General features: G+C 42.7%; 5 protein-coding genes across 10 annotated transcripts; all 5 read right to left on the bottom strand.

Moving 5' to 3' along the window:
- Positions 1–78,023: 78,023 nt before the first annotated feature.
- Positions 78,024–116,659, bottom strand: LOC146679195 (uncharacterized). Of its 3 annotated transcripts, XM_085408846.1 has the most exons (30): positions 116,508–116,659; positions 114,392–114,450; positions 113,543–113,698; positions 110,390–110,524; positions 110,085–110,198; positions 108,727–108,882; positions 108,366–108,542; positions 108,159–108,281; positions 107,962–108,075; positions 107,316–107,619; positions 107,031–107,146; positions 105,564–105,681; positions 105,386–105,477; positions 105,138–105,288; positions 100,614–100,720; positions 99,607–99,730; positions 97,523–97,656; positions 96,880–96,989; positions 94,473–94,641; positions 94,288–94,392; positions 82,804–94,185; positions 82,465–82,547; positions 82,200–82,233; positions 81,422–81,550; positions 81,011–81,127; positions 80,793–80,890; positions 80,573–80,665; positions 80,371–80,485; positions 79,238–79,435; positions 78,024–79,017 (listed from the first exon to the last, which is right to left on the bottom strand). In XM_085408846.1, exons 2-29 carry the CDS (start codon positions 114,434–114,436, stop codon positions 79,277–79,279), a joined length of 14,760 nt encoding a protein of 4,919 aa, XP_085264972.1. In that variant the 5' UTR covers positions 114,437–114,450; positions 116,508–116,659; the 3' UTR covers positions 78,024–79,017; positions 79,238–79,276. The 3 variants fall into 3 exon arrangements, with proteins under 3 accessions (XP_085264972.1, XP_085264967.1, XP_085264978.1); XM_085408841.1 differs by having other exon boundaries at positions 78,024–79,435; XM_085408852.1 differs by lacking the exon at positions 116,508–116,659 and having other exon boundaries at positions 78,024–79,435; positions 89,824–94,185; positions 114,392–114,445.
- Positions 116,660–119,350: 2,691 nt separating this feature from the next.
- On the bottom strand, positions 119,351–122,008 carry guca1g (guanylate cyclase activator 1g). The gene is made up of 4 exons (XM_085406892.1): positions 121,814–122,008; positions 121,582–121,731; positions 120,731–120,827; positions 119,351–119,481 (listed from the first exon to the last, which is right to left on the bottom strand). The coding sequence occupies exons 1-4, from the start codon at positions 122,006–122,008 to the stop codon at positions 119,351–119,353; spliced, it is 573 nt and encodes a 190-aa protein (XP_085263018.1).
- Positions 122,009–124,927: 2,919 nt separating this feature from the next.
- Positions 124,928–126,217, bottom strand: LOC146679193 (retinal cone rhodopsin-sensitive cGMP 3',5'-cyclic phosphodiesterase subunit gamma-like). Its single transcript, XM_085412835.1, has 3 exons — positions 125,839–126,217; positions 125,722–125,759; positions 124,928–125,640 (listed from the first exon to the last, which is right to left on the bottom strand). Exons 1-3 carry the CDS (start codon positions 125,949–125,951, stop codon positions 125,564–125,566), a joined length of 228 nt encoding a protein of 75 aa, XP_085268961.1. The 5' UTR covers positions 125,952–126,217; the 3' UTR covers positions 124,928–125,563.
- Positions 126,218–131,733: 5,516 nt separating this feature from the next.
- Positions 131,734–133,720, bottom strand: rdh14a (retinol dehydrogenase 14a). Its single transcript, XM_085408834.1, has 2 exons — positions 133,366–133,720; positions 131,734–132,457 (listed from the first exon to the last, which is right to left on the bottom strand). The coding sequence occupies exons 1-2, from the start codon at positions 133,606–133,608 to the stop codon at positions 131,840–131,842; spliced, it is 861 nt and encodes a 286-aa protein (XP_085264960.1). The 5' UTR covers positions 133,609–133,720; the 3' UTR covers positions 131,734–131,839.
- A 1,687-nt stretch (positions 133,721–135,407) lies between these two features.
- LOC146679191 (ras association domain-containing protein 8-like) lies at positions 135,408–143,591 on the bottom strand. 4 transcript variants are annotated; one of them, XM_085408816.1, is made up of 5 exons: positions 143,075–143,591; positions 138,668–138,796; positions 137,776–138,417; positions 137,427–137,683; positions 135,408–136,312 (listed from the first exon to the last, which is right to left on the bottom strand). In XM_085408816.1, the coding sequence occupies exons 2-5, from the start codon at positions 138,768–138,770 to the stop codon at positions 136,160–136,162; spliced, it is 1,155 nt and encodes a 384-aa protein (XP_085264942.1). In that variant the 5' UTR covers positions 138,771–138,796; positions 143,075–143,591; the 3' UTR covers positions 135,408–136,159. The 4 variants fall into 4 exon arrangements, with proteins under 4 accessions (XP_085264942.1, XP_085264945.1, XP_085264950.1 ...); XM_085408819.1 differs by having other exon boundaries at positions 135,408–136,307; positions 137,421–137,683; positions 143,075–143,590; XM_085408824.1 differs by having other exon boundaries at positions 135,408–136,307; positions 143,075–143,590.
- Between the last annotated feature and the right edge of the window lie 588 nt (positions 143,592–144,179).

The raw sequence follows: 144,179 nt of genomic DNA, 5'->3' as shown, positions 1-144,179 counted from the left end.
AGTCCATGTGCTGTGTACAGCTCAGTCAGAAGCTACTGCAGGGTTCTGTTTACTGTAAAAAGTGATAAATAAATAAATGTTTAAAAGCCACATTTTTTACCTTGGACGTCTTCGGTGGTGACTCTTCTCAATGATTTATTCCTTTCGCCTTGTTGGCCCCTTCCTCTCTTCTTTCTTCTCTTAGTGAAGCTTCATTTCTCCGACTCTCCGGGCGCACCGAGGACGGTGGAGCGGCTCTGCTCTGGGGAAACTTCCAGCCCAAGTGCGGGTCTGTGGACGGGAGGAGAGAGGGGGCAAGTAGCGATGGGAAGGAGGAGAGAGCGTCGAGAGAGAGAGGAGAGCGAGAGGCGGCGAACGATCTTTAAACCCGATCTTCTGGAGAGAAAGCCGACTGCTGTCGCGCTGAAATTCAATATGAGGCGACAGACACTCGGCGCGGCTCCGTGCGGCACGTCTCCCTGCCTGACAGGGAAACAGGGGAGTGAGAGAGGAGGTGGTGGGAAGGGCGACGGGGGGCCGTGTATTATAGGGACACCAAGAAAGTGCCTTCCTTCAAGACAAGTGGATGTGTGTCTGTGGACGGCAGTCATTTCTGCATCCAGAGCAGGAATCATCCCCACACTGCGTGTACCGTCATTTTAAAAAGGATTCAGATATTTCATTATCAGCAGAGGAGGTTACACTGAAGCCTCTCGCCGTTTAATAAAACATCTTCATTAAAGCCTGGCAAAAGCTGGAGGTTTTCTATGGAGCTCATGAAAAGAAATCAGGTATTAAAGGATCTGAATTTCTTTATAAAAGATGAAGCAACCCCCCTGACACTACATATCACCAGGGTATTATTAAAATATCATACATAGCACAATGTAAGAGCCCATTGAGGAGTTTACACTCTTTTTTTCAAGCATGATAGTGGCCCAAAAGTAACCATCGTAATAGTTAGAATAGTTATAATAATAACTATTTTTTAATGTTGGATTTTGTAACGAGTTGACTGGAACCAGAAGAGGTTATAACAAAAACAAGTTTCCTGATGTCAGGGTGCATTCACACAACACGAAGTTGCTGTGTGCTTCAACAGCGTGGCTTATCATTAACAAATAAGGGTGTCCTTGTGGTAGAAAGAAGACGAAGAGATAATTCCATGGAAAACATTAGCAAATGAAAAGTCTGATAACACAGGGTCATTGCCGTGGTTGAGTTTGACTTCATTGCTTGTTAAAAGTACAAGTTAAAAGGATGTTACAGTGTCCAGCAGCAGCCCTTATACCATTAGAATATTGTGATAAAGTGATTAAAGAGAAACAGTCAGTGTTTTGTTGGGTTGTAAATTCAGTTTCACTGTAACGTTTATTAGAGATGGCACCATACCACTTTTTTATGTCCGATACCGATACCGATATCATAAATTTGGATATCTGCCGATACCGATATGAATCCGATATAGTGTTTTTTAATCAACAAAACTGTTTTTTAAATATCTTGCTGCATTTTGTATAAGTTCATACTCAAGTTTAAAACAACAACTACACTAAAGCTATTCTGTTATACCTGTATGCAAAAAAAAATATTTCATAGTTCAGCAATACTGATCAATCTAATAAACTTAGACCTACACCATCCTCCCTATTCTGGTATTTTAAAGAGTACTTGGCATAAATATTAAGCAACCTAACTAATAGGGTTCCAACTCCCAGCAACAACAAAAATAAATAAATAAAAAATGGGGAACCACCCCTCACGCTCCACCTCATGATGCTTAATCGACGTAATCAACCTTAATTTGATGCCGTGTGAAAAAAAAATGCACAGAAATCAATTATTTTTCAAGAAATATTAAATAGATTCAACATCTTTCTTCAACAAAATTGCAGACTGCACAGATGGTACCTTCCCAAAGGAAAAAGTACTATAGCTTACTAGGGTGTATATATTAGACTTAATAGTTACTATATACAATAATTGACTTCTATTCATTTTACATCAAATTAAAACTTTGGGTGTCAGATAATTATTTATTAAAAGCTCGACATTTTAAATGAGAATAAGAAAGAAAAGTATGTCTTTGTGCCCCCTTTTCCCTGTTAATGCCCTATCGGCCCCCCTGGCTAAACTTTGCTAGATCCGCCCCTGCACAGTTACCAGCGTCAGCTGTAGAAAAAGATCCTGGTGTAGAAAGTTATATTAAATAAATTCTAACAACAGCTGATCAAGCTTAAACGTGCTGCTGTTGTTCAGCCGCTGGTTTCCTCTTTCTGGTGCAAAGTGGGCCAAAAGCAAACTAGAGACAGAAAAGCCAATCAGCTGATCGTTAAGCAGTTTCATGATTGAAGTAGCAGCAAGAAGAGGCAGTCGCTTGTTAAGCTTAACGCAGGAATGCTTTACAAACATTCAGAGATGGACTTACACACTTGCTTTACTTCTCTCGGGATAACTTTGTCGGAGATGAAATGCCGGGTTGCTAGCGAAGCTCCAAATGCTATCCAGACCACCGACAGGTCCTGCATGCCACAGCCGCTCTATCACGTGATGCATACTGCTCCGACGTGCTAACGTTCTGAGGTGAGTTACGGCGTGTTGCAAGTTTTGTGAGGTGGTTTCGTGATATTTAATGGATCGGATTACATTTTTTATTTTTCTCCGATATCCGATCCAGTAATTTAGGTCAGTATCGGACCGATACCGATACGTAATATCGGATCGGTCCATCTCTAACGTTTATCTTTAGAGACAGCAGAGAGAGCGGGGAAAGGAGCGACACAGCTAAAGGAGAAAGAGCAAAAAGAGAAACAGGTGAGAAAATAGAAAATATTCACTTTGTAAAAGAACTTATTCATACCAATGGAAGAATTGAACAGAATCTATGTCACACAGCTCGAACAGGATGGCTGCTGATGGCTGAAGTGCAGTGTGATGCAGTGTTTATGTCTGTACTAAATAAAGCTACTTAAACTGCATAAAGTAAAATGGACTGACTTTATGTGGTTGTGAGACTGAAACAACGCTGAGCACGTTTCTCCACTGATCTGATTTACAACATATTTTTTATTTGACCTTCTTTGAAAACTTCTGGTCAGCTCAGCTAAACCTTTGCCTCAGGTTTAAAAAATGAAGTTAGCACAACTCTAAAGCCAGTGTATGATACTGAAAACTGGGCTCTTTCAGTCGTTCTTAGACTCTACAATGTCTTAGGCTGCGTTTAAAGGTAACACCTTAATTTGTATACTGTTAAACTGAGGTTTGCAAAGATGAAAAGGATTGAATATGATATGGGATAATACGTTGATTATTTAGGGAGCTAAGGCCCCCTAAAAGTTAACTTACCCAGTCGTGTTCATAAGACTTTTGAGCAGAGTTGCTCCAAATGACTGACATCGAGATCAGTCTTAGTCTAATATAGACGTGTAGCCTTATGCACAGCTGCATGTTAACAAACTTCATTTTAAATTTCGACTTATTATTATCAGAGAATCTTTGCAGTATAGGAAATAGACATAAATCTATCAAACTGAGTGGCAGTGCCACTCAAACAATTGTAAGGATGTGACATTCAGTCTTTTTCAGTTTCAGTTCCTGCATATACTGTAAACAAAAGATGGCAAATTACCTATTAGTTTGTGAGGTCCAGTTTTTAAAACCTTGATCTGAGGGTTTTCACAGTGAAACCAGGGGACACTGTACAACTATAAAGAAGTGACTTGTCAATCATAAGGAGCTCCCACTTTAAACCATACCGTGCCATAATTTACAACATTCATCTTAGTTACAACCCCAAACTTGCAACTGAGCACTCACCAGTAAAGTGTTTACTGAGGTCATACGTTTAGCGAGCTGAAGACAATGTTCCCTCAGACTGCTGAGAAACCAGACTTGTTTTTGCAGCCATGGTATTTAAAAAACAGCTAACTGTCATTAACTGTCCATCCTAACTGGACACATGCTGATGCTTGGCCAGGACCAACAGGCTTTACATTTTAACATCAATGATGCTCTTCAGCATGTTTGTTCAATTCACACATTTATGCGGTAAATTTGGTACTGACCCATCAAGTTTGGTTTGTCTTATTAAATATATTAAAAAAAGATTCAGTGGTACTGATGATGAGTAAATTTTCTAGGCCTGTTTGTTAGTGTTGCTGTTGGCCCACAGATGAATATGAGCGATATGACACTGATTTATCTACCTGCCCTTTGAACAGATTGTCTGTCTGGCTACTCCCATTCTCTCTTTGTCTCACCTTCACTTTCTCTGTCTTTGTGTTTCCCGGAAATATTGGAGACTAGAGTGCCCCCTGCAAATAAATGGTCATTACCATGACAACAGCGGTACAAACTGCAGCCGATGTTGATCATGGCAACAGTGGCAGGCAGCCAGATCAACAGCCCGGCTCTACCCCAGGGGCGAGCCAATGTGTGAACTCCGGGGTGTGTGCATACGCTGACTTTAACTTCTATCGCAAATATAGTGACAGCAGCTCAATGTAAATGACATCCAGACCCCAAATCACTGGAATCAAAGTGTGATGCTATTTTTTTTCTCCACCGCAAACACTTAAAGAACAAAAGGCTTTGTTGGCTTTAGACTGGCGTATTTATGTTGTTTCACACCACCTCTCCAATAGTCAGCCCTCCATCTTTCCCTTAACATAATGTTTACCCGCAAGCACGGCTGACTGTTCCCGAAAAAGTCGTTTGACATCTCGACAAAGACACTTACTTGGTTTATTGCCAACATTTTGATAAGAAGAGTGATTATGTTCAATCTTCTCAACAACAGAGGCAGAGGGCAGTCAGCTTAACTTTGCAAAATCCACGTCATGTGACATAGAAGGTAATAACAACGTGAGAGATTTTCACGTCTATGACTGAGCGACAATAGATGTCAGCCACCAGGTTTTTTTGTGCTCCTTAATCATAGCAGGAAATGCAGTTTACAACATTTTTATTTCTTAAGTGTTTGAAAAGATAAGGACAAGCAAAGACAATTAAAATCATAACATATTGCATATCTATCACTCTGTGGGAGAGAGCGCTGTGTCCGTTTGCAGGGCAGTGGGGTGAAGACAGCTGATGCCAAGGTTCAAGGTTCTTTATTATTTGTCAAATGCATAGTTATACAAGTATAACACACAGTGAAATGTAGCCTGACACGCTCCTCGACATGTGCAAAACTTGGGGGGGGGGGGGGGGGGGGGGGGGGGGTGTAGAGGAAGAACATTTTATATAAATGGTAAATGGCCTGTATTTATATAGCGCTTTTCTAGTCCCTAAGGACCCCAAAGCGCTTTACATATCCAGTCACCCACCCATTCACACACACATTCGCACACTGGTGATGGCAGCTACATTGTAGCCACAGCCACCCTGGGGCGCACTGACAGAGGCGAGGCTGCCGGACACTGGCGCCACCGGGCCCTCTGACCACCACCAGTAGGCAACAGGTGAAGTGTCTTGCCCAAGGACACAACGACCGAGACTGTCCAAGCCAGGGCTCGAACCGGCAACCTTCCGATTACAAGGCGAACTCCTAACTCTTATATATATATATATATATACATATATATATATATATATATATATATATATATATATACACACACACTGGGTGAATGTGCAGTAGTAGCAGCAAGCAGGTGAATTCTGTACATTAATATGAATAGACATCTGACTATTTTACAGGATAGACAATATAAACATATTTAAAATTAAAGGAATTGAAATGTACATTGTGCCTGGGTTTAGAGTGTCTGGAAGAGTCCTGTCTCAGTCAATTATAGATGATGTGAGAGGGCGGGTGTGTGTGTTTAGGGCACGGATGGCTTGGGGATAGAAGCTCCTCTTGAGTCTCTCTGTCCTTGCCCGGAAGATGCGGAACCTTCTACCAGATTGCAGAAGTTGGAACAGTTTGTTGCCAGGATGGGACGGGTCCTTCAGTATCTGCGCTGCTCTAGTCCGGCATCTCCTGGTGTAGGTGTCCTGAAGCGGGGGGAGAGCAATCCTGCAGCAGCGTTCTGCTGTACGGATCACTCTCTGGAGAGCTTTTTGGTCCTTCACACAGCTGTTCCCAAACCACGATGTCATGTTCTGTGTGAGGATGCTCTCCACAGCGCCTGTATAGAAAATCCTGAGGATCTTTGGAGAGACCCTGAACTTCCTCAGTTGTCGTAGGTGATACAGGCGCTGCCTAGCCTTTTTGGTCTGGACCTGAATGTGGGCAGCCCATGTCAGGTCTGAGGAGATGTGGACACCAAGATACTTGAAGGACTGCACCCTCTCCACTGGAGCTCCATTGATGATAATGGGCTTGTAGTCTCTGTGCTGACCCCTTCTGAAGTCCACCACCAGCTCCTTGGTCTTGCTGACGTTCAGCTGGAGGTGGTTGTCCTGGCACCACGATGCCAGATTCTTCACTTCATCCATGTAGGCCGCCTCATCGTTGTTGGAGATGGCACCCAACACCACTGTGTCGTCAGCAAACTTCACAATGGTGTTGGAGCCATGGGTGGCCACACAGTCTGAAGTGTAGAGGGAGTAGAGCAGTGGCGAGAGGACACATCCCTGAGGTGCTCCTGTGTTGATGGTGATGCTGTTGGAGAAGCACCTGCCCACCCTCACCACCTGAGTTCTGCCAGTGAGGAAGTCCAACACCCATGCACACAGACGGCTGTTAAGTCCCAGATCCCTCAGCTTTGTGAACAGTCTGCAGGGCACTATTGTGTTAAACGCTGAACTGTAATCAACAAACAGCATTCGCACATAGTTACCCTGTTTCTTGTCCACGTGGCTGAGAGTGGTGTGTAGGACGTGGGCGATGGCATCCTCTGTGGATCTGTTGGATCTGTAGGCGAACTGCAGCAGATCTGTGGTGTCTGGGATGGAGGAGGAGATGATGTTCTTCAGCAGCCTCTCAAACACCTTCATTACTACCGAGGTCAGTGCAACTGGCCGGTAATCGTTCAGGGATGAGGGTTTGCTGTTCTTGGGCACAGGGATGATGGTAGATCTTTTGAAGCATGTGGGGACCACAGACTTCGCCAGGGACTCGTTGAAGATGTAAGTGAACACACCTGCTAGCTGGTCAGCACAGCAGCGCAGCAGACGGCCGGTGATGCCGTCTGGCCCCGCCGCTTTCCTTGTGTTCACTCTCCTCAGTGCCGCTCGGACGTCATGCTCCGCGATGCTGGTCACCGGTCTCTCGCTGATGACGTCACTGTCCTCGGTAGTCAGGCGGTAGATAGCATTAGCCGCCTGGCTAACCTCGAAACGGGCGTAGAACCGATTCAGCTCGTTGGTGAATGCAGAGTCGGCGTTGATCGGCGCAGTGTCCCTGGCTTTGTAGTCCGTAATGGTGCGTAGTCCGTGCCACATACTCCGTGTGTCGCCCTGGTGGAAGCGGGACTCCACACGTTCCCGGTACCTGCGTTTGGCATCTCTCACCGCGCGCCGCACGCCGTATGAGGCCGCTTTGTAGGCGCTCATATCGCCAGTGGCGAGACCCGCGTTGTAGGAGGCGGTCCTGGTGTTTACTGCAGTGCGGATCGATCTGTCCATCCACGGTTTCTGGTTTGGGAATGTGGTGACTCTCGCAGTGGGGATAATCTCCTCCGCTAGCATATTGACGAAGCATACTGCTACTTCTGTAAACTCGTTGATGTCGACTGCGCATGCTCTGAACATGTCCCAGTCTACGTCGTTGAGTGCGTCCTGTAGCGTAGCTTCTGATTGGGCAGTCCACCGTTTTACTTCCTTCGTGGTCACGTCTTCCCTCCATATGCTTTGTTTATACTGGGGAACAGTATAACAGGCTGAACAAGCTGATTAAAAAGGCTGGTTCTGTCCCGTGTGTCAGACTGGAGAACCTGGTGGAGGTGTCTGAGAGGAGAACACTAAAAAGCTTCTCTGTTTCATGCACGCCTCCATGATGGACCATCAGAGCACACGCAGCAAAAGACTCATCGCCCCGAAATGCAGAACTGACTGCCACAGGAAGTCCTTCCTGATGACGGCTATGAGACTGTAGGACTCCTCCTCGCTCTGTCGTGATTTTTTTATAGGATTAATATTAATGTTATTATGTTCTCATTCAGATCGTGCAATATTACTTAACAGTATGTTATTGAATGTTTGTTTCATCCCCGTCATATGCTGCTACTCTCTTTTATTCATCACACAATACTATGTCACTTGTTTTTAAAAATCACCTGCACTGATAGTTACGTTATTAATTTTACCTGATATAGTTATATCGTTACTTTGTTACAGTTATTCTTACTGTATCCTGCAGTTCTTATTGTATATTATTGTATATATGTTTTTGCCTCTGTTTCTCTTGCTGTATTGAGCATGTTTATGATGAAAGAATTTCCCTCGGGATAAATAAAGTTCTTCTTATCTTACCTTATACAGTGGGGCAAAAAAGTATTTAGTCAGCCACTGATTGTGCAAGTTCCCCCACCTAAAATGATGACAGAGGTCAGTAATTTGCACCAGAGGTACACTTCAACTGTGAGAGACAGAATGTGAAAAAAAAATCCATGAATCCACATGGTAGGATTTGTAAAGAATTTATTCGTAAATTAGGGTGGAAAATAAGTATTTGGTCAATAACAAAAATACAACTCAATACTTTGTAACATAACTTTTGTTGGCAATAACAGAGGTCAAACGTTTACTATAGGTCTTTACCAGGTTTGCACACACAGTAGCTGGTATTTTGGCCCATTCCTCCATGCAGATCTTCTCGAGAGCAGTGATGTTTTGGGGCTGTCGCCGAGCAACACGGACTTTCAACTCCCGCCACAGATTTTCTATGGGGTTGAGGTCTGGAGACTGGCTAGGCCACTCCAGGACTTTCAAATGCTTCTTACGGAGCCACTCCTTTGTTGCCCGGGCGGTGTGTTTTGGATCATTGTCATGTTGGAAGACCCAGCCTCGTTTCATCTTCAAAGTTCTCACTGATGGAAGGAGGTTTTGGCTCAAAATCTCACGATACATGGCCCCATTCATTCTGTCCTTAACACGGATCAGTCGTCCTGTCCCCTTGGCAGAAAAACAGCCCCATAGCATGATGTTTCCACCCCCATGCTTCACAGTAGGTATGGTGTTCTTGGGATGCAACTCAGTATTCTTCTTCCTCCAAACACGACGAGTTGAGTTTATACCAAAAAGTTCTACTTTGGTTTCATCTGACCACATGACATTCTCCCAATCCTCTGCTGTATCATCCATGTGCTCTCTGGCAAACTTCAGACGGGCCTGGACATGCACTGGCTTCAGCAGCGGAACACGTCTGGCACTGCGGGATTTGATTCCCTGCCGTTGTAGTGTGTTACTGATGGTGACCTTTGTTACTTTGGTCCCAGCTCTCTGCAGGTCATTCACCAGGTCCCCCCGTGTGGTTCTGGGATCTTTGCTCACCGTTCTCATGATCATTTTGACCCCACGGGATGAGATCTTGCGTGGAGCCCCAGATCGAGGGAGATTATCAGTGGTCTTGTATGTCTTCCATTTTCTGATGATTGCGCCCACAGTTGATTTTTTCACACCAAGCTGCTTGCCTATTGTAGATTCACTCTTCCCAGTCTGGTGCAGGTCTACAATACTTTTCCTGGTGTCCTTCCAAAGCTCTTTGGTCTTGGCCATGGCGGAGTTTGGAGTCTGACTGTTTGAGGCTGTGGACAGGTGTCTTTTATACAGATGATGAGTTCAAACAGGTGCCATTCATACAGGTAACGAGTGGGGGACAGAAAAGCTTCTTACAGAAGACGTTACAGGTCTGTGAGAGCCAGAGATTTTCCTTGTTTGAGGTGACCAAATACTTATTTTCCACCCTGATTTACGAATAAATTCTTTACAAATCCTACCATGTGGATTCATGGATTTTTTTTTCACATTCTGTCTCTCACAGTTGAAGTGTACCTCTGGTGCAAATTACTGACCTCTGTCATCATTTTAAGTGGAGGAACTTGCACAATCGGTGGCTGACTAAATACTTTTTTGCCCCACTGTATAACATGTTCATTGTGTTGACATTTTCTGTATTTAATTACCTTCACCAGTCAACTTTGGGTGTTGTTGTTAGCCAAAAAAAAATCAGCACTTCTAATAGAAAAACCAGAAAAAAAATGACAATTTTTCAATCAAGATTTGGATATTTATGTCTCACAAGTAAGAAAGCAGTTATTACAATAACAGATTTAATACAAACTCTAAATTTAAAATCTTTTATTTTCAATTGGTGCACAGCCATGTTTGTAATCATTATTATACAAAGAGTCAAATGTATGTCGTGACACAGGCGCTGCCTCAGTGGGGCCGTGAACACAATCACTGTGTAAAGTGTACATATGCAGCCTTCTGGATAAACATCTTTAATGTTGCAAAAACGAAATGTACTTTCAAAAGAAGAGTCATTTGAAACAGATCTTAGTGTTGTAGAGAGTCACAGTCAATAAAGGCTGCGTAGGCTGATTTAATAAGGGGGACTTTTATATCTAAGGCAGGGGTCGGCAACCTGCGGCTCCGGAGCCGCATGCGGCTCTTTTGTCCTTATACTGCGGCTCCGGGTGGTTTGGGAAACTAAATTATAAGTATTTAGCTGAAGTGTATTTTATTTGTGTTTAGTTCTTTTTTAACTTGTAGTTCTAAATTGGAAGATTATTCTGATTTTGAAATATAAACATAAAATTATATCTTATTATTTTTTCATCGCTCAAAATAAGCGTCACACTCGTGGAAGCCGGTGTACCCGCCGAAACGCCAGTATTTGTCGAGACTTTCAAACCCAGGTAGGCCAGTTATGGATCTTCGGATCCACATTATGTCGGCAGCTGTTCTCCACCGTGAACTATGTTAAAAACAAACACCGCTCACGCCTCACAGATGACAGCTTACAGTCCTGCGTAAAGATGAATGGTAAATGGCCTGCATTTGTATAGTAGCGCTTTTCTAGTCCCTAAGGACCCCAAAGCGCTTTACACTACATTCAGTCATTCACCCATTCACACACACATTCACACACTGGCGATGGCAAGCTACATTGTAGCCACAGCTGCCCTGGGGCGCACTGACAGAGGCGAGGCTGCCGGACACTGGCGCCACCGGGCCCTCTGACCACCACCAGTAGGCAAACATGGGGTTAGTATCTTGCCCAAGGATATTTGGCATGCAGCCAGGAGGCAGCCTGGGATCGAACCACCGACCTTCTGATTAGTGGCTGACCTGCTCTGCCACCTGAGCTACAGCCACCCCGATTTGCAGACGCTGTGCACAGAGGTTCGGGACCATAAGTCCCATTGTAAACATATCACAGCAGACCCAACGATGTTTGCATGAACACGCTTTTCAGCATCTCTTTATTGACCGCTTTTCACACACGGTTGCTGTACGCATACAGCCGGCTGTAGCTTTGCAGCTCACAGCCCGACACACACCAACACAACAGCATAGAGAGCACAGACGTAAAAGCGGCGAGGCGTGATTGCGGGTGCTGCTCAGGTGCGTCCGCCTCCCCTGCAGCGGCGCTGCAGACCACGCCCCGCCACACACATTAACCAGATAAAATACATATTTAGGCAGAATTTTGCAAATATCTATTTTTTTTAGCAGCATAGAGCTTTTTTTCCAATTATTTTTTAAAAGTCAGGTCAAGGCTCCAAAAGCCCAGAGGAGATATAAGGGTTGTTTGCTACACGGATCATTTCAGTTCTGTCTTTCCTTTTCTTTAAGAGTTCAAAATGTGTTAATTACATAAATAAATGTAATTTTCTCTGTAGCACTTCATGGATTTCATAAGCAGCACACCTTAGTTGCTCTGTGGATTCTTTTAAAAAGCAGTTAAAAACGTTTCTGTTCAAACGAGCCTTTTGTTGATCTACATATTTTATATTCTTTACATTATGTACATTTGATCTTTTACATTGTGTATAATGTCTATTGATTGTATTGTTTATTTTAATATTTGTGTAGAGCGCTTTGTGACTGCCTGTCTGTGAAAAGCGCTTAATAAATAAACTTTACTTACTTACTTTAGTTGTTCACACAAAGCATAAAGGTAAAAAAATAAACAATATATGCAGTGTTATCTTCATTTTAGATGTCAAAAAGTATTTGCGGCTCTTAGTGTTTTCTTTTGCGTGGAAACCGAGTCCAAATGGCTCTTTGGGTGTTAAAGGTTGCAGACCCCTGATCTAAGGGATGAACAGTGTGTGTTCAGTCATGTCAGCAAAGGAAGGAACTGAAAGCTTTATAAATTTAAAGCAGTAATAGTAGTATTAAAATGTAGTTATCATTATCATGTTCTTGTTTTACTGAAAATAACAGGAGCAATGTGTTCAAACCCCTCGGTATTTTGTATGTTCGGCACCATTCTGAATAAGATGAAGTGCATTTAGCATCTACCAGTCCAACACTGCAGTGCATCACAGCAACCCGGTAACATAAAATAAGAACATGAGGCACAAACAGACTTCAGAGAGACTCTACTGGAGAAACAAAACCAAATAATGTAAGTTAGAAAACCTGTGATTACTAAAACAAAATGAACTGTGGCTTCAGCCTAACTCTGTTACCAGTGACCACCTGTGGCTGGTTTCACAAGGGCAGAATTTGGCTTATATGAACCAAATAGTTTGACTTTGTTGGTCTAACGCTGGAGACCAGTCTGAAGCATCTTTGTGAAACCACTCTCAGAACGTCCACAGTTACCTTTGGGCTTCATCACATCTTCATCATGGCTCCACACAGGAAACAACTGATAGAAGAAGTAAAAACTTAATTTAACTGTGAGATTTGTGTGACTAAAGTGAACAGTGTGAAACTTCATAAAGATGCTTTTAAAAATGAACGCCAGAACATCTGTGGCCAACTACAAATCAGTGGAAGCACAGTGGCTGCAGCAATCAGGAGGCACAGAACGAGCATTAGCTCCACTAATCAGCGCCACCACGGCTGTCCTCCTAAAACGCTGCCACCGACAGTGTACTTGTTCAATCTAGATGTTAAAATGGGCAAGTGCTCAGACTTGGCACGGACATCATCAGTTTAAATTAGAATTTCTGTGACAGCTCAGACAGAACAAAGACAGCGCATTACATCAGTCCAGACAAAGAAAACTGCATTTGGGCATGATGAAACTTTTCATAGGAATATATAAAGAGCTGTATACTATAAGAGGGGAATTACTATCTGTAATGCAGATTCTGTAAGCTGATATTACATAACAGTGTCCTCACATTAGAAGATGCATGAACTACCTTACCAACCATGTCATCTAACACTTCAGTTTCTTTTTAATCTTTTGCTCTGACATTGTTTGATATACTATAAAGTCAAATATTTGGTGCTGTCACACTAGAATGTGTTCTACCCAGTACAGTACAAAGTCTTGAGCCACCCCACAGGTCTCTATTACTCTAATGGAAAATACTATATGTTTAGCAGTTTATTGCAATGTCAGATGCATCTCTGAGGTCCTTTGTCCAGTTGCTCACTTAGGTTTTATGTTTAGTATAATTTTCTCAGTGTTTACTTGTGTTTGGTCAGCGTTAACCAAAAACATTTGGTTAGGTTTAGTGAAAACAAAAAACATTAACCCTGAAATTATATTAAAGGGGGATCAAGCGGACTAAAAAGATGTGTTGAGGTATATAAGATATATAAGATTCTGGGAGAGAGTCCAGCAGCACTCAAGCAATGGTGCGTGAATGTGGACAGCTTGGAAAAACAAGGACGTGAAAACAGAAAAGCTGTCACTGAAAATGAACCGGCCATTTCTGTAAAAGCAATATTTCTCCACTGGAACAACTAAAAAGCACTCCCAAGGAGCACAGCTCCATCGTGCCTGCCCAACGCTAAGTCATAACGTTTAACCTCTGAGTGGATCCAGCTTTGCATAGTGAAGCATGGGATACATGTGCCAGATAGTTTTTATTCAAGTAGTAATGTTTCAAAATGCCTCTCAAACAGGGAGCCAAACGCAAACTGCTCCTCTGGCAACGGAGAAATACTCCAAATGTAATTTATATTGGTAAACAAGTTTTGGAAATATGCTGCTAGCTACGAAACAAACTTGACCAAACACATAACCTTCACTGGCAGAAAAAAATGTCCAATAAAATATGGGATCAGTTGTAGATTTTGATGTCATCACATTATCATAATGAGAAAATAATGATTCCTGCTTGTATGTTCATGTCTTAATAACTGCTATGGCTGATCTGTAGGCCCTCAAGAAAGACAAAACATTGTTGTGGTTGGTGTCACTGACTGTGAAGTTTAGAAAAAGGGTCAGAAACAGCAGCTCTAACCAAAGCAGCAGCAGGGGCACCACACTGTCTCAGCACATTTCAGCCTTTGTCAGAGGTTCTGCAGAAGCAAGTCCCTCTGGGTTCAGTTCTCGCAGTACTTGTGGAGTAATGTGTGAATGTGTGTGTGAATGGGTGAATGACTGAATGTAGTGTAAAGCGCTTTGGGGTCCTTAGGGACTGAGTAAAGCGCTATACAAAATGCAGGCCATTTACCATTTAAAAGCCGCCTTCCTAAAATGGTCAAATACTCAGTATATCTTGGTCCAGTTAGTGTTATTGCTGGCACTAAGACTCATATTGTTGAACTGGAAATAAAGGAAACCACCCACCCATCTAACGCCATAGAAACATGTAACGAATTGGCTGAAAAAACAAATCAGTCCTCAAAGACTCGGATTTGGGTTTTTTTTATCAGATCATATTGCACCATAAAGAGCCAACTAAGAGAGTTGTTCTTATAAATCATTGGCTCTATTGATATGCCTTAAGTTGGTTTCCTATGGTTTCTTGTTCATTTCATCATTAACAAGAAGAAATATTCTTGCATCCTTAGTTGCCTTCCCTTTGGTTAAGTGGGTTTCCATCACATCGCTGCCTACAGCCCAGCACAGCTATGTAGAGCTCAGCCAATGAAACCCTGCTGACAGCTCTCCTGGCTCATCTTCTGACAGCTGTGAGGTGGCCACCAGCTCATCTGTGTTTGGGGACTTTTCTTTAGACACCTCCAATTCTGTCTTTTATAATTCATTAACTGTCTCTTGGATTTTGGAAAAAGCTTCCAAGTCATTTTTATGAGCACAGAAAATAAATTAAATGTCAAGTCACAAGTCTTATTACAAAAACAATTACAATTTTAAGTAATTGGGGTTTTTTTGTTTTGTTTTTTAATCTTTAAAAATGAATTTATTGCAGTAAAATCTGTTCCAAGAGTCTGGAAGAGATAAAGGGATTGATAACCTTTTCTGAGTCAGCAGAAAGAAATGGCCCGATCTTGGTTAGATATCTCAAAGGACTGTAGAACCCTTTGCAAGAGCATACAGGGACAGTTCAGTCAGAACCACAATCCCAGTACTTTATTATAGGCTGTAAAGGTTTGAGAACTCCTCACCCCTTCATGTCATACATGGAAAATTATGGAAAGAAAGGTATGGAGAGCAGCAGCAAAGTGCCATCACAGAGCCACTGAGACCAACTGATCTGTGGGGACTTGTGACCTCCCTGTAATGACCCTGTGCCTGATTTCTGAGCTAAAAATGACAAATTCCAGGCCCAGATACCCAGATGTGGAGACTAATATTGTCGCTTGTTCTAGGGCCACAATGACTCCTTCTTCAACGAGGCAGGAAACTATTAGACATCTGTGTTTTCAGTTGGACATAATTTAGAATGCACTGGTGAAACCAGGTTTAATAGATGCATGAAATTGCATGCATCTGAATAGTGTGCATACAATTTTCCCAGGTAGAAATCAAACCCCCACCTGTAACATGAGTACAGACCACTGAGACACCCGCATAGAAAAAGGTGAAGACATGTTTAGGCATCACAGAGAACTGCCCATGTGAAATATAATAAATCCCGAATTATAGACTTCTTCAGATGATTGACCAAGTAAATGCATTCAACAGTTGCTGAGCTCAGCTTCCACCATTGTTTATATTGTGACACAGGAGTGAATACTCCACATCCAAACTTTTAATTTTTCATTGTTGTTCACAATATAGAGAGCGTTTCTTCAACAGACAGTAAACAGTGGCATGTTTAAACCCGGAGGGGAAAATTCCAGTGAACAGTTAAATGCGGCTACAATATCTGGATCGACCATCTAGAACGCAGCTTTGAGAATGAAGTCTGAAGGGCAGATAAAAGTGCGTTTCAAGGTTGGCAGAGAGATTTCGCTAATGTGGGCTAATGCCGAGGGTACGAGTCAACATGTAACTCTGAATTTAGTGGTACAGTTCTGCTGAATCTCTACAACTTAAATTTTTTTAAAAAGTAGCTATTTTCAGCTGCTCCCTTATTCACAAGGGGTTGTTATCCACACGTTTGAGTTGGCAGATTATGGCAGTAGTATATAACTGGCTCCTTTTTGCGTTTTTCTGTGTGCAGATTGGGAGAGATGCTATATTTTTTAAACTTGTCCAAGCCAACAGCACCAGTGCATTGTGAGACCCCCCTGAGTCTCCCCCCAGCACTGTGAATTCAGACATCTCGTCCATCTCCACCTCTGTGTGACTTGCAGGGCACATCTGGACCCCTGGAGCTACTTGAAGAAACTGTGAACAACATCAAAGTCACCACTTTTCACCTGCTTTGGAGAAGTATCACAAAAAAGTCATGTTTCGTTTGTGAACGCCGGTTCCCGAGGTTTTCTACACAGGCTACTGTTGAAATTATTAAAAGACTATGGATGGCAGATGAACATCCCTGCCATCAATGAACATTGCAAATGCCTCCTATGAGACTTACAATTCCTTGGTAGATGATGATGACTGGGACGTATGACTGGGAATCAGTTGGGAATTACTAGAGAGAAAGCAGAAGATTTAATGGTTAGGGCCTTCCAGTCTTATTGTACAAAGCTCAGTATTTTCATGTGTAATTTGAATTCAATAAAAGGTATGTTAACAGTACAGTCCAGTCATCTTGTGTCTCACAGTGATCATGAAAATAACAGTTTCGGGCTGATATAAATCCACCACTGTAGAAAGTTTTAACAGAAGCTTTTAAAGCCTCTTGTGAAAACATGAAAACTCATGATCTAAGCTCCTGGACAAGCCTGTAACAAGTCTTATGACAGATCAAAGTGACTCCCACTATGGTGAACAAACAATGAGAAAAGATGAAACATGAAACCCAGGAAGATGATGACTTTTAAATGTAATGTGGGTGATACGGTACGAATATCAAAACTGTGAGGTTTGTTTAGAAAGAGTTACAAACGGATGAATTATTTCCCTTCAAAGAAGCATTTAGGAAGAGCTGATATGTCACATTACCATCTAATGCTTCAGAAAATCTTAATCCACATAATGAGACATGGAATTAGCTAAGCTTATTGTTCTGAATGAATTGTATGAAGTATGTGAAGTACTGAATTTAGATGCCCTGAGATCTGGACAGTTTTTCCAAAATCATTTGCAATGGTGATTGTTTATGTCCGAAGTGGAAAAAAGATGACGTGTAGATTTCCTGTGAGTTATTACATTTCTGATGACATTGAAATTGAATGATAACCAGTGGATCACTGAGCTTTGTCTGCCTTCTGTCATTGTGTGGTAAGCGTAGCATTTTGGAAACCCAGAGACAGACTCTGTGATGTAATCCTCCCCTCCCTCTCCATGGCAACTGTCCATTCATCTCATCAACCCGCTCGCTGAGGTAGGGACCCAAGGCAGGGACCCACTCACCGGGTTGAGAGGTGAAAATAACATTGTTTGGATCCCAATACAAAACACACTTGTGTGGTTTGTCTATCAAATCACACAACCCGAGCCTTGCATAAGGCGTAGTCATGGCACCCACAAAGACATCCTTCACGCAGGACCCTCTGCCGTCAGCATGACGACACTGCACCATAGCAACATCATCAGAGATGCAACAAAACTTTTGCACTTCGTATTGATCCCTAAACATCAGCTGTGTGAATCTGTGATGATATGATGGTATATGACTCCTCATGGAGCACCAGCCCCACGGTGACGACAGGAGCACTTTATTACAATTCCCCCCTGATTGGTTCCTGTGCATCTTGGCAGGGTCTAATCTTGTCCCCTCTTTCTCATTATAGTCATCAATGAGTTCTTCATCAGAAATAAATGTGTCGAACGAATGAATGCCGGGCTCATGCTCATCCACCCAATCATCAACCCTCCATTTTAGAAAATGCTATCAGATGTACACCTGTTTTCTCTTTGCAGCAAATAGCTGATCCTGAAAATGTGTGGACTCTTACTCCTTGTTCAAGGGCTGTACATCTTGGGTAGAATCATTTTCTATATATTCAGGCTTCATCAAAGTTCATGACTCGACTGGTTCTTGTATAGTTCTTTTCTGGAGCACTCACAGCACGCCTTATTCACTCATTCATACAGCACTTTCTTCTATTCTTAAGTGCTTTCTATTTGCAATCAGACACATTCATACTGGGATGGATGCACCAGAACGCAACTTGGGGATAATATCTTGCATAAGGATTTTGGCATGCAGATTGGGGCAGCTCGGAATTGAACCACCAACTTTCTGCTCAGCAGATGAGCTCTTACCTCCTGAGCTACAGCTCAGAGGACATGACTCTCAGAAGAAGCATATATAACAGTATGCTCAGGGGTCGGCAACCCGCAGCTCCAGAGTGTATTTGATTTGTGTTATTTTTTTTATTGTAGTTTTAAATTGGAAGATTATTGTGATCTTGAAATATTTTTAAAAAAAAAAAATTTATTATCTTTCGTCGCTCAAACTAAGCGTCACACTTCACATCAGAAGGCCACTGTGGTTCAGAATCACGTGGAGGGATACTGAGAACCTTCCAAGACCGGACAAACTCGTGTTTGAAACATGGAATGCCATCCCAACACATAAACATGAAGAAATATGTATTTGGAGACACGCCGATCTTCAGATCCACATATAAGCAGCTATTCTTTACCATAAACTATGTAAAAAAACAAACAGGTACCGGCCTGCTTCAAATCCACCTCCATCGTCCCGATACCCAAAAACTCCAACCCATTTTGCCTCAATGATTACCGCCCAGTAGCACTCACCCCCATCATCACTAAGTGCTTAGAGCGACTGGTCCTAGCACACTTCAAATCCTGTCTCCCCCCCCACCCTGGACCCCCACCAATTCGCATACCGCCGGAACAGGAGCACAGAGGATGCAGTCTCCATCGCACTGCACTCTGTCCTCTCACACCTGGACAACAACAACACCTACGCCAGAATGCTGTTTATAGACTTCAGTTCAGCATTCAATACAATCCACCCCTCACAACTCATCAGGAAACTGACAGACCTGGGTATCAGTTCCCTCATCTGCAAATGGTTACTGGACTTCCTGACCAACCGCCCCCAACATGTCCGGCTGGATAACCACTGCTCATCTACAATCATGATGAACACCGGTGTACCACAAGGCTGTGTGATGAGCCCTTTCCTCTACTCCCTCTTCACCCACGACTGCAGACCTGCTGATGGTTCCAACACCATCATTAAGTTTGCAGATGACACCACGGTGATTGGCCTCATCAGTGACAACGATGAGGCCGCCTACAGGGAGGAGGTGGATCGTCTGGCTGAGTGGTGCGACAGAAACAACCTGCTGCTTAACACCGAGAAGACCAAGGAGCTCATCGTGGACTACAGGAGGAATGCTGACCCACATCCACCCATCCACATTAAGGGGACGGCTGTGGAGCGTGTGAGCAGCTTCAAGTTCCTGGGAGTCCACATCTCCGAGGATCTCACCTGGACGACCAACTGCTCCAAGCTGGTCAAGAAGGCTCACCAGCGCCTCTTCTTCTTGAGGACTCTGAGGAAGAACCACCTGTCCTCAGACATCCTGGTGAACTTCTATCGCTGCACCATCGAGAGCATCCTGACCAACTGTATAACAGTCTGGTACGGGAACTGCTCTGCCTCGGACCGGAAGGCGTTGCAGAGGGTCGTGAAAACTGCCCAGCGCATCGCCGGAGCACCACTTCCTGCCATAAAAGACATCTACAGGAAGCGGTGTCTGAAAAGGGCTGGGAAAATCATCAAAGACCCCAGTCACCCATCACATGGACACTTCACCCTCCTGCCCTCTGGGAGGCGCCACAGGAGCCTCCGGACTAAGACCACCAGGTACCGGAACAGCTTCTTCCCCACAGCTGTCAGACTCCTGAACTCTGCCTCCTGACATCTGACCCACGTTAAACTCATGGACTGAACATACACACACCCACAATGGACAACTGTACCCTCAAACACACAATAATAACATGGACTGAACCACCACTCACAACCACTAGCACTTTATATAGCCTCTGTAGAAACTATCTACACCCTCACTTATCTTAACTGCACTACTGTATAGCTCTGTGTAAATAATCATTCTGTACATTCGATAATCTTTAATCCTACAACTGTTTACAACTTGCATAGTTCCCATTTCTGTATAGCTCTATATCTCAGATTCTGTAAAGTTATTTATTTCATATTCTGTATAGTTTTTCATATTTATATCCTGTTCATATCCTGTACATAGCTTGTACTCACTACAGCCTGTACATACTTATAGTTATAGAATATTCACAACATACTTCATACCGTGTACATTATAACATACCATAATAGACCCATTTCTGTAATATACTCACATATCTATATTATTGCTAATATATATTGTAATATATCTATATCACTAAAGCACTTCTGGATGGATGCAAACTGCATTTCGTTGCCCTGTACCTGTGCATGTGCAATGACAATAAAGTTGAATTCTATTCTATTCTATTCTATTCTAAAAACCGCTCGCGCCTCACAGACAAAAGCTGACAGTCCTGCATAGATGAAAATTCAGGCCAAGGCTCTGCTACACGCTCCGAAAGCCCAAAGGTGATATAAGGATGATGGCTCACGACATTTTTGGTTTGCTACATGGATCATTTAAGTTCAGCTTTTTAATTGTGCTTCTTTTTTGTTATTATTCTTTTCAGAGTACAAAATGTTGAAAATGTGTTCATTACATAAATAAAATGTAATTTTCTCTCTAGCACTTCATGGATTTCATAAGCAACACACTATAGTTGTTTATAGTGTATGTACAGTATATACAGTGTTATCTTCATTTTAGATGTCAGAAAGTGTTTGCGGCTCCCAGTGCGGGGGTTTTGTGGAAACCGGGTCCAAATGGCTCTTTGGGTGTTAAAGGTTGCCGACCCCTGGTATAATCGGATCAATAATCACAGTAGCACTCACCATTTAAACATGGTTCAGTTATGGCAAAACTATTTTGCGCTGGCCTTTTACCATTAGGGCTCAAAGAAGAAAAACAATGAACACAACACAATAGTTTCAGAGACAAAATCTTTGTAAGTGCTAAAACATTCACAAATAGTGTTTGATCCTACAATAAGACAATACAAGTATGTATTATTGTAGGGTCGACCTTACGACATAAAATACCTTGAGGAGACTATTGATGTGATTTGTGTATAAATAAAATTAAAAATCTGTAAAAATTGTCTGAATTTGGTAGAAGACTGTTCTCTGGACATAGAACTACATCTATAAAAACAGCTATTTTAATAACCTATAACCAAAATTAAAACAGCAATATAATAGAAATAGATAAACCTTTATTCTTCTAGACAAAACAAAATGAACAAGACTGAAGTGAGTGCTGACAAATAGCACAATGGTGGTATAACTGAGAGGGTTAGAGTCCAAAAGCCCTTTTGACCCACCCTGCTTCTGGTTGTCGTGGTCCCCAGGGCCTCTGCCTGCTCCCTCTTTTCTTTCTCTCATTCACTCTTTTCTGATGTGAATGTGTGTGAGGTGGTGTCCCTTATAATGTATAATGTATCCTTAACCACTCATACTCACACATAACAGGATGTGCTTTTCACTCACTTGCTGCCAGCTAAATAGTACTTAGCTCAGGCTTAGCTGTACTTCTTTTTTTTTTCTTTCTTTTTTTTTCTTTTTTTGTGTCCCGTTTGGATCTTTAGCATCAGAATTGTTGTCTTAAGGCCAAGAAAGATGCCAAGCAGATTTATTTTACCAAGTGGATCATCATGGCCTTGCCATATTGGTCCATTTGATTGACCTTTATTATAATTATGAATTTATTTTATTTTCAGTTGCTACAAACGGGACAGACATGACTGGGGGATAGGACAGGGGGAAAGAATGAAAGAAAGAGAGGGAGAGAAAGAAAACCAAAGGGGGGAAGAGACGGTGAGAAGGGGGGGAAGAAAGAAAAAAAACCAAACAAACAAAACACCTGGGTCACCTGTATGGAGGAAAAAAACAGAAGAGAAAGCAAACAACAAAGAGCAACATAATAAAAAAACAGCACCATCACAATAAACTAGCTAGCAGTAGATATCAGTAGATACTAAGTAATAAACGATATTGTGCAGCACGCAAGATAGACAGCGCACAATGTGCTTTGAGGCAGCAGCCAAGAAAGCTGTAGTCCGCGTCTGTGAATACCCGTGTGTACACCTGTGTGCATACCTGTGTGGATCAGCGTGCTTGCATTCCAAAGGTTTCTCCATGTAACGATCTGCTAGGGAGTGTGGGGGGGCCACAGCCCCGTCCTCCAGGGTATGAAGCAGGTATGGAGGAGATCAAAACTCCAGACATCCAGAGGCCCCCAGAACACAAGAGACCAAGGAAGACCAACAGAGGGGCAGCCGCGCCACTGTCCCAGAAAGAGCTGAGGAGAGTCCCAGATGAGGGCTCACTCAGCAGCCGCGGAGCAGAAGCCAGGGGGGGTTGCAGTGACGCGCCCGTGAGCTCCACCGGCAGCCAGCTGTGCCTGAGTGACCGAGCCCCAGGCCGAGAGGCCGGGGGCACCCCACCTCCGAAGTGGCCCGAGTGAGCCCCAGGCTCCAGGCCCCGATAAGCGGCCGCCAAGGAGTGAGCCGGTGCGTACCCGGACGCCCACCCCCAGACACAAAGAACCACCAACGCACCGACACCTGAGGGAGTCCGCCACTGGCAGGGGAAGTGGTGGTAGGGGGAGATAGGCCTCCAAACCTTGGAGGGCCTGAGATGTCCCCAGAGAGGTGGCGTCTGATACCCAACCTGACATATAGACACAGACATACAGGCACACACAGACACAAACATCCATTCCCACCCTCATGCTCTCATATGCACTTACTCCACACTCAACCAACGTGGAGACAGACATAAAGAGACGCTGTACACACGATCACACTCCCCAAGCGTACTCTACGAACCGGGTCTAGGTACCCTTGCCCCTGGAGGGGGGAACTGCACCCAGACCCAGGTGGTGTTACCCTTTTCCCTGCGGTGGGGAGAGGCAGACCGCCCCGACTCCGCAGCAGCAGGGAGGCCCCACACCCCAGACCACAGTCGGACGGCCAACTCCTCCTAGCCCCCCCGCTCCAGCAGGCCACAGAGAACGGGGGTGAGAGAAGACTCCAAACCTCCCTCCACCCGCTCATTGTAGTGTTGATGCATGTGTGTTCTAAGGTGCATTTAAAACCCAGGAGGGCATGGAGCTACCTGCCAGAGAGCAGCAGGTAAGCGCATAGTCCCTCCTGCTAGCCCTCAATGTCTACGTGTATTTAACATTGAGAGGTGGGCAACGATGCCAGGCTTAGCTGTACTTCTGCAAAGTGTTTTCCAGTTACTTACCTTAGCTTCTGCCTCTGTGGAATCCATCTGCGGAGTCATACTCACCTTCTGCCCACTCTCCGTCTTGTCCCTGCTTGACCCGTAGATGCATGACTGACTGGACACTACACACTTCCATAAGGGTCCAAAATGACCCGTCTTAGAATCAGTGTGTTTTTATGACACTTTTGTCATTTTGGTCAAGAATAATATTAATATATTATTAATAATTTTTTTGTTTTTTAACAAATTGGAAATTTAAAAAAAATGACACAAAATCAGTAGAACAATGTCAACATCAGTTTTGTGTGTGCGTGCACATGTGCAGGATAGAGAGTACATGCATGTTTGGGTAACTGTCAGGACAGTTTCTTGCTTTGTCTCCTCACTGTTTGGGGTTTGGACAAACCACCTGTTACTGGCTGTGATACCTGCACACAGGTACGCTGCATTTCCTGCACCAACTGCTGACTTTACATTACTTGGATGGGAAATCTTTTCCTTTCGTTGGCCTCGTCTGCTTTCTTTCTGTGGCAGGGTTGTGGCTTTTGTTCCCTCTCACCTTCTCATTGCTTCGGTGATCAGGGTTCACAGTTTGTGGTCATCTTCCATTTAATTCTCATATGTGTTGTGGCTCCTTTGTGTCACGGGCCTGAGTCTGTGCACTCAGTGTTTTTCTGTTTGTATTAGTTATCTTTGATTTCATGATGTGTTTTTATTCTCTTGGGTTTGATTTCTGTCGCTAGTATTCCTAACTCCCTAGGTCCTGGGCATTTCTTGTGTTCTCCTTCTTAGGTCGTGGTTCTGTGTTACTTCTGTTAGTATACAGTCGTCTCTGTCAGTGTGTCTCTTGTTCTGTCACTGTATCCCCTAGTTTAGTCCACGTCTGTTCAGTTTCCTGTTTTACTTTGAAAGTCTGTGTACTATGTCAATGTGTTGAGTTTTGCCTCCCCTTGTCTTGTCATGTCTGATGAGTCCCAGCTGTGCTCTCCTCCTGTTTCACATTCCCTAATCACCTCAGTATGTATTTAAGCCCTGTGTTTTTCCCTGCCAGTTGTTGCGTCCTCCACGTTTGTTGTGTGTGTATCCATTGTTGTCTACCTTCAGCATCTCCTGTCTAGTTAGTTTAAGTTGTTGTTTATGTATCGCCAAGGGTGACTCTCCACCAAATAAAGCTGTCGTTTAAGTTAATGTTTTGTAGTGATGGCCAAATGAAGTTTTCCGAAGCACTGAAGCTTGTATTGAAAAACGGTTCATTACTCGAAGCTGGACAGGTTCATACAAAATATTAGATTAGGCCAATTGTCCTATACATATTTTTGACCTAGGGGTAGGATTGATTGTGAACTGGAAAGGGAAAATGCTTAGGGAGCTGAGTACGGCTGCATCGTCACTGATTTGTAGAATCATTTTGATTCGATACAGGATCCGATTCAATTTGATTGGAATCTGGAAAGTTTTGCCTCAGTCAGAAATATTACAATTCTGATCATTTAACAGTATATATCCATAATTTCGTATCTATTAAAAGAAAGCTGACACATGTGAGACTTAATTAGAGATGTAAACAGAGAGTTATGAAACCTGCAGCTGCAGAAGCCAGCGGGAAAAAAAAGAGGCAAACACAGCGCGGACCCGACGACGCACCAAAATCTGACTCTGACGCGTCGGGTCCGCGCTCTGTGTTCACGTTTGTATGCAGAATCCGTAAACCTGCTCCCAGTTACTGTTTTAGCTGCATGGTGTTTGACGACATGTTGTGAGGTTTAACCTGAGATGCTGGCATTTCAGGCATAATAACGTTAATTTACAAATCGACACAGGATTGTAATGAATCAATATCACTTTATTCAATTTAGCATGGATTGTAATCAGAAAAGCGATAATCAAAACCCACCCCTAATCAAGAACTTGCAAAGTAAAAACATGCTCTATGTCAGGTAGCCCTTTTGTTATTTACATTTAAAAAGAGGATTAGTGTTACTGTGCGCTGGCCGAGTCTGTTTCTTTTCTTAGAAGTAGTTTCTCCTGCCCTGGAGAAAATCCACTTGCATGGAACAGAAGAGGCTGTGGAGTGCAGGAACTACACTGCAAGTTGGTAGATATGCAGGTATTCCTGGGTCCTGCAGACTATCACCTAAAAACAATAAACAAAATGATTTTCTAAACTGTGTAGCAATGTAATGTACGTATAGTGTCAAATACATTGTTGTAGTCTTCATTAGCTTTAATTCACATGGAAGTGTTCCTGAAGTCATATGCTGTAATGATATTTACATTATGAAAACATGATTTTGGACATTTCAAGTTTTTCACTTCGGCAGATAAAATGAATTGAGCAAAATCAACTCAAAATATTCCCACACGCCAGAACGTCCTCTCTTCCTCGCTGGCTCCATATCTGTCAGTGGAATGATCACCTCTTCGCTATCTGTCACCATCAACACACTCCACGAATCCCGTGGATGATTCACTTCCTTATATCCGTTTGAATCAGGTACCGAAGCAGTTACGTGCGTAATGAAGCTTCGGACGTCACTGGTCACGTGACTTTTGCCAAACGAAGCAAGCCTTGACACAGTGCTTCTGAACAAGTGTGTTGTTTTTTTCGACACACGCTCCGGAGCGTCAGCTTCAAGCGGGCCATCACTAATGTTTTGTCTCCGAGTCCTGCACGTGGGTCCAGCCACTGACAGCCACACAACTCATCGTGACACTTTGAGAGCTCTGTGAGGAAGAGCAGTCATGTATTGGTGATACCATTCTTGTACTCAGGGTGCTGAGCCTTGAAAATGGTGTCGTCATTCAGGGTGGCAAGGCGTGAAGTTGTACCACAGCACCATGGGCCATCACTATGTTTTACACTTGCAGGTGTACAGTAAGTGCCATCCATCTGGTCCATAGTTTCCCCCCTGCCTTGGTCTTGTTGTAGAATGTCAACAGTTGGGCTTTTTTCCTTTTTTGGATATTTTCATCCATCATTTTGTCATGTCCATACATTGCATAGCAGAAGTGTGTATCACAAACCCTGAAGATCTTTAGGTCATATTTGACGGGCTTGTTTGGCCTCTGTGTAGAAATCTGAACCTCCCAGCTGTTCGTCCACAGTGACACAATTATTGGGGAAAAATCGCTGTCCGGTTGCTGAATGAAGGTTGTCTCTTATTTCTCGCTGTGTAAAATGGTCTTCTTAAACAGTGGCACTCTTTGTGGTCCACAAAATATATATTTCTGACAGTCAGAGTTAATAAGGATCAAATGCTCCCATGAAATTCAATAGGACATGAATGTGGCTCATTTTTGACACACTTATGAAAGTTTGGGTTATTATCACAAAAATACAAGCTGTGGAAGAGAGACGGAGATTAATAACAACTTGGAACTAAGTGCTGAGACTGAGGAGTCTACTAAAACATCCTGTGCTGGGGCTTAGTGTCGAGAGCAGTTTACTAATAAAAACAGAACCCCCACACTCTTTTAAGAGGTTGAAAAAGTCAAAAATCCCTTGTTGTGAGCTCAAACTGCTGATGGCCTGTATCATTTGAGCCTACATTGACTAGCACTCGAGAAGTAATGAATGGAAAGCATTTCAGCAGTGCAGGGACTTCATCCAGGATAAGAGGGACTGGGAGTGGCATCTTGGAAACACTGTGTGACTGCATTAGAGAAAGCAAATATTTCTAACAATAGGGTCACCCACGATAGAAGTGGCTGGGAAAAAAGGGGGATAAGCAGGTGAAGGTGTGTGTGTTCATATAATACCAAAGAGCTTGATGTCGTAAACCACCGCCTCTAAGCAACCATCTTTGAACAGAGGCGGTGGTTTACGACACCAACTGTCCGCCATCTATAATCCTATTTTGAGATCCCTTCCCAGACGCCTTAACGCCCACTCACATCCTGGGCCATCTGACCTCAGGAAATCACATGATAGGGTGGGGCCAGGTTTCACAATGAGCTCACCCGAAACCCTGGCTGATTGTGACCCACACCCAGTTTCACACCTTGGCTCATGTGATTAGGTAGAGGATCATCAGGGGGTCCTTTTGTCTCTCTTTGGGGGGAAACTCCCACTGGGTTTAAATCTGGGACTCCCCACCATTTGATCCTTAGGACTGAAGAAGCTTCTCGGATGAGAGGTGAAACATCTTCAAGCAACTCAAAGAAGTCCAGACCAGGGGCGATTCTAGGATCAGAGCTTTGGGGGTGCTGAGCACCCAGAGAGCTGCCCAGCCAGGCAAGATAAACCCGTCTCTGTCAGTTCCTGCATCCTTAAATGTTGTCCCGAGTTCTCTCTGACTGTCACTTTGGTGCATTTAAACCCCTGTACCTCCCCGTCCTTGTCGTCTGTTGTCTTCGTCTCCGTTATCAGTCATCATAATTTTACCATCTCTGCGTAAGTCTGCAAATTTCTTTATTAAATCATAAGATTCTTAAATTCATCAAGTCTCTCTGTGCCTGGGTCCTCGTCACAAATCATGACATCACTGTTTTGTGCATTTTAACACAATTTAATCCCACATTTGTGAAAGAAAAGCAAAACACTTTTTTGAAAAGTCTGTAACAAAACCATCAAATCTGATAAAGGTTATTTAAATGCTGCAAAAGAAGAATGGATTGGAATAGAAAAAATGCATATAGTTCCTTAATTACTAGGGGGAAATTATGAATGATGCTCATAGTGAGTGAAAAGTAAACTGAGTGCATTTTTTGGACAGAGATTCACTTTTAATGTGTGTGTATAATACAATACAGATACATAAAAATACTCCCAAAACAGAATAAATTACTACAAATAAATTATTACAAAATATTAATAAAAACTATAAAAAATGGAGGCAACTTTGCCTGTGGTAGAATGTATACAATGTATGAAAAAATCTTTACTGCAGATGCTAATTTTACTAATTTAATAAGACTAATTTTGTGTTGTAAGATTTATGAGTTTCATGCTTTCATAGTGGTACTTAGGAGAGCTTGACATTTTTATCAGGTGGTCCACACTGTAAAAAGTGTGAGAAACACTGATAATGTGTGCTATTGGAAAACATTTACAGCTGCTGTACAGAATCTTTGAAACAAGCTTAAAACATTTTTAGAATATAAACAGAGCATCTGCTTCTCTTTACAGCTCCTCACTCCACCAGGGCTGTTTGGCGCTGATAGTGTGCAAATGTGATGTACGTACTGCAGCAGTCATACAGATAACTGGACGGTCCAAAACTTGGCCTACCTATTACTGGCTGAGGTTTTAGTAGAGTTGTGGCTGATTTTATGTTGGAATGTTGTTAAAGAGGGTCAAAAATGTTTCAACCCAGTTTGTTTTGCAGATTCTGTACAGCAGCTTTAATATAGGGAGGACACAACTTCCAGATTGTGAGTAAAATCAGGTTTTTTTTTCTTTGTCAGTTTAACAGTTTCTGTTGTGCCTGTCACTGTTCCCTGTCTGTTTGCTTACCTGGTTCTTCCTGACCTTGTACTTTCTCCTCACGTTCCCTCTTTCCTCTCTCCCTCTTTGGACTGACAATCATACACAAATAGATTCAATTAGATGAAAAATTACATTAATATGAAAAAAATTCTATTAAGATCACTAACAAAAAGTCCTCTCTCAGTGTACTTTCAACCAAAAGGCAAATAACCAAACCACATGAACATCTAATAAAAGATATAAATATTGAAACACTGATCCAACATTAGTCTTGATTGATGGATCATTTGATTTTACACTTTTACCTGAATGTGGCTCCTTTTTTTGAAAAAAACTTCCTTATATCCATTATGAACCTGGCTGTCTCTCTGTACACACACACACACACACGCACACACGCACACAACAGGAGTTATAAGGTTTAATGGGCATTCAGTCAGTTAGCTAGTTAGTATCCATTTCAAACAGGACAGTGGCAACAACAGCAGGCTGCGGACAATTTAAAGTTTTAGATTTTAAATAGGCTGTATACATTTCAATGGGAGCAACAGGACGGTCAAATGTTGCTGATTTTACTACAGAGCAGGACGGATTGTAGGGTAGCAAACATCGTCGGAAAACACGTTTTCAACACTGCAGGTTACCTGGTGTAATGTTTTTCAGCTAAAAAGAAACATAGCCTGACTCCTACCTAACTATATAAAGAGTAACTGAAGGTTAAATGCAGCTAATATGTTCTGTTTTAAGCCAGGCACTTCCACCTCCGCTCTGCTGCGTCTCAGCCACCATCGCTCTGGCAGCAAGAGCGCTCTTTCTTTCTCCCCTTCTTTCCCCCAGTCAAGTCTGTCCCGTATTCAGTAAGTGAAAATAAAATAAACAATAAAAGGTGAATCAAATGGACCATTATGGCAAGGCTGGGATGGTCAATTTGGTAAAATAAATCCGATGGGCATCTTTCTTTGCCTTTAAACAACAATTCTGATGGCAAAAGAGCCAAACGGGACAGGCAAAAAAAAAAAAAAAAGCAAGAGCGCTAGAGCCAGAGCAGGGGAGAGGCGAGCTGGAACAAGCCATTTTGGGAGGGGGGGGGGGGGGGTATCTATACTTTTGTTGTTAAAATGTTACGTCTCAAACAAGTACAGTACTGTATGCTTTTTATATTTTTAGTAGTGTGTCACACAAACAGCAAATATTGTCAAAAAAAAAAAGTAAGAAATCTTTGGGGGGTGCTGAAGCACCCCCAAAAATGGGCTAAAATCGCCCCTGGTCCAGACGCTTTTCTTTCCAAGCTCCAATAACATATAAGCATTTTATATAAAAAGGTGAACATTACCAAATCCATATCCTACCCGTAACCCTAACCCTGACACCACATGGACTGAGAGGTTAGATAATCAGTAGGGTTTCTTGTTTTGCCTAATAAACTGATGAAATGTGTTTTTTAGCAGCTCTGTGTAATCTACTGCCAAACAGACAAATAGAATTGAAGATGCTTGCATTCTTTTTACACATCAGCATGTGATGTTTGACAGACTATTTGGCTTCCATCAGTATCACAACACATCAGTATAACTGGTAACAATTTATCTTTCAACGTATCCATTTTGAACATTCTCTGTATCTAAGACATTTTTCCTTCTCTTTCAAGTTCCTGACTACAAAGCTGTAATCTGTTCCTCTTTAACTTCCCTTTTGCGTCTAAAGAAGCTGATAAAAAAGCTTTCATGTTCCAGACTCTTTGTCTTCATTTCTTTTAAAAAGTTTTGTTTTGTTTTTCTTCACTAATAGATTAGTACATTATTGTAATTTTGTTTGTAACCTTTTGTTGTTTCTTTTCTTAATTTGTGTCTTTTCCAGAGTTTTTACTTAATTTTTGCTCCTGTAACTTTGCACTGTCCACTTTCTGCTGTAACAAAACACATTTCCCACGTGTGGGACTAATAAAGGTTATCTTATCTTATATCTTATCTTTGGGGAATTATTCCATATTGTTTTGTATGAATGTTTGCGGGGACCACCACAAAAACAAACTGGTACATCTCAAGGGGTTTATCCTGCACTCTTTGGAATAACTACACTCACTTTCTGTCAGGAAACATTCTGGTGATAGTTGGCTTGTGCTTTGTTTGGGGGGCCCTTATCTCTTCACTGTGAAAGAACACATAAACACATGTACAGGAAGATATGTGACGGTAATGCAGACAGGCAGCTGTGCTCTTATAAAAAGGTCACGGCCTTTGAAGAGCAGAAAGGAAAATAAACGAAACCTGTCCCATAAATGAAGATTTACTGTGCTTAATAAATTAGTAGTAATATGGATGCGGCAGTCCAATATGGCGGCCAGTCAAACCGGTTTGACAGCCTGTTTGACATGTTTCGTGCGTGTACGCATGCGCGTTCAGGTGTGCTCAGGGTTATGTTTGTTCATGTGTGGAAACACTCCAGTGCGACTGTTGGTTATATGAGTTCATGTGTTTTTAACTGGGTTTTAATTTAGTCAAACCATAGGGTTTTTAATTAAACTATTTTTATCGCTTTGGCATGTCTCAACATGCAGACATATGTGTTCTTAAAAGCAATTCTTTGTTTTGTGTGGAGGGGTGGAAGCCGTTTTGTTTCACTGTGCACCTTCACAAACCTGGAATCGGTACTTGCTTTTTATTTACATCTAGTCAAAAGTGTTACTAATTGTGTTTCAATGACACTAATTTTGTGATTCTAATGTCTCAGGATGCTGTGATGCAAGAATTTTATTTAAAAATGTTTCAAAAGGGAATTTCCTCTGTACAGGGTTTCATAGTTTCAGAGCCTGTTAGTTTTAACACAGCAGATGGTCGCAAATAACATTCCGCCCCTTTAGAAAATTTACGCTATTGTGGTACTTCTAAAACACGTTGCACAGGATCTCGTCTTTTGCCGCAAGCAGTCAGTATCATTCTTTCAAAGAAATTGCGTTTTAATCAGACTAATTTTGTGATTCTGATGTCTCAGCATGTATGATGCATGCATTTTTATTTTAAAAACGGCACAAATGGGAATTTCTTCTGTACGGGTAATTTCAGCCTTCAGGACTGTTCACAAGCATTTCATTTAATCAAACCACTAGTTTTAATTTAACTAGTTCTTACGCATCTACTGGGGTTTCTTTCACGGGGTGATGCGATCCTTTTATTTAAAAATAGAGATTTTGGAATGTTGAACTAAGAGGGAGACGAAGCCAGCTAGTTTTTTAACACAGTGGATGGTCGCAAATAACATTTGTAATTTATTTGAACAAATCTAGGGAGACATATCTCCTTTTTAGCTTCAGGGACACATATACTTCACACACCTTAAACTAGATGTTAATGTTCTTAAAGTTAACACGCTCATGTTACCATCGCGTATTTCTAAAACACAGGTATGGCATATGCCCTGCAGACTCTCAGATGGAAACACCAACAATCTAGATATTTACAAATATTCATCAGGCCATCTTTAACGTCTTAAGTTTTGTTGTTTTTATATTTTACATATATCACTTGATTAAATTAAAGTTTTTTAAACTACACAGGGATTTATTTTCTCATCTGATATAGTTGTCATATTGAACAGGCAAGTGATGAAAGCTAGAATATAAAGAAAAATAGTAAACAGCTGGCTAATTAAACTGTTCCTGTGACCCTTAAGCCCCAATCAGCCTTAAATCATCTTTTAATATGTTCGATGTTACAAATTTGAAGAATCACAGAAAAGATCATCAGAAATTAATCTAATCAGTTTCAGGCTTCATTCATATTGAAATGTTGAAATCTTCACTTGATACCACTGAGCATAACATTTTATTACAGCTATTACAGTATTAAATGGAGAGTTGTCTTCACACACACTGATGTTAATTATGAAGCTCCACGGGCTTCTGTGCCAAGACAGTTCTGTTTACATTATACATGCTTTAGAAGGCATAGCATACATTTTCACTGCTATGCAGATGATAACCCCTTTTATTGGTTAAACTGTTTGGATGTCTTAGATACATAATGAGCTTTAAAGCATGAAGTATATGTGTCCCTGAAGCTAAAAAGGAGATACGTCTCCCTAGATTTGTTCAAATAAATTACAATTGCTTTGCATAACTTTGATGCATAATACAAAAAAAAATGTACATGAAATAGTTCACATCAACTATGCAAGAGTTGTTCGGAATCTCAAATGTTAACGTACACTTACTGCATACATGCGCTAGTGTAGGTGCTCTAAAGACACCCCGACTGAAAAAGAAGCGTTTGGAGAAGCTGTGCTGTCACTTCACATATTGTGAAGTTTTCTGTCTTTTCTTTGAGAAAACACAGAAGCCATATACTCCTTGCCATGCCGATATTATGTCTGTAATGCACACAGACAACATATGATATTGAAAAAAAAAAAGAAAAAGGAAAAGGTGAGCTTAACAGTTAAGGTACGGCCCCCCATACAGTCCATACATACATTGTCATAGATGTAAGAGCACAGAAAAAGGGGTAATAATAATAAATACAGCCGTAAATATTAATTGAGTCTTTTTATTTTTCTAAATTCAAAATTACTTTCTGTCCACCATGTGTGTGACTAACAGTCTCACTAGCAGGTGACTGTTGTTGTAATTTGGTATGTAGAAATAAAAGTGAATTGAAACTTCTGCTGTACATTTTAAAAGGAGGGCCTGTGATGGGACGCTGTGCAATCACACAAGAAAACAACTTAAAATTCTGTATAACCCTCCCTGGAACAAATCTAGCAAAAGCTACTTCTAACACGCTTTTTATTTCAGATCAGTGTCTAAAAGCACCATTAAATAAATTTTCTCCTGAATCTATAAAAGTAATTCATGTTGTATAAATTCACACCCAAAAACCAAAATACATACCAGGGTGATAAACAGAATGAACACGTTATTGTCTGCAGGTTACCGAGAAGTTGTTCTGAACCTGTCTCCCAGAATACGGTATGATAGTGCTGTTTTATCTCGGATGAAAATTTGTCAGGTGAGTTGTCTAACAAGATCCCTACTCTGGTAGGCATTGCCTTGAGCCGCTGTTGTAGTGATTTGGCGCATTATCATTAAATTGCTGTGTGTAAACCTTAGATTGAGGGGTGGTCCAACGATCAGTTGTTAAGAACTATAATTTTACACCAATAACCTTTCATCATTCTTAAAGTCAATCATGGATATCATCCTCTTCTTTCTCATTTTATTCATTTATTTATTTATAGTTTGAATATCATTGTTTTGTATAGAGGGCAGTAAATAGTGACTTACTTAATCTGATGGTGAAATGCAGCAATTAACAGTGAGTCTCTGCCCTGCATTCTCTCTTTGAACCAGCTGATCATGTTTTTGTGGATGGCTTCACAGCGATGTAAATAAACCATTGAGCTCTGGAATGTGAAACGAGGGAACCTCGCATGAACTGATGCGTCCTCTTGGTAGAGTTACTGGTTTTTCATTCATCAGCATTTCTCTGGCTTGACATTTCACTGCACCCAGAAACACTGTAATCAAGTTCATCAGTGGACAGTAGCACGTGTAGTGTATGTACACATGTTTATGTTTTTAAAAACATCCATCTGTTTTCTGAATGAAGCTCAATGTGACATAAGCTAATTATAAAAGGGTTACCAGGAACTACCAGGAATAGTTTGTTTTTTGGAGATTTTTTAACCTTTTTTTTTTGCCTGTCCCATTCCCACTGTAGCAATCAGAGTTACCATCTGAAGGCCAAGAAAAATGCCCAACGGATTTATTTTTCCAAGTGGATCATTATTGGTCCACTTGATTGGTCTTTTTAGACATGACTGGGGGACAGGAAAGGGGAAAGACAAATAGACAAGAGAAGCTCAAGAAAAACAGAGGGGAAGAGGGACAGTGAGAAAAGACATTAAAAAGTCCTGCTGGGAAAAAAGAGAACATCACAGTAGGGAGACCACAGCAACAACCTAGATAACTATAAGTAACAGTAAATAATAATTATTGATGTTACTGAGCAGCACGCAAGACCAACAATGCACGGTATGCTTTGAGGCAGCAGCTAAGGAAGATATAGTTTGTGTCTGTGCACACCTGTGTGAACGCCTGTGTACATGAACACGCTTGTATTCAAAAGGCTTCTCCGTATAACTATCTGATAGAGGGTGTGGGGAGCCATAGCCCTGCCCCCCGGGACATGAAGCAGGCATGGAGGAGATGCCGGCCCCAAACATCTAGAAGCCCCTCAAGCCCCCCAATGCAAAATGATATTTTGCATTTTGCATTTTGCTCCCTTCACCCCAACAGTAAGGAATATTCTTTCTTCTCACATGTTCATCACTCCTACTCTCGTCTGGATTATTTTCTGGTCAGCAGCTCACTGCTGAGTAACATTTCAGACACTGAGATTCATCCTATAGCTGTCAGCGATCATGCTCCTGTATCTTTAACACTAATACAGAAAAATAATACTACACCAAGTAAAAACTGGAGATTTAATACATCACTGCTCAAAGACGAAGAGTTTAACAAATACTAAAGAATGGACTCTATATTTAGGCTTTAATGACATTCCTGGAACATCAGCATCTGTCCTCTGGGAAGCAGGGAAAGCCGTGATGAGAGGTAAAATAATCTCTTTCTCATCACATAAGAAGAAAGAAGAAAACAAAAATATTCAGGAACTAGAAAAAAACATCAAATTCTTAGAAAAAGCCTATGTGTCACACCAATATCAAGAAATATTAATCAAAATACGCAAGACAAAACTAGAATTAAATGAAATTATTAATAAAAAGACTAAATTCTTTTTTTCTTTTTTTCTTTTTTTTGTGTCCCGTTTGGATCTTTAGCCATCAGAATTGTTGTCTTAAGGCCAAGAAAGATGTCAAGCAGATTTATTTTACCAAGTGGATCATCATGGCCTTGCCATATTAGTCCATTTGATTGACCTTTATTATAAGTATGAATTTTTTTTTTTTTCAGTTGACTAAAGACTAAATTCTTAGTACAAAGACTTCGCCTGCAAAATTATGAACACGGTAACAAATCCGGACAATTTCTTGCTAACCAGTTAAAAATCAATAAAGAAAAAACAACTATATGTGTCACGGTCCTGGGTCGGGTCGACCCAGCATTTTGAGTTTCTTATGTTTTGGTTTATTTTTGCATTATGGATTGGTTATTCTCTGGTGATACTGTTTTGATTACAATTATATTCTGATTCTTTAGTTATCTGATGATGATGTTGATGACGATGATGATTATGTCTGGTTTAGGTTTTGTTATCTTGCCCTTATGTTTGGTTTAGGTTGCCTGTGCTTGGTCTTCTCTGCCCGTATGTCCCTCTGTTTGTCCATGACGTCATTATGCCTGTTTACGAGTCTGTCTCTGTCTGGCGTGTGCTTCCTGTCTTATTTTGTAGGTCTGTGTCCTTTGTCAGTGCGTTCAGCTTTGTGCTCTCCCTGTCTCGTCAGTGTAATCAATGTCAGCCGTGTCTCCCAGCTGTTTCCTCTTTGCTCCGTTCACCTCTTGTATTTAGTGTCTGTGTCTTCCCCTACTCGGTGTCGCATTGTTAACGTCTGTTCACCCTCACTTGCTGCGTGTTTAGGATTTCCAGTCCTCCTGCATCTCTGTTTAGAGTTTTGTTTGCTTTTGTGAGTTTTATTTTATCTTGATGTTCTGCTCCAGCAATAAAGCTGCATTTTCTGTCTAAACCTCGTGTCCTGAGAATCCTGCATTTTGGGTCCACCACTCCTGCCTGCCTGCCACACAGCCGACCATGACAGAACGATGCGACCATTTCCTGGACCCAGCGGATTCATCCCGGGAACATGACCTCTCCCGCATCCACCGCCTGATCGAGCGGGTCTCCCACACTAAGGACGCTAAGACTATGGCAGTTGGGATTAACGCTATAGAAGCGATCCTGGAGGGGAATCCTCATTTGCGCACGCTAAAGGGATTTATGGGCTTCATAGACCAGCTGCATGAAGCCCAGGAGGTGCTACAGGCTCGGGAGCTTGCAGCCTTTGTCCGCGCCCAGTATTCTTCGCCGAAGCCGTCGCATCGGCAGCAGCCGCAACACAAGGAGCTCTCCGCGGAGTCGGCCGCCGTACAGCAGCAATTGCAACAGGGGAAAGGCGTTTCCGCACCGCGGCCACAGAGCTCCACTTCTTGCCGCTCAGGGCTTAATTCACCTGCCTCCTGCTTGGCGGCGATGTGGTCGGAGGACGAGGACGTCTTTTCTCCATCATCACCAGTTTCTCCTGTCGCCTCAGCCCCTGCCGCCAGGAGGAAGCGGCGCCACCGCCGTCATTCCTCACTACAACCGGAGCCCAATCACTCGTCAGAACAGCAGGCAATGGTAAGTGATGTTGACTGTACCCCTATTGCTTCACCTGCAAATAGTAATGGGAACTGTTTTCTTCTCACGGCTAAGAGTAGTGAGGTGAAGGCGGTTTGTTCCATGGACGTTCACCCCGGCCCAGTGGAAGGAAAAGACTCCCTGACTCATTATGTTGATGCTTTTTCCGCTGAAGAACCAGAATGTATGGGCAAAACTCTGATTGTGCACCCTCTGTTGGAGCCTGCTAAGAACTTTTCTGTCGATACAGAGTTAACCCCGGACAGTTTGAATTCAGTTTTGACATGTACTGCTGAATCTATGAATGGCGCTGTGGGTTCGCAACCCAAGAATGGGGAGGGGGACTTAATGGGCTGTTTCTGCCCTGTTCTCTTAGAGCAGAGAAGCCTAAGCAGAACTGTTTCTTCTGAACTCGTTCAGCTAGTTAAACCGAGCCCTAGAAGCTGTAGAATAAGGAGGGGATGTTTTTCTCATTATCATTTAATATTTTAATATGCCATTATTAGTTCATTAGAAGTATATAACCAGCTTTGCATTAAGCATAAATTGAAGTTTTTGATCTTACATTATTCTTTGCATTACAGTGATGGTGATAACTTTAGTTTGATCTTTTCTTACAGGTACCAGAATAATAACATGATTTTCATTGCAGATGTAACCATGATCATTCCATACACATTGCAGTTTGTTGCTCATTCTAGAGTTGTGCTCAAGGTAATTAAAGGTTAAAAGCTACAGCCAGCGCGAGTCTGGCTGATCTATGGAGGGCAAAGGCTTTGAGCTTGGAAGGCCGCACGCGCTTACACAGCACTTATAAGATGTTATTCTTGATGATTTTGTGCTTAGTCATGTTTTAATATGTTTTAAGTAGAAGTAGCTGATCCAGCAATATTCATTTAATATTATATACTTGATTTAGAGCAATACACACTGATGGTCTTAATAAATGAAAGAGTCCTTGTAGCTGCCATGTTGTGTCTTAGCAGGGTACAGACGGTTCCAGGAGACGGGGGCAGTCAGCGTCTGCCCTCGGGAAGGAGACAATGTTATTCTTTGTGTTAAATAAAATTGTCAACATTGATTGTATTACACCTGTCACTACGCATGAGGGGGCGTTCTAATACCCTGATTTCATAAAACTATGGTGATGTGTTTTTTGAGATGAGATCTGAGACTGTCTGCATACAGTGTCCATCTCCCACGTGTGTGATCATTAAATCATCGTTTGACTCAACCCGACCGGACCAGTGTTGTTATTGTGGGTTTTTCCTCTGGTGTCCATCTCCAATATTTTTGAACCATAACATTTTGGGGGCTCGTCCTGTGGTATTGGGGTGGACGTGCGAGGTGTGGACGGTCTGAGGTGGTCGAGCAGACAGGCACGGACCAGGGATCTGATGTGAGTGAGCTCCGCAGGTGCTTCTAAAGGTAAGGCACTGCCTGTTGAGTTGATTCCCAAATTGTGCCAAATTGGGCTGCATTAAATTAAAAGTTTACTCACTGACGTTGCTGGTGGGTGTCTGTTTTGATTTTGATGAGAATCACCGTGTGTTATGCAGTTAAAGTTGCTTAAGAGTATTTAATGAAGTTGAAGAAATATGAAACTGTTCCCAGAAGTAACAGAGAATGTTGGGTTTGAGTCCCTGGATATTGAGCTGAAGGCTCAGGTAGTTTGGTAGGGAAATTAGGACAGAAACTGTTCCCAGAAGTAACAGAGACTGGTTAATAGTTTTACAAATTAGGACAGAAACTGTTCCCAGAAGTAACAGAGACTGTTTAATTGGTCGTAAAAAAGTTATCTTTCTTCGGTGAGACCCGTTATGGTAAAATTTGTCAAAAATTGTTTAGGTGAAAATTGTTATAGGACGGCAGCCCAGAAGTCTGCTAAGAAGCACATAGCCCGGAGGTTACGCTCCCTCCTGGCCGTGGACGCGCGGTCTTGACCTGTCGGCGAACAGGGTTAGTTCAGTTTGGTTTAACTGTGGGGTACAGGGCATCCTGAAATAAGCTAGGAGTTAGAATCTCCTCACCGTTTAAATGGTGTGATGTGCTTTTTTGGACACAGTTAAATTGAGTTAGGGATTTAGAAGTTAGGTCAGAAACTGTTCCCAGAAGTAACAGATACTGTTTGATTGATTACAAAAAAGTGAGACTTTCTTCGGTGAGACCCGTTATTTTAAATTTGTCGAAATTTGTTAGGTGCTGAATCTGTCAGGCCTGTCAGTGGTTGTAAATATAAGACGTCTTTGTGATATAAAATAGAGTTTTGTCTGAGTTTTGTGTGACCCTGTGGGTGATGAGAGCGCAGCTGCAGCGCTGAGAGCTATTTTTAGACGGTGTGAACATGCAAATGAGCGTGTGGCTGGGAGGAGAACGGAGCTTTTCACTTCCTGCCCAGAGTGTGTGTGAGCCTTAGAAGCAGAAGGCCTTTTATTGCTGAAAGCCTGTAAAGAAGCTGCTGGTTTTGATGTTATAACAATATAAATGGCTTTTGATTTATTGTTGTGAATATGTGCTTTATGAACTCACTTGTTTGTTGATTTATGTAATGTAAAAAGCATTTAAGACTGAGTAACTTCAGTTTTTGAGGAGCATAAAAGAGTGTTCCTAGATCAGAGTAAGCTGCTGTAAGTCAATTGAAAACAATTTAATTAAATCTTAAATATTTTATACTGATAACACAACTGATCTTAAGCCATACCTTTAAATAAGTAAAGTTCATGAAGTTTTCTGAGCTGCCATGACACAGAGAAAGTGGAGTGTTTCACCCTGAAAGGATGAAATGATGCTCTGCCTTTGTTGTCAAGTTCAAACATAGGCCGTAAATAAATATGAGCCACTAATAAGCGTGACATAATTAATAATTTCAAACAATAAAGCACATTGGGTGAGTGACCCAGATAACAATAATTTATGAGCACGCAATAAAGTGGACCTGTTAGAACCCCTTTGACATTTGTCCCTTCAACAATAAATGATTATATTGTGTCCCCTGCACTAAACAGTCCCATTTATTACTGTTAAATCGTTGTTTAAATAGAATAAGCAAACATGCCTGTGCTTTATTTTGCAACCTGTAACATACAAATTGCAGAGGAAGAGGGTCGACTGGAGGTGACCTGTAAATGTCACATAGTGACTGAGGAAGGTGTTTCACCTTATGAGATGACAGCTGGTGCCGTAATTGGGACCAGGTAAGGGGTTACACTGGGCAAAATTGGGAACCGTTAGAATCAGGACCAGAAAACGGGCTTAAACTACAGAGGGATTTTAGCCCCTCTGGAAACGCGTTAACTTTATCATTGGGGAATTGGCATCGTAAACAATCTATGTATTTAATTTTGGGGGTGGAAATAACGGGGGTTGATCCAAAAGGGTTAATTAAAGTTAATTTCCTAGAAAAAACTAATCGCGTACCGTCAGGTAGAGAAGACATGACAACTCGTGTGATTTCTACTCCCACCAGCTCTGTTGCATCTTTTACAGGGCGAGAGGGGAGCGGGTCGTCGGAAGCTACACCAGAGGAGCACGAACCAAGGGAGAGGCGAGTAGTGTCGGTGGACTACACCACCCTGAAACCTCAGGATTTGATTGAACGCGCTACCGGGTTCAGTGACAGTAACATCTGGCTGGACTGGATAGCCCAAAATGCTAGAGAACAAAAAGTGGCTAATTGTGTAGCCTGCGCTTCGGCAAGGCCGCGTTTATTTATAGAGCCTGCACCTCTGCATCCAGAGGATCAGTGGGGCTATAATTGTATGTTGCAAATAACTAGAGGAGCTGTGAATACGGGGAACTGCACTGTGTTGTCCAGTCTATTTCCCCCTATTGGCAAGCTCACGCAAGTAGGGCCGTTTATGCCCCGGAAAGATAATTATACGTGCTTTAAGTTTACCACAGATAAAGTTAAATATCGGTTGGGGGAAATTGACCCCAGTTGGTGTTCGGTCACCCAGACTGGAAGGACCACCAACAATGTGAGTGATGCAGCCACCCTAATTGGGACTTGGGCTAGGAGCGGGCTGTATTACTATTGCGGGCACAGGACTCTACTGGTACGTGTTCCTCTTGGGAGCGTGGGGACGTGCGCGATGGTGAGACTAGGAGCGCCACTTATGCTAATCGGAAATAAGGTAAAATCAATTCCCTCACACAATACGCGCACTTTGGCAGCCAGGCGCAAAAGACACATTTTGAGGAAGAGAGGAATACAAGACACAAATGTTTATGACCCTAGAATGAATTCCCCCACCTGGATCGACTCCATTGGAGTGCCCAGGGGGGTTCCAAATGAATTTAAACTTGTTGACCAAATAGCAGCCGGGTTTGAAAATATTCCAATAATTTCTGCTTTCTTTCCAGTGACTCCAAACAAGAATGTAGATAGGATTAATTATGTTCATTACAATGTACTGAGGCTCTCTAACCTGACCAGAGACGGCTTGGAGGGGTTAGCGGAGCAGGTGGGTCTGACCTCGTTAATGGGAGTGCAGAATAGAATGGCCCTTGACATGTTGTTAGCGGAAAAGGGGGGCGTATGTGCTATGTTTGCCGACCAGTGTTGCACCTTTATTCCAAACAATACTGCTCCAGATGGGTCGGTAACCAAGGCTCTGGAGGGCCTAAAGAGCCTTTCTGAAACTATGCATGATCACTCCGGTGTTGGTAATCCGTTAGAAGGCTGGCTGACCTCAGTGTTCGGACGGTGGAAGGGGGTCATCGCTTCGGTCATGTTTTCTTTGTCTGTTGTGGTGGGTATTATGGTTATTTGTTGTTGTCTCATTCCTTGTGCTAGAAGAATGTTCAAAAGTATGTCTGTGAGGGCAGTGGACCCTGGAGTCATTACTCCAATGTCCATGATGCCAATGATGCATGTGGAACTGAATGTGTAAGCCAAGGAGGGACACAACTGTTTGTGACCTCTGGATTCTCCAGAGGTCAACAGAGGGAATTGTAGAATAAGGAGGGGATGTTTTTCTCATTATCATTTAATATTTTAATATGCCATTATTAGTTCATTAGAAGTATATAACCAGCTTTGCATTAAGCATAAATTGAAGTTTTTGATCTTACATTATTCTTTGCATTACAGTGATGGTGATAACTTTAGTTTGATCTTTTCTTACAGGTACCAGAATAATAACATGATTTTCATTGCAGATGTAACCATGATCATTCCATACACATTGCAGTTTGTTGCTCATTCTAGAGTTGTGCTCAAGGTAATTAAAGGTTAAAAGCTACAGCCAGCGCGAGTCTGGCTGATCTATGGAGGGCAAAGGCTTTGAGCTTGGAAGGCCGCACGCGCTTACACAGCACTTATAAGATGTTATTCTTGATGATTTTGTGCTTAGTCATGTTTTAATATGTTTTAAGTAGAAGTAGCTGATCCAGCAATATTCATTTAATATTATATACTTGATTTAGAGCAATACACACTGATGGTCTTAATAAATGAAAGAGTCCTTGTAGCTGCCATGTTGTGTCTTAGCAGGGTACAGACGGTTCCAGGAGACGGGGGCAGTCAGCGTCTGCCCTCGGGAAGGAGACAATGTTATTCTTTGTGTTAAATAAAATTGTCAACATTGATTGTATTACACCTGTCACTACGCATGAGGGGGCGTTCTAATACCCTGATTTCATAAAACTATGGTGATGTGTTTTTTGAGATGAGATCTGAGACTGTCTGCATACAGTGTCCATCTCCCACGTGTGTGATCATTAAATCATCGTTTGACTCAACCCGACCGGACCAGTGTTGTTATTGTGGGTTTTTCCTCTGGTGTCCATCTCCAATATTTTTGAACCATAACAAGGCTCAGGGGAGCCTATACCACCCCCTGCATCACGCTCACTACAAACACCTCCTCAACCGTTAGCCCGTTCAGCAGCCCAGCTCGCTGTTCAGCTGCCCTCAGCTCAGTCAGCTGCCCAGTTAGCCACTCCGTTACCCGCAGCTCAATCATCTGCTCCTTCACTAGTTTCATTCTCCCCACAACGGTCACTTCAGTCTTTCTCAACCCAGTCTCCTGCTGAGCAGCCATCTTTTCTCACTCGTATTAAGCAGGAAAACATGCTCAACAGGACTGTTTTCGTTCCTCGAAAGCTGGCCCGATTAGAGACATTTACTACCTCCAGGGCCTCCCCAGAGTCCGAGTTTCAACCCGCAGTTGACTCTGGACCCCTGGGGGCTAAGGAGTCAGCCGATGACTGCACCCAACTGTTGCCTCCTGAGCCTAACCTATGTGTTGCTCAGCCCCAGTCAGCATCAACGCTGCCAGAGGCCCGTGTGCCTGCTGGTCCTGTTCTGTCCCTGCCAGAGGCCCGTGTGCCTGCTGGTTCTGTTGCGTTCCTGCCAGAGGCCCGTGTGCCTGCTGGTTCTGTTCTGTGTGTGCCAGGGGCTCCAGTGCCCACTGGGTCTGAGACTGTTTTTGCTGGGGGGCCCGAGGAGCCCGTCCAGCCTTCTGCCTCGTCAGCTGGGGGGCCCGAGGAGCCCGTCCAGCCTTCTGCCTCGTCAGCTGGGGGGCCCGAGGAGCCCGTCCAGCCATCAGCTGCAGTCTCATCACCAGCTGCAGTCTCATCACCAGCTGCAGTCTCATCACCCTCGCCTGCTGCGGCCTCAGAGTCTTCGGCCTCGCCTGGTCCGGTTTCAGCATCTGCTTTGGCTTCATCCTCGTCGCCTGGTCCAGCGTCTGCTTTGGCTTCATCCGGTCCAGCCTCTGCATCCTCGTCTGGTCCAGCCTCTGCATCCTCGTCTGGTCCAGCCTCTGCATCCTCGTCTGGGGCTGCAGGGGCCACGCAGCCTTCAGGTCCCCTACTACCGCCTCCACATCGTCGGTCATCTGCCAGGCCGCTTGTTGGGCATCTCCGCCACCGTGGACGCCCTCCTGAACACCCTCCTGAACGCCGCCACTGCCTTCCGCGTGGCCGGCACCCGGAACTGTTTGCCCGTCGCCGCAGTTGCCGTCCACACGGTCGGCCCCCGGAACTGAACTGTTTTGGCCTCCTGCGCTGTCGGCCTCCGGGTCGGCCCCCTGAACTTGACCTTCTGGGTCTTTCTGGGCTCCTGGAATCCTGCATTTTGGGTCCACCACTCCTGCCTGCCTGCCACACAGCCGACCATGACAATATGTGCTGTTTGTCATGGTCTCCGCTCCTCGTCAGCTGACAGCCGTCAGGTGCTTTGTTTTTGTTTACCTTTCTCTCTCACCTGTGCTCTCCCTTTCTCTCTCGCCCTCTTCCATTCTCTCTTTCTCCTGCCGGGGCGGAGCTCAGTATGGGCTCCTGCCCCTGGCCTACACACCTGGAGGTGATCAGCACATCTGTCGCTGATCATGAAAGATTGGAACCCTTCTTAAGAGGGCGAGTCTGCTCTACTCGTCGCTGGATCGTTGAGCCATCAGCGTCAGTCGTCCTGTATTTTGTAAAGTCAGTTTGTGAGCATGTCTAAACCAGGAGACTAATGTTTTTTTTCTGCCTGTGCATAGATTGCCTCTGGACTTATTCTTCCCCTGTGCCTGGCGACTGAACGGGAGCAAGAGAGATAGAGGAAAGGAGAGGAGATGTGCTAGGACTGAATGGAAACCTTCCCTTCCTGGACTCCTGCCTCTTTCACTCCTGGACCCTGGAACCCCGGCCCCTTTTTTCCGTTGACACCATTATGTGTATATATGAATTCCACTGTAGGAAACACTGTAAATAAATGCACCTTTTGAAGACACTAGAGGTCTGCGCGTGAGTCCGATCTACGAAACTTGACAGAACGATCCAGCCACAACATGGACTCAGCAGATCAGAATACCATCGGTCAGGCACTGGCTGCCCAAGAAGCGGCGCTGACTCGCCACGAACAAATGTTACATCAGCTGCGAGGTGAGATCGCTGCACTAACTCAAGCTGTTTCCGGTTTGACTACGCCAGGGGGAGTACAGCCAGGGACCTCCCAGCCGGCTCGCCCTGCCCCGCAGGAGACACTTGCGGCGGCTACGGCCGGTCCCTCATCGGCAGCCACCCCATCCTCTGACGGTCCTCTACCTTCGCCTGAGCCCTTTTCGGGGGAGACAGAAAAGTGCCCTGGCTTTCTGGCCCAGTGTTCATTGATTTTCCGCGAACAGCGGCGTTTTCATAACAATGACGGGGCAAAGATTGCGTTTTTGGTACAGATGCTTCGTGACCGGGCTTTGAAATGGGCCCAGGTCGTGTTAAACTCCAACCCGGAGATCTCTTTTGAGAGGTTTGTGATTAACTTTAAGACTGTGTTTAATCAGGGCTCTGGAGTCGAGGCTGCGGCGCTCCGCCTCCTTAACTTTAAGCAAGGTAAGCGGAGTATGGCAGATTATTCAATCGACTTTTGGATTTTGGCAGAAGAAACCGGCTGGGGACCGGATGCGCTCAGGAGCACATTGTTAAATAACATCCGGGAAGATCTGAAAGATGAATTGATTATGCGGGACCTACCCACTGCTTTTGACGAATTGATGTCGTTATGTATTAAGGTGGATGAGCGGCTACGAGCTCGTCGGCAAGCACGGAACTCCAGTTCCCAGGAGGCCGCAGGGCCGCGAGGGGCGGAGGCTTCGGCCAATTACCGGTCCTCCTGGACATCAGGGGGCGCCGACGGAGAGGTACAGCCCATGCAAATCGGCAGCTCTCACCTAACTGCTGCAGAACGTCAGCGACGCATCACGGCCGGTGAGTGCCTGTATTGTGGTAATAAGGGACACATGATTGCCTCCTGTCCGTCGCGAGCAAAAGGCCGCGCCCGCCAGTGATGGTAGGAGTACTGGTGGGCGGTTTGAATCAGGATAAATCTCCTCCACGTTTAGCCCTGCCGGCTAAGCTTCTGGTCCACTCCGAGTGTCATTCACTTTCTGTGCTTATTGATTCTGGAGCAGAACAAAATTTCATTGACTCTGAACTAGCTAAACGACTCTGTGTGACTGTGGAGTCACTACCCCACGCCTTACGCTTCACGGCTTTATCAGGGCAGCGCCTCCCCGACATCACACACATCACTGAACCGCTCACCCTCACACTGTCTGGCAATCATTCGGAGGAGATTAGCTTTTTTGTTTTTCACTCCACTCAGACGCCGTTAGTTCTCGGTCATCCCTGGCTCCAGCAACACAACCCCACGATTAATTGGCAGAAAGGAGGCATTACGGGCTGGGGAGAGGAGTGTCATATGACTTGCCTTAAGGCTGCCGTACCTCTTAACAAATCTGTCACCGGCCCAGAGCCACCGCGGTCTTCCGACTTAGCAGATGTGCCGTCTGCTTACCACGATCTCGCTGAGGTGTTTCGGCTTTGTTAACTTCTACAGGAGATTCATACGGGACTTCAGCAGGATTGCCTTACCATTAACCCAGTTAACCTCTCCCAAGCTTGCTTTTCAGTGGAGTGACGCTGTCCAATCAGCCTTTCAGGAGCTCAAGAAACGGTTTGCTTCAGCGCCCATCCTGGTCCGACCTGATACCACTCTTCAGTTCGTGGTAGAGGTCGACGCATCCGACTCAGGGGTGGGGGCCGTCCTTTCCCAACAGAGGGAAGGTAAGATGCACCCTTGTGCCTATTTTTCCCGTCGTCTCACCCCTGCAGAACGTAACTACGACGTGGGCGATCGGGAGCTCTTGGCGATTAAGCTCGCCCTGGAAGAATGGCGGCATTGGCTGGAGGGCACCACTCAACCCTTCGTGGTCTGGACCAATCACAAAAACCTGGCCTACCTTCAAACGGCGAAACGGCGAAACGTCTCAACGCTCGACAGGCCAGATGGGCCCTGTTTTTCACCCGTTTTCACTTCTCAATCACCTACAGACCCGGTTCCCGAAATGTCAAGCCGGACGCTCTCTCCCGTCAGTTTTCCGCTGCTGACGAAAAGGCGGATCCGGATTCCATCCTGCAGGCAACCTGTACTATTGGGGTCATCACCTGGGAGATCGAGGCGGCCATCCAGGCGGCCGGGAGGCCCCCCGTTGTTAAAGATTTATCTGGGAATACAATATATGATCTTAAAAAAATAAACAAATTTTTTAGGGATTTCTATGAAACTTTATATACACCACAAATAAACCCATCTAAAAATGAAATTGATCAATTTCTCGACAACGTAACTCTTCCAAAATTATTAGACACCCAAGCAATGGCACTGGATATGCCACTGACGCCAGGTGAACTCCAGGAAGCTCTGATAAGTATGCCCAATAATAAGGCTCCAGGTCCAGACGGTTTTCCAACAGATTTTTACAAAGAATTCTGGACGATTCTGGCACCAGTTTTTCACAGGATGTTGCAGGAAATCAAAGAAAATGGTAGACTACCACCAAATATGAACTCTGCAAATATCAGTCTCTTACAAAAACCAGGCAAAGACCCTGTATTTCCTTCAAGCTATCGTCCAATATCCCTCATTAATGTAGACCTTAAAATAATCTGCAAAGCTCTCTCAAAGAGATTAGAGAAAATAACCCCCCTCTTAATTCATCCTGACCAAACTGGTTTCATAAAAGGTAGGCACTCATCAACAAATACACGTAGATTACTTAATTTAATAGACTACTCATACAATAAAAACATTGAAACCATAATATTTTCTTTAGATGCGGAAAAAGCATTTGACAGAGTTAACTGGAAATTTCTATTTGCAACTTTACACAAATTTGGTTTTGGAAACTCTTTCATAAACTGGTTAAAAAAATTATATAATTCCCCAACAGCTTGTGTCAGAACAAATGACCAAACATCCTCCAGCTTCTCTCTTCTGAGGGGCACCAGACAGGGATGCCCACTCTCCCCTTCACTGTTTGCAATTTTTATTGAGCCACTAGCAGCAGCAATTAGACAGGCTACAACAATTAAGGGCATAAAATGTAAGAATGTAGAACATAAAATCAGCCTTTATGCGGATGATGTGTTACTTTTTCTCCAAAATTCACAAAACAATCTCTCTGGGGTAATCGCATTGATAAATTCTTTCTCAAGTGTCTCAAATTATTCAATTAACTGGTCAAAATCAACAGTTCTTCCAATTAATTGCTCTTTCCATAATTCTTCTCCTTCCCCACTGCAATCTGGAAATATAAAATATTTAGGTATTAATGTCTCTCCTAAACTTTCAGAATTAACTAAATTAAACCACATCCCACTTTTAAAGACAGTAGAAGGCGACCTGGCTAGATGGAAATCTTTACCCATATCACTCATGGGAAGGGTCGCCGCTATAAAAATGATAGTCTTGCCAAAAATAAACTATTTATTTTCAATGATCCCAAATGAGCCATCACAAGATTGGTTCAGATCTCTAGATTCGTACATGTCCAAATTCCTTTGGAAAGATAACCCCCCACGTATCAGCTTAAAAACACTACAAAGGACCAAGGATAAAGGAGGATTAGATCTGCCTAACTTTAATCACTATTTTCATCTCTAGATGGTTAAAACATACCCTCTTAGATGAACCTTGGATAGATGTAGAACAGGCACTGTGTAATAACCTAGAAATTTCAGACCTACCATTTATCAGCTCAAACATCAAACGACATGAATGCTTTAAAAGCATCAATATCAGCTCTTCTCTGACAGCATGGTGGGAGTTTCTAAAAATGACAGAGTCTTAATTAATCCCATGCAAACGTACACCTATCTGGAACAATCTGGACATATTACAAAACAATAATATGATAAACTTTCCAGATTGGAGTTGCAAAGGAATTAAAGGAATTGGAACATATATTGGAAGGAACAGACTTTATTTCATTTGACAGACTAGTTACACAATATGGGATCAACAAGAAACGATTTTTGGAATATCAACAAATTAAATCCATAGTAAAAAAGAAATTTAATCCCAGTGAAGCTGAATTACAAATACCACCAACTGTGGTACAATTTTCTAGTCTAAAACCCCCCAAATTATTGTCTAAAATATACAGAACACTTTCTAAAATAGATGAATCAATATCCCTTCTATTGCAAAATGGGAAGCAGATTTATCAATCAGCTTAGACCCAATCCTTTGGTCTCAGATATCCTTAAAAACCTTTCAATGTATCAGAAATCCCAGTTTGCAATTAATACAATAGAAAATATTACACAGAGTGCACTATACTGGTCATAGGATGTTCAAGATGGGCTATACGCCTTCCAACAACTGCTCACACTGCACAGCAAATACACCGGACAATTACATCCACGCTCTTTGGTTCTGTCCACCAGTTCAGAAATTTTGGCGTGAGATATGTGAAGACTTATCAAAGTGTCTGAAATGTAACATTCCAGCCTCCCCTTTAGTATGCTTGCTGGGCAACTTGGATGAGGTCACTGCAGAAATAAACACAGCCCACGTTGTTTTTACGGCCCTATGCATTGCCAAGAAAATGGTCCTCATTAACTGGAAAAATAAAAATAATCTTAATTCTAACCAATATAAAAACCATCTAATAGATCACATTAGTCTTGATACAACCTCTGCCATCACATTTGATCAATCCCTTTGGGCTCCTTTGATCGGCTTCATCACCTAGTGGGGGTGGGGAGTCATGGTTTGGTCCTGCCTTCGTTATTGTGGTTGATATGGTGGTAGGGCCGGCCTTAGGGCGTCTGGGGAGTCCCTAGGGACGTTTTCCCTGGAGGGCCTAACCTGGGGGATGTGGCCATGACCTGGTTAGGGGCTCTGGTGGCTCTTAGATGGTGTTTTCCTTGTGGCTGCGTACAGCAGAGATGGGGGAGGGTCTGTGCTGGTGGACGTTGGTTACTGGCCTGGTAGCCTGGCTGCCCCTGGGTGGGTCTGGGACGGGCGTGGAGGCTTGGGGGTCTGGGGGTGCTCCGCCCCCGGTCTGGGGTTCTGGCTGGGCCTTGGGGGCTTGGGTCCTGGCTGTTGTGTCGCCGGAGCTGTGGGCGGGTGGGTGCAGGGGGGCTCAGCCCCAGTGCAGGGGACCTCTGGTGCATCGGCCCAACTAGGGGGCTCTCTAACTGGTGGGGAGGTTGTTATATCTTTGCAGGTGGTCTCCTCACTACAGGAGCTCATTCTGCGGGTGGGGGAGAGATATAGGAGAGGTGGAGAATGAGCTCAACCTGGGTGTCTATTGTCTTGTGTAGTTTGGGAGATGATTGGATGATGGGGTGGGTGCAGTTTTCTCTGGGGTGGAGTCGGGTGGGCTGCCCCGGACTCTGTGGGGCTGGGTGGTGCTGCTGCTGCGGGCCCCGGTCCGGATGGGCCTGGGCCCCCTTGCCCTGGTGGGTTCCAGAGTGTGGGGGTGCCTACTGGGGTCAGCGGGGGAGCTGGCCCCAGGGAGGGGCCGCTTGCCCCTCCCTTTCTTCCCTCCCCATCCTCAGCTGCCTCCCTATTCCCGCTCTACCACACCCACCCACACATGCAGGGCTTGGGGTGCAGGTATGTCACCAGGGTGCAGGGGAGGCACTCCACCTCTGTCCCCTTCTGGCCGCCTGTGCCTCAATTTTATTCTGCAACCTAGACATCCACATTACTCACACTCTCACATAACACATACATTTAGGGCCTTGGGGGTGGGCACGTTTTACAGCATCCAGAGGATGGTCGGTGTATTCCAACCCACCTCTGGCGCTGGTGCCCTACCCTCAATTTTAAATGCATATAGACACTGAGGGTTTTCGGGAGGAGCCGTGCTGCTCTCAGAGAGGAAGCGGGAATCATGCTCTCCTGTGTTTTAAATGCACTTTAGAACAGCACACAGCAACACTACATATGAGCGGGCGTAGGGAGGTTTGGGGTCTTCACTCACCCCGGTTCTGTTAGCCGTCAGGGCTGGGGGGCTGGGAGGAGGTGCTGGCCATCAGATTGGGGTCTGGGATGCGGGGCCTCCCTGCAACTGCAGATAAGGAGGTGGTCCGCTTGCCTCCACCCCAGAGAGGAGGGTTATATCTCCTGGGTCTAGGTGCGGCTTGCCCTTCTGGGGGCGGGGGTACCTGGACCTGGGATATAGAGTATGTTTGAGGAGTGCGACTGTCTGTGCAGTGTCTATTTGTGTCTGTCTACACGTTGGGTGAGTGCCGAGTATTTGGTTGTGTATATGGGGATGGGAATGCATGTTTGTGTCCGCGTGCGCCTGTTCGTCTGTGTCTATATGTCAGGTTGGGTCTTAGACTCAACCTCTCTGGGTACATCTCAGGCCCTCCAAAGTACGGAGGCCTATCTCCCCTCACCACACTCCCTGCCGGTGGCTGATGCCCTCAGACGTTGGTGTGTTGGTGGTTCTTGTCGACTGGGGCTGGGCGCTCATGAATGTACCGGCTCACTCCTGGTGGCCGATTGGCGGGGCCTGGCGCCTGTGGCCCGGCTGGGCCCCTTCCGGGGGGTGGGGTGCTCTCTGGCCTCTGGGCCTGAAGCTCGGTCCTCTCTGGCACAGTTGGCTGCCGGCAGAGCCCGCGGGCACGCCACTGCAACCCCCCTGGCCTCTGCTCCGTAGCTGCTGGGTGACCTCTCGTTTGGGGCTCTACTCAGCTCTTCCCAGGAGGGTGGCACGGTTCCCCCCCTTTGGTGGTCCTCCTCGGGTCCTCGTACTCTGGGGCCTCTGGATATCTGGGGCCTGGATCTCCTCCATACCTGCTTCATGCCCTGGTGGACGGGGCTATTGCTCCCCACACTCCCTAGCAGATCGTTACATGGAGAAACCTTTGGAATACAAGCATGCTGATCCACACAGGTATGCACACAGGTGTACACACGGGTATTCACAGACGCGGACTACACCTTTCTTGGCTGCTGCCTCAAAGCACATTGTGCGCTGTCTATCTTGCGTGCTGCACAATATCGTTTAATATTTAGTATCTACTGTTATCTACTGCTAGCCAGTTTATTGTGATGGTGCTGTTTTTTTATTATGTTGCTCTTTTTTTTGTTTGCTTTCTCTTCTCTTTTTTTTTTCTCCATACAGGTGATCCAGGTGTTTTGTTTGTTTTTCTTTCTTCCCCCCCTTCTCACCATCTCTTCTCCCCTCTGGTTTTCTTTCTCTCCCTCTCTTTCTTTCATTCTTTCTCCCTGTCCTATCCCCCAGTCATGTCTGTCCCGTTTGTAGCAACTGAAAATAAAATAAATACATAATTATAATAAAGGTCAATCAAATGGACCAATATGGCAAGGCCATGATGATCCACTTGGTAAAATAAATCCGCTTGGCATCTTTCTTGGCCTTAAGACAACAATTCTGATGGCTAAAGATCCAAACGGGACAACAACAAAAAAAAAAAGACATTTTTGAAAAATTATTGCCCCTGAAATCTAAAAACTGTTTGTGTCAGCTTTAGCAGCAAGCACTACAATCGAGTGTTTGAGTCCTTCACATTTCTGGGGAGGACTTCTTTACATAATTGTTTTAATTCAGCCACATTTGAGGGTTTTCCTGTATGAGTGGCTCATGCAAAAGCATCAAAATCTAATTTAAGCCTGGACTTTGATTAGGCCACTCCAAAACCTTTGGGGGGTTTTTGGTTTTGGCTTTTTAAACCATTCAGAGGTGGACTTGAGATGTCATCATTGTGCACAGTTTGTTTTCCAAGTTTTGTGCAATAACCATCCCAGATAATCAGTAAAAAGGGAATAGTGTCATGATCCTGGGTCTGCTGACCCAGCGTTTTGTGTTTAGTTTATGTAGCCTTCAGGTTTCCTAAGTTCATCGTTATCATGCCTAGTTGTTTCCAGTTAATTTTACCCCTCGTGTTTCCACTATGTTATGTCTCCCCTGCTTTTCATGTATTTCATGTCTGTGGCTTATGTTGTCAAGTTCAGGTTGTCATGTCTATATCTCACTGTGTTTCCTGTTTTATTGTGAAGAGGTCTGGCGTGTCTGTGTTCATCATGTTCAGTTACTCTCCCCCTGTGACGTAATTATGTTTATGTGTCAGCTGGGTTCCCATGTGTTGCCACTTCCCTCATCCTCCTGTGTCCATTTAGTCTGTGTGTTCTCAGTCATTCTTGTCAGGTCGTCCGTTGTACTGCTCCGTTGTCCTATGTCTCCGCTCCAGGTATCCCTGTCGTTTCGTTATGTTTAGAGTTTTGTATGTTTCGTTTTAGTTCACCCAGTTTAGGTCATTGTTTAGTTTTCATCGATTCCCTATTATTTTGTACCCTCGTTTCTTGCCTTAATAAACGGCTTGTTTTGTTATTCATACCTCATTTCGGTCTGCGCTTGAGTCCTTCCCTGCAACATACGGTCTGCCCTAGCCAGACCGTGACAAATAGATGGATTGGAGAGTTCCCTTTTACTGTTACCTGCAAGAAGCACTAAAAACTCCTTGATTAGGCTGAGGGGCTGAAAACTCTTGGGTTAGGCTTAGAAAAAAAATGCAGTTTTGGTTAAAATGCACCCTTAGTGCTGCACTTTGAAAAAAGATGCTGAACCAGTGCATTTAAATGTGACGCAAAGGGTCTTTTCTAAGCATTTTTTATGACATGTTGAAAATAACAGACGCACTGAAGCAGAAAGCTGGTGTTTAGATGCTAACATGAAATGACACAGGCAGGGTGTTGTGTTAAGGATGATTATTACCATCTGGGCAATGAATCTGCACATTTACAAAGCATATGGATATCCATAAATACAGCAGACAAAGCTGAAGGCAGTGAAAGGGATACATAAGAATGAGACGATACTGAAGCTGAAGCGGTGTCCTTCTCTTTATTGTTATTTTTCCTCTTCTGAGTCTGTGAAATGTAATGTATGTCATGAAGTGGGTGAAGCCGTTTGCTTAGGACATTGCTGAGGCACGGCCATCATGAAAACTGCATCAGTAGAAAACTTTGCTTGTCCATGTCAATCAATCTGGTTGGATATTAGGAATTTTGATCCCTGATAAAATATGAGGGAAGAGGAGGGGACGAAAACTCCACCCTGTCGTAGAAAATCTGAAACATTCTGACCGTTTACAGGGAAATAACTACTCAAACTGTGTTTTAAAAGCATATGTCAGAAACATTAATCTACATTGTATGTTTGTGGCTTTTTTTTGTCATGGAGAAGAGCAGCGGTACCCATATTGAAATTCACAGCAGTCACAACGGCTGCAGAAAACCCAGCACAGCAAGACATCAAGTCCAAACATGCAAAATAATGTTTCACACCATTTCTGTACAGTAATCTACCTCTCACCAAGCAACTGCCTCGGGCCACAGAGCTGTAGGTCCATTGGGTGTTAATGGATCTGTGCTAACTTAATTTAGCAATGAATTTCAATCAAAATACCTCACAGCAAATCTGAGTGTAGCTGGTATTTTACCACAGCTGCAGACACACATTGAACACTGTTCGAGTACCAGAAACTGGGGGCTAAAAGGAACACAACAAATTCTACTGGAGGCTGTAGCAGCTTAATATGGATTATGTTCACTTGTAATTTTATACATACACACACACATATATATATGTAGATATATATAGATATATATGTACTGTGATCTATAAATCAGTTGTTAGTAATAACCTCATCTGAGACTCTAACGGCTTCAGTTGCCATGTTAGAGTTGCATCTTAACAAACAACAAGATTTTTGAAACACTGAGATCAAATAATAATAATGGATTGCATTTATATAGCACTTTTCGAGACCCTCAAAGCACTTTACAATTCCACTATTCATTCACACACTGGTGGAAGCAAGCTACAGTTGTAACCACAGCTGCCCTGGGGCAGATTGACATATCGCACCATCGGCCCCTCTGGCCATCACAAGTAGGTGAAGTGTCTTGCCCAAGGACACAACGACTGAGACTGTCCGAGCTGGGGCTCAAACCGGCAACCTTCCAATTACAAGACAAACTGCCAACACTTGAGCCACGATCTCCCCAAAGTGGAGAGTTTTGGCTATAATACACAGTGCCATGTCAGCACAACTGTCCACTACCAAATTTCAAGCATGGTGAACAAGGGGTGACACCTCAGCATCTTGAACTCATGGAGTTACGTTAACTTTCATGAGTGGAAAAAAGTTAGCGTTCATCCTCCAGCTTCACTGTGTTTATGTTATGCTAACATAGCTGTGTAGCTAGCGATCGCGTTGCACATCATTATATACCAGCTAGCCCAACTTCAGTAACCCTACAAACGTCACTGCTGTTTAGTTTTCTGTCTTCATTTATGTTGGAAGTGATAGCAGAGCTGTACGTTTGAATTTTTCAGAAATCTCTCAGTCAGAACATGCTATATCATGTTTAGGTGGAAACTAGTGACCTAACTTCCTGCTAACCTCTAACTCTGTTACATTTAATAAATCCTGTTTTCATGGATGCCTGGATCCATCCATCCATCCATCCATCTTCTTCCGCTTTAGCCGGGTCATGGGGGCAGCAGCCTAAGCAGAGAAGCCCTGACCCCCCTCTCCCCAGCCACCTCCTCTAGCTTATCCGGGGAAACACCAAGGCATTCCCAGGCCAGCTGAGAGATATAATCTCTCCAGCGTGTCCTGGGTCTGCCCCGGGGCCTCCTCCCAGTGGGACATGCCCGGAACACCTCACCCAGGAGGCGCCCAGGGGGCATCCTTGTCAGATGCCCGAACCACCTCAGCTGGCTCCTTTCGATGTGGAGGAGCAGCGGCTCTACTCTGAGCCCCTCCCGGATGGCCGAACTTCTCACCCTATCTCTAAGGGAGAGGCCAGCCACCCTTCGGAGGAAGCTCATTTCCACCGCTTGTATCTGTGATCTTGTTCTTTCGGTCACTACCCACAGCTCGTGGCCATAGGTGAGAGTAGGGACGTAGATCAAACGGTAAATTGAGAGCTTCGCTTTTACACTCAGATCCCTCTTCACCACGATGGACCAGTGCAGCACCAATCCGTCTGTCGATCTCCGACTCCCTTGTCCCGTCATTCGTGAACAAAACCCCAAGATACTTGAACTCCTCCACTTGGGGCAGGAACTCATCCCCGACCCGGAGTGGTCACTCCATCCTTTTCCGGCTGAGAACCATGGCCTCAGATTTGGAGGTGCTGATCCTCATTCTCATGCTTCACACTTGGCTGCGAACCGCTCCAGTGCGAGCTGGAGGCGATCATCTGATGAAAAATGTGCTTTTTTGGAAATCGAATTTCCCAGAGGAACCCACCCGAGGGATTAATAAAGTTCTATCTAATCTAATCTAATCTAAGCCAACAGAACCACATCATCCGCAAAAAGCAGAGATGAGAGCCACCGAAGTGAAAGCTCTCCGCCACTTGGCTGTGCCTACAAATCCTGACCATAAAAATTATGAACAGAATCAGTGACAAAGGGCAGCCCTGGCGGAGCCCATCACCCACCAGGAACGAGTCCAACTTATTGCCGAATGCCTGGATGTTAAACTCAATTGTTCCACCTGGTAAAGCAGCAACACTGATCATTTTATTAAAGATGAAAGAATTAGGACAGTTTTTAACTCTCAGTGTGCCACAGTGTTCGTTTGACTTTGGGACCTGCAGCGGACTTTGGACCCGGACACGGCTAATGATGACAGACTTAAAGACCAGATGGTTGAACTGCACTGGGGTGTGACATACATTCACTTGACCAATAGAAATACAGGGAGTGCAGAATTATTAGGCAAGTTGTATTTTTGAGGAATAATTTTATTATTGAACAACAACCATGTTCTCAATGAACCCAAAAAACTCATTAATATCAAAGCTGAATGTTTTTGGAAGTAGTTTTTAGTTTGTTTTTAGTTTTAGCTGTTTTAGGGGGATATCTGTGTGTGCAGGTGACTATTACTGTGCAGAATTATTAGGCAACTTAACAAAAAACAAATATATACCCATTTCAATTATTTATTTTTACCAGTGAAACCAATATAACATCTCCACATTCACAAATATACATTTCTGACATTCAAAAACAAAACAAAAACAAATCAGCGACCAATATAGCCACCTTTCTTTGCAAGGACACTCAAAAGCCTGCCATCCATGGATTCTGTCAGTGTTTTGATCTGTTCACCATCAACATTGCGTGCAGCAGCAACCACAGCCTCCCAGACACTGTTCAGAGAGGTGTACTGTTTTCCCTCCTTGTAAATCTCACATTTGATGATGGACCACAGGTTCTAAATGGGGTTCAGATCAGGTGAACAAGGAGGCCATGTCATTAGTTTTCCTTCTTTTATACCCTTTCTTGCCAGCCACGCTGTGGAGTACTTGGACACGTGTGATGGAGCATTGTCCTGCATGAAAATCATGTTTTTCTTGAAGGAAGCAGACTTCTTCCTGTACCACTGCTTGAAGAAGGTGTCTTCCAGAAACTGGCAGTAGGACTGGGAGTTGAGCTTGACTCCATCCTCAACCCGAAAAGGCCCCACAAGCTCATCTTTGATGATACCAGCCCAAACCAGTACTCCACCTCCACCTTGCTGGCGTCTGAGTCGGACTGGAGCTCTCTGCCCTTTACCAATCCAGCCACGGGCCCATCCATCTCAAGGTTCAAGGTTCTTTATTTGTCACATGCATAGTTATACAAGTATAACACACAGTGAAATCAGTGAAATGTAGCCTGACACGCTCTTCGACATGTGCAAAAATTGGGGGGGGGGGGGGGGGTGTAGAGGAAGAACATTATATATATATATATATATATATATATATATATATATATATATATATAAAAACACCCAGCACGCCCCTGCGGGCGGTTTATCCTTCAAGCTCGGGTCCTCTACCAGAGGCCTGGGAGCTTGAGGGTCCTGCGCAGTATCTTAGCTGTTCCCAGGACTGCGCTCTTCTGGACAGAGATCTCCGATGTTATTCCCGGGATCTGCTGAAGCCACTCGCCTAGCTTGGGAGTCACCGCACCTAGTGCTCCGATTACCACGATTACCATTTTGTCCGTCTGTATCTGGAAGTCCCACAGGATCTTAGCTCGGTCATTCTCCACCACCCTTGGGGGCATCTCCCATTTTGACCTCGGGACTTCCAGGTTATACTCGGCACAGATGTTCCTGTACACTATGCCGGCCACTTGGTTATGGCGTTCCATGTATGCCTTGCCTGCTAGCATCTTGCACCCTGCTGTTATGTGCTGGATTGTCTCTGGGGCATCTTTACACAGCCTGCACCTGGGGTCTTGCCTGGTGTGATAGACCCCAGCCTCTATGGATCTTGTACTCAGAGCTTGTTCTTGTGCTGCCATGATTAGTGCCTCTGTGCTGTCTTTCAGTCCAGCTTTGTCCAGCCACTGGTAGGATTTCTGGATATCAGCCACCTCCTCTATCTGCCAGTGGTACATACCGTGCAGGGGCCTGTCCTTCCATGATGGTTCCTCGTCTCCCTCCTCCTTCATGGGTTTCTGCTGCCTGAGGTATTCACTGAGCACTCGGTCAGTTGGGGCCATCTTCCCAATGTATTCTTGGATGTTCCTTGTCTCATCCTGGACTGTGGTGCTGACACTCACCAGTCCCCGGCCCCCTTCCTTCCGCTTAGCGTACAGCCTCAGGGTGCTGGACTTGGGGTGAAACCCTCCATGCATGGTAAGGAGCTTTCTTGTCTTTATGTCAGTGGCTTCTATCTCCTCCTTTGGCCAGCCTATTACCCCAGCAGGGTACCTGATCATGGGCAGGGCGTACGTGTTGATGGCCCGGATCTTGTTCTTACCGTTCAGCTGACTCCTCAGGACTTGCCTGACCCTCTGCAGGTACTTGGTGGTTGCAGCCTTTCTAGCGGCCTCTTCATGGTTCCCATTTGCCTGCGGGATCCCCAGGTACTTGTAACTGTCCTCTATGTCTGCAATGTTGCCTTCTGGTAGTTCAATCCCCTCAGTTCTGACTACCTTCCCTCTCTTTGATACCATCCGACTACACTTCTCCAGTCCGAACAACATTCCAATGTCATTGCTGTATAGCCTGGTAGTGTGGATCAGTGAATCGATGTCTCGTTCACTCTTGGCATACAGCTTGATGTCATCCATGTACAGGAGGTGGCTGACAACTGCTCCGTTCCGTAGTCGGTATCCGTAGCCAGTCTTGTTAATGATCTCACTGAGGGGGTTCAGGCCTATGCAGGACAGCAGTGGGGACAGAGCATCTCCTTGGTAGATCCCGCACTTGATGGTGACTTGTGCTATGGGCTTGGAGTTGGCCTCTAGTATTGTACGCCACATCCCCACTGAGTTCCTGATGAAGGCTCTTAGGGTCCCATTAATCTTGTACAATTCTAGGCATTCCAGTATCCAGCTGTGGGGCATTGAGTCATAGGCCTTCTTGTAATCAATCCAGGCAGTGCACAGGTTGGTCAGTCTGGTCTTGCAGTCTCGGCTGATTGTTCTGTCTACCAGTAGCTGGTGTTTTGCGCCTCTGGTATTCTTGCCAATTCCTTTCTGTGTCCCGCTCATGTATTGACCCATGTGCCTGTTCATCTTAGCCGATATGATGCCTGACAGGAGCTTCCATGTAGTACTGAGGCAGGTTATTGGTCGGTAGTTGGAGGGGACCGGTCCCTTCTTGGGGTCCTTGGGGATCAGGACCGTCCGGCCTCCGTATGCTTTGTTTATACTGGGGAATGAGGAAGATGGCGTTGTGGTCAGACTTCCCAAAAGCCGGGTGTGAGACAGCTTTGTAGCCCTGCTTGTATGGTGTGTAGCAGTGATCCAAAATCCGATCCCCTCTCGTTGGACACGAGACATGCTGGTAAAAGTTTGGCATGACTTGTCTGAGGTTCGCTTTGTTAAAGTCTCCTGCTACAATGAGGGCTGCGCCCGGGTCCTTGTTTTGAAGCGAGCTCAGCACATCATGTAATTCGGACAAAGCCATACCTGTGTCCGCTTGGGGTGGGATGTAGACCACCGTGGCGATGACCGAGGTGAACTCACGGGGCAGATAGAAAGGGCGGCACTTAATACTCAGGAACTCCAGATGTGGCGAGCAGCCGCTGGAGAGAGTAGAAATGCTCCTGGCATCACACCACTTTCTGTTTACCATGAAACACACTCCTCCACCTTTGGTTTTGTTCGACTCTGCCGTTCTGTCCGCGCGGAGCACAAAGAATGAGTCCGACGGAGTTACGGCCTGGTCCGGCACGGTGGGGGTCAGCCATGTCTCCGTGAAGCACAGAATGTTGCAGTCCCTCATGTCACGTTGGAAGGTGACCCTTGCTCTTAGGTCATCGAGCTTGTTCTCCATGGATTGTACATTGGCCAGTAGGATACTGGGCAGTGGTGCGCGATGCGCCTGCTGTCTCAGTCTGTTCCTAATACCAGCGCGTTTTCCCCGGTGCTTCTTTGTTCTGCGCCTCGGATGAGCGGCCCGTCCTTTGTTGTTCTCCGCGCCGCGTAGAATCTCTGGCGGCCAGGAAGGGTCAGGTTTAAAAGTATCCAAGATTAGATGTGCAACCTTGGCACCGATGTTTACACGTGATCCGCTGTCGTATACTATAAGGCTAGAGGATTTTGGGATGTAAACCAGAGCAAAAAATAAGTAAAAAACAAGAAAAGTGGATAGTCGGAGCGGAGCGGTCAGGAAGGCGTCTGGACGTGGCCGCGCCATCTTACATCTGGCCCATCAAGACTCACTCTCATTTCATCAGTCCATAAAACCTTAGAAAAACCAGTCTTGAGATATTTCTTGGCCCAGTCTTGACGTTTCAGCTTGTGTGTCTTGTTCAGTGGTGGTCGTCTTTCAGCCTTTCTTACCTTGGCCATGTCTCTGAGTATTGCACACCTTGTGCTTTTGGGCTCTCCAGTGATGTTGCAGCTCTGAAATATGGCCAAACTGGTGGCAAGTGGCATCTTGGCAGCTGCACGCTTGACTTTTCTCAGTTCATGGGCAGTTATTTTGCACTTTGGTTTTTCCACACGCCTCTTGCGACCCTGTTGACTATTTTGAATGAAACGCTTGATTGTTCGATGATCACGCTTCAGAAGCTTTGCAATTTTGAGACTGCTGCATCCCTCTGCAAGATATCTCTGTCACAAACTGAAAGCATGGACTCAAGCGCAGAGCAGGTTGACGTATCAGAACACGATTTATTTACACACCAGTGCAATACTATATACAGTGACGGGGGAAAGGTCAGGGTTCCAGGGAAGGCTCTCTCTCTCTCACGCTCGCTCACGTCCTTACATCCGACTCACACACGTCCGTACCGCGGGGAGGTCACAGGTCCGGGAAGATAAACTGGAATAGGGAAGGGAGAAATCACTCACAAATCACGAAGGTAGGTATAAGACCAAAAGAAAGACTAACGTCAGTAGCTCAATCATCCAGCGATGAGAGGATCTGTGACCCAGCCTCAAATAGTAGACCGGTAATCAGCTGATCGCCATCAGCTGATCGCCAACAGCTGTGTGAGCCAAGGGTGGGAGCCAGCTGTGAGCTCCGCCCAGGCAGAGAGGTAGGGGAGAGAGAGAAAAAGCAAAAACACAAGTGTAGCCTTGTGAGGCCGGCTGGGCAGGCACAGGGACCATGACAATCTCACTATTTTTGACTTTTCTGAGCCTGTCAAGTCCTTCTTTTGACCCATTTTACCAAAGGAAAGGACGTTGCCTAATAATTATGCACACCTGATATAGGGTGTTGATGTCATTAGACCACACCCCTTCTCATTACAGAGATGCACATCACCTAATATGCTTAATTGGTAGTAGGCTTTCGAGCCTATACAGCTTGGAGTAAGACAACATGCATGAAGAGGATGATGTGGACAAAATACTCATTTGCCTAATAATTCTGCACTCCCTGTACAAAAGGACAGTGGATGGGATATTTAGAAGTAGAATGGGAGACAAAGCTTTCAGGTTCCTCTTCTGTGGAACCAGCTCCCAGTTTGGACAGACGCCATCTTTGCTTTCAAGATTAAGCTTCAAACTTTCCTTTTTGATAAAGCATATAGTTGGGGCTGGAACAGGTGACCCTGAATCCTCCTTTAGTTTTGCTGCAATTAAGATGTTATGATGCACTAAGGTCCTGCTAGACCTCAGTGCAGCATTCGATACTGTCGACCATAATATCCTATTAGAGTGATTAGAGCACGCTGTAGGTATTACAGGTACTGTGCTGTAATACCTACAGCGCAGTATCTATTAGATAGATAATTGGAGTCTATTATCTATCTAATTATTATACTGCTGATTTATAAGAAATACTGTTTTCAGAGCATTACCTTGGCCTCCAGTAACACTGTGAGGAACCTTGGAGTCATTTTAGCTTCCAGTTTGGATTCAGGAGACAGACACTATCTCTACTTTTAAGATCAGGCTTCAAACTTTGCTTTTTGCTAAAGCATATAGTTAGGGCTGGACCAGGTGACCCTGAATCCTCCCTTAGTTATGCTGCAATAGACGTAGGCTGCCGGGGATTCCCATGATGCATTGAGTTTTTCCTTTCTAGTCACCTTTCTCACTCACTATGTGAGTCGCCTTGAGGTGACTGTTGCTGTGATTTGGCACTATATAAATAAAATTGAATTTAATTGATGTTATCCCTTACGATGTTTTGCCTTGTCAGAATCAAGCATAAAGATTTTTTTTTAATTAATAAAATACATATGTAGTAGATATCCATCTACACTTACAGAGAACATTGCCATCAAATTTGCTGTTTGTGCCATAGCCAATCAGCTGCTCAGCAGTGACACCTCCAACACTGATCAATACAGAGAGGAGAATCCTCTCCAAAAACGTCAGTAGTTATGTTGCTGTTTACCAATGGTCTAATTGGATAACTCCTGCTGATCTGATGTTTGCTATTCTGTTCTGCCTTTCTTTACCTTGCTTGGTGTTTCTTACATAGATTAAACAAATGATGTGCAGGTCAGAACAGTGATTTGATTTCCTAGCTGACAGCTTCTTTTTGTTTGTCAGGTTAGATTACTTGGCAGTCTGTGTGCATGTGCTGACTGTCCAGCTCTGTCCATCCAGGTATTTTCTTTTGCTTTGATCTCCTATAATTGCACAACAACCGGACCTGCGGCTAATTTAGAACCACGCATTAATCCAACGTGCGTGTTGTTGAATTGTGTGAGGACGCTCAGACAGGCACATGCAAACTTCACACAGCAGGCTCCTTGCCAGAAATTAGGGATCGTCTTGCTGTGAGCCAGCAGTGCTGCCCATTATGCCACTTTATAGTTGTTATTCTAAGTAGAGGACATTACAGTGCACATGGCAGCGATGAGTCTGAGAAATTGTGGTAATAACAGGTCATTTGGAAAAGTGATTCCACTTCAAAGGAAGCAAATCCAAAGTTAATTATGGCATCTAACAAGTCACTTTGAAGACACTGCATGTCAGTAAAATGTTCACAACATAGACTAAAATGACCTTTTCTGACAATAGCAGATATTTTTGTGACACATAAAGAAATAATTGAGCAAATTATTAGTTCTTTCAGACACCTGAATAAAGCACTGCCAGAAATGCAGCAGATCAGCCGATCTCATGCATTGTCTGATTGCTACCGAACACCAGCTGATAACTGCAGAGTTCAGATTTCCTCCTTTTTACATTTGCATTGCTTTACTGAACACAAGCCAAAAGCTGAATTACAATTTCAGGAAGCAATATTTCATTACAGGTTCAGCTTTTTCAAATTTCCTTTGTGCACATAAACAGTCAAGGAAAAAATAATTGCAGGAATTGCCTCTGACTGGCTCTCCAGCTGTGGATACTTTTGAAATTCATCCAGTCGGCCCAGTTTACAGCAGCTGATGTCAGAACAGTGCACAGGTGTGGAAGCTCCAGCAACACTTGTGACATAAAGATCAACTTTATATCTCAGTTTCCAGCCTGTGGCCTTCGTTTGCTTCGTGTTCTGTGTGTTTTCACACCAGTGCAGGCTCTACAGGGTCACCACCAGCTCTGTGTGGTGCATGCAGGCAGCTCACTCTTCAGATGACTCTGATATACAACTGAAAGCAACGTTTTAAATATGCTGTATAATTAACTGCCAAGTACTTAAGTAAAAGTGCTTATGTGTCACTACAGTTGGGTTTAGTCATCAGACGCACTCATTTTGTATGAGTGCAGTTAAAGTACATGTATTGTAGTGTTTGCAGAACGTTGTACAACAACTCTTTGTACTATAACCACGAGATGAGAATAAAACTATGAATTTAAAAAATGTAGGGATGCTTAAATTCTCTTTCAAACAACTTTTCTGCTGATGAAAGATGGAAGAAGGTACTGTAGGTAAGATGGCTGATGCCACGTTCTGATATGGTCTTTGTAATCCATTGTTTCAGTTATAAATCTGTTTTCTAGTCTCTGTGATTTTGGATATTCATTCTTGGATTTCGTCGTATTTCCTTCTTGTTGTTTAACGAGCGTTTTCCCTTTTCATTGGCTTCTTGTAACACCCCCGGCTGTTTGTTTGAGTTTCTTCTTTGTTCCTCTTTCCTTTTTCTTCGTACTTTATTTTGAAGCTTCGTTCTTCATGTGCCTTTCAACATTTTTGCTTCTGTCCGTTCTATTCATTGTTTCCTTTTTCTCATTAGTCTCTTATCGGCTGCACCTTTTCCTTCTCCTTGCCTTCTCTTCGCACAATGGAAATTGCCCATGCATTTACATTGTGCTTCATTTCCTAGGTCAAGTAAGCTTTTGTTTGCCCCAGCGTCTCACACTAGCTCTCTCTCACACACACATTTTAAAAAACTGTTGCAGAGCTCATTGAGTTTTAAGCTTGACTGTGCTCTCTAACGCCTTACAACTTTGGTATTTAATAAAAGCGATTTTCACAGAGGCCACTGTTGGAGTTCTTTACCTGGATTAATAATCATACCATGTGTAAAGTACTTCACCTCACCTCTTCAAGTAGAACGGTCTACCCAATGTCCTAAGACATGTTTTTCATTGCAACAGCCAAAGAACTGACTCTTTTGTTATTGTTATTAAAATTATTATTATTATTATTTAGGATATATAGTTAGACTTTCATGTTTAAATGTCCAATGCACCAAAACCTTTTTCATGTGTATGGCTGATTTCTAATTTTTATAACTGCAAACTGCACAGGGATGAATTTGTTTATCATTCACTCATTTAAACTGTATTAATGCAAAACATTTTGCATTATTATAAGTGTTGCATTGAGTGACTGGTGAGTGTTGTTGTGTGGATGGACAAATTAGCAAATCTGAGGCTTCAAACCAGTTGACAAAATCATAGGAATGTCACAGTGCCTGTGTGTAATTATTCTACAAAGTGTCGTCCCCAGTTTGCCCCACCTGAACCTAAATTGTATTTGCGTCCCCTTGTGTTATTGCTCTAACCTACTACCCAGCCTAGGATTTATGTAAAAAACAATTTCTTTGAGAAAATATGCAAAAATCTCTGCTTTTTTCTGGCATAAGATTAATCACTGTATGTTTGAAATACCTTGGGAGCAAGCAACTGTGCTGCAAAGATATAAAGCAGTGTATAATAGTCCTGCTTTTCTCAGATCTTATCTCTAAAATCACTGCTGTCAGCACGTTTACGTTTTCATCTGTGTATAAATTTCTTCAAGCACCGAGGACAAAGAGCAGACATCTGGACATGCTATATGATGTACGGTTGGATGAGTTGGGGGTCTTGAGCTCATAGCCAGAGAAGACCATGTTGCTATGGTAACTAATTAACCACACTGAGAGGGAGGTCATGCATGTAGCATTAGATCTCTGCTAAGATGCTTTAGTGGGCCATTTCAGTATTTGTAATAAACCAACTGTTAGAGGAGCACAGCTTCTTATACAGGACGTAATAGAAAACCAAGGTCAGAATGGAGAGTTATTTAGATGACTGGATCACAGGTTTCTGTGTATAATGGGACTGGTGACTTGTAGTAGAGGAGGTACACAAAGGGAAGCAGAAGAGAAAGAGGAAGAGTTGAGAGAGGCATGACCAGCTCTCGAGAGAATGGCAGGTGGGGTGTCTGTCAGGACATGTCTGCAAGCGAACCCAATTTCACATGCAACTAAAGGCAGTCTGAAAGTTTAGAACAGCGCGAGGCTGGATCACAGATGACCTGACAGACACACACACGCACGACAATCTGCAGCACAGACGAAATCTCCATCTAGCTGTTCCTCTCTGTACAGCAGAAGCAGACCTAATTGCAAAGTGGGACATTATATAGGGCACACTGGAAAAAATGTTGGGCTAAAAAGAGAATAGGAGGCAAGCGGGAGCGGTGCGGTACAGTCCTACAGAGTCCAAACAACACAAGCACTCTCACTCACCCCTGACATTTACAGCGTGGGCCCAAAGGTGCTCCATGGTGTCAGCATCACTGTCATTACCATTATCATCAAATATGATGCTGTTAGGGTTATATTGTTGGATTGTCATTTATGCTTGGAAACATATACTCATTTATGCTTTGAAGTATATAATCGTTTGTAGATGGAAAGAATGTCTCATCCTAGGAGGTCTGCAACAACCCTGTGTACCGTGAAGAGGGGAGTACGTTCACTCCTCTTCAGAGGATCACACGCTTCCTAGGGTCATGAGAGAGGTTGTATCTTCTCTTTTGATATGTGGTATAGCAAACACGCCTATATCTGTTTGAGTGTAAGTGAACTGCTGGACTCCCTGGAGCCAGCAGGTCTGGGGAGTCTTCACAGGGTCACATCTGTGACACACACACACACACACACACACACACACACGCACACACACCTACACGTACATACAGACTGGTACTTTATATGCATGCCTGTGTAAGATGTCATATGTTAATATACTCATGCATATTCATGCAACCACAATAAAGAGCAGTGCTATGGGGGAGCATACTGAGAGTGACTGGGGTTCAAGCGTCAGGAACAGCGCTCGTCAGTTCTCTCCCTCGTGCACGAGATTACCCAAAGAGTTCAGCCTGGTGTCTAATGCTTTTGCTGTTGTAGTAGAATTGTCTTGGTCGTTCCAGCAATAGGTCTGTGCCAGCAAACCTATCAGATGCACATTTAAAACTCCCTTTATCCTGACTGATTGGTTCATAAATTGCATTAATGTGTTACTTCAAAACTAGTAAAAATCAGCCTGGTATTTCTGCATTATCATTTCATTATTAGTTAATATGCAGGTCTCATTTGTTCATTAGACAGAGGATGTCCTATTACTCCTGTTGTTGTTTTTTCCAGCTTGATATGTGGTTGATTGCTTTGATTGACTGCCTGCGAATTAAGTTTCCCCCGCAGGGACGTTATTGTCTGAATTACACTGATGACTGATCTGCTTACATCACAGGAGTCGTGTGTGGGATTCTTCTCTAGGAGCATAAATTATAGTTTTTTAAAAATCTATTTAAAAAAGGTTAGTTGATGTTTAAAAGCTTGGCTTTCAAATTTAGCTTGTAATAACTGACAAAACATGACAACGATTATAACGGTGTAATCGTACTCATAAAACGATGATGCATTATGTAGAGAGAGAGTAGATTTTTTGAAAGACCCCTCCAGTCACCAATACACTAATGAGGAAAAGAAAAAAGGAAAGCATTACAAACACTTATAGTGCTCATGGTTTGAAGACAAAACATGACTTTGGAGTCGTCTTCCACGTCACAGCGTGTCCAAATCCTAAATAAAAGAAACTGGACTCGCTCGAGGTTATTCGAGATCCTTCACCTTACCTTTTCTCCAATAGGCTCCTTCAGTTCTGACTGGTGAGGAGTCTCCAAGCTTTAATCTTCTCCTTGGGTGGTTTGAACCTTAAGATTTGCTACATCTAAGTTACCAAACCACCCAGCAGTGTCTGAACTGCTGCAGTGAAACTGAACTTTTTATGCTGGATTTTTTATCCGATGGTTTTCTATCCTGATACTTTTTGATCATTTATATTTATTTCATTTACAAAAATCAAATAGAAAACTAGGAGGAGATTATTGTCATGTGCTAATTATTATAGTGGGCTTACACGGCATACCAGAAAGACCTGTCACCAGTACACTTCACTGTAGTGTTAACACAGTACTGCTAGCCTAGATCAAGTGTTACAGTCAGATGACTCGAGCTGTGAAATGGTCCACGGTTAATCTTGACTTTTTAAACTCAACAAACCTGACAACACCCGACTAAAGGTCAATGAAAGTAAACAATTTAGAACGGAAACAACTTAATAGGTAATAAAATCATTAAAACTATTCAAATCATCTATTATCTATTCTGTTGAAAATGTTGAAATTCTAAAAAAAATAAAACATTTTGAAGGAGATATTAATGACATTTAGAAAAATCCATTTTTGTATATATAAAGGAATAATAATGATGATAAAGTTTAAATGACATTTTCACTCGGTTATTTTATGAATATAGCTAAAGGTGCTGAATCGACTGTTTCTCTGGCAGATGCTACATTTACAACGCGGATTTGATTTGTGAAAAATATTTGGTGTAATATTGAATAAAATAATGAAAGTTGTTGTATGAGTTTGTACTGTTTCCACATTTAATCTATTTGTACATATTAACCGGCTTCTGTGTGCGGACAGCAGAGAAAGTATTTCATTGTACAGAGAAATGTTTTTTCTTTGCATGACAATAAATGCTTTGAATCTTGAATTGACCCTGGTCTGGATCACTTCGAATCCATTTGACAAAACCGTCTTCAAACTGTAGAACACTTTAACGATGTTGGTCAGAGGAGCAGTTATTTAACGTAAATCATTAAAACTGTTCCATAAGCTTATCCTGGTTGAATTGTCAGCATGAACCGAGGATTCTGAGGCACAAGTTTTTTCTTTGTTGTAAGCTTCAAAGATCACTCAATCCTCAAAACATAAAGGCTACAGCAACTGTTTATTTAGCCAGGAAATAAAAGTAGTGGACGATGATGACTCACAGCAGAAACATACTGAAAAAGATTTCCCTAGACATCTTAACATCATTGAGATTTGGTTAAAAAGGCAAAGATGAAAAGTCATCTCAGGTGACACAAAAGACATCCTGAAAACGTATGTCCAGACATCTACACGGGACACTTTCCTTCTGTGTAAACTCTTCAAACTCCTCATATCGTGTTGCTGTAGCACACTCAACAGTAAATGGCCTGTATTTATAGCGCTTTACTAGTCCCTAAGGACCCCAAAGCGCTTTAGATATCCAGTCATCCACACACACGTGATGGCAGCTACATTGTAGCCACAGCCACCCTGGGGCGCACTGACAGAGGCGAGGCTGCCGAACACTGGCGCCACCGGGCCCTCTGACCACCACCAGTAGGCAACGGGTGAAGTGTCTTGCCCAAGGACACAACGACCGAGACTGTCCAAGCCGGGGCTCGAACCGGCAACCTTCCAATTACAAGGCGAACTCCCAACTCTTGAGCCACGATCGCCCCAGTACAGAAAAACACAACTCACTTGTACAATAGAATAAACATGATTTTTAAATCTTTGATTTAATTTAATTTAAACTTTAAGAATTTATTTTTAAAAATTCAGTTAGACAAAAGAAGGAGCTCGGTTAAACAGAAATACAAAAAAGTGAAAAGCTTAATAGCCCAAACCCAAATGTGGTGCAATGAGGAGTCTAACAGCTCAGACAGACAGTAGTAGGGTCAGGATCCAGTAATTATCCAAAGCCATTCACCATGTCACAGTTATTTTCATGGCCTCTAAATCTAAACAGCAATTGATCAGTTGATCCAAAATTCTGCAGCAAGGATACTGATGGTGACTAGAAACAGAGAGCACAGTTTATTGAATTGTATTTTAAATCCTGCTCCTCACATACAAGGTCTTAAATAATCCGGCCCATCTATCAGAGCACTTCGCTCTCGCACTGCAGGCTTACTTGTTGTTCCTATTTAAAAGTAGAATGTGTTTATACACATTCACACCCTAAGTGATTAATCATGGTGATTAATCATTAGTTAATGTTCATTTTTGGCTCTCTTACACCACGTATCTTTGGCCGCCCCTCCCTGAGCCTGGTTCTAGAAGAGGTTTCTTCCTGTTAAAAAGGAGTTTTTCCTTCCCACTGTCGCCAAATCACTTGCTCATCGGGGGTCAAATGATTGTTGCAGTTTTCTCTGTTCTCTCTGAATTACTGTAGGGTCTACCTTACTAAAGTGCTTTGAGGCAACTGTTGTTGTAATTATATATATATACAAATTGAAGTGAATTGAATATGGAACCACTGCGAAGCTTTAAATTTGAAGTCTCTGAAGAAGTGATGCTCCAGGTTAGCGTACTGTTCGTCAAAGGTTTTATTAACATTTGGAAGAATCAGAATTGAATCGACCCCTTTCTTTGTGGTGCCATTGATCTTCTGGTATCAAGAGGATAAAACCAGGGTATATTATAAATCACTGTCGTACCTGTAGAGTCATTGGGGCATTCACATTTCTGCCTTAATGGTCATCAGAAAACACACAGGGAAAACAGGCAAAGTGGAGTTCTTATCCAAGAAAGAAAATCACCTGATGTTAAGCTATCACTCTGACTTTGCAGGTATAATTCCTGCTGAATTGGTGAGGTAACAGCATCACCATCAACACAGGAGCACCACAGGGGTGTGTCCTCTCACCACTGCTCTACTCCCTCTGCACTTCAGACTGTGTCACCACTCACGGCTCCAACACCATTGTGAAGTTCGCTGACGACACAGTGGTGTTGGGCGCCATCTCCAACAATGATGAGGCGGCCTACATGAAGTGAAGAATCTGGCATCATGGTGCCAGGATAACCATCTCCAGCTGAACGTTGGTGGACTTCAGAAGGGGTCAGCACAGAGACTACAAGCCCATTATCATCAATGGAGCTCTAGTGGAGAGGGTGCAGTCCTTCAAGTATCTCAGTGTCCACATCTGCTCAGACCTGACATGGGCTGCCCACATTCAGGTCCAGACCAAAAAGGCTAGGCAGTGCCTGTATCACCTCTGACAACTGAGGAAGTTCAGGGTCTCTCCAAAGATCCTCAGGACTTTGTATACAGGCGCTGTGGAGAGCATCCTCACACAGAACATCACATCGTGGTTTGGGAACAGCTGTGTGAAGGACCAAAAAGCTCTCCAGAGAGTGATCCGTACAGCAGAACGCTGCTGCAGGATTGCTCTCCCCCCGCTTCAGGACACCTACACCAGGAGATGCCGGACTAGAGCAGCGCAGATACTGAAGGACCCGTCCCATCCTGGCAACAAACTGTTCCAACTTCTGCAATCTGGTAGAAGGTTCCACATCATCCGGGCAAGGACAGAGAGACTCAAGAGGAGCTTCTATCCCCAAGCCATCCGTGCCCTAAACACACACACCCGCCCTCTCACATCCATAAGTAACTGAGACAGGACTCAGGACTCTCTTCCAGACACTCTAAACTCAGAGGCACAATGTACATTTCAAATTCCTTTAATTATAAATATGTTCATATAGAATAGAATAGAATAGAATAGAATAGAATAGAATAGAATAGAATAGAATAGAATAATCCTTTAATTGTCCCACAAGGTTGGAATTTGGTTGTAATATTGTCTATTCTGTAAAATGGTCAGATTGTTTATTGTTATTTAATTCACTTAATGTACAGAATTCACCTGCTTGCTGCATACATGCCACTACTGCACATTCACCTAATCTATATATTATATATAATGGTGTCAGGTTTCATTTCACTGTGTGTTATACCTGTATAACTATGCATGTGACGAATAAAGAACCTTGAATTACTTTTATGCTTCACAGTTTCACATGGATGCATTAAAATGAAGATAGGATCATTTATTTGTTGAGCGTACCTCACCAAAGCCTACTTGTTCTCTCTCCACCATCACCACGTATCACAGGTGCCCTTGTTCTGCTCTCTCTCTCTCACTCTTTCTCTTGCACTTTCTCACTCTCTCACTCACTCCAGCTCTGAAAGCACATTAATCATAGCAGTCTCCCACATGTTTTCACCTCTACCTCCTCCCCGCCCCTTTTCTCCTACTCCTCCGGTTCTCTTCCTCTGGTGCTGTAGGCAAGTGGGTCACCGGCAACTGGAGGACTGTTTTCACTCTGGCTGAGAAAGACAGAGATAGGGAGGAGAAGGCTGCAGGAGCAAAACCGAGATGCAGATTTCCTTCTTTTATTAGAACATGGTCGGAGCGGTTTCCTCCAGAAGCCACGAGATTCAAACCGAGCTGACTTTGTGTCAGTCTGACTGTGAAATTTCACCGTCCAGTCTTTAAACGTGGAAATGAATGAGTCATCGTCATCAGTATCAAAATGAAACGTCTACCTCAGACGGGCCACATTTCACATAAAAAGACAAACGTAGTATTACTAAGAAATGTGTCTCTTCAGTAATGAAAATTCTGCAGGAAGGCAAAGAAGTGTAATCCCTCTGTGATCAGTGTTGTATAGAAGAGCACAATAGCGGTCGTAGATTGATGTCGCACTGAGAAAACTTGGTTCTCAGTGTGGTCCACCCAATCACATATCTGGCCCCGTGACTTAAACAGGACACCGCAGTTTAAAAGATGAGATCCTGTCACAAAAGGGAAGAAAGGGAGAATTCTCCATGAATATTTATGAGACTGGACAGGCCTTCCAGGCAATAAATTAGCCACAGTATTGTATTCCACAGCTGAAATAACTCCAATAGAATGAGGAAAATGGGCCAAATTCATGAACAATGGCACATATAAGGACAAGATACAGAACCCACCTCTCTCATCCGTCCCTTCGTGGTTATCTCAGATAATACCAAAGTACAGCGCAGTTACATAAAAGGGTTGTTCCGCACCTTAACAGACTTTGCCATCTAGTGGCCTTATGTTCACATTACATCAAACATCAAAAACGTAAATGAAGAAGCCTGCAAGCCATTGCTGTTAAATGTTACATTCACCATCCACCTTATCAGGTACATCTTGCTAGTACTACTGTTAAGTCTTTTTCTTCAAGAACTGCTTGAATTCTTTATTGTCAGCAGCCTGACTGCTAATGCAGTGTGAGATAGAATGAATATTTGCTTTCATGTTCACACCAAGTTCTGATCCAGCCATCTCTCTGTCACTGCGGGAATCAAGACTCAGACCAGGTAATATTTCCCCAAACTTCTGCTGTCCAGTGTTGCTGGGTCCACGTGAACTGTACCTCAGCATCCTGCAGGAGAGCCGCACAGAGAGCTCTGCTGCTGCTGCTGTAGCTCATCAGTATGGTACCTTGGGAATAATGAGTGGCTGTTTGAGTTACTGTCTGGTTTTCAGCCCATTCTCTGTAAACCCTACAGATAGTCGTGTGGGAAAATCCCAACAGATGAGCAGCTTCAAGTACTCAGACCAACACGTGGGACCAAACCATGTCTGAACAACCATTTAAATACCATTTCTTCCTCACACTGATGCTCAGTCTGAACTTTTAACCATGTCTACTTGTCAGGATGCACTGAGTTACTGCTGTGTGATTGGCTGATTTGTTTTCATGAGCAGTTGAACAGGTTACATAAAGAGTCTGAATAGTTTTCAATTCTTTTAGACATATTTTCAGTTATTTTATTTTATGTGTTTTGGTTAAATGAACTAATTAATAAACAACTATAGTAATCAGTTTACTTTGAGATAATTTCAAATGACTTTTTTTTATAGCCCCACAGCCACAGTCATTTCATTGCACACAGTACAATGTTAGAGACATAACCACAGCAATCAGGTGATACTGTGAGCAAGCATTTGGCAACAGTGAGCAATACCAACCTCCAGAGTTGAAAAACAAATTCAACACTGAAGTGCCAAAACTTGCAGTTTGGCCCCTTCGAGCTGGCTCCAAAAGTCCCCATGGACTCCATGTTAAATGTCTACATGAACAAACCCAGTGTGGCCCGTTACAGGAATCCTAACACAGGCAGCTGTAGCCAGCTGGTGTGTGCTAAGCCTCAGCAGCCTCAAGAAGCCTGTGCTTCAACTGCGTGCACGTTTTATCAGTGCAGCTGGTTAATCAAGTTAGCTAGTGGTGGATGATAACGCGGCACTCCACTCTTAGCCAAACATTGTCACATCTGACTGAAAACCTAACATGGGGGGCAAATAAGGTTTCAAAATGTGCATTCAAAAACCAGTCGGTGGGCTTCACAGCAGTCGTCTTTCTGTGGAAGCCTGTTTCCGCCACTAAATAAAAACAAAAAAGCTAGTATCCATAACTCGAAATTTCGAGTTATTTTCTCGAAATTTCGACTTATTAACTCGAAATTTCATCCATGAGCCAACCCTCATTAGAAGAGAGGGACTCTGCCTCCTGAACCCAAAGCAGGTGGTGGTTCCAGACAAGAGAAGCCTGATAGTTAAAAGATTTTAACCTTTAAATATATTGACCCCTCCACTTCTTGACTTTGTTCCCAGGCTTTAGAAAATCTAGCATGTGATAAGACATTACATGAGCTATTATGGCCGATTTTGATCCTCTAGCATGTAAAAAGCATGGATTAGATAAAGTATGGCAAGTAATTCTAAACAGTGTCACTTAGTTGTTTTAGTAGCAGTAGTAGACTGGCAGCCTGCTCTGTGCAGTAAGATGCTGCCTTTAAATTATTCCTACTCTCAGACTGTGGATCTGCTCCTTATCAGCAGTGAATTAAGTTTCAGTGAAGCATTGTTCCTGGTTGGCCAGCAGAGGCTTGCACCTAGCATACATTACCAGCCTATACAGTAACTGAGTATAGGATCTGTAATTCAATTCAATTCAATTTTATTTATATAGCGCCAAATCACAACAAAAGTCGCCTCAAGGCGCTTCATAGATACAGAGAAAAACCCAACAATCATATGACCCCCTAGAAGCAAGCACTTTGGCGACAGTGGGAAGGAAAAACTCCCTTTTAACAGGAAGAAACCTCCGGCAGAACCAGGCTCAGGGAGGGGCGGCCATCTGCTGCGACCGGTTGGGGTGAGAGAAGGAAGACAGGATAAAGACATGCTGTGGAAGAGAGACAGAGATTAATAACAGATATGATTCAATGCAGAGAGGTCTGTTAACACATAGTGAGTGAGAAAGGTGACTGGAAAGGAAAAACCCAATGCATCATGGGAATCCCCGGCAGCCTACGTCTATTGCAGCATAACTAAGGGAGGATTCAGGGTCACCTGGTCCAGCCCTAACTATATGCTTTAGCAAAAAGGAAAGTTTGAAGCCTAATCTTGAAAGTAGAGATAGTGTCTCTCTCCTGAATCCAAACTGGAAGCTGGTTCCACAGAAGAGGGGCCTGAAAACTGAAGGCTCTGCCTCCCATTCTACTTTTAAATACTCTAGGAACAACAAGTAGGCCTGCAGAGCGAGAGCGAAGTGCTCTAATAGGGTGATATGGTACTACAAGGTCATTAAGATAAGATGGGGCCTGATTATTTAAGACCTTGTATGTGAGGAGCAGGATTTTGAATTCAATTCTGGACTTAACAGGAAGCCAATGAAGGGAAGCCAAAACAGGAGAAATCTGCTCTCTCTTTCTAGTCCCTGTCAGGACTCTTGCTGCAGCATTTTGGATTAGCTGAAGGCTTTTCAGTGAGTTTTTAGGACATCCTGATAATAATGAATTACAGTCGTCCAGCCTGGAAGTAATAAATGCATGAACTAGTTTTTCAGCGTCACTCTGAGACAGGATATTTCTAACTTTAGAGATGTTGCACAAATGGAAGAAAGCAGTCTTACATATTTGTTTAATATGTGCGTTGAACGACATGTCCTGGTCAAAAATGACTCCAAGGTTCCTCACAGCGTTACTGGAGGCCAAGGTAATGCCATCCAGAGTAAGAATCTGCTTAGATAACATATTTCTAGGCTTTTCAGGGCCGAGTACAATAACCTCAGTTTGATCTGAATTAAGAAGCAGAAAGTTAGCGGCCATCCAGGTCTTTAAGTCTTTAAGACATTCCTGCAGTTTAACTCATTGGTGTGTGCTATCTGGCTTCATGGACAGATAGAGCTGGGTGTCATCTGCATAGCAGTGTAAATGTATGCTATGTCTTCTAATGATGCTGCCTAAGGGAAGCATGTATAATGTAAACAGAATTGGTCCTAGCACTGAACCCTGTGGAACTCCATAATTAACCTCAGTGTGTGAAGAGGACTCTCCATTTACATGCACAAACTGGAGTCTATTAGATAGATATGATACAAACCACTGCAGCGCAGTACCTGTAATACCTACAGCATGTTCTAATCGCTCTAATAGGATATTATGATCAACAGTATCGAACGCTGCACTGAGGTCTAGCAGGACAAGCACAGAGATGAGTCAACTGTCAGAGGCCATAAGAAGATCATTTGTAACCTTCACTAAAGCTGTTTCTGTGCTGTGATGAGCTCTGAAACCTGACTGAAACTCTTCAATAAGCCTCTGCAGATGATCTGTTAGCTGTTTGACAACTACTCTTTCAAGGATGTTTGATATGAAAGGAAGGTTGGAGATTGGCCTATAATTAGCTAAGACTGCTGGGTCTAGAGATGCTTTTTGAGTAAAAGTGTAACTACAGCCAGCTTGAAGGCCTGTGGTACATAGCCGATCATTAGAGATAGGTTGATCATATTTAAGATCGAAGAATTAATTAATGGCAGGACTTCTTTGAGCAGTTTTGTAGGAATGGGGTCTAAAAGACACGTTGATGGTTTGGAGGAAGTAATTATTGAAGTTAACTCAGAAAGATCAATTGGAGAAAAAGAGTCTAACTTAACATCAATGGTACTAAGAGTAGCTGTAGATAATATTACATCTGTGGGATGGTTATTGGTAATTTTTTCTCTAATGATAAAAATTTTATTTGTGAAGAAGTTCATGAAGTCATTACTAGTTAACGTTAAAGGGATTGTTGGCTCAACAGAGCTCTGACTGTTTGTCAGCCTGGCTACAGAGCTGAAGAGAAACCTGGGGTTGTTCTTATTTTCTTCAATCAGTGATGAATAGTAAGATGTTCTGGCTTTGCGGAGGGCTTTCTTATAAAGCAGCAAACTATTTCTCCAGGCTAAATGATGATCCTCTAAATTTGTGACACGCCATTTCCTCTCCAGCTTACGAGTCATCTGCTTTAGGGTATGTGTTTGAGAATTATACCACGGAGTCAGGTACTTCTGATTTGAGGCCTTAGTTTTCACCGGAGCTACAGTATCCAGAGTCGTACTGTAAGACTGGTACTGTCATGTTTCTTTGTAGAGGAAATGGTAAAGACTGCACATCATAAATATTATTAGATATTTTACTCCTTACCTGTTAGAAGACAGCGTGCCTTTACTCTGTTTATTTCAATAAAATGTTGAAATGTCACATTAGGGTCCAAAACAACACCAAAGACCAGAGGCAGTGCTCAGACTGCATCTTGCTACTTCAAAGCAAAGTGGGATCTGTTCTCAAGACTGCCACAATTTGAATGTTTTGCTCTTTGACGTTCGACTATCCTTAATTTGGATGGTGTCAGTGGCCATGTCCATCTTTCATATACAGTCTTTGGGCTGATTTAGTGAGTCCTTAAAGACGCAGGAGAGCCTCTAATGTGAAACCAGAAGATATACAGGCTACAAAGTGGACTTTGACATGTACAGTACTCAACACTCAAACAACAGCACTGACTGGAAATGTTAGAATTGATACTTCTGCTATTGTTAAGAGGACGCATGCAGTGAGGGCTTTGGCGTTTATTACTCTGTCTTGATTGTTAACTCCACCTTTTGTTATTGCAGTGGTCAAATCACCACAGATTTAGTAAAAAACAATTCATGTGGGCAGAAAACTTCAATGAGCTTTATTAAAGTCCGTTCTAGATGGTGAAAGGCGATCAGAAAAGGTTCTCCCCGACACAGTATTGCATGACGTCAAGCCTCATGAGCCTCAAGGCCAACTGCTTTGCTAACGTTTAAAAATAGAGGCAGTAGAGAAAATATGCCATCTGAACATTTTTCAGTAGTTTACCTTTTTATAAATAGATTTCGGTCACTGTTCGTTGATTGAACCCTTTATATACAGATACTTATAACACAAACATGTGCAGAACTGCATTTTTCAACAAAAATGCATCAACTAACAAGCCAGAAAACAGATCCTGACGCTCATTTGCACTGTTTGTGTTTTTTTTAGTTGAACCTACACAAAGAGAATTCTGGCTTGTTAGTCGAAGTTATTTTAGAAAAAAAAATTCTTACCAACCTGTTTTTAACCTCTGAACAATCAAGAAGAAATTTACAGTCAATAAACATCAAGCAGACAGGATAAAAATCATATGTACAGAAATGTGACATACTGTACAGCGTGCATGTGTGGATGCAGACATAAATACACTTAAATACAAACAACTCGTACCTGCTACTGCGTTGCAGTACAATTTCAATGGCACACCATGATACTGGCGTTAACTCGAGAATATTATGTCTCCCACTAGCTTTTACAGGCATGAGGGTGCTCGCCAAAGTAACAATACAGACACCTTTGGCTTTACAGTTTAAAGGGAACAGAGTGGGAGAGGTGTAGTGCTTCGGAGCTTCCACAAAATGATTACATACACATTTGGAGTTTCAGTGCATAGTTTAAACTCAGCATTTTGATTATGTGATCATGTGCAACACACGAACTCAGGCAAACAAGAAAAGCAGCAGCTGGTGTGTGCAGGAGATTTCTTAGTGTTAAGTACGGGTGTATATGGCTTTCTGCAAACTGTGCAGCTTTTCCCCGAGGGTCACATCAAACAAACTCTTTTCTCGTCTCCTGTCCAGTGTGGCTCTTAAAAAATGAAAGAAAAGAAATTGAAGGCAAGCAAAGTCAACGGCTTTAAGGCTTGGTCTACTTACAAACATAAGAAAACTTAAATCAGATGCAAACAAACTGTCGTCCCCGCCCCCCCATTACCATTACATTTAAAAGAGAACAACGTGTCAGTTTCAGGTTTTACTGTGTATGCACAAAGTTATTCACTGAAATCTCTGTTAGCTTTCATATGTACCCTTCAGCCAGTTTGTGTTTAGTCCAGGAACGACTTTGCCTACAGGGTTCCAGTGAGGCACATGAGAACGAGCACATGTACGGTGAACAAGTAAGCCAGAAAGAAATATCGAGAGCGAGTGCGACTCGTCAGCAGCCTGGAGAAGTAAAGGCTCCGGCCTCGGAGCCACCGTCGACACGCCACCATCCCTCCTTTCATCTGCGAGGAGAAACAGAAGCAATCAAAGAAATGCTTACATTTGCACTGGAGAAGCTCCAAACACGGCTTTAGTGCACTGGCCCGAATATATGGTGACCCTAATTAAAAGACTAACAAGACTTATTGGGGGCAAGAGTCCTCGTCATTAAGCCTTTTCTGTAATGGGCCACTGTAGGCAAAGTAGAGCAAAGAAAAATGTATCTAAAACTCTTTATTTGATCTCAATGACGTTCTAAAAATTCTCAGTCTCAGACAGTTTGATCCATATGTACTCCATTTTCTTATTTGTTTTGCATGTGCAATAAGTGACAGTTTTCACATCGCTGTGGAGGAATTTGTACTCATCCTCAAACCACACTGGAGAGTTCGGAGCATAATGGCCGGTTTATGGTCACGGCAAAACATCCCAACTGAATTTGAGTCCGGACTTTAAGCAGGCCACTTCAAAACTATAACTCTGGTTACTTTTTTTATTAGTTTTATGGTGGGTACGAGTTCACAGGGTCGGGTAGGATAATAAATGTAATCACCTTTTAAAAACTGCATTTTGTATTTACTCAGGTTATCTTTGTCTAACATTAAAACTAAGCAACCGGGAATGGGATTCATATTTTCCACAGCACATCCATACATTACATAGCTACATACAAATAAGTTTCCATACTTTTCTTTCATAATAAAAAGTCTGTCACACTCACACCTGTCAGGCTCACTTTTCACTGATCTTTGTGTTTCATTATCGCTGCACAGACCTAAACAGCCACTATGAACTTGTTTTCTCACGTCATCGATTTATATGACTACTCCACGACAGCAGTAAGGTTACGCTGTCAAACACACCGTTCTGCAAAAGCCAACTCAAAAAAGCTGTGTCATAGATTCACGCTGGATCTGTACAGTAAGCAAATCAAAGGAAAATAAAGTGTACCGAGTACCTTTCGAGTTATGAGAGGCTGGTTTGGGTTGAGAGTTAGAGCTTCCCACTCCTCTTCAGCTTCCATCTCGATGCTGAAGTCTCTGTGACTGTCCCTGGACAGACTGGAGGCAGCACTGCACAACAAAAAAACTCATTAAAGATCTGCTGTGTTGACGAATAAGAGTCAGGTGTACGGCTGAGTGACTGCATCTGGCTCCAACCTCTTTACTCTGTCCTCAGCAAGACGCAGAGCCTCCTCGGCCGTCTCTCTCCTGGCTCTCTCATCTGCCAGACTCAGCTCCACCTCCAGCAGCCTTAAAGACAACCACACCCAGGGATAATGTTAGCATGTCTACGACTTCAACCGACCGTACGGATCTCTCCAGGACAATGTGGAGATTTTTGCAGGGATCCAAACTGAAGGCTGTTTGTTTTTTTCACCTTTCTCTCAGCTGACTGGCTTCAGCACTTTCACTTAACATGGAGTCGTTGCTCTTCTCCTGTGGAGCCCCTGGTGCAACTTCAGTGTGAAGTAAACCCTGGTAGGAACGAGTGCAGGATTACAGGTATAAACACACAAGAGCATACAGAGACAACGCAACTGGATTCAGTGGCAGCTCGGATTTGAGTTTTTAAAGCACATGTATATAGAGCTTTACCTGCACCCGGCCTTGGCTTTCCAGCCAATGACATCGATTCTGGGTGTCCCTCAGAGTCTGGGAAACAGCCCTTAGCTGAGCTGTAACAGCAGCTTTCTCCTCCACTGCCTCCTGCAACTGTGAGTATTGATAACCCAAAGAGGAGGGGCAGATGGCTGTTTGACTGTTTTGTACATTTAGAGTTATTCAGCATTCAGTTGCTTTTATATTTGTATATTATTTTGTAGGAAATGGGAAACAAAAAATCATGAAATCAAACCTTGAACATTTGAAGTTTATTGTAGTGTGGTTTAATTAGACAGCTTGCCTACACTGTCTGTATCCTCAGGACGTTTTTGCCTGCTTACAAAGGGCTAGCTGAACTCTGATGGGTTTGGCTTTAAAGGACAGTCACCTGAAGCGTTTTCATACCTTTGTGTTGAGCTGCTGGAAGTACTGGTCTCGCTGCTGAATCTCATACATACAGCGCTGCAGATCTCTGTGAAGCTGCCTCCTCTCTGCATCCAATCGACTCACCACCTCCTCCAGACCGCTTTCCTGCTGTGTCGGAAGGAAGAAATGGGATCGTTTGGTGTCACAACTACCAAAGAGAGAAAAACTGGTTTATCAACCAGGATATCTAAACAGTTTAACTTAGGTAGGATTTCCTGTTCTGTGTGCTGGTTATTGTTTGTTTACATATGCAGATACATTTTTCAAAACATACAAAGTCAAATCACAGTCAGACATTAGCCAAGAGTTTTCCCTGCTTTGCTCTCCTCTCTACTAAAGCTTAAATATGACTCGTGAATAAAGAGCAATGTCTACAGATTCTACATATTCATATGCAGATATCTGTTTATGATTAGTCTCGGTCGTTGTGTCCTTGGGCAAGACACTTCACCTACCGCCTACTGGTGTTGGCCAGAGGGGCCGATGGCGCGATATGGCAGCCTCGCCTCTGTCAGTCTGCCCCAGGGCAGCTGTGGCTACAACTGTAGCTGCCTCCACCAGTGTGTGAATGTGAGAGTGACTGAATAGTGGAATTGTAAAGCGCTTTGAGGGTCTCGAAAAGCGCTATATTAATGCAATCCATTATTATTATTATTATGATTAAATTCACTGTGACCGTGAAGGTCAAAAGCTGCACAAGTGCATCCGTGAGTCACAGCCTCCCAACAAAGGAGGACGACTGAGAAGTGTAACTTACTTTAACTGGCAGGTCCTTCGGCTCAGCAAGAGATCTACATAACAAAAAATGTGTTAAAAATTGAAGTAAAATGAATTTAAGCTGTGTGCATAACAGTGCTGCAGTCAAGCTTTCAAGCCTTCACATAGATGGAGGAACTTACTTAGCTTACTAGCAAATACAGTAACACACATTTCCTGTTTCTGCTGTATGGAAAAACCTTTGAGCCGGGCAGCTTTGGGAATACTTTTAAAACTTGAATAGGAAACCGTTTTCCTTCCTTTACCTCTGATCCACTGTTGCTTCCTGCTGGCTTCTCACTTCTTTGTGTGCCATTTGTTGCAGTTCGTCCATCTTCTGATGTATCCCCTGCGATGACAGTAAACAGAAAGAAAATGCATCATTCACAAAGACAAACAATGCATTTAACATTTATGTTATTGAAGTGAAGTTTTAAACAGACACCACAGCGTGAGTATTTAACAAAAAAAACGAAAAAAAGTATGCAAGTCATACCGATGGGATGTGAAACCAAAAACACATCTAAGCTGACCCTGCATGCTGTTTGAACCACAGAACCACAGCAGAGAAAAGGAAGTGCAAGCAACAGCCAAACTTGACTTACCAGCCCATCTGACTCAGTCTCCAAGGCACTGACACCACTTCCCTTTGACTTTTCCACGCTCGCCGTACCGACAGTCTCTGGGCTCGACCCTTGCCTGGACTCAACCACTCTTTTAGCCCCGGCCAATTCGTCCATCAGCCGTTCACGATCGTTTTGGAGACTGGCCATGGATCTGGAGAATGCTGACAGTTGCCTGCTGTAAGTGTTGTTTTCCAAAATGACTTTTTTTAGTTCTCTTTCCTTTTCTGGCAAGACCTCCGTCAGCTCGTCCAGCAGCTTGTTCAGCTCTGCGTGTGCGTCTTTACTCTCAAAGGCTTTTAATTTGCGAGTAAGGATGTCCCTCTCTTTGGCAAACATGGCCAAATCTGACGTGGTGTCCTGCAAACTGCGCTCCACCTTGTTTAAGGCTGCCCGAGTCTCTCTGAGTTCTTCATCGTATCTCTGCCTGAGGACCTTGAAGTCCTCGATGAGCTGGTCTCTGTCATTCTGCAAAGCAGCCATTGCCTTGCACAGGGATTCATTCTGAGCCTTGGTATCTTTGCTTTGCGATTTAGCCTCTGATAACTGCTGCTCTATTTCTAGTAGGTCTTTTGCGAGCTCTGCCACCCTCTGATCGGCAGTTTCTCGCTCATTCCTCATCAGCTCCACCTCGCGCTCAAAGGCATCCAGCTCACTGTTGTACTTTTCCTCAGCTTCTGATAATTTTTTGTCCGTTTCATCTTCCAGCTGCTGCATTTTCCCCTGGAGCTCATCAGTTGAGAGCTTCTGAGAAAGAAGTTTTTGTTGAAGGTCATTACATTCAGATGCTTTGGCTGTAACAGCTTCCTGCAAGTCAGCAATCACCTTGCCCCAGTTTGTTGACTCACTGTCTTTTCTCAGAGTTAACAGTTCCTCCTCCAGCTTGGACGCACGAGCTTTAAGTTTAGAATTCTCTTCCTTTAATGCATTGCTTGCTTCTTCTTCCTTCTGGACGTCCAGCTGAGCCTCTCTGTGTTGCTTTTCAGCCGCAGCTTTTTGGGTTTCGAGGTTTTTGATCACCTCCTGTTGCTTCTTTAGCAATACTTTCAACTGGTTGTCCTTAAGGGACAAAACCTGATTTAAATCCTCCCTGTATCGGACCAGTTGAGCCCTGAGCATCGCGTTCTCAGAATTGAGATCATCCATCTGATGTAACAGTTTTCTAATTTCGTGTTTAAGGCCTTTGGCTGCCCCACCTTCCCCATCGGGAGAGCCCTCTTTGCCCTTTAACCCCAACTGACTCTTTGCTTCCAGTATTCTGTATTCTGACATCAGCCGTTCCCGTTCGCTCTGCAAAGACACCATTGAGTTCTTGAACGACTCCATCTTTGCTTCCATCTGCTCCTTTTCCTGGATAGATCTGTTTACTTTAATTTGCAGACTTCGGACCTTGGCCTCAAGCGCTCTCAACTCCTTGTCTGTCTTTTCCTTTTGGTATCGTGAAGACGTCAGCCTGTCCTCATAAACGGACACCTGGTTACGATAGTTAGCCTGCAGTTGCTCCAGATAGCCTGACATTTGTCCATCTTTGCAGGACAGTAGAGAGGAGATCTCAGCATCTTTGCTCTGAAGGAGCGTTTTGAGCTGCAGACAAATTCCCTCCTGCTTCTCAAAGTCAGCTTGAGTTTTGTCATTTTGAGACTGCAAAAGGAATATCTGAGCTTCCATGTCAGCGTTTATCTTCTCCACTTGCTGTAGACTGAGCTGCATTTGGGAGATCACGTCTTCTTTGTCAGCCAGCTGTCGTTTCACTGCGTTTTTCTCTTGCTCTGTTCTTTCCACCTGAGCGCTGAGCTCCTTCACCTGCACAGTCATGAGCTCTGCGCTCTCACTGAGTTCAGCATTGCTTGCGCTCATAACAAACAGCTGCCTCTGATGCGCAGCAGCAGCTACAGAGTATTCATTCAGCGTCCTCTCCAGTCTCGACTTGGTCACCCGTAACTCATTCACCTCTTTGTCTTTCATTCTCATATCTTCCAGGAATCTTTTAATGATGAAACCTTGCTCAAGGAGCTGATTGTCCTTCTCATGTAAGGTTTTTTGGTACAAATCATTCCAAAGTTTGGTAGCATTAGCCCCGTGTGGTGTGGAAGCTAACGCAGACAGCTTTGCTTCTTGAGTCTCAGCCGCTCTCTTTAGAGTATTTATCTGCAGATCTCGAGAGTCTAGCTGCTGCCTCAGCTCATCAACTGTTTGACTTTCTTTCTCTTTCAAATCCTTGAGATCATCTATCTGCCGCTGTAACAAAAACTGATTCTCTATGTAAGAGTTGATTTTTGCTTCTTCTACATTTTGAGGTGTCAGATGTGATTTCTGATTTTCAGACTGTTTATTTTGCTGTGACACTTGAAGAGCCAGCTGGTCTCTTTCAGACTCGGCACTCTCAATCTTTTCTTTGGCTTCCCGGAGATGACTCTTGTGCATAATTAGCTCAGCTTCAGCTTGTTTACCTCTCTCCTCTAAATCTGCAATCTTCTCTAAGTTTTTCTTCAGTTCTTTCTCCAAGTGCTCACACGTTGATTGTGAGCTCTTCAAAGAGCTCTCCAAATCTAAAATCAGTTCCTGGTATTTGATGCAGTTTTGCTGCAGCTGATTTATCTCCTGATGCTTTTCTTTGAGCAGCTCTTGCAGCTCTTTCTTCACGTTCTTCGAACCCTCGTTGCCTCTCTGAACTGTCTTGAGTTTCTCCTCAAACTCTTTGACCAACTTGAGCTGCTCCTGTTCTTTTTCGTGACGAATCTGATCGTTCATCTCCTTGCTAGCTGCAAGTTGAGTGGAAAGCTGCGCAGTTTGGGACTGCAGGGCACCGACGGACTCGGTGAGTTCGTCGATCCTTTCCGAGTTCTTGAGGATTACAGTCTCCAAATATTCGTTTTCACTCTTCACCTTGTCTGAGATCTCTTGAGCGTTCTCAAGTTCCTCTTGCAGAAGTGACTTGTCATCCTCCAAAATTCTCACCTTCTCATTCAGGTTAATAGTCTCTTGGCGGTGCCTGGTGATAATGTCTTTGAGGTCCTTAACTGCGTCATCTTTTATTCCCAACTGCGACTCATAGTCATTCTGTATGTTCTCAATTCTCTCTGAAAGAGTCTGCTTCTCCCTCTGCACCAAGTTGTTGATATCCATTTGAGCAGCAAGTTCAGTTTTTTGAGCTTCAATCTGAGCAGTCAGTGAACTATTCAAACTGAGTGCTTCGTCAAGTTTGTTCTGCATGTTGTTTGTGTATGTATTGGATTCCAGGTTCTTCTTTTCCAGCAAACAGGTAGCTTCTTCCAGCCTTTCTGCTAGCTGGATATTTTCAGCTTCCATCTCAGTAAGTTTCACTCTCAGAGCCTCGAATGAGTCCTGAAATGGGGCAGTCTCTGCCTCCAGTTGTTGGTTTTTATCATTTAGATCACACATCACCTCCATCACCTGTTTCTTGATTTTCTCATTCTGCTCCTCCAGCTCCTCGATTCTCTGCCTTTTCTCTTTGGAAACTTCCTCCACTTTTTCTTTCATTCTTTTATTTTCTTCCTCCATCTCTCGGACTTGCTTCCCCAGGATCTCCATCTCACTTTCGTGCTTGTGTACTTTTCGGAGGGCTTCCTGCCTGTCTCTTTTAGCTCCCTCCAAAAGCTGTCTCATCTTGTCCATTTCACTGCTGACATTTTCATACGCTTGCAAAAGCGACTCGTACTCTTGCTTGAGCTCTGCGTGTTTCGACTTCCACTTGGTCAGCTCCTCTGTTTGAGAATCTTTGAGCGATTCGAGCTGGCACGAGAAGGCTTGTTTCTGCTGAGTGATGCTTTCTATAGTTAGTTTCAAACTTTCGCAGGCTGCAGATAGGTTGCGATTCTCGTTAAGGATGCGGTCGACTTCAGTGCTCATTTTGTCCTTCTCTTCGGAGAAACGTGACACAGAACTTTCCAGGTCCGTATTTTCTTGTTTGAACTTTAAAAGAGATGATTGCAGAGCAAAGTACTCTGTTTCTTTTGCTTCGTGTTTGGCTGACAGATTTTCTACTTCTTCCTTGAGCGCTGCATTTTCCTTCATGAGTTCTTTCCTAGAAACCAAAGCTGCTTGAAGTTTCCTTGTTAGAAGGGTAACTTTGTTTTGGTTATCCGGATCATTCATCCTGGCACCCTCATCAGGAGATTTCTGAAGCTCACCACCCTCTCTTCTCATCTTTTCAGTAGTGGTTTCAAGCATTTTGCTTTGCTGTTGTAGCTGAATTTCAAGGGCAGCAATTAGTTCCTCCTTTTCTGAAACTTGAGCTTGAGAAACTAACAAGGCATCATCTCGCTCCTTTAGTTTTGCTTCAAAGATTTCTGCACATTTGCAAGAAAAACAGACCCCTTCTTTGTTATGACCCTCTTGTTCAACGGGTGCGTCGTGCTTCTTCAGCAGCTGCTCTTTTACCTTCTCTGACTCCTTCGATTGCTTTCTCAGGGAGGTCACCTCATCCCTCAGTTCATTAAATAATTGGACAAAATGTTCTTTTTCCTGCTTCAGCGAATCCATATTCCTCTGTGTTTCAGTAAACTGCTGCTGCAGATGTTTAAGCTCCTTAGCCAAAGATCGGTTGTCCTCAGTGAGCTGCTGCTCTGTTTGTTCTAATGTCTTCTGAAGGGTCAAAACTTCAAAGGATTTCTGCGAAACTAAATCAGCTTTTGTTTCAAGTTCTGCTTTCATCTGATTACTTTGCTCCAAAACAGCCTCCTTTTCTTTCAATAAGGTTTGATGCTTCTCTTCATTTGCATGCATATGTTCCTCTAGTGACGATTTTAGGATGCACAGTTGAGTCTCTAAAGCCTTGTTTTTATCAAATAAAGACTGTTTCTCCTGTTGGGTCTTAACCTCAGCAACTCTGACTGCATCCCGATATTTGTCAACCTCTTCAATTTTCTCTCTTAATTCGTTCTCTACGATGTGCAGTCTTGATTTCAAAGAATCTGCTCTTTGCTCCATGGCTATGAGAGACTCTTCTTTATTGGCCATCTCAAGAGAAATAGCCTCTAATCCGGATTTAGTAGCTTCAAGTTCTGTTTGCAGGCTTGAGAGAGAATGGCATTGGCTCTCTTTCTCAGCCAAAGACATCTTTAAATCTTGAAGAGTTTTGTCTCTCTCCTCGACGAGCTGTCTCAGAGTTTGCAATTCATCCAGATAACAAAAGGAGGTTTTGTTGAGTTCCTCCGTTTCTCTGGTCTTCTCATCCAAGCTTAACTGCACTGCGTTTAGCTCGTTCGTCTGCTGGCAGTGTTGCTCCAAGAGCGCCTTGTAGTCATCTTTTAGTTCAGCGAGCTCTTGAGTTAATTTCTTTTCATTTTCTTGAGCTTTCTTTATTGATTCTTTGCGTGCCAGCAAGGCGGCCTGGGCTTTCTTCTGTAAGGTCACCTTTTCTGACTTTACCTGTGCAAGCTCATTTTCTAAGTCAACAGCACTAGCAGCAGAGGAAGACTTGTCCTTTAACTCATCTTTGCATGTCTTGATTTCATTTTGAAGCTCTTCTAATTTCTGCATCAAGCCCTTCCTGTTCTGCTCAAATATCTCTTCCTTCTCGACAGCACTGGACTGCAGCTGCTCGACTAGTGAGTCTTTCTCACTGAGCATTTGTAATGTTTTTGACAAATGAGCTTCTTTATCATTTAAGATGGTTTGCAAACTCTGTTTTTCTGACTCTAGCTGTTCCAAAAGTGTTTTGCTTTCGGTGTTATACTTAAGAAATTCTCCCTCTTTCTCGAGAGTTTTCTTTTCAAGTTGGGAAATATTTTCTTTATGCAATTCTGCTGTAGCTTGAGCTTGACTTTTGGCTTCCTGCAATTGTTCATGCAACAGTGAAACCTCAGTTTTACTGCTTACGCTCTCTTCTTTTTGGTTTTCATATTCTTCAATCCTCCTTAACAGATCTTTTCTCACAATAAGCGCAGCTTGCAGCTTCTTCTTCACTGCATCTTTTTCTTTCGATACTTTTGTGAGTTCACTTTGTAGCTCATCCTTTTCCTTAATTAGCATGAGCTTCTCTAAATTATTTTTCTCAGTTTCACTTGAACTGTGCGAAATCTGTTCTTCTAACTGTTGCAAAATCTCTTCATGTGCTCTCTCCATGCTCTTTAATTGTGCCGAGAGCGAGTCATTTTCCTCACCAAGTTTCATTCTCTCATTTGAGGCGGACTCCATGACCTGGGCAATGGATGCATCTTTTTCCTTTATCTGCTGAGTAAGGCCAGCAAGCAATTCCTTCTGTTGACTGATCTGAATGCTCATGCAGCTTATTTGCTCATCTTTTGTTTGCAATTCATCATATAAAGAAGAGTGTTTAACAGTAGCTTCTTTCACTCTTACTAACTCGGCATTAAGCTGAGTCTGTAAATGCTCCACAGCCTCTTGCAAAAGAGCTATTTGTTGACCTTTCTCGCAACTATTCTGCTCTCTCTGATTAAGTACAGTCTGTGTTTTTTCCAATTCTGCAACAGTTTTAGCCAACTCGGTTTGCAAAGCATCTACCTCACTTTGATGACTTTCTTGTAACCATTTTATCATGTCCTCCAAAGAGGCTTTTTCGTCATTCAAAGCAGAAGATTTCAATAGAGAGGAAACTTTGTCCGTTTTTCTCACTACCAGTCTTTGTAACTCGTCTTCCACAGCTTTGAGAGCCTGCTGCAAAATATGGTTCTCGTTCTCCTTTTCCTGGATAGATGCTAACACATTCTCAAGCTGAATTCTGGATGCGGATGCCTCCAGCTCTTTCGTGCTCAGCTGATTAGAGCCCTCCCTAATGGCAGAGGAAGCCTCTGCTAGTTTCTCCTGCAAGCTGTCCATGTCCTGTTTCAAAGCATTTACTTTAACATCTTTAGATTTCATCTCATTTTCAACACTTTTCAATTGTTCTGCAAGAAGGTTCTTTTCCTGCTTTTCTCTATCCAGAACTAAAAGCCACTCTTTCTCTGAATCCTGCAGAATTTGTTCTATTTTTTGAATGTTTTCGTTCAACTGAGAAATTTCTTCATCTTTGGCACTAACCTTTGCTTGAAGGCTCTGCTTCTCGGACGTCATTCTCTCCACGAGTTCATTCACGCTGCTGGATTTCTGCTCCATTTGAACCTGCAGCTCCGCCAGCGTTTGTTGACGTCTTCTTTCTAGCTCTTCTTTCTCTGCAAAAAGTTTCCTAAATTCCTCTTTCAAATGTGTGTTTTCATTACTGAGAGCAATGTGAAGTTTCTGATTCTCTTCCTTTGACAATCCTATCCCCTCATTCAGGCTCTTATTCTGCTCTTCCAACTTCTGCATTTCTGAAACCAGCTGAGATGCATGTTTGGCCTGGGCGCTGTACTGACTATTGATTGCGTGGAGAGCCATTTCTCTCTGCTCGAGGTTTTCTGTCAGTGCATTCATCTGTGCCACGACCTGAAGATGCTGTGATTTGAGTCTTTCTATTTCGACAGTCAACAATGACACGCTCGCTTGATGCGAAGCAAATGCGTCATCTTTTTCCTTTGAAAGACTGGAGTTCAAATCCTCAGCTTTCCCCAGTTTCTCCTGGATCACATGCAAGTTACTTTTCAGTGTCTCTACGGTGGTCTTTGCAGTCTGATATTCGTTATTAGAATCATGCAATGACATCCGGAGCTCAGACACCTCATCTGTCCTTTGAGAGAGTTGCTTCCTCGAGTCTTGTAACTCTTCTAAGGTGGCAGCATATTTCTCCTGCAGGTTATTGAAGGCACTTTGGGTTTCTTCTGCTGTCTTTCTACATTTTTCAGACTCAGTGGACAGTAACTGCATTTGACTTTGCAGCTGTGATGCCAACTCTGTACTTTCCATGAACTGAGTTTTGAACAGCAATGCTTCGTCTCCTCTTTTCTGGAAGTCCTGGAGAGCTTTCGCTTGTTCCAAAAGAGCTGCTTCTTTTTCTTCCAAGGCCATTTTGAGGTTTGTCACTTCAGATGTCTGTACTTCCAGGTTGCTGTTGAGCTTTGAGACAGATTCCTCAAGGTGTGATATCTTTTCTTTCAAGCTCTCACATTCTGCCTCTTTGGCTTGTAGATGTGAAGTCAGACTATCAAAGGCAGCGGAAGAAGTACTTTGATATTCAAGACTTGACTCCTCCTTTTTCTCCAAAGTATTCTTTAGTATGGAAGACTCTGATGTCAGACTGTCAACTTGGCCTCTGAGTGTACACACAGAATCTTCAAGCTCCAAAATGGTGCCTTCTTTCTCTTTCAGCAGCTCCCCCCGCTCAGCAATCTCACTGTTGAGCTGCTGGATCGAATTCTCCTGCTGTTTCAGGGCGTCATTTATTCCTTGGATTTCCAAGTTGAGATTTGCAGCTTCTTCGTTTGCTTTGGCCAGCTCTGCCACTGCTTTCTGAAGTTCAGATTTCAATCGAACATTCTGTTCACTGAGGGCTTGAATGTTGTCATGAAAATCAGTTACCTCTGCTTTCCTCTGGCCCTCGTCCTGGATCAGCTGACAATTTTCTGCAGTGAGTTTCTGCACAGATGCCTTCAGGTTAGTAATTTCCACCTCCATCTCTGAAGCGCTCTCATTCATGGCCCCAAGCTGAGCACTGAGCGAAATGACAGATTCATTTCGTTTATTCAGCTCATCTTTGTGGTTCTGAAATTCGTGTGTTGCTTCTTTCAGTGTTTGTTCTTTCTGCTGTAGTTGTTGTTTGGCCTCCACACATTCTTTCCTGAGCAACTCTACCTCAACCTGCATCTGTGATGCGAGCTCTTTCTGTAGCTTGACTTCATTCAGAGATACACTACATTCCTCAACTTTCTGCTGCAGCATGACATCTTTTTCCATTAGTCCTGACTTTAAAACTGATCCCTGCTCCTGAAGCATAGATACAGTATCCTGAAGCTGCAGCAGCTGGTCCTGCTGGGCCATTATCTGTGAAGTCTGCTCTGACACAGTTTGGTCTTTTTCAACCAAGGACATGCTCAGCTGATCGACCTGCTCTTGTAAACTCTGAAGCTGTTGCTCTTTCTCCCTCAGATTTTTCAACAGATTAGCACATTCGTTTGTTTTCTCGAGTAGACCTACAGAGATTGCCTGTTTGCTTTCCTTGAGGACCTTTTTTAATTCATCTGTTGCTGCAGCGAGCTCCTCTTTCTCCTTCAACAGGCTAGCAACTGTTTTTTGACTATCTGAGATCTGAATTTCAAGGTCCGAAGTTTTTTCTTGGAGAACAAGTCTCTCAGCAGTAAGTTCGGAAACTGATTTCATGTTCTGTGCCAACTCTACCTGTAGTCTTTGATTATTTTCTGTTAGACTGCTAATCTTCATGCTAAAGCTGGAGTTCTGGTCAAGGGTCGCTTTAAGCTGCCCATCAAGGTCAGACAGAAGCTGCCTTCGTTGTGCAAGCTCCTTTTCTTTCGATTCACATGCAGCACGAAGCTGGCGGTTCTCCTCGGACAAAGCTTGGGTGTGGCTTTTTAAACTAGCCAATTCTGTTTTGCTCTGATCAGCTTCACACTCAAGCTTTCTAGCATTTTCCTCCATGACACTGACTCGGTCACTTAGAGACCTGATAGTTGTGTTTTTGTTATTCAGTTCATCTTTGTGCTTCTGACATTCCTGAGTTGACTTTTTCAACATTTCGTCTCTCTCTCCCAGTTGCTCTCTGAGTTGTGAGCGTTCCTCAATGAGCGATTCCGCCTCAGCTTGTAGCCTGGACGCAATATTTTTCTGGTTTTCAGTTTCCTTCTGCAAACTCTGGAACTCCTCCTGCTTCTGTTTATACATTGCATCCTTCTCCAATAACCCAGACTTCAGACTACTTTGTTGTTCCTGAAGCAGAGACAGAGTTTCCATAAGCTGTGCTTGCTCATTTTGTTGGGCCTCTATTCGTGCTTGAAGTTCAGTGACAGTCTGCTCTTTTTCGGCGAGGTCGCGCTGCATTTTGTCTATCTTAGACGTCAAGCTTTGCACCTCTTCCTGCTGCTGGGTCACTGTCTCCTCTCTTTCCCTGAGTAGCTGCTGGAGCGAACTACATTCATTTGTTTTTGCCAACATGATCTCAGAGGTTGAATGTGTGCTTTGCTCAAGAACTCTATTTAGCTCAAGAGTTCGAGTAGTTAGCTCCTCTTTATCTTTTTGTAGCCCTTGAATAATTGTGTTACTTTGTGAGTGTTGCATTTCCAATTCAGATATTTTGACATGCAAGGAATCCATCTCGGCTGTAGCCTGTGAAATATTTTTGACATGCTCAGTTACTTCCAATTCAAGCCCGTCTCTCTCTTTTGTAAGGACTTGCACTTGATTCTCCAGACTGCTGTTGAATTCAAGAGCAGATGTAACCTTTTCATTTAGCTCTTTTAAATTCCTACGTTCGAGTTCAAGCTCCTCATTCAGCCCCTTCAGGTTTTCTTGGAGCTGCTCTTTTTCAGTCGTCATGCTTTTTAGGAGATTTTCAAGCTTGGAGATATTTTCAGATCTGCTTTGAAGTTCATTGCACAGTTTCTCATTTTCAGTGTTGAATTTCTGCCTCTCGTCCTTTAGCTGGTTTTCGAGTGATGCCATCTTTTCCACTTTCTCTTGCATTACTTGCTTGACATTCTCTTCACTCAGAACTTGCTCGTCTAATTGCTTTGATAAGGTCTGAAAGTCATTGTTATACTTCTCCACCTGTGCCAAAAGCTTATTCTGTTCTTCCTTGAAAGACTTGAGCTCCTTTTCATACGTCTGCTCTTTGTCATTAAGCTCTTGCTGTAGTTTCTCATTACTTGCATTTCTATCCTTAAGCTGCAAAACAAGTCCTTCTGACTCCTGTAGTTTCTGTGCAGATATTGCCAGCTGTTCCTTTAGTGAAGTGATGTGCGTTTCACATTCAGAAAGATGATTATGATGGCTCACATTCTGCTTCTGGATTTCTCCTCGAAGGTCCTGAATAGTCGTCTTATCCTTTTCAGCCTGCTTGATTAAGTGTTCCACCTCAACTCCTTTAGACTCTCGTTCATCTCCGGCCTTGACCATCTCCATCTCAGCTTCCTTAAGTTTCTCCACCAGCTCTGTGATCTTATTATTAAGGGCCTGCTGGTCTGAACTCTGTGATTCTTTCATTATATTAGCCTCCCTCTCTGCCTTACTCAGTGCATTTTCTACTTGTACCAGGCTCTCCTCTTTGAGTTTGATCTCTTGTTTCAGTGCTGTGACCTGCTCTGCATACTCAGCCATGTTCCCAACAAGAGTTGATATCTCTTTATCCTTTTCCAGCAGAGCATCTTTAAGGTTATCGATTTCCCGCTCACAGCTTTGAAGGTCATAAATGAGCTGGGCTCGTTCCTCCAAATGCGAGGTGTTCAGTTTGTCCAGCTCCTCGTTTGTCTGATCAAGGTCAGTTTGTAATGTTTCAATGGTGACATCTTGTTTTTGCATCTAAAGAAAATTAGGGAGGAAAAACACCATTGGCACCTTTTTCTTAATCTTTACAGGCAAAACAACGAAAATCTTAAAAAATCTTTATCTTTTCAAGCATACCTTCTCTTTCAGCACACTCAGCTTTTGTGTGAGATCCATAACTTCTGCTTTCAACTCAGAGCATTGTTTCTCTGATGTAGCGTATTTCATGGAAATGGTCTCAAACTGAAAAAAACAAAACAACACATTTAAAGACTGAAAAATGGCAAATCATAACACAACGAAAAAAGGAGCCCAGCTCTTACAGTGTGCTCCGTCTGAAGGAGCTTGTCAGACAGCTCTTTGCACTGAATGTCTTTTTCACTCAGTGATTGTCGAAGGCTGCTGATGAGCTCAAGTTTCTCAGATGTCTTGGCCAAAGTATTCTCCTTCTCAATCAGGGAACTTTTCAGGCACTCCTGTGTGTCAGTCAGCCTAAAGAAAAAAGTGACAATCGATTGAAGGAAGTCTTGAAAATAATTAAAATCTTACGGTTCATATATTAATGTCTTGTGATCTAAACCATCACAAAGGACCAAAGCCATACTCTAGCCAAAACGTAACCATAAAAATCAAGTCTTTAACCCCAATGAAAAACTCATTCACTCATCTTGACTCTTTAGATGTCTGCAACCCACAACCCGCCCAGTCTAAACAACCATGTTTTCCACAATCATTTAGTGAGTGCATGTTCACAGCAGTCCTTTTCCAAACTAATAACTTTATGATTGCCGACATGGCAAAACATGTACTACAAAAATGGATTACACTCTATTTGAACATTCAGTGCACTAGCTTATTGTTAAAAATCCTCTCATTAATAGCCATAAATTAGACTAAATTAGATGATGTGAAGTAAGAGCTAGCTTGTTGACCAAAATTTGTCTGAACCATCTGACCCCAATTTAATCAAGTAGCCACTTAATGGTTTGGTGTAATAAAATCCTCTCGAATAACAATGTTGAACATAACCCAGAAACACCTCCTTTTACATTTACTATCTTTTGTTAAAAACACTTGTTGGTGGTTGAGCTTTATCGGCTAAAACTGACTGTGGACACCATCTGTAACGGTGGTACTAAAAGTATTTGTCAAAGCACTTAGGCTACGTTCACACTGCAGGCGAAAGCGCATCAAATCCGATTTTTTTGACCCTATGCGACCCATATCCGATCATGGTATGACAGTGTGAACGGCACAAATCCGATATTTTCAAATCCGACCTGGGTCACTTTCGTATGTGGTACTGAATCCGATACATATCCGATGTTTTAGAAAGCGACTGCTGTTTGATGGTCATGTCGCATTAAATCCGTCTTTTACGTCACCGACAGAAGACACACTAATTATCAGCACCGGAGAAGACATCGCGAACGCTTCCTGGCCATACGGTGAAACTGCTGGGAAGACAATGTGAACATTTTATTTGTACTGTATAATCTGCAGATTCTGACAGAAATCTGCAACTATCCTTTGAAGCACCGCTCCTCTCTAAAACAGCAATAAGGATCATTATTAGGTTATTTACATTATTATGTAAATAACAAAATAACTTAAAGCAAAAATTGGGAAACGTAAAGTCCGAAGTCTTTATATTAAGGGCCATCGGTCAAACAATATTGTTTGCTTTGGGTCTAAACAGAGCGCGTTGTGTGTGACGTCTTCTTTTGCGCATGCGGGCCGCTTTGAGCGCTCACACTAGAGCGCGTTTGCTGTCGCATTTTAGTTGTAGTGTGAACGAGCAGACAAAAAAAAAATCGGATTTGATCAAAAAATCGGAACTGAGCATTAAGACCTGCAGTGTGAACGTAGCCTTTGTGGAATTACTAAGGCGGGAAATATCAAGGCAAAGCAGTCTTGAAGAAAGAAAAAAACAAAAAACAACTTGTTTCGCCCAGTTCTCGAGCTCGCAAAGCAACTGGTGTTTGTAATTAATACACTACATTAATTTAATCCTAAGTTTAAGGGTACTGCAAATTACCAATATTACTGAATCATTTGATGAACATCAAAAATATGTACGGTTGTTTACTACTTTATTAGTTCTATCTGTTCAGCTGCTCATAATGCAAATATCTAATCAGCCAGTCACATTTCACATTTCGTAGGCGTGGTCAAGACAACCTGCTGAAGTTCAACCTGAGCATCGGAATGGGAAAGAAAGGAGATTTAAGCGACAGACAGCCTTTATTTACAGATATTACCCACACGACCATCTTTAGTCTTTACAGAGAACGGGTAAAATGGGCGAGTGAGCCTCGACTCACATTTGCGTTCAGTTTGTAGGCAGCCTGAATGACCCACTGAGTACCGAACCTGTTGGTTTAACAGTCCTTGTTTTACTATCCGACTCATTGCAGCCAAAACTAAGTACAGGTTATTCTGGATGCTTTAATGTCGTTTATACACTTTGTTGGTGATATTACATTTTTGAATTATTGGTTATGCAACCCTGCAGCTACCTAATTTACCGTGCATTGACCTCAAATAATTTATATAACACTTTACTTCTAACAATTACAGCACATATCACATACAGTCAGATGAACACTTCAGTTCCTTTTGCATGTCAAATAAACATAAGTAAACATTTCTTGGTCAATGAACAGATGAAGAATTTCGATGTAGCACTGTAATCACAGTGAAGGGTTATGGTTTGAATAGTTAACTTACCCTTTGAGCTGTTCATTGAGACTGTTAACCAGCAGCTGATGCTTCTCTGCCTCTCTGCTTTGTTGACTTCTGACACTTGCAAGTTGGCTCTGCAGTTTGTCTGACTCGTTCTGCAGCGGCAGAAAACCAAACATCAATAAATAACACAAAGATCGTCACTGGATGAAGACATCTGCACTGCACACAAACGTGGATGACAGCAGACCTGCTGAAAACAGCAGAACATGAAATCTGTTACTGCTATCATCAGTCATCTATTTGTGTGGACCACGCACGTGATGCAAAGGAACTTTGTAAATGTCAAAAGATCAGCAGTGTGAATACAGACAATCTGTGAGCTTTGTGCTTTGAACGTTACTTGACAAACGTATCCAAGGTTAAATAAGCACACCACACCATTAGCCATCACCGCCAGAGGTGCTCTCTAACGCACACAGACATGAGTGACCCAACACACCTGAGAGACCCAATTTGGCTGCTCATCTTCATCTACATCAAACGTCACCTGTGTTAGAAGGTTTTGTTACAAAATCCCATTCCATGCAGTTCACTCATCGTTTACTCAACAGTTGGTATGTTATACAAATGCTGCTGTCAGTTAACCCTGGGATAGCACATATGGTGTGTTGTTGGATGGAGCTACCTGTAATGCCTCTATACGGGCCTGCAGCTGCAGTCGATCCTCCAGGTCCTGGCAGCGCTCCTCCAGGCTCAGTATCTGCTCCTGTAGTTGGTTTCTTTCCAGCTCCAGCTCCTCCACAACAGACCGCAGGCCATCTGGAATCAATAGGAGGGAGAATAAACACTAGGTATACAAAAACAGGCTGGTAAGGTACAGTTAGCTGTAATGATTCACAGGGTAAATTCCACCGCTCTAATTTTAGCAGCAGAGCAAACTCTAAAAGGAAATGCAATATTTTAATCAATGCATTTTTGACATTTATAGAAATACTGTTTTCATTCACTTATTTTTTCCTTTTTTAAATTTCTGATCAAATATTTGAAACAATTCAAAGCCTAACCCATCGTTGCTAACTAAATTTAAAAACTCTGCTTTAGTGGGAAAGCTGGGAAAAAGAAGGGATGCCCCAGACCAATATATCTGATCTTGACCAAACATCAAGCTGAACTGAGTCTCTCTAGCAAAGGGCTGATTGCAGAGGCAGGAAGCATCCCTGACAGGTTAATAATAATAATAATAATAATAATACTACAATGCCACTATTCATTCACTCTCACATTCACACTGGTGAAGGCAGCTACAGTTGTAGCCACAGCTGCCCTGGGGCAGACTGACAGAAGCGAGGCTGCCATATCGCGCCATCGGCCCCTCTGGCCAACACCAGTAGGCAGTAAGGTAAAGTGTCTTGCCCGAGGACACAACCACCAGGACAGAGAGCCCGGGGATCGAACCGGCAACCTTCCAGTTACAGATACGCTTCCCAACCCCCTGAGCCACGGTCGCCCCAAGTTGCCAGTCTATGCAAGGTTAACAAATCTGTTGCTGAGAAATTCCAAATAGTGAAAAAGTTCCTGCAAAAGAGCACAGGCGCGCACTGACCTCGCTTTTATATACAACCAGCTGAAAAACAGCAGATTGAATCTCTTATTACAAAGAGATGAGTCGCCAATGAGTTGTGCTCATCAGCACAGACTGACTTAGATTGATTGCAATGTATGGCAACAAGGTATTTAAAAGTTAGCTAAAATGGTTTTAGTTTGGCTTTGACAACAGAAATAAAACCAAGAACTCGACTTTTGGTTGGTAATTCAGACCAACAGAATACAGCGGTCTTACCCTCTAAACGGGTCTACACAAACAGTAACGAGTACAGCTTCATTAAATACTGGCATCAGATCAGTACTATCAGCCCAGGGGTCCGTACCATGTGAGAACTGGAAACAGTTAGATTGGTGCATCCCTTGGAAAAAGGAGGATTTTCTTCTTATAAAAAAGAAGAATCCAGAAATCCAAAATTTAAAATTTAAGAAAACTGCATCTCCTAAGAGTATAGAATAATTCACTGACAACTTCATTTACTGCAGGGTGTGAAATAGAATTTCAAATAGAATTTCAGTGCCTATCCACAAACAACCAAAAAAGACACCAGTCAGTTTTCCAAAAGTCCTCAGTCATTAATTTTAATCTTCATTATAGTGCTTTTACTTTTGGGTGATCTTTTTTTTCCCCAAATGCTGGTGTATTTTTTGGTTTTATGACAGCAACAGTGCAGAAGACAGGATGGAGAAGAATTAAAGAAAAGGAGGTGATCATGCACACGACCAAAATATAAAAATAAAACTTACCACAGATGGAAAGCATCTTGCCACCTACATTTATATCATGTCACAATCAGTTCATTAAGACACAAACACTAGCCAGCTCAACCAGCATGCACATGTCCCCAAAACACTGGAAACTGAGTCACATGAATGAGAAGCAAAATATAAAAGTGAAGGTGCTCAATGTCAGGTTTTTCTTCATAAGGCGGGAATGAACTTAACTGTAGCTTTCTGTGTAAGCAGAAATAAAAGCAAGCTAATCCCTGTTCCTACAGTCACAGCAGTCGGAGGTTAGACGACAAACAGAATAAACCAACCAGCACCAACAATCCAGTGCTTAATAAACTAAGTCATGGTGAAAACACAAAGACAGCTCAGGCCTCCCAAAGTAATGTGCAGGTGACTGTGTGCATGCCAGTGGAAACTGTCCAGCGGGTCTCACACCTGTGTCAGGAGTACTGTACTCGGGCCACCAACCTCCCATGTTCTCCCCTTCCATTGGAGTGGTACTCTCTGAGATACTTCGAGGATCCTGAAACGGGGCCTGCCCATGGAGCTCAAAGTCCTCCTGCCAGTGCAAAAGTTTGTTGTAGCAGGGGATTAGATTTTAAGCATTTAGGAAAAAAAGGCAAACTGTTTTTGCAAGTCTACTGTGTACGAGGCAAACAAGATCAAGCAGGCAGGTAGCGAGATTATTCTTCCTCTTTGAATAAAGTAAGCTTCTTGTTCTCTGTTATTAACCAAAAATAGAAAACTGGTATCCATCCATCCATTTTTTTAACTATATATACATTTTTAGACACTAGTAGAGACTAGTCAAGCACAATCCATAGTTGAAAAACTGATCCGTATTTACAGCAGACCTTGTTACCCTCAATTATTTATTTTAGCTCCTTTTCCTCTCCTCCGGCTTATTGCTGAGGTCTGTGTGCTGCTCACATTAGGGATACCTGCTCTCACTGACATCAAGAGCAAAATGTGAAGAAACTGGGTGAAAAGGGGAGATTATGCTATTCTCAATGAAACTCAGACCAGTGAATATCTTTTGGTGTTTAATTGCAGTTAAACTAAAACTATTATTTTTGTTTGCCTTTCTAAAGGATAACGCTCATTTTGCTGATGATTCCATGCATGTAGTGTTCAGCTCCCTGTAAAACCTCGTATTAATGTTAACATGAAAAACACTTCAAAATAACAATCGCAAAAAGGATTTTAAAAAGGCTGTTGTGAAACCGTTTTTTCTAGAAGGTCTGCCCTGAGCTGCAGGATTTGATCTGAACAGGATTTATTTCATAAAGAAAATGTTGCAAGACTCAGCTTCTGAAAATAACTGCAGACTGGTTGATATTAAGCTGTACAGTTAGCCCCGCTCATTCTTCAGCAAATGTCTGAGGCTGTGCTGGTATAACCATGATACAGCCACAGAAACGTCTATAATAAGAGCCGCCTACCTGCAGACTTCGCTGGGATGGAAGCGCCAGCTTCTTGGCCCTGTGCTGGTCGAGCCCCCGAGCTTGAGCCAACTCCTCCTCCAACTCCTGCTGCCGAGTGACCAGTGCTGGATCGGAGCAGCCAGGAAAGAACCAGTCATCCTCAATCAGTTTTGTGCCACAGGGAAAGGGGAATGATGGGTTGGATTGAGGGTGTATTTACGGATGGGAAGTGAGTTTAAAGTGGACTAGACAGAATTATCATAGTGTGGAACAGGATAATGTTTTTGAAGACAGGATGACAGAGATGGAGAGTTGACAAGAAGTATGATGGCATGAATGATGCTGGTGGTTTGGTGAGACACTTTCAACACCACAAACATACTCTGTGACAAAAAAACAGTTTAATCCAATAGTATAGGCAACGGGAGCGACAGTAAGACTGCAAGAGAAGTACAGCAATGACAAGAACTGAGGATGGAGAAATGGAAAGTTACTCCAGGTGTTTATGCACTTGTGTATTTGCATAAGGTAGTGAACCTGAGAAACACTTCAAAAGCAGCATTCTGGTCAGAGCCATGCACACCTAATTTGCATAGCAAAGAAACACACATTTAAACAAGTGGGAAACAGGGAGGAAGGAGAAAACCCATCTTTATGAGTCACATTCAAAGCGAGTGCTTCATCACTCTGTCTTCGAAATGAAGAGCAGACAGAAACACCAGGCAGGTGCATATCTGAGGGGACTCTGATGGTGCTTTGACTTGTATTTTCATTTAGCAGCAAAGGATTCAAGAAGGGCAACGTCAAAATGATTACAACTAAACATGTTCCCATCTGTTTTGTGACGACAGGCCAATTTTTGACACGTTGGGAGGAAAAAGGGGGGCAGCTCGTAGCAAAGGGTGGGGCAGGAAAAGGAAAGGAGTTCTGTGTGTTAACCGCGGTCAGTGTGGGTTCAGTGCACAAGCAGATTTAAACTAAAATGTATCAACCTAATTTTAACAGCGTAGCCAAAACAACCATGACCCTCTGCAGCAGAATAGAGCCAGTCTGCCACATGCTGGGCATTTCACCCACACTGACTACAGCAGAGCAGATTACAGTAAAGCACATGCAAGTTCAGCAGAAACGTGAGCATTATGCATGATTATGCATCAAGTCAAAAAAGTGCTGTGAAGTCTTATTACTAAAAATCAGCTGGTCTCAGGTCAGCTTTGTTTCTAGTGAAAAGCTGTGAAAAACATCAAATTCATCATTTAATCCATAATGTTAAGTAGTCATCTACACAGAGAGCTATCGATGTGAATATGCTAGGTAGGATTTTTTAAAAAGTGAACTTAACTCCCTAATATTTCACAGCAAAGACCTCTTTGCTGTCAAAATCATTGTGCATCATAATCCAACGTTTTAACAGCATCATTGACCCACACAGTACTGACTAACGTCTGCAGCAGACTTTAATCTGCACTGGTGAGCTGATATGTGCAAGTATATAGAAAATCAACTTGCAGATCGTCTTTAATGGGAGATTGGCCAATTTGAAATCTGGTAAGACCTTTTCACATTAATGAGTTAATTCATGGAACTTAACGATCTCACCCTGTAGCCGCTAATAAGCATCAAGTTTGATACTTCTTAATTCAAATACATGAATATGAAACCAACATCACAGCAAATCACAGAAGACCCGCTGACAAAGGAGTATTTGCAGCTCATCATGAGTTAGAGCGCATGCTTCAATAGTAACTTTATCTGAATAAAATGACCAACATTACACCAGTGAGCAAGACTCAGATGAACTCTCTTTAAACTCAGTATGAAAAAGCACAAATTGTTTTCCTAAAATTGATTTTGGTTTTCTGTCACACATGGATGAAATGTCAGTGAAGTGGAACACGCGGCTTGACAAAACTCAAATTACCTTTTTTGCAGGGTTTTTATTGATTTATGAGGTTGACCCTTATTATTTGAGATCACGTCATTATTGTCAACTACACTTGATTGATTCATGAAACTAATACGCTGTGACACCACTAATCAAAATCAGGAGGAACAATTAGTACGTAAGAGACCATCAGCCATTTTTCTTTGAGTATGATGTTGGCTTCATCTAACAGGGATTAAAGAAGACTCTCATTTGCATGTTTACCACTGTGATAACATTCTAGATTATTCAAGCAGCGCTTTGGATTTTAACAGCAGTATCATGTGATAAAACTGCATTAAAAAATATATACTCCCGTGTTAAAACCAAAAAAAAAACCTGATACGTTTTGTAATAAACGTTTCCAGATTTACAATAATGAGCTTAACTGAAGCTTGATTCTTATTGCTGACAAAAATCCAGCCTGTAATAATGAGGCTTGTGCATATTTTAAAAGCTAACTAACATTTTAGGATCACTCACTTAAAGATAATACCTGCTATGTCTGTCTCTGACAAGCTGAGTGGGACTATGTTGCTGAGCAGTAATACAGATGTTTCACAGATGTTTCACATTTCTGAGTATGAAATGTGCCATCTGAAGCAGAGGTGGCATGCATATTTTCACATTTAAAAACAACAACAAACAAACAGAAAACAAAAACAAAACAAATATCCAAATCCCCAAATTGAAAAGCACAAATACCTACACAATGACCGAGTATCTGAGGGCACTTGTGCATAGCTCTACTAAGCCAGGTGTGTCTGTCTGTATGGAGGATAGGCTCTGGTGTCAGCCTTGTAGCTCTGATGAGGTTATATGCATTAGTCTTTTTAATAGGGTTAGTGCAAACCTACCATCCCACCACAATAGAGCAGCAATTTTCTTTAATTATATTTGAGACCAGTTCATTATTGTTGGTGATTTCAGATATCTTAGCACACCAGAAATCAAAAGTTGAGAAGAAGAAACAGAAAGACAGAAGAAAACAAAAGGGTAAAGAATGGAAAAGAACAACACGGGACAGAGAAAGGAAGAGACTAAACTAAACAGCAGACTCGAACGTGCAGCATGACACTGTACTGCCTGTCGTTTCCACCAGCAAATGCAAAATTCAGGGAAACTCCAGGCAGTACAGTGTACACGAGCTGCACTGGAGGTTTGGAGGAGCCTGCATGCACAAAACTGATGGGAAACTGTTCTGGGTGGCTGCTCCCATCCCTGGAGCAGGGGCTGGACAGGGAGAGTGGGGAGGGGGTGGAGGTCCATGAGATGGGAGGCAGCACAGAGTAAACCAAATCTCGCCAATGACAACAGTGAGGATGGGGAAAAATGAAGAAAACAAAGTACTGTTCAGTCAAACAACACATGACGAAAATGGTAAAACAAGCTAGCTCTATGAGAAAAACAAAGTGTGTGAAATATATTTGAAATAATTCCAATTAGTCCAGTCCTCTCCAGACTGAAGTTGACTCAGAGTTGATCAAACATTAACCCTCTGGGGTCCAGGGTATAACTGGCTGTTTTTGACTACTTTTGATTTTACGTCTATATTTCACCTTTAAACACGGTTTATCTTGCCTGTTTGGCATCATTCTTTTCAGCAATCTACCTTTGGAGGCTTTTTTGGAGCAACTGTGACATTCACTAGTAGAACTGACACACAAAACAAAACAACGACTACACTACACACTAAGTACACACTAACTATAGCCTCCGAACACGCTAAACATCACAAATCTCTCACATGTGAAAACTCGCTCTCTCTCCTAAAACTTCCCCCTCTTCCTAAACAACCAAGTGCCACATGTTGCCATATAAGTTTTTTGATTGGTCAACATGGTACACTTTAACACCAATAGAAAAGGGGTGTTTTTACTTTTTTTTTTTTTTAATTTTGCTCGCAAGCAGAGAGTGTTTGCTAGCGCTCTCCTTAGAAAATGACATTTTTACCGTTCTTTCCCACAGTAAACACCACTGTAGTTTTTATCTTAACTCTGGTTTTACGTGCCCTATCACCACAATTTAAAAACTGGTGTATGGTTCTAAGTCTGCACTTTCGACCCAAGTGGAAATGGAGACTGTGGGTCGCTGCATCTGAACTGAACTAAAGTTTCCCCAAAACCACAGCTACCACTAAGGTAACTTGACTCTGACAGAACCCCGTGATCCACATTTGTGTTAACAAACAAAATGCCAAAAATGTAGACATCAGAGTTTGTGTTTTATAGTAACACTAAGTTCCTTTTTAGATGCTAACAGAGGATGTGTACTCTGATATACTAACGGGTTTAAGAATGACTAAATAATTAAAGTCGAATTTTGAGGAACAGAAATACAGAACAACTTTAAAGTATTAAAGAACAGGTTTTACTACTGTCGTATTAAGTACTGCGAGTCTTTTCTTGCATTTATGAAAAAGTTTTGTTTTTAGGTTCCTCACATATATGAATGTCAGCAGACGTGTGTCGTTATTTCACACTGGCTGAGGATTTATGAGCAGATTAACTGTGACTCTGATGTTCACCCTGCTTCTACCTCCTAGCTATAACTGATCCCACCATCATTAGCTAGTTTGATCTAAATGAGTTTGACTCATCCTCCAGTAAAAGTCTTACCCTCTCTTTCCTCCTCCATGTGGCTGATACGGAGGGACAAGGCAGCCTTCTCCTCCCTGGCCCGGTCTCTGGCACTGACCACCTCAGCTACCATCTCCTGCCACTCCAGCACCTGGCTCTGAGTGTCATCAGCGCTGCCTGATTCACTTGCCTACGTTCAGCAGGTGCAAAAAGGGATAAGAGACCATCCGTGAGTATTAAATGTAAAACAAAAGCAGCAGGTTTAAGAAAGCGTTTGGGTGCTGGACCTGAGAGGCAGCCCTCTTGGTGAACTGCTCCAAGTCTGCCTGTAGTGTCCTCTGTTGCTCCTCATACACCACCAACTTTGCCTCCAGCATTTCTAACGATAACATCGAACAAAAATAATGTTCATTTTTGAACTGAGGATTTCCCTAAAGCATTTTCCAGAAAGTTTAATTTTATTACCGTTTTTTGCTTTAACCTCCTCGTATTGCTCCACCTTCCAGAGGTTTTCTTCTCTCTCCTCCTCGAGTGCAGTGATGCGACTCCGCAGGGCAGTCAGGTCTGGGGGAGCAACTCCAGCCTAAATAGAGTCAAACGTGTCTGTTTACTTGGCAGCTTTGCTTACCAAAGGACTTTCAGCATTTTGACGCGTTTTCGATTTTCACTCTGGATAACAAACTGAAAACGGCGTCCTGCAGACGATCGGCTGATATAAAAGGAAAACGGATAACGTGACGGATGCTGCATCAGCTTTATGGTCATGACGAGCAGCGCGAGCAGTAACGAGGTCAAATCTAAAAACAGGTATCGTTTTAACAACGCCAAAGAGAAAGCGATCTCTCTCCCTACAACTCAGAACAGTGTCATATCCTGTAAGACACAGTGTTACATGATTTAACACTGTGAAATGAACTCTAAATCTACAAACAGTGGTCCCTCGCTGGTTCTCCTGTCGCGGCTTCGCTGTTTCCCGGATTTTTTTGTGCAATTTTCCATGGTTTTTAATTTATTTATTTATTTATTTTTTACAGCGCTTTATGTTCTGCGTCCTGATTGGCTGTAGACCACTGTCAATCACTCTCCTCCGTGCTGTGTCTCCTGTACTTTACAGAACGCGTTCAGTTTGTCAAATCTACATAAATCTCTGATCGCCAGCAGTGTGGCTCTGAAGTGCTGGACTTTTTGTTTGTAAGTTTTCTCCCCAACAAAAACAATCTCGACGAAACGCTTTGGACCGTCAAAGGCAGCTGCTGTTGGTTTCGTTCTATAACACTGGACTTATTTTTCTATGAAAGTTTGAAGTTTGTGTTTAAACAAGAGAGAAAAGTGTGAAAATGTTCATGCCTGTCTGAGAAAAGCGTATAAAGTGTGTAGTGAGGGGTTTAAAACAGCTATAATAATTGTAAAAAACATAAAGTTGGCTACTTTGCGTATTTTACCTGTCGCGGGTTATTTTTAGAACGTAACTCCCGCGCTAAACGAGGGAGCGCTGTAGTATAGTACACCATAAACATCTACATTTCTATGTTTTATTGATAAAGATTGCATACAATTGTAACATTTATACTTGAATAACTGCTGGTTTTATCATTCATAGCTCAACAATTAGTGGCTTCTCTTGACTGCAGGAGTTATTTTCTTCAGCAGTGCTGTGCAAACGTTTTGAACAGCCCTTATGTCTTTATGTTTCATGTATGTTTGACCAAAACAGAGTTGTACAAGCCTGAAACCTGATATCTGGACATCTTTATTCAATACAGCCTGACCTCACTTTTCTTGTTCTGTGAAGGTCACGCCATGACGGTCTTCCACTGGGTTTTTTTTTCCCCTTTTACTGCACTGGCAGTGAATTTGGGATCTTTGCCATAAGCACAGCACAAAAGCACAAAATGCTTTGTTCATCCGACTTGGACAACTTGAAACCCTCACCTGGCTTCTCTTCAGTTCCTCCTCCAGCTGTCTGATTCGACTTTTAGACCAAGCTTTCATTTTTAGGAACTTGGCCTCTGATCTGCTGGCTTCATCTGTTTTCTGCTTTGCTTGTGCTGCAAAAATAACAAAAGAAAAGGTTTGAAGCACTGAAAGAATTTGAAAATGTCCTCATGTTCTGCTGCATTTTGTGAACAAACTAAAAATTCCCAGGATGTACATGGGAAAACGACACAAACTGACCTCTGAAGGAGTTCAGATAAATCATCAAAATGAAGAACCAACCTTCCAGCTCAGCTATCCTCTGGATGGAAGCTGAATCTGTGAGCACATTTCCACTTCCTGATGCCTCCTGACTGGCAGGTGGTGCTGCTGCCTGGGCTCTCCTCAGGTCCTCCAGCTGCCTCATGAGATCCTGTTGGGTTTGATCCAGCTGTGCTTGATGCTGCTCGGTCATTCGCTGCACCTCTGCCTGCTGCTTCTCCATCAGGTCACGGAGTTGTGCTCGCATCACATGCTTCTCTGCCTCCATTTTGGATTCAAGGCTCTCTCGCTCAACTTGTAGCCTCTGCAGCCGCTCTGAGAGTTCCTGCGTGGACAAAGTATTTGTTCCACATAAGTTTCAAGGTGTCATTATTTCAAGAGAGGTTGAAGAATGTCTACGAAACAACAATAGAGAATGTTCTATAGGCTGAATGAAAAGTGTCTGTCTGAAACAAGCTGTTTTAGCCCCTCCCCCTGAGCTCGCTACATGTAAGCAACATTAGGGATATTTCTTCTCTGGTCTGAAAACGAGTGTTTACAACAGTCTGAAGCTGCGTTTAAGCTCAAAGATATTTATTAAATATGGAAATTGATCTTTTTGACAGAAAACAAGGAAAAACACCAACGTCTTTATTGAGACGCAAACAGGAGCGGCGAGTCTGCTAACCTTTATCTGCTGATCTCTCCCGTCCACCTCTCCCTGGAGAACATCAATGACCTGAGTTTTACCCAGCAGCACTTCCTCTTTCTCATGAAGCTTCTGTTTTAGAGCCTTCAGAAGCTGAAAAGGAAAGCACAGATTCACAAACAACACAAAAATTCCAACTTCTTTTAGTTGCATGAACTCCTGACTGTCTGTGTTACCTGCTCCAAGTCTGCACTGGCATCTGACTTGGCTGCTAGCTTGAAGAGCTCCTGTTCATGCATCTGGTTGATCTCCATCAGCTGGCTGTCCTTCTGAATGATGATGTCTTTGAATGTCTGGATCTATAAACAAGCACACGACTCATTGTGAACCCGAGACAGCTAAATTCTACAAAAGAAGCTGTATTGTCCTCTTTGAAAACCTACATTCTGCTTGTACATGCTCTCCTTTTGGCTGTACTGCTCCTTCTCTGTAGCCAGCAGGTCTTTGAGGCTGTCTGTCTGCTCCTGCAGCAAACTGTAGCGCTCCTCTGCTTCCCCCACTTTCTTAGTCAAGCTCTGTACCAGCAACTGCAGCTCCTGCATCGCCCCGCCGTCCTCAGCCTGGGGGGACAGAACACATGAGTGACAGTGACCACATCTCTGAGAAAATGCAAGACATCGCCTGTTGTGACTCAGCTGTAATCCATTTTCTTCTACTTTTCTAACTTTGTCTGCCTATTATTAACACGTGCAATATTTAGAAAAAAGCAGTGAGATGATTCTACATGCTCAAAGCATTTATGACCTTCTGTGGTGGTGCAGGTGTGATGGGCTGATCTCCAGCCAGCGCTGTTTGCAGGTGGACAATGTAGGCCTCTTTTTCTGCCAGTTTCTTGTCCTTCTCTGTCAGCATAGCGTCCATTTCTTCACCACGCTGCCGCTGAGACTCCAACTCCTTCATCTACACAAAGTATTGGTCAGAAAAATTAGATTTCAAAGTGTAAGCGTACACCTAGGGCTGTTCGATATAACGATATATATCGGATGACGATATAAAAACGTCTGTCGTTTGATTTTACGCTATCGTTTGTTTCGTGGTGTCGCAAAATAAACTGTTTACGGTAATATTTCTTCATGGTTCTGATGTCACTCTGTAGTAAAGTTCTCTCTTTCTCTTATATTTAATATCACCACACTACGGACGGACAAGCGTTTGTTTTTATGCGTTGTCGTTAGCAACAACGACGGTAAAACCACCGCGTGTCCGCTTGTTTATGTTCCACATAAACCTTTCAGAATAAAGCTCAAGATCCTGTTGAGACTTAAACTGAGTCACGTGAAAGAGCAGATTATTTACGGATGAGAAGTAAACAAAGAGCCGCCAGGTGCTAAAAAATAAACCTTAGACTCAAACATTAGAACGGGCTTTTCCCCGCAGCACGCCGTGTAATAAATACTCACAAAGAAAACGGCGGCCGTTACAACTTATATCTAAAAATGTATCGTTTCATGCATCGGTTAAAACACTCGACTCCAGCTACATGACGCGCAGCTGGAAACACTTCACGCAAGTCGAGATTCACAGAATTGACAGAAAATGTTACATTTTTGTGATTTATATCGTTATCGGACGATAGAATTCTTATATCGGGATATGAGGTTTTGGTCATATCGCACAGCCCTACGTACACCTCAGGATATGTCACAACAGAAAAAGAAATGAATACATCCATTTGCTCAGTGGCACCATTGTGGGTGCGCATATTCATGGAGAGGATGATTATTCTGTAACTACAAGAAGAAATGAAGAAAAAAATATGGAGCCAGGAAAAGTAGAGTAAACTGGATTCATTTTTCCATAAATGTACTGGATTCATCTCTGTCGATACGAGCTGCGTTTCCTGCGGCCATTTCTTTGTTCTCTGCTGAAATTAGCTGCCGTTGCTGTTCTTCTGTTGTGATTATAATTCAAATTAAGAAAGATAAATGTAATTATAAAAAAATAACTTCAAATAATTAAGTGGACGTGGTGGGGACACAGGGTAAGGCTAGTTAGGCCAAGACTAGCACATATGTGTGTTCCAACAATACTCCAAGTAACATCAGTGGGAAATATCTCATTTCCCTTTATCTGGTAGGCATCAGAATCAAAGTATGCTTTACTTTGGTTTCCAGTTCCACATCTCTTTGTCCAAGCTGCTGTTCTAGTTCATCAACCTTCTTCTTCAGCAGGACAATCTTGCCTCGACTGGCTTGCTCTCCTCCTTCTGATGAACCCTAAACATGAAGAAAGCACTTTAACAACCCCAATGGAAACAGAGCAGAAACATGATTCAAATGGGATCCACATAGCATGACTGTGTCTGAGCTTATAAAGCCAATGGTGCACTGAATCGCTGGAAAACGTTTAGTATTTATTCATTTCTACGTTTAACCCTTCAGTTCTGGATGTGTGTGCACATCTCCACCTTTTTGCCGTGTGTTGGTGTGCTCGGCCCCTGCTGCTTCTTCAGCTCCTCGAGCTGTGCCGTCAGAGACGTCACCTTGGCCTTGTTCTGCAGACGCAGTTTGGACAGTTTGGCTTCACAGGCCTCCTTCTCAGCCTGAAAACACAAAGAAGAACTTTAACTCCAGTTTAGTGCTTCGTTACGTCATCAGACCAGATGGTTTAACTGTAATATTTTAGGACACGTTAATAAAAAGTGAACTTTGGCAGCTTTAGATGTGTGTGTGTGTGTGTGTGTGTGTGTGTGTGTGTGTGTGTGTGTGTGTGTGTGTGTGTGTGTGTGTGTGTGTGTGTGTGGAAGCACAGCAAAGGTTTACAATGCAGGAAATGCTTGCACTCTCCTGTAGCGCGGTTGCTAAATCAAACACATTCCTGTCTTTACTGTGGATTGAAAGGCTTGACTGTTTAATATTTAACACAGTTGATGTTTCTCACTGAAAGATCCAAGTCAGAGAGCAGCTTTAAAAACAGTTTTGACCAATTGTGCCTGCCTCAATATTCCATTTCCCAATCTATGTGATGACTCATAGGATTGAATAATTTAAGCACAGTCCTTATAAATCAAGGAACACCATGCAGAGTCCTGCACACTGGAAAAACTTACTCATAGACTTAATCTTTGAAAAATGTATCCATCTGTGTACCCACATCCCCTTTTTTTGCTTGATTTTCTATCAAAAACTGAACAATGTTTACATTTTTAGCTATATCTGCACGCTACTCAAGAACACACTGACAGCCCAGCTGAGGCCACCATTTATAAATAGCACGTGTCAGTCTCTATTTAAAACTAACAATTGTACCTTTAGAGGTGGAATTTGCAAACATTCATTCAGAATTTGCTTCTAATCTGATTCTAATACAGTTACAGTTGAGTGTTTGGACAATGGCAAATTTGCCTCTGTGTGCACAGGGGATTTTTAATCAAACAACCAAGATGAAACTCAAGATTTTCAGCTTCAACTCGAGGTGTTTAACCAAAGTCTTGTATCAACAGTTTAGGATTTACAGACATCTGTTCCCTCATCATTCCACGAGAAAGTAAGTAGATAAAAGATATGAAATTGAGTGAACTGAGCACTAAGGTTGAACTTGTATTGTAAAGATTCAATAAGAGAAAGCAAAAACTAAATCGATAAACTGGTACATTCAGCCAATCCATCAAAGCCCAGACATGTCCACTAGCCTATCCAGAGGAACACAGACTTTTTCAGGCCGGCTGAGAATCTCTCCACTGTGTACGGGGTTGACCTGAGGGCCTCCTCCAAGTAGAACATGTACAAAACACCTCACCCAGAAAGCATCAGGTCAGATGCCCAAACCACCTCTCAATATAGAGGAATAGCAGCTCTACGCTTCACACTTACCTTGCAGCAGCAGATTTGAGCAGGCACCTGTCTGCCCAGCCTTCTTCAGAATGATGTCAAAGTTCTGCTGGAGGTGGGAATTAAACTTCATGTGGACCCAGGCCACTGCAACATGCTCCCAGCTAGGGCTGGGCCATATCATACCGTTCACGGTAATACTGGTATAACGTTGGGCAACGATAAGAAAATGAAATACCGCGATAGAATATGGGTAAAACGCACATGCCTTTGTTTACACATGGCGGAAAGAGCATGGCGGCGACAGAGAATGAGAAGGGTGAAAGTGGAACTGGTTTAGCTTTCGTCCGTCAGATACACAACAAAGCACTATTTTTGGTAGCGCATGCTAGCGGGCCGTCGTTATTACCGTGTTGTATGGAAAATACGGCACACTTAAAATCATCCTTTGATTTTTCTGAAAGTCGACAGAGCCCCTTATAATCCCGTGCGCCTTATGTATGAACTCTGGTTGTGTTTACTGACCTCGAAACGATTTTATGTACACGGCGCTCGAAAATCTGTCAAATGTTTCAGTACGACTTTGCTGAGCTACGAAGCCGCAGCGCTCGATGGATTGTTGGAGCATTACGGCTATCGTAGGCGTAGACGTACTGCACCTCAACATGATATTACCGTATTGTGTGTGTATAACCTCTTTTTAAGTGTTGTGGATATTATACATGGTTATGCTGAGGATATGTCGGCCAGTTTCCACTGGAAATGCCTTTTGGTTAAACTGTCAGCGAGGAATTTGCACTGTTACATTTTTATATAACTTTAATGGACATAAAAAAAACAGCTGCTTGTTTAAGTGAAAATACATTGATGGGGTTTTTTGCACTAATAAAGTTGTGGAGTCATAAAGTATTTTGTCTAGTGTCAGTTATATCGTCAGTTATATCGTTTTCAAATGTATATCGTGATAAATATTTTTGGTCATATCGCCCTGCTCTACTCCCAGTACACCCTCACTATGTGTTTGGGTGTGTCTAGCCTTTTCAGCACCTTCTGCCAAATCACCCCCAGGTGGTGAACAGGCGACAGTTCAGCTCCTCTCTTCACCCAACTGTCTAACAGTGTAATTCGGTGCATAAGCATAAAGGACAGTCAGGATCCGTTCTCTGACCTGAATACGTAAGGAAATGACTCTCTCGTCCGAAAGACTGTTTCCAAGCCATGTGCTGGGGAGACCCCAACTATATCTAGCTGGTATTGCTAAACCTCACGCACAAGTTCAAGGGGGTTAGGCTATATTCATCCAGGCACCACAGGCTGAGGCCTGCCTAACAGGTTGGGAACCCAGTAACTCGGTCTTGGGCAGAGTGAATCCAACTATTAAAAGCAATCCTTGCATTAAAAATTTTATAAGATTGTCCAATTACTTTTAAACCTGTGAAATGGAGGATGTATGTATCTATGTATCTGTGTATAAAAATAACTAAATAGCTATAACTGCTACAGTAATGCAATACTTTTGTTAAACCCTTGAATAAAGCTGAAAGTTTGCACTCCAATCATATATTGATGGTTTAATTTAAATTCCACTCTGATGATGTTAGGCAAAATTTCAAGAAATATATAATTATCAAAATACTAATGGACCTGACTGTATGATAACAAAAGCTAGCACATGTTTTTCATGGTTTAATCAGAGAAATATGATCCCAGTTTGGCACAACTGGACAACACTGTCCTACCAGATGCACAGCTCTTTATTGGACTAATATTGTAGAAGAAATTGTCCCCACCTTCAGCTGGTCATCTTTGGAGCAAAGAGCTGCATCTTTTTCACGAATCATCTCCTTCAGCTGAGTGACAAGCTGCTCAGTCTGGGTCAGCCTCTCTGCCATTTCTTCCACAGGAATCTCTCCGCCACCAGCATGGCTGGGTGGAGAGCCCGAGCCCTGAGAAGAGACGGACGAGGTGGTGAGTCAGTGAAAGGAACACTGATAATGTTGCAGTGAGTGCCCTCATGTTTATTTGCAACACAAAATGCTGCTTTGTTTAGAAACTGTGTAGAGTATGCAGAGACTGAACATATATATGAGTGAGAAGTATTAGAATGATAATGCAGTAATAGTACTGTAATATTATAATAGAGTGCAGAAAATGTACAATATGATTTGCAAATTGACACTGATTACATCAGTTAGTCAGAACTAATCCGAATGTCAACATATGAGCTATAAAGCAAAGAGGATCCAGATGTGAGGAGCTTTAAGCTTTAACAGTGACTCCGCGCCCTCACAGGCAGCCAAGTCAAAGCCAGCAGTCCCACTGCATAGCTTACACCAGGTTTCCTTTCAGCTAATTTAATGCCTTTTATATAATAATGACACCACGTGAAATGACATGAAATGATTCATCACAGTGTGAAAAATGCTGTCAGGTACATAGAAAGGTTACTCTGTAGCAGCTGTGGTTTTGAAAAGGTGATGGAGGCAAAATCTGGAAACAGTCCAGTGTTCCAGTGTGCCAAAGTCTAGCACTTTAAGGGCTTAATGCTTGTGTAATCTTTCAGAATATAGTTTGTTATCGGTGACAATCAGTGATTACTGAGCCTTCGAGGAATGGGAAACGAGCACATGTGTACTTACTCCAGAGCCGGGCTCTCCCTCTTCACCAGAAAACCATTTAAGCATGGTTACTCTTGGACCTGAAACATCAACACAAAAAGTAAATATTCACAGAGTAACAATGTGTCCTCTTTCAGTTCTCTTCAGTGTGTTACAAGAAGAAAATCTGCATGTATTATTCATCACATCTTACGGCACACACCTCTACATCCCATCCCATCTTTTTTCACTGCTATTCAACAATTTGCTCAGTGTAAGTACAAATACTCCCAAGAGGCAGTTTTGTTTTGGTTTTTTATCTTGGTTCTGTATAACGGCAATGAACAGATATTTGTACCATGGTCACCTCGGGCACACCGCTCTGATGGTGAGCCTAAAAGCCCCACCCACCTGCTGTTCAAACTTCTGTTTACAAAGAGTAGAAGAAGAAGGGGTGAACGGGAAGGAGCAGTATATCTTGTTTCAGATAGGATAAAATGAGGGCCTGCATTAAGGCTCAGCAGAAGCTAAATAATGCTTAGATGGAACTGTGAATCATCCAAAGCAATATGCTGGGCTAATTATCTCATTTCTTTCATATCAGCAAGGATTTTGGCATCCAACAACTCTCAAAACAAAACAGTCTAATGAGGATAAAACCATTTCTTTGCATTCACTCGTCACCTCTCTTACAGTGGTGCACTTTTGCCTCTTCAGACTCACTTTTGTTTAGTTCAGGATGAGCCAGGGTGACTCAAAGTCAGCCTTTGTTCAGGAAGGACTACGTGGAAGAAGTACAAGTCATAAGATTTCACCAAGTAAACCTTTAGAAGAACTATTAAAGCCTTGTGGTGATGCAAGTGAGTCAGCTGCTGCCTAGGGTGTGGAGATGGTTGCCCTTATGAAACGGGCTTTATGTCAGAAACGCCATTTAATCTGAGCCTAAAGTTCTCTAAAAAAATGTTTATAATTGACAACAAAAGCCTATAATAATGTAAATGAATTAGAAGGTCAGCGGTCACAGCATTACAGGCAACACAAGACTGTGCTCGCAATGTCCGCTCTTAAAATATTTACTAGCACTCTAGAATATCAGATTGACTGAGGAGTGCAGGAAGGTTTTCAGGTCACCTGAGCTAACAGGATAAAGCTATGCCAAGTCAGACAAGGGGCTGTTTGGATGGTGACCAAGGATAGATTTAAATATAACTGTAAAGACTTTCTAACTTTCCAAAAGGCCATCAGCTGATTTGGAGCAACAAAAGGCATGTCCTTCCTTAAACCCAGACCGACAGGTGTTGATCTTCCACTCAAACCACTGCAAGACTAAATGTAGGCTTAAACTGACCACGACTCGAGGCCCTGTGCTTCACATAGGGCACCAACAGGGTGCATGATCAGCCAAATTCATTCAGCTCGCTGAACCGTCCAACCCACGTGACGCAAGGTGGAAATATCAGGTCAAACTGGTTTTCCGATTCATGCCACAGTGTAGCTTTTCATGAATTTCAGGACTTTTTTAGGTTTCTGCGAATTATACCTACAAACACAAGTTTCAAGCAACAATGAGCCACAAGCAAGAAGAACAACTGAAGTCTGCATGAAGTCTATAACGCAGAATCATTCCCGGTCAGACTGGGAATGTGTGGTATTTTATCCTTAAATCCTCCTAGTGTGCCTAATATATGGAAATTAGGAGCACGGTTTAAGCTACTGCAGGCAAACATTGTTGAAACACAAGCTCGCGTTTATATGGTAATTATACACACACTAAATTCATAATAGAATCGCCATGTTACAGGAGGAAAAATAAGAAATGTAGCGTCTCTAACGTTTGCTCGACATTAGCCGAGCTTGAGTTAGCAACCGGGATCAGCAATTCTTACAACTGACCGTCCCGTACCACAAGTCATCCGACCTCATAACGCTTCGCACTTCGTTCAGCAGCAGGTCTTTAGGGGCTGCCCCGTGCAGGTCGGTCGGGTTTTTTTTTTAAATGACCAGTTATAGCTAACGCTAATCCAACCAGCTAACTTAATCTTGTCAGCTATGCAGCTACATGCTAACATAGTTAGCTCTGAATTTCATCTTGGCCGCACGAGAAATTCGCTATGTCATGCGTCTTATACCCGGTAAAACATTACTTTCAACAGCTCACCGGGTTCACAAAGTCATGAAGAATCCACTTCAAAGATCGCCACGTTAAACAAATCCTGCAATATTACATTTTTATTCTTCTTGACGACTAAAGTGAAACGGGACAGATTGCTCACGTTTGTCAATAGACAATTGGGATGACAATGCGCATGCGCATTTCTGTTATCTTTGTGGGAGTCCGGAGGGTACCCATCTGTGTATAATTATTAACGAGTTACACATTGCATATAAAAATAATGTATTTGTCCACAATAAAGGAGTTAAGTCTTCCATTAGCTAAACATTTAAATTTAAACACTGGAATAGGCATGCTGTACTCTCCAATCCTTATCAAAGAGAAACCAGCGACCAAGAGAATAATCGTCATACCATTTCCGCTTTCGTTTAAACGGCCCTTTGCTGAACCCTAATTTTGTTGGCAAACAGTGTGTCACCACAATAGTTTTATCAAGCACCACTTTCAATCTGATATTTCTTTTTTTCTCCTTTTTTAAACGATAAAAACTAAAATGACTCTTTGCTTTCTCTAAGTATTTCAACAGATTTCTTTCTGTATTTCAAGAAATCAAAACAACAAAATTCAAATTGTCATCACCTTGCCTTTCTCCCCCCCAACCGCTCAACCTTGGTATTCACGTGGTTTGGAGAAAAAGCAAGAGAGGTAAGGTTAGGGTGGTTTGGTGCAGAGGAGTAATAGTGGACATACTGGACAAAGGATGGCGCAACTAGTTAAAAAGAAATAAGGAAGACCAAAGAGAAGATTCATGGATATAGCAAAGAAGAACATGCAGAGGTTTGGTATGACAAAAGAGGAGGGACAGGATATGTTGGCAGGATATCCACTATGGCAACCCTTAAAGGGAGCGTGTTGTTAATAATCATTTTTTGTTTTTTTGCGACTAACAGTAAGAACAATACGTTTACATTACATATAAACATACATATAATGTAGGCAGTATGCTGTAACGTATCCAATGCTACATACAACTGGCTATTTTAAAAATGACCACAGAGGTGTGCAACCTTTTTAATCTGCTTAACTCTGCATTTATCAGTAAAACTCTTTTGGCTATTAACCATTGGTTACAAATTGAGTACAAACACACACATGTACACAGCGTAGATGTGTACATGTGTACAAACTGCTGACCTGAGTGAGTAACTAGTACAGTATGAAAAACGAAGAAAATGCAACATGATGTAAAATATATATATATATATATATATATATATATATATATATATATATATATATAGATAGATAGATAGATAGATAGATAGATAGATAGATAGTTTGATGGCACCAGGTGCAAAATATTCTCCTGTCCTGTCCTATGTCCTCCCACATGTACAGTATGTAGTGTAATTTGTACATAAAGTGACAAATCCACAGATAATTATACCAGTTTTAGTATCTCTCAGCTCCTTGTTTTGGTTAGTTTTTTACCGTATTGCCTGGTTTCATCAGAAAGTTTCTTTTAGTCTCTCTTGCCAAATGATAAAATGGCAGAAATACAACTTGCTGTGAACAAAATATGTTTTATTTTGCTGTAAAAGGGCAAAAGAAGTTGTTGTAATAAGTTTAAATGGATACATTATTACACATGACAAAGATTCCAAGTGCAACAAAGAAACAAAAGTCATGCTCACATTCAGTGTTACGCTGCCTCCTTTGGCACACTCCTGCATGACATAATACAGTGTTATTGTTATCTGTTATTGTCTTTTCTTTAATAATGTTCTTAGACTTTCTGGCAGCACTCTTAGGTGGGAAAAGTTGCATCTGAACAAACTAGAAGACTTCCAGAATGTCCTTTACATATATGACACTAAAGTGGACAAGTTTAACCATAACATACCTCACCGAAGAAGAAACAGCACAGCAGAAACAGTCTATACCAACTGTCAAGCACACAGTGGTGGAGGGGTGATGATTTGGGCTTGGATCACTTGCAGTCATGGAAAACTCTGTGTTCCAAAGTGTTCTAGTGTCAAATGTGAGGCCATCTATCCAAGAGCTAAAGCTTGGCTAAAACTGGGTCATACAACAGAACACGGATCCAAGCACACCAGCACATAAAGGCTAAAAAAGAAGGTGTCAAAGTTTTGACTCAGCACAGTTAAAATTCAGACCTCAGTCTGAGTGAACTGCTGTGCATAAATTATTTACTTGCAAACCTCAATCAACACTATTGTAAAGAAGTGTTGGTCAAAATCCCTCAACAGAGAATGGATAGATTGATAAATTCACACAGTGAATAATTCCTTGAAGTTATTGCTGTGAAAAGAAGACCCGCCTGTGCCTCAATTTTATTCTGCAACCTAGACATCCACATTACTCACACTCTCACATAACACATACATAGGGCCTTGGGGGTGGGCACATTTTACAGCATCCAGAGGATGGTCGGTGTATTCCAACCCACCTCTGGCGCTGGTGCCCTACCCTCAATTTTAAATGCATATAGACACTGAGGGTTTTTGGGAGGAGCCGTGCTGCTCTCTGATAGGAAGCAGGAACCATGCTCTCCTGTGTTTTAAATGCACTTTAGAACAGCACACAGCAACACTACATATGAGCGGGCGGGAAAAAAAAGAAAAGAAGACCCGCAGGCTAACAATGACTCTATAACTCTACAGAGTCCTATCAGAAATGTCTTTTTCACATGACTGTAAGTATCTTTCATTACATTACTCTGATGATTGAACACTACCAACAGAAGAGGTTCATGTATAATGTCCAAATCAAGAGTATACAGCCTCAGGGAGATGAACGTGGAGACAAAGGCAAACTTTTAAACCTCAGGTATGTAGATAGCACCACTCTGTCGGCCTCCAAATACATCATGTGGCTGATTCCAGTCTGCCGCAGTTCTGAATGACCCAGCCGGTGGCGTTGACATCAAGCTTCAGTAGGTCCATGACCCATTCGTCCTTCTGAGCTCCCTCCATGAACTCCAACAAGGTTATCTCACCTGTTGGGCACAAAAACACGATCCACACTGTTGACTTTATACCACGGCTTCTATGATGTTTGGGGAAAAGTCACATTTTTGCAGTGTTACACCATTACAGGCAATTTTACATTAAATAATCAAAATGTAACTGAGTTGCAGCTTTAATTCAAGGGGTCTTATTTTATTTATTTTTTTTTTGCATTAAATGTTTAAGAATTACAGCTTTTTCTAGAAACAGTGCCCCAGTTTAAAGGCTCAAAATGAATGGGACAATTGACCGACAACCACTTTCATGACCAGGTACGGTCTGCCTCCTTGCTATTTAATGACAAATGAAGCAGACATGATATCTGAAGTTGAATCAAAAAGTAAAATCTGTATTTTATTTGAATTTATAAGAATGAGTGCACAGCTCAGGAATAAAAACTGAAAGAGGGCAAGGAGAGTGCACGATGGCAGAATTATTTCTAGTTAAGAAGAACAACTTCACAACAACTGCTGAAACAATAAAATGTTCTGACATAAAAACAGATTTTAGTTACTAAAAACAAGCTTATTAAGGGTGGATCCACGTCAGACTCTATTACTGTCTGAGTCACCACCACAGATCCATCAGCGAGCCATGTTCTCTCGTTGCTAATGTTCAGTGTCTGTCACCTACAGTTTGTCCTGTCAGGTTAGAGCTGAATACTCAGATTTCAATATCTAATATAAATTATGGCAGTATAAAGAAATGTACATATTTTTTAATCAGATCTTTATTCTGTCTATGACAGTGACAGAGTGAACAAAGCTCATTTAAAAATCCTTGCTTTATATGGCCCACAATGATGCATTCATATTACACAGTCCACTGCATGAAGATTGAAGCTCTGCTCTTTTTGCCACAGTGAATCCAAGTATCAGAGCTCCAGTGATGACGATATACTCAGAGATGATTAAAGAGGCTCTCAGAAGAAGCTCCAAGACTCCATCACCTCAGAGTTTATGATTAGATTCATATTTTACTACACCTGCTTCCTCCTTAGAAGAGACAACTGGAACATCTAAATACTTAAAACTAAAAGTGGGTAGTTAACGATAAACTCGTATTAGGTTGTGGTGATTTACTATTTTGGATGCATTGAAATGAAAACAGAACATATATGAAGTCAGTATAGGAACAAACTACAGTGACATGAGACCATGAGACATGTTACGTCTCATGTCTAAGATATTCAGAACAATCACAGCATATTCACAACATAGTGCAGTGGTTTACACTCACCATCATTATTCTGGTCAACCAGCTGGAAGATTCGGTCACAGATTTGGGATGGAGTCATGCTTATGTGAGTCTTGTGGAGTTTGATTTTGTAAAGAATCTGCATGAGACACATGAAATGATGATCAAGCACACTCACATTCAATTTAGATCTAATCTCCTAAATATACAGTGTGTTGTCCTCCAATATGCTGACAGGAAAGTTTATTCTGTTCTGACAGGGTCGACTCTGCCAAAGTTTTGTTTCTTTGTGATTTGCTAAATATGATGCATAGCTGAAAAAAGATCCAGGTGCAGATAGCATATTGTGTTGTGGTCTGACACACACACACACACACACACACACACACACACACACACACACACACACACACACACACACACACGCACACAAACACTAAAAAAGGCTAGCTGTATACACACTTGGTCTGTTTGCTCACAAATAAGATTGTTTTAACATCAGTTAACAAACTAATGACTTAGAATTACTAAGATTTGTTATTTCAAGAAGAAAACAATAAAAAGTGTTTAAAGTTTTCTTTTACCATAAATGACCAGCATTTATGTCTCCAAATTTAGAAGCTTCTAGTAAATTACAACAGCAGCCTCCCAGAATGGCCTCATTATGTGTTCATCTAATGTCCCGTGAGGCTGCATTACATGACCCCTGGGCCTAATCTGGTGCACAGGAGTAGTACTTTAAGCTGTCTTGAAAAGATCTGTGTTATGAAACCAGGTAACTTCTCACAGTTAAGACAGATTACACACAGATGATCCTCCTTTTCTACAAATCTTCACTCTTAACATACTGTTCAAAATGAAAAGAAAACTTTGAATCACACAGTTTATCTTACCCTGACAAGCCGTTTCACCTCCGTCCTGTCCAGCCTGCCGTTTCCATCACTGTCATACATCTTGAAGGACCACTTGAGCCGATCTTCAAGATTACCTCGTAAGATCAAGTGAAGTGCTGCCACATACTCGAGGAAATCCAGTGTGTTATCCTGTTTAAAAATAACAAAAAGGTACATTTACAGTGAAGTTGTACATTTATTTTTACAAAGACAAATTGTTCTGTCTTTTTACCTTGTTTGTGTCGAACGAGTTGAATATTGTTTCTATGAAAAGGGACTCCTCTACAGAGCTGCTTGGAACTCCAAAGATCTTCTTGAACTCATGCAGGTGCAGGGCACCGCTCGGACACTCCTTCATGAAAATGACACACAGCTCATGAATCCTTGCCAAGTCCATCTCCTCATTGTGACTTTCTTCTTGTCCCATGGCCTCTGCCAGCTTGAAGGAAAAAACCCCAAGTGTGTTTGTATGGAAGTTCTGCAGAAATGACTGCAAGGCGTCTGCTTGCACAGTCAAACTGAAGAGCTTTGGACTGCTGCTTAGCCTCGCTCTCACTAACCTGACAGGGCGTGGCAGGTTAGTGACACGTTAATCTTTTAATTTGCTAATCTCTTGACTTTTAATCAGCAACATCTTGTTATAACACGTCTGAAAGTTTGGCATTGCATGTCATCAATGTGCCAACAGCAGTGAATACTGTGGTGTCTACTTAATGGTAACTTAGGTGGTTAATTAAACCAGCTCTCTTTGATATTAGCAGCCTGTCTGTCATTAGATATGTGCTGCAGCAGAAAGAAACATGGCACTCAAAGAACTGTAAATAGAAATTCTGTAACAGCAGGGAGATAACTCATGGTGAAGGGGTGGGGTTAAATAAGTGTCACTTCTTCCCACTCCTTTTCCATATGTAACTGAATCTGAACAGGTGAAGTAATGTTCGAATGCCCATCCATCCATCCATCCATCTTCTTCTTGACCACTTCTCTGGGGCCGGGTCGCGGGGGCAGCAGCCTAAGCAGAGAAGCCCAGACCTCCCTCTCCCCAGCCACTTTGTCCAGCTTGTCCAGGGGGAACACCAAGGCGTTCCTAGGCCAGCCAAGAGATATAATCTCTCAAGCATGTCCTGTGCCTCCTCCTGGTGGGACATGCCTGGAATAGCTCACCCAGGAGGCATCCTTATCACATGCCCTGACCACCTCAACTGGCTCCTTTTGATGTGGAGGAGCAGCGGCTCTACTCTGAGCCCCTCCTGGATTGCTAAACTCCTCACCCTATCCCTATCTCTTACCTTACCTTATTGTGGTGGAGGGTTTTCTGTGTCCCAGGGATCCCAGGGGCTATGTTGTCCGGGGGCTTTTGCCCCTTGGTAGGTTCTCCCATGGCAAAGACATTGCTCATGACAAAGAGCGATTCAGAAGACCCCTCTGAGTGAAAGGCTAAGTTCACCCTGCCTGGGATATGGTTACTGGAGCGCCAGCCTGGAGCCAGGCCCAGGGAGGGTGCCCGAGGGCAACAGTCTGGTGGCCGGGCCTAAGTCCATGGGGTCCGGCTGGGCGCAGCCCAAAAAAGGTACATGGGCCCATCCTCCTGTAGGCCCACCACCCGCAGGAGGCGCCATAGGGGTCAGGTGCATTGTGTGCCGAGCGCGGCCAGGAGCGGAGGCCCTGGTGGACTGATCCCCGGCTGCCGAGGCTAGCAATTGGGAAATGTTGAAATGTATTAACTTTATTTTGTGTTGCATTGTTTTCTTCTTTTCGTTGCTAAATGAACTTCTGTATCTTGTTCACGTGTTTTGTAATGTTACATGAAGGCTGTTACCTTGACTGTGACATCTACATGTACATCGATGTCCCCGCTGCACATTATAAATAATACGTTTAAGGCACTTTCAATGATTTCACATATCCAGTTTCCCTGATACGTCATGTCTCAAGTCCAGCTGATGCTATAAGACCTATAGATGATGGGTTTCTTTGCGGTGGTTGTGGCAGGAGGTCATCTACTAATAACGATGATGATGGTTCGATCGCTGGCTGCTCCAGTCTGTATGCCACAGTATCCAGAGGTTGGTCGAGTATCCAAAAATTGTACTCAAGTAAGAGTAGCATTACATTAAAATATTAGTCTTCAAAAAAGTTACTCAAATAAGAGTAAAAAAGTACTTGGTGAAAAGACTAATCAAGTAGTGAGTAAAAGGTTATAATGTCCTCTGACAGTATCCTTGGGCAAGATACTGAACACCGACCGGCTGCTGATGTGTTTGTCAGAGTGTGAATGTCATTTAGAGGGCTTAGAAAAAAGTGTTTGCATGACTGTGTGTGAATGAGACATGTTGTATAGAGGACACTGAAGTAGAGCAGCATTATATAAGAATGAGTCCATTTACCATTTCTAGAAATAGTGTTGTTTGCTCCTCACTCCACCAACACAATAATGTGACAATAATGTCCTTTTGAGCACTCAAACACAAGTTATTGTTCTCCTCTCATGGCTACATCTCAGCAAGACTTACTTCTTGAAGGGCTTTGACGCTACCATGTAGTCAAATGGACTAAAGATGGTGGAACATGATGAGGCTACCCTGAAATATTTATGAAAAGATGACCTCTTTTGTCATTTTTCTCACTTCTACACATTTATGTCAATTTATTATTTACAACCAATGCATGTTTAATACAAATAAACTGGACATGTCAACTCACAGGCCAGTGCCAAAATATTAGGCTTACCTGACAGGCACAGACCTCTCAGTTCAGTTTTGATTTCCCAGGGGAGTGCTCGTCTACACAGACTAAAAGCTTTTGAGTGTCTACGTTCTCTACTGACAAAATAAACATGCCTGAAAAAAACATATAAGAACATGTAATCATAACTGGATTATTACATATGCCAGTGTTCTTCTGGGACTGGCTAATATGTGCTTTAAAGCAGTTTGAGTGCTCCAGTAGAATAAAAAAGCACTGCGTAAAAACTAGTCCAATCCATTTATTATGAAGACATTTACATTAACTTTCAACATTCAGTTAAACCTTCAGCAAGCTGTGATTATTATTCTGCTGTCATAAATTCTGTTTATAAACATTTTTTACTTGCATGTATGAACAGCATAGATAGATAGATAGATAGATAGATAGATAGATAGATAGATAGATAGATAGATAGATAGATAGATAGATAGATAGATAGATAGATAGATAGATAGATAGATAGATAGATAGATAGATAGATAGATAGATAGATAGATAGATAGATAGATAGATAGATAGATAGATAGATAGATAGATAGATTCCTCTGAGGTCAAGGGAAAGCTTCTGGTCATAAAAACATAATATCAAAAAAATGCCATAAATAGTTTTTAATTCTCAAACATTTTATGAAATACACTCAAATACCAGGTCTCCTCAGCACACTTGCAAATAGTTTTTGATGAGTGGCAGTTAGGCTGTTCAACATCTTGAAGAACTTTTCTTCTTGTCAGCCTCTTCAGTCTCTTCGTGTGATCTCTCACTGGCTCTATGAAGCTGAGATCAGATTGGTTCGCCACTGGCAGGATGCTCGGGTTCGTTGCCATGGGCAACAGGTTTAGTGGCAAAATGTTTGCGACCCATGTGTAGCAGGGATTAGTTATCGGCTGTTATACACTTAAGCCTAACATGTCTTATTTCACAAATCTTAACATGGATTCAGTTGTTTTTCTTCACATTAATCTACACAAAGTCCTCAGCAAAGACAAATCTGTGGATTTATTAGCAGTAGGCTGTTAAATGTTAAATAGGGTCCTTTAAATTCAGTGCAAGTTTGCTTGATTTTGTTTTGATAGTTTACAGATCTAAGGTTCCACTGTTTCCTTTCTCCATTTACAGTAGAGTTACAGAGGCTCCATATGACCCTGAGACTGCCAAGCTCAGAGGATGCTCCTCATCCTCTACATTAGGAACCACAGAGATGTTCCAAACATTCACACATGTCTGCTGGTGGGTTTAGACGACGCCAAACTGAGCCAGGTCGCTCAGCTCCATGTCACCAAAGGCCTCCCAGGGACAGACCACTGCAGAGTCTGCAAGGTAAGAAAAATAAAAGCCAAGCATAAGATTTAAACATAAAACAGCTTCATAATAAACATAATAATCACACTCACCTCCAGGCTCCTCCATCCCTGGGACATCATTGTCAAAGCTATTGGAAAGGCAGATGGAAAGTATTCAAAGAAAGTACAAGAAACTGATGTATAAGTGTAAATAATTACTCAACTCACCCCTTCTGTCCAGGTTTGGGAGCTTTGCTCTTAAACTGCCGAGATCCCTTCTGCTTGAACTTAGGAGGAGCAGGCTTGGAGCCCTCCGCTGGCTCGGCTGCTGTTGCATTCATCTTTAAAAAGTTCAAACACGAAAATAGTTTTATCTCTTTTTTTACGACTTCTGTATGCTAATAGTCTCTATTCCAAAACTAAAGTCAAAGGTCAGCTATGACCCATGATCGTGAATCAGCATGCAGCACCCAGGGATCAAAACGTGCCATCAAGTAAAACCTGTTTCAATTTTCAAAGGTGAGACTGAGCACATTTAGCTCCTGATCAGGCCTCATCACTCCCTCATACTTACGTAAATGGCACAATAAATACAGAGGATTGTTTTCCACCCTCACATCAGTCATTTATTTCACGAGGAACCTTCTGTACCTACTGGCAGTGACCAGCTTGGACGACAGAGCACTTTCCAGCCTAATGATATCTCCAAATCAAACACCATAGCAGGTCCCTCCACCGTTCAGTAAATCTGTGACTTGTATTATTCTTCAGTCACCGACACTGCTCCAGCCACAGCATGTCAGTATCAGCAATGCTGCTGCACTGCCTCTCAGATATTTATACAACGATGTGTAGAGTATAACTGGACTATCATTCACTGTTCTTTAAGTCGTTGCATGAAGTCTTGTTCTGAATTTTTAACACTTTCAAGAGTTATTTTACATCAACGTGAGGATTTATGAGTGTAATCTGAAGTTACATTTTAACACATCTAAAAGAATAAACGCACACTCTTCTACACACAGTTAAACCAGGAAAAGCTTTCAAGATGTTAAAAAGTACTTTCATAGAAAGGTTTTTGCTACAGTGCGTGCTCATGTTTGCTGCCAGCTCTTACCCTGTTTCAGAAGAAGAAGAAAGAAGTGCGGTCTCAGTCATGCAGCCACTCTCCTCACAGCATTTATATACTGGCTGTGGTCATAACAAAGCTGTAAATAGAGCTGCGATGGTTTTTTTGAAGGATAATCTCATAATCCTGAGCCGTGTGTACCTGTGCTGCAATGCCCACTGTCCATGCCAAAACCTTCTGTGGGTGTTCACTAAACAGGAAGCATTTTGGGTCATCATGAACTAAGGGCTCATCGGTTGTGTTTGTGGAAGGAGGACAAATCTGCACAGGATGCTGGATAAATAAACCCAAAGAACAACACATCTGTTTAAGGCATGGGGCCACAGGGCAAAACATTCACTCTTAATCAGTGTGCTGCTTATCATCATTAGACTGAAATGCTCAGAGAAAGCAAAAATGTAAGAATACACTGAGCTAACACCTGAAAACAAAATCGGGTTAGCCTCCATTCCCAGAGGGTCTGTGACGATCAATTATTCTGTTAATGAAGCGAGTCCGACTCTGTTCTGCAAACCTCATTGAAAACTGAAATCACACTAGGATGCATCATCATAACCCTAAATACTTGAACATTACGTAACACAAATGAGATATTTCAGAGCCGTTTAGCTCACTCGTTATTTTCAACCAAAAACCTCCAATTTCTTTTGTGTTGTTTGTTTTTTCAGAAGCCCATCGAGGGTCCTCAGGCAGCAGGGCCATGTGAGGACTGCAGGGACACTTGCAGCATATGGAGGGAGCTGGTAAGTGTCAAAGTGGATTACTCTTAGGGTTGCCAACCGTCCCTTAAAATACGGAATCGTCCCGTATTTAGAAACAAAAGTACATGTCCCGTATTGAGCTAATAAGGGACGCACTTTGTCCCGTAATACAGTGAGAATCAAAAGTAGTCTATAAATGTTTATGGAATTAACGCTTTGTTTGAAAACATAATTCCCAGCCCCTCTCCTGCTTTGTGACCAATGAGCTGACAGCACACTTATGACAATTCGAGTATGACAATTCAGATTACCGCTCATCTCATTGGTCGAGGAAAGGTCGCTTGCGGAGAAAATACCGGAAGACAACAGATGACCATAACAAGAAGCATGGCCAACAGGGAAACAAACGCCGACACTGCGGTGCAAGTCTCGGACGACAGTACACCTAAAGCTGGGCAGACACTGTGAGAGTTTTTCAGTCACGTTATTCAGCTCCTGCTCAAACTGCACGATTGACTCGCAGGGGTTAGAAGTTGGTAGGTCACGATGCAGGTCTCACACTATACCGCCCGATGCTCTGATGCGACCTGAGTGCTCACACTGTGCCTCCATAACACGAAGGTTATAACAGAGAATCTGTCGCGCTCTCTCTCACTCTCTCTGTCTCTCACTCACACAGACACACCACCACCATCAACTTTGCTAAACTGCTAATGAAAAACATGATCAGGCAGCTGTGATTAAGCAGCGATGTAAATCCAACTATTTTCACGGTTGTTGTGGTCGTGATCATTTTGTGATGCCACATCGAAAAGGCTCGGATGAGCTTTCCAAAGTTCTACAAGTTGTGCCTCCATCGCTTGTGTCCAGATCACACGCTGCACAGCTGTGCTGCTCCATCTTTTACACCAACGTTTACGTTTGCGCGTGAGCAGTGTGAGCGCCTGTGGTGAGACCCTCACGAGCGATTGATGATCGGGAGCTGGTCGTGAGGTGTTAATCACTTCTCGTTACCCCACGTATACTACACGACGCACGATGAAGGCCAAAATCGGTCCGATCACTCAAAAATCGTCTCAAAATGGGCCAAAAATCGCACAGTGTAAGCCCAGCATTAGAGCAGCAATGTTTGTTCCCCTCAGAGAAAGGGAAGAATGGGGAAAAGGAAAACACCTGGCTGGAAAAAGTTAATATGGGCATGTGCAGTGAATATCAGCGCTATGTGGCCAGAAGTGTGATAATATAATTTATTTTGTGTAATAAACAACTGTAAGGATAGATGATTACAACAAATAGATGACTAATACATAAAAGTAATACACAGATGAATAATGATGATGAGTTAAGATGCGTAATCATGGGAACAAGCGGGTTTACAAACATGAGCAGCCGATTAGCATTAGAAAAGCTGAAATAATACCTCAACTGAAGCCAATTGTACTAAATGCACTAAATGTGCACTGTTACAAGAATGTTTTTCTTTCTATTATTTTCTATTATTTTAAGTTAAGCAGGACAGAGTTCTTTTAAAGAAAGATTTACTTATATTCTCAAAAGTTAAGCATGACAGGCTTCTGTTTAAGAAAGAGACCTGTTTTATCGTGTTAATGTTGTCATTTTGAGCTAAAAATAAATGGCTAAATGATCATTTGTTTCACATGTGTTCATATCACAAAGAATACACATCTACTTAAATCAAATTCAAGTCAAATGGTTAAAAAAATAATTTCACACACAAAAAAAGAGCTAGAAAATTCACCACACTGGGAAGGGTGAAGACAACTGGGTCGCCCGGCCCTGGCCACGAGGTGTCCCTTATTTATTTTTCAGGGAGTTGGCAACCCTAATTACTCTTAATCCCCTGAACTAAATCCACATACTGTACACTTACACAACATGTTAACTAACCAGCAACAAATACTTCATGATCAAAAAGAAATTAATTTACAAATTCAGTCAAATCTGAAATCAGCCAGAAATGCGAACCAGATCAATCCGCTGGTTAAGAGCTGAACACTAAACAAATGTAGTTTGTAGTTTTTTAATAAATACAAATGGATGCTGTGGTCAAATAATTTGCATAATAATTGAATTGATGGAGAGGACTCTCGTTGCTTTGATTGATTTGTTTTGTTGTGATTTGGTTCTTTATAAATAATTTGAATAGAATTAAAAAAATTATCCACAGCAACAAAGCATTATTTGTTTCCTTTCTTTACATAATCAGCTTAAAAACAGGCCGGAGAAATAACACAACGCTATGATCCATGTAATGAGGTCTAATTAGGAAGTGAAGTAAAATAGCTGCATTTACAAGCCTGACAGCAGGTTGTTACACCAAAAGTCTGAGTAATCATTATACATGTTGATGAAAGACAAAGAAAACTGTCACCAAGCAAGCTCTCAGCCATCAACTACATTCACCTCAGCAACAGGTAAATAAAGAGCAGAAGCTCCATTTTAATCCAGGAGGCTGAAAAAATAAACGTGTGTCAGTCAGTTTAAAGATCGTAGACAGAATAAAATGAATTTTTGAAGCTGGACTCTTACCTATTTTTACCTTTAGACTCATGATATGAAGGATCATACCTACACTGCCAAATGTATTCACTCATCTGCCTTCACACGGATATGAACCTGAGTGACATTGCTTTCACAGTCTGCAGGGTTTAATATGATGTCTTTATGGACGTTGCCTCGTGCACCGGTGTGCAGTCATGTCGGTACAGGAAGGGGCCATCCCCAAACTACTCCCACAAACCTGGGAGCTGAAATTGTCCAAAATGTCTCAGTATGCAGAAGCATTAAGAGTTCCTTTCAGTAGAACCAAGGAACCGAGTCCTGAAAAACACCCGCACACCATAACCCCCCCTCCACCAACCTTTACACTCGGTCAGACTAGTACCGCTCTCCTGGAAACCTTCAAACTCCTCCAATGGACTGCCAGATAGAGACGTGTGATTCGTCACTCCAGAGAACACGCCTCCACTGCTCTACAGTCCAGTGGTGACATGCTTTGCACCACTGCATCCAACAATGAGTGAAATTCAGGTCAAATGGAAAATGAATTCATGAACTGAGCTGAGCTGAACTCTGAAACGATCATTCTACAACGGACCGTGGATGGAAACGTATAAAAGCTGGAAGGAGAGTCTGTGTTCAGGAGGATACGAGTGGCAGGCTTTCCTGCTGACAGCAGAAACTGGGACCATTTCTTGAGAGGTTTTGTGGATGTTTATTGACAAGAGTTACAAGGAAAACTTTTCAGAGATTTGTTTGAATAAAACCAAGGAGAATCTAGGTCATTTTCATTTTGTACTGCATTTGTACACATGGACGACTCAATATTATTCAAGTTTGAGTCCATAAAACACTGACGTTGAAAAGGGCCACAATACAACACACTGTGCATGCTTGAGCCGATTTACACAAACACACAGGCCTCAGCTAAAGAACCAGCTATAAATTATAGTGTAAGTATAACAAACTCTCTTATTTTGGACGACTGTCTGTGGTATAATTCCACTGCAACAAGTATTAGTGCATTCAGTTCAAAAAGACTTGTGCCTCAGTAGTCAGCACTGCCTCACAGCAAAAGCATCCTGGGTTTAAGCAGCAGGGCTCCTCTGTGTGTGGTTTAGATGTTCTCCTCGTGCTTTCTCAGGTTTCTCCAGCCAATCCCATTTCTCCTGCCATCAAAAACACGCTACAGCAGGGCCGACTGTCGCAAAACAGCCCAAGACTTTCACTTCCTAGTTAAATACAAAACTTACTGTAAAAATCCACTTCATGTGCCAGAGTATGATTTTCAAGAGGAAACAATATCGATTCACTTCAATTTTATGAGAGAAGACAACCGCATCACATTATGACAATGACTTTACATCCCTGAACAGGTTAATGACATTTTTACTGCACGTTTACTGCATGTGTTCCACATTCATTTACATCAGGAGCAAAACAACGAGGAGCGTAAATGAGAAATGTTGAGTTCATGGGAAGTTCCAAAGAATCCTGAACCCACAGTTTCACTTTCAGCTCTACATCAGCAAAACTGAGGGACGGTTCTGCCGCAGCCCTCATTACAAGCATTAACTAAAAATTTAACCGCTCCGAGACTGGGAGCAGGTTCCACAGACACGAACGCTCTGCTCCCGTTCTACTTTTGACATTTCTAAGAGACACAAGTAAAGCAGTCTGAGAGCAACGTGCTCTACTGGGAAAGTATGGTACCATGAGACTTGAACATATGACACTTAGGACAAACAAAAGTCTTAATTCTGGAAAACATGGCTTTGGATTTGCTCTGCCCTGTTTAACTTTGTGCTCTCTAGAAAGACTTTGGTTAATAAATGGTTATTAGATAATTGATTTTTAAGTCTCAAAATTCACGCTGATCTCATGTGATTATCCCCACCATGACTTCACTAATGTCCCACAATTTAGCGGCCAGTTCCTGATCCGTGGCTTTGTCCAAAAGAACCTGAGGCTGACAATCTGCAAAGCACTTTCCTTGCACATTGTCAACATCCGGGCTAGAAGCTACATAGACGGATGTCTGAGCTCCTTCTTCGGGGCTCCTAAACAAGCTTCGGGACAGCAGGTCAAAAAGCGGCCTAACAAACACAGCGATGTGAACGTGCCTCCCCAGATTAGTCCTCACTATGCCCGGCGTTACAGCATTCGCTGTCACTCCGCTGCCCTCCAGGCGACGGGCAAGCTCACAGGTGAACAAAAGGTTGGCTAGTTTGCTGCGACTGTAGGCAAAAGCTTTGTCATACGACTTCTCGCTGCTTAGGTCCTCGAAATTTATGTAACCGTGTTTATAGAGCTTGGAAGAGACCACCACTATGCGGCTAGGAGCTGATCGTTTCAGAAGGTCCAGCAACAAATGGGTGAGCAGGAAATGTCCCAGGTGGTTGACTCCAAACTGCATCTCAAAGCCATCCTCTGTCCTGGTGTAAGGACACTGGTAGATACCGGCATTGTTGATCAGCACATCTAGCCGAGGTTCCTCCTGTTTAACAGCAAAGAGGAGAACAGATTATTTCGTACACGGTTTACTTTTACTACTAGAAACACACTAGATATAAAACAGGTCTGTGGCGCATGTGCACACTGCAGCATAAATGAGCTTCCTCCAAAGAGTGGGTGAGCTCATTCAGGACCAGCTCAGACGACAGCCGCTACATACTTAGAAAACCAGTGACTTATTCCCACACTGCAGAGCTGCTCCCAATTTTAGGATGCCGCCACCTGCCAAATATTTTTCCACCAGGAAGAAATATAAATATTGTTAATTAACAAGCATTCAGTGGTATGTAACCCAGTACTGTGGACTGTCCAGCCAGTCGGGTGACACACTGTATGGATATTCAGCAATGCTGAAGGTTTTCTCCATCTGAGTCTTTTCAGCGTGTCTCAGTTCAGTCCTTTGCATGTTTTGGACTCTTTCACTTCCACAGCTGGTCCACTGTGTTCCATAAGATTTCTTTAATTCAACTTCTGTTGTGTTTTGTGGGTTTTTGCTGTTGAGTTTTCTTGAGTTGCAGTGGGTTTGACCTCTCAGGGCCACTGGCTGGTAGCCTCTTTCTGTTCCAGCATGAGTCTGCACCAGCGCCCAAGGTCTATAAAGGCATGACTGGTGTGGATGAACGTGACTGGTCCACACAGAACCTTGATAAAGCCTAAAGAAAGCCTTTTCCAGAAGAGTGGAGGCTGTTTGAGCTGCAAAGGGTAGAGCAGCTCCATATTAACGTCTTGGGATTTTATATGGAAAGTCAGAAAGGCTCGTTTATGTGTTATGTGTACATGGCCCAACACTTTTGTCCATTTAGTACATGTCAAATAAAACGCGGGTGGCGTGTAATCCCAGGTTTGGGGCTCTGGCGATGACACAAGTAACAAAAACAACTATATCGCTACCTTGATTATGTCTTCACAGAATGCGCGTACAGATGTCAGTGAAGCGAGGTCCAGCTGTTTGACCACCAGCTGTGTACTTTCTGCACCGGTGCCTTGCTGGATGTCCCGAGCTGCCTCCTCAGCCTTGTCCAAGTCTCGGCAGGCCATTATTACACGACCCTGGAGCTTCACAATGCCGGCTGCTGTGGCCTTTCCTATCCCGCTGTTAGCACCGGTCACAATAACCGTCTTTCCCTTCATCATTCTGCGGATTTAAGTTGGTACAGGACTCCAGAGTTCAACTAACCAACCACTGCATCCCCCAAACCAGCAGAAGCCTCAAACTAACAACATGACGGCTTCTTTTGGGGGGATTTTTGCGGTTGGCAAACCAGCTAAAAGGTGCGTCAGCACCACCTACTGGACTGGAGTGTGGCGTGCGCCTACAGGAAGGAAAGAAAAACAAGCATTTAAATTCTTTCTTTATTAAACCTGTCGTGCTCACAGATATCATCAGTTGTTCATAATCCTGTGACATTAGCTTTCTAAGAAAGGCTACGAAAGTAAAAGGAGTCTTAAGCTAATTTATCTAGTAACAAGGAAGGTCGCCGGTTCAATCCCCAGCTCTGTCTGTCCTGGTCGTTGTGTCCTTGGACAAGACACTTCACCCCACCGCTTACTGGTGTTGGCCAGAGGGGCCGATGGTGCAATATGACTGCCTCGCTTCTCTCAGTCTGCCCCAGGGCAGCTGTGGCTGCAACTGTGGTTTGCCTCCACCAGTGTGTGAATGAATAGTGGAATTGTAAAGCGCTTTGAGTGTCTAGAAAACCGCTATATAAATACAATCCATTATTATTATTATTATTATTATTATTATTGTAAAGTTCCTATTAATGCCTTCTTTCCTGATCACAGGCCCAACACTACATGTTGGACAGCTGTTTGTTTGTGTGCTTTTTCTGAGATGAAAGATGTTATTTCTTGTATTTGTGCGTTCCATCACAAACATGTTTTTGAATATTGTATAGATCCCTTCTTGTGTCGTTGACATCCCTTCTTCTGCCACATTTGTTGGATCTGGCTGCTTATAATTCTTTGAACGTGAGCGTTGCAAACTTCCACCTTTGCTTAATGGTTTTTTGTTGTCTGCATTTTCTTTTTTATAAAATTGGTCTTATGGAGATCCCAAGTGCTCCCCTGTCTGTGTACTATTTGGCTGATGATTCCTATTGTTCTCCAAACAGAAAATCTAACCCCACTTGAACAGTATACCTCTTAAGCTTAGCTTGTGCTCTTTTGTAATTAATAATTGTTTCTATTCAGCGGTGCTTTTACTATGTCTGCTCTTACCTTGCTACACTGCTCATTCCACCAAGCACTCCTTTGAACCCTGCCCCCCCTCCTTGTAATTGTTTTTTCTGCAGCCTGTATCCTTTTCAAGCTTTTTGTTAAAAACCTCCACACTTATATTCTCCCTAAGAAGTTCTTCACACCAAGTCTTGCTTAAACTGCTCCACCAAAATTCAATTCGTGCTCTGTGCAACATTTCTTCCTGAATTTCTATTAATTAATTTCTAATTTCTAATACATTAATTTAACCTTAATATAAGGTAAGGGTCGTTATCAGTGTTGCAATATCTTATATTTCTAATGATGTCAATGTTACATTTTTTGTGCTTTCCAGTATTTTGTAAACTACTATATACTCAGCAAGAGCCATTCAGTTCATCACTGCCCATATTCTATCTAACTGACGGCCTGTTCAGGGTCTACCCCTGCAATCTTTAAGAAAGGGGATAATTTTTATTTATAGGCTCGGCTGAGCACAGTTGTGTAATAGCCTGTGGCAGTTCCTACAGTCTGTGATGATCCATTCCTGTATGAACACTAATTACAAATGCATGTGCTTTGCTTTCCGAGTGAGCGCAGCCTTGGCTGTTGGGGTTGAAGATCTGTTCATGGATGAGCCTTTGGGGCCCTCTGGTGGAGCAAAGGCAAACAGTGACACGAGATGATGAAGAAACACGTATTAATAACATAATTAGAGTCATGTGATTGAATACAAACAGTAGTTATAATCAGTGGTATCAGCTTTATTTCAGACACTGGCAGTCAGAAAGAAAGCTACTTATGTCTCCTTCCTTATACACAAGTAATCACGCCACATATTTGACTTGGCAGACTTTTACGCCTTTCTGACAGGACGCCCGAGGGACTTGTGTCTCCTCCACATATTTACACTGTGGAGCCACGAGTGTAAATATTGGCAGTTACACATACAGAGGCATACGAGTGACATTTTTGAGGTCATGTATTTCTTACAGTCTATGTCCTGCAGATGAAAGTGAAATACCAGGGTCAGATATCAGCTATATTGGTGGATATATAAGGTGTTTTTCTACCACATTTTAGAGGAAATGTGGTACATTTGACTCCAGCAGTCATGTGACAGCTTAAGTGTTACATTTTTGATTAGAATGAGCTTTAATAAAAGTCAAATCTCAAAGACAGGAACAAAGGCCTGGCTGGAGAGATGTGATGATGTGTGACAAACTGACTGAAAATACACTCAGGGTGGGAACGAGTTGCAGATCGAAAGGAGTGAGATGAGGTACCAGGTGTGGAAGGAAATACTTTTAAAATAAAACAGGAAATAAATAACATATAAAAGTCCTAATAAAATCCAACATCGTGGCAATAAATTTACATTAAATATGGCACAAACATAAAATGGTATTGTAGACAAAAGATGTAATGTCTCGTCTTCTTCTTCATTTTGTTGCAGTCGCTGGAGTGAACAGCTCCCCCTCTGTTTCTACTCCCTAATGCCAGCGTTATTAAGGTAAACATCGTTGACTGGTAGGTTTGTCTGCTCCGTCTGTGAGGTCACACCGGTCTGCTGGATGAACTGCTGCAAGTTACATTGCCTCAGCTCTTTGTTCAGCTCCTCAATAATCTCCAGTCTGTCCTAGAAGACACAACAGGTATTATATTACCGGAGAACATTGTATCCACGAGCTGATATATCTTACTGTTCTTCAGGGCTGCATCGTTGCCTCCGCTACTAAAAATACAGCAGTGCATCTTTAGTCACACCTTTGCACCAAATGAGACACATTTCAAAAGAATGGAGTGATGACCTGTCCTCCTCCCTCCCTGGAAGGCATTGCAAATGCTCAGTACCATCCCAGAGCCAGAAGCATTATCCAAGACCTGTTTGACCTGCTGCCCTCAGCAGGCACTACAGTCGTCACCAGCTTCTTTCCTAAAACGCTGTTTGGAATCAACTCAAACATCCAAAATCCACATGGCTCTTATGCAACTTTTACAGTCTGCAGTAACATCACTGGTTTAATAACTAAAACTTTCAGCTCAACAGTCAGTTTCTTAACATTATACTGATCAATTAAGACTTTTCCTTCATTTGAGTTAATTAAAGTCCTTAGTTTTTGTTATCAGTGGCTCCACAGAGTACTTCTTAATACATTCGACCAACATACAAACAAATTCCTGGGAGAGTTGTGTCAGAGAGGGAATGTGGTGTAAAAACACATGCCCACATTGAATTTGCAGATTAACCCTTTTGTTTTTTGGTTAACACCAAATGCAAATGTGTTAATTACTGCTTAAAAGTATTATTTCAGTGCTCTCATTTCCACTGTTTCAGTTTCTGTGTGTGTCTGATCTCACCTTGTTACCGGGTGTGGTGAGGATTATTGGAAAAGTGTGATCCTTTTCAGGCTATTATTCATGCATTCAGAAAAAAGCAGGAGGACGGAGGATTAATGCAAAGACCAACAAAAACCTGTCTGTCAGCTTTAGCCTGCACTTTCCCATTTACAGCGTCTTTTGCCAGTTGGGCGTGTCTGGAAAGTTTCAAGTGTGCAGTGGCCAATTTTTCTCATGTCAGCTTACGCAGCATTATGTATCATACTTTTCTTTCATTTCATCATCTCATATTAGCTCTATAATGGATCTAGCTAATATGAACCCTGATGTGCTGCTGAAACAAGTCTTACAGTAGTTTTTGTGAGATCAACCCTTCAGTTTAGGTAGAAATGATTGAAGAATTATACCTTTACCCTTTCCTCAGCCGTTTCCATCTCCTGCTGTAACTCAGCCAGTCTTACATCGAGTTCTTCTCCTAGCTGCAGGCGGTTGTGGAGCTCCTGCTTCAGGGACTTCAGGGACTCATCTTGCTGTGCTGTCAGAGAACTTTGCGTTTGGACTCTGACTTGCAGGTCCTCTTCTAGATGTGCAGAACGGGTTTGGAGTGTAGTGATTTCGTAACTTTGATCGTTTATGGATGAATGAATCTGATCCAGGCGCCTGTGCATACCTGTTGATAACAGTGTTAATGGTTTTTGTTTTAGAAATGCAATCTGGAATGCACCAAAAATGTTGGGAATGTAAACAGATATGAGCACATACCTTGTTCTCTTTCCATCTCTGCCTGTAATGCTTTCTCCCAGTCTTCCGTCTGCATCAGCTCTACCTCATTCTGTCTCACTCTCCACTGCAGTTCCTCCAGTTCTTCAGCAAAAGCCAGAGTTACTTCAGGAGATGACCACTTCTGCTCCCATAACTCAGTCTCTCTTTCCAGATCTTGAAGCTGAATCTCCAGATCCTGTAGTCTTCTCTGTTGCTGCAGAATATCCCTAAACACCTCGTCTTTGGGGTAAGAAGGATTTGTCTTCATGGAGTTCACAGGGTCTAGGAAAGATACCGGTGAGGCCCTCAGTTCTGGTGAGGATCTGGGAGATCGAGACCAGTCCTTCTTTGGTTTATTCCTTTTGGGAAGTGTTGAGGGACCCAGACTAAATGTCAGAGCCTTTTGTGGCTCTCTGCGTTTGAGGGGCTCTGGTTCTGAGGGTCTGGAAAGTGGAAGACGTCTCTCGTTGGCGGGGGTGTCTGGACCCTCGCTGAGGCTCGGGCCGGTCCTCCGCAGAACGAACTGGACCTCTGTGGCCAACTGTCCCAGCTGAGCCAGGTGCTGCAGTGGACAATCATCAGCAACCAAGTGTCTCTCATTCCCTCGTAACTTCAAAATGAGAATGTAACGACCTGTCTGACCTGAGCAGGGATACATAAAGGCTTAGTTTTTAACTGATCAACATATTGCTAATAACATGAAATGCAAATATCAGCTGAATGTGGTGCAGAGTGTAATTTACATTTTTTAGTCCTCCTAAAATGTCTGTATGTAATGTTTGTAGTTTGGTGTTCACAACTGCAAACACCAAACTAACACCATTCTGATAACAAAGTAATTCGGTGAGCGTAAAATGAGAATTTTCATTGTTAGTCAGACTGAGAGACTTACCGATTGCTTGTGCGAGAGCTATGACGACATCCTGACAGGAAGTGTTTAGTGATAGGCCACTAACAACTCTGACCACACCCTCCACCCACACCTTCAGCTCCATTGTTCACACGCAACACCAACTTTTACCTACAGGGTGACACATAAACACATCTGTAAACTACACCAATAAACAGTCAATACATTATAAAAATAAACAGTTGCAGTTTGGCAGTAATGTCAGGCTTCCACAAAGATTAAATGTATAAGTCTGCTGTCAGAAATACATACGGTAGCTTTGACCTTTATTTGCTACATCTGCTCATAAGGCAAAGTTGCAAACACTGAGTTTGTGTTTTATTGTGCTTAGAGTCTAATAAGTACAAATATCAACAGAACAATTTTCTACATTGTGTTCTACATTCAAAACTGTTCATAAAGATACTTCCAGCAGAATGATTAATCCATCAGGCATGCTCCCATCCATCCACCTGCTTAACTGCCTATTCAAAATATTGCAATATTTTTCTATATTTTTATGTATAAATATATTTTTGCACTATATATTTGTTAAATTGCAGTTACACTAATCTAATTGTAGTTCTATTTATATTTTATAAGGAACATATGTAACCAATAAAAATAGCAAATCTGCCTTCTCCTATAATCTTTAGAGCACAAATTTATTTGTATGTATCTATTCATGTATACAACATGTTGTATGTGTTTGGTGCTTTGTTTTTGTACCTGCTGAAGGTCTGTTTGACTGAAATGTTGGGATTTAATAAAATAATTGTAGGCAAGATCTATTTTTCTCTCTGATGGACAATTAAAACACTACTTTTTGAAGTATATGAAATAACATACAAGTGGCTTAAGACAGATTAATATTCATTGTTACATATTTATTTTCTTATGGTTTTATTTAAAGTTGTAAAATTACTTATTATTACCAGTACGTTTCACTATGAATAGTTGAACTTGATGGACTTTTCCTATTGCAAAACTTTGCTGCCAGTCTTACAAAACTGTTGGAAATGATACCAATTTTGTCCTGTTTGGAAGTTGTAGGTAGTCCCAAGTCACAAACAACAATTCTCAGAAAAATGATGTTGAATTTTATAAGCCAGCACTGGAGGTAACTAGAGGGGTCTGAGACTCTGAGGTGGAGTGCAGGAGTCTGTGGAGAGTGGGCAGGCAGGTTTGTGTCAGCGGGCTGCAGGAGGAGAAACAGGACGACTGTTCCTCCTGAAATCTTGGCTGGGAGCTGGAACCAATTTCACATGGACAAACTGATACCAGCACTCGGGTTTTCTCACACACTCTGCAATTTTTTTGCAAGAACAATAACAACAACAAAGGCTTTGTAGAAGAGCAGCCAGAAGAAGAGTAGCCTGTTTAAAGGTATCTGACTTATATAGCAAATAATTCTCTGTATTTCCACTGACACTGAAAAGGCCAGTTTACACCCTAATGAGACATTCCTCTTATGCTCTAAGACAAATGTAGGAAATACAGACCATTAGAACACATGTTGCTTTCACTTCCTATCACCTGGTAAATGGATGTGTTCGTATATAGCACTTTTTCTACTCGACCTGAGTATCTTGCTCTAACCCATGCAGGAGCAACAACCAACCACCTTTCGATTAGCAGATGACCAGCTCTGTGCTCTAGCCACCCCCGAACCCACCTGAATATTAACATTTTAAATCATTCATTTAAAAATCCGTCATCAATAAGATCTACACAGACACTGTAAGCTTACCCAGATTCTTTCCTGAAAGCAACTCGTTTGAAATGTAATTGTTAAAAATGCACTCTTTCATGTTGATATTATACAAGTGGTGATCAACGCTGTCCCACTGCTGAGTGTATACACTGTATTTTCTCTAATCCTCTGTGGATCGGAGAAAAAAACATCAAACTTGTGCACTCAGCGCTTTCTGTTTGCTGTACAATCCTGGAGAACAATTCAAAGACATCATTAAAAGCCCAAAGTTACCATGACATTTATCTCCACGATGTGTGTATGTAAACTTACTCCCAGTTACAGTTGATGGAATTCTACTCAAACTGTTTGTTTTTATCTAATCAGATCAGGGAATCTTTTGCCTCGTAGCTTTTTGCGTCAGTCCTCCTCCATGCAGGTTGCTCAAAGACGTACTGTTCTGTAACCTTTCTTTCACCTCTCCATCCTACTTGCTTGGTTATCCAGTTGGTCTAGGCGGCCAATGTTTTTAAGACTGCCTGTTCCAGACTTGTTTACCACACTGCTCTGCAAACACTCAGAGCTCAGTCTTTGATCTGATGCACAATGTAAATTCTGGGACCTTGTATAAACAGGTGCAATGGTTTTTTAATTATGTATAGAAAAAAACATCTAAATTATGACTGGTCATCTGTCTCTGTGCGTTAGCCCAGCAGTGGACTGGAGATCTATCCAGGCAAACTACCAAATGATTAATATTCCTGCTCCTATGTCTGTGAAGGTTCTCAGTCATCCAGGTCTAAGAAGTCTAAGAAGCTTAGAAAGAAAAACGTCTGGACTTTTTTGAAGACGTTTCACCTCTCATCCGAGAAGCTTCTTCAGGTCTAAGAGCAACTGGTGAGGAGTCCCAGATTTTAAGCCCTATTGGGGTGTCCCCAAGGGGGAAATGGACCCCCTATTGAACCTCTACCCAATCACACGAGCCAAGACATGAAAAAAAAAACGGGTGTAGGTCACAATCAGCAAAGGTTTTGGGACTCTCCACCAATTGTTCTTAGAACTGAAGAAGCTTCTTGGATGAGAGGTGAAACGTCTTCAAGGAAACTTAAAGAAGTCCAGATGCTTTTCTTTCCAAGCTCCTTAGACATTCCTGGTCCGAGTAAAAAGATGTACTGGGTGGTTTTCGGGTGGTTTGTCAAAGTAGTGTGTTGCTGTACCTCAACAGAAGCTGTTGTTTGACTGATGTGGGAATATCTAGTTTCCATCAGTTCTTGACGAACTGCATATTACTGTAACATTACATGCCATTAGTGTCAGTTCAGCCAGGAAATCCATAAAAAGTTAATGTCAGTAAAGCCTTTTGTGTTGGGATTGTAATGAGACCGAAAAATCTTCAGGGGGTTTCTGGAGTGACAACAAATATTTTTGGTGAAAATGGGCTGATTTAGGATTGTTAATCCATCATCATCACCGATATTCTGTCACAGGTCAGTTAATTAGACAAAGACCAGCCTTGCAGCCAACAGTGGTGCTTCCCGGCACATTCAGTGAACATTAGAGGGTTTTTCCTGGCTAAGATTCCTGTAACGTTGCAAATATACATGACTGGTGATTGATACAAAATTGAGTTCCTTACTTAAGACAAGTGTGATAAACTAAAGTGTAATCCATACTGGAGCCAGAGGGAGAGTTTTTTTAAACGACTCTATTCTTGTCATATTTTAGGGGAACCCTCAGAGTGAGCAGTTTAACATATGTGCATACTTGCATTTCAAACAGGTGTTTGAAGTGTGGGGAGGTTTGTGTTTGTGTCATGTGTTTGCTGGGAAAGACGCGCGGCCTCACTGAGCAGGAATGAAGCAGAACATGTTGACATTCCTGAAAGAGTCAGACTCCTCCCACACATACTCCAGTCTCTGTTTACTAAATTCCACTGCCCAGCATCAGTTTCAGTGTCACCATCATTAAGAAAACAGTAGGTGCTATCACGCCCTTAAAAATACCATGAAACTGATTTTCTTTATGTGGAAAATGCTGATTTTCACTTTTATAAGACCTGTTGGGTCTTGATGGGTCACAAATAAATTTTTGCCTAAAGTATCAGCCTCTGTGTTACCTTTTTACCTTTTTTTGTAATGATTGACATTAAATTTTAGTCCACATCCGAAGATTTTGTTCTTGATATAGGATTATTTTGGGGGTCTTTTCAAGCTATTTTGCTTAAGTTAACCAAATCACAGCTTTGTCTTTGATTTGATAAACATGACAGGACATTTTATGCAAAACAATTTCTAATCCACGGATACAGTTAAATAAAGGAAAAACATTTAGTAGCTGAGTGAGGTGATGATTTCAGAGCCTGTTGGCACTCTCCTCGAGTCTGTAATCCTGCTGAAATGATGGAACATCGTCCTTTCACAGATATTACCCCATTAACTGTTTTGATGGTGGTGCTGGACAGCACTGTCTAACTATAAATCTCCCACAGGTGTTCAATTTGGGTCGAGAGCTACACACTATAAAGGACATGCCAAATGATTCCCAGCAGTTTTCTCCTCATCAAACCGCTCAGTGAGCTTTTCTGTTAGTTTGTCTCTCATCTGTGTTTCACTTCATTGTTAGTCATTTCTGTATGGGTAATCTAAAACACTTTATGTGTAATGCTTTTTAATAATTCAAAACTGAGAGATAAGCAGAGACAAATGTTGTACACTTACCTTCTATTTCAGTTTCTCTCTGTTTCACTGAAGGTCCCGCGGCTGTCAGTCTGTTTCGTGGTCGGCCTGCTGAGCAGCTGAACGGCTGTGACTCAAACACACCTACGGACTCAGCTGAGGAGGAGGAGGAGGAGAAAGAGGAGTGCAGCTGTGGAATGCAGCTCTTCTGGGTGTGCTGCGTGTAATGTGATGTCACTGTGAAAGTACTCGGAAGAAGTAAAGTGCATTTACTGTAGCGGATTTTTTTGTGCCACAATCATCCTGCAGGAAATCACCGGCTTTTGTTCTGAGCTTGTTATCTTTTTCTTTTCAGTCCTTCGTGAAAATGCCTCAAACCACCACTACAAGTTCCCACCAGACAGGTCCACCTGTGCTTACTCATTATTCACTTTTTCCCTAAATTCTACAGCCTGCATCTGCCTGATTTTAACAAAGTCATGTTAAACCCACAGCTTTGAGTTGCACTGGTGTGATCCTCTGTTGCAGAGAAAAAAAGTTTCAGTGCTTTTACTCCAGCCTGTGGCTCCAAGCAGTGATGTCACTGTGACGCTGAAACTGGGCTCCTCCCAAACTAAATAGGAGATAAAAACAGAGAGGAGTGGCTCCTCCCACCAACTTGTTCTTTCTGCACATTTCCAACATTCCACTTCGAGGTATTAGTCTCTCCTTTTCTCCTTTTGTCCTTTGCTCTGTTTCCTACTCTGTGTTTCAGTGTGTTTCAAGTTTTATTGTCATGTACAGATAAACAGTGTAGCCACGTTTATCCATAATGCATTTTCTCGTGCTCCTCAGCCTTACATGAGCATATAGAGAGTGCAGTTATATTACGAAGAAAATAACAGAATTTAGCAGTTGTAATAATAATGATAATAATAACAATGAAAATGAGAAAAGGAGAGAAAAAAGTAATAAATATTAGAGAATTTAAGACCAGTTGGTATTTACAAGTTTGGACAGGAGTATTTACAGGTTGAAATGGTTTTGTATGCGTCCTTTCAATGCAGCTGGTTACAGCACCAAACCAACAGCAAACATCAGCATCAGGATGAAGATAAATGAAGCTGAAGTCGTGCTTCCATGTAACGTTTCTTTTACTGAAGTTATT

This window comes from Rhamphochromis longiceps, linkage group LG1 (genome assembly GCF_057381845.1).
Source record: "Rhamphochromis longiceps isolate RC_006_pf linkage group LG1, R_longiceps_female_GT1.1, whole genome shotgun sequence".
Lineage (NCBI taxonomy): Eukaryota > Metazoa > Chordata > Actinopteri > Cichliformes > Cichlidae > Rhamphochromis > Rhamphochromis longiceps.
Note: the sequence above shows the minus strand (reverse complement) of the source record. Positions and strands in the feature narration are given on the sequence as shown.

Excerpts from the sequence above, each read along its gene's own strand:
- LOC146679191 (XM_085408812.1), bottom strand. The coding sequence starts at position 138,770 with ATGGAGCTGAAGGTGTGGGTGGAGGGTGTGGTCAGAGTTGTTAGTGGC. Across the intron at positions 138,418-138,667 it reads AGCTCTCGCACAAGCAATCG|GTCAGACAGGTCGTTACATT; the intron begins GTAAGTCTCTCA and ends ATCCCTGCTCAG. Across the intron at positions 137,684-137,775 it reads AGAGATGGAAAGAGAACAAG|GTATGCACAGGCGCCTGGAT; the intron begins GTATGTGCTCAT and ends TGTTATCAACAG.
- guca1g (XM_085406892.1), bottom strand. The coding sequence starts at position 122,008 with ATGGGACAAGAAGAAAGTCACAATGAGGAGATGGACTTGGCAAGGATT. Across the intron at positions 121,732-121,813 it reads ACTCGTTCGACACAAACAAG|GATAACACACTGGATTTCCT; the intron begins GTAAAAAGACAG and ends ATTTTTAAACAG. Across the intron at positions 120,828-121,581 it reads AGGTGAAACGGCTTGTCAGG|ATTCTTTACAAAATCAAACT; the intron begins GTAAGATAAACT and ends TGTCTCATGCAG.
- rdh14a (XM_085408834.1), bottom strand. The coding sequence starts at position 133,608 with ATGATGAAGGGAAAGACGGTTATTGTGACCGGTGCTAACAGCGGGATA. Across the intron at positions 132,458-133,365 it reads TCTGTGAAGACATAATCAAG|GAGGAACCTCGGCTAGATGT; the intron begins GTAGCGATATAG and ends GCTGTTAAACAG.
- LOC146679195 (XM_085408841.1), bottom strand. The coding sequence starts at position 114,436 with ATGCTTAAATGGTTTTCTGGTGAAGAGGGAGAGCCCGGCTCTGGA. Across the intron at positions 107,620-107,961 it reads GGAGAGATCAGCAGATAAAG|GAACTCTCAGAGCGGCTGCA; the intron begins GTTAGCAGACTC and ends TTGTCCACGCAG. Across the intron at positions 100,721-105,137 it reads CATGGAGGAGGAAAGAGAGG|CACTGGTCACTCGGCAGCAG; the intron begins GTAAGACTTTTA and ends GCTCCGATCCAG.
- LOC146679193 (XM_085412835.1), bottom strand. The coding sequence starts at position 125,951 with ATGAATGCAACAGCAGCCGAGCCAGCGGAGGGCTCCAAGCCTGCTCCT. Across the intron at positions 125,760-125,838 it reads CCCAAACCTGGACAGAAGGG|CTTTGACAATGATGTCCCAG; the intron begins GTGAGTTGAGTA and ends CCTTTCCAATAG. Across the intron at positions 125,641-125,721 it reads AGGGATGGAGGAGCCTGGAG|ACTCTGCAGTGGTCTGTCCC; the intron begins GTGAGTGTGATT and ends CTTACCTTGCAG.